The 114,938-nt window shown below is 36.6% G+C and overlaps 3 protein-coding genes across 6 annotated transcripts; 1 reads left to right on the forward strand and 2 right to left on the reverse strand.

The window, feature by feature from the left end:
* Positions 1-3,116: 3,116 nt before the first annotated feature.
* LATS1 (large tumor suppressor kinase 1) lies at positions 3,117-49,241 on the reverse strand. Its single transcript, XM_016160149.2, has 8 exons — positions 48,982-49,241; positions 38,229-38,711; positions 34,436-34,583; positions 27,124-28,637; positions 24,643-25,225; positions 22,157-22,339; positions 21,818-21,924; positions 3,117-6,947 (listed from the first exon to the last, which is right to left on the reverse strand). Exons 2-8 carry the CDS (start codon positions 38,568-38,570, stop codon positions 6,438-6,440), a joined length of 3,387 nt encoding a protein of 1,128 aa, XP_016015635.2. The 5' UTR covers positions 38,571-38,711; positions 48,982-49,241; the 3' UTR covers positions 3,117-6,437.
* A 4,237-nt stretch (positions 49,242-53,478) lies between these two features.
* Positions 53,479-65,777, reverse strand: NUP43 (nucleoporin 43). 2 transcript variants are annotated; one of them, XM_036222605.1, is made up of 9 exons: positions 65,601-65,777; positions 65,160-65,282; positions 64,213-64,290; positions 63,072-63,252; positions 61,677-61,812; positions 60,775-60,926; positions 58,449-58,571; positions 55,407-55,661; positions 53,479-55,272 (listed from the first exon to the last, which is right to left on the reverse strand). In XM_036222605.1, exons 1-8 carry the CDS (start codon positions 65,718-65,720, stop codon positions 55,432-55,434), a joined length of 1,143 nt encoding a protein of 380 aa, XP_036078498.1. In that variant the 5' UTR covers positions 65,721-65,777; the 3' UTR covers positions 53,479-55,272; positions 55,407-55,431. The 2 variants fall into 2 exon arrangements, with proteins under 2 accessions (XP_036078498.1, XP_016015644.1); XM_016160158.2 differs by having other exon boundaries at positions 53,479-55,661.
* Positions 65,778-67,920: 2,143 nt separating this feature from the next.
* PCMT1 (protein-L-isoaspartate (D-aspartate) O-methyltransferase) lies at positions 67,921-112,132 on the forward strand. 3 transcript variants are annotated; one of them, XR_004951357.1, is made up of 9 exons: positions 67,934-68,177; positions 78,377-78,481; positions 79,696-79,727; positions 93,739-93,843; positions 95,604-95,724; positions 97,457-97,542; positions 102,214-102,383; positions 110,738-110,818; positions 111,328-112,132. XR_004951357.1 is itself a non-coding variant. In XM_036222624.1 (8 exons), the coding sequence occupies exons 1-7, from the start codon at positions 67,949-67,951 to the stop codon at positions 102,391-102,393; spliced, it is 858 nt and encodes a 285-aa protein (XP_036078517.1). In that variant the 5' UTR covers positions 67,921-67,948; the 3' UTR covers positions 102,394-102,430; positions 111,328-112,132. The 3 variants fall into 3 exon arrangements, 2 of the variants coding, with proteins under 2 accessions (XP_036078517.1, XP_016015632.2); XM_036222624.1 differs by lacking the exon at positions 110,738-110,818 and having other exon boundaries at positions 67,921-68,177; positions 102,214-102,430; XM_016160146.2 differs by lacking the exon at positions 110,738-110,818 and having other exon boundaries at positions 67,921-68,177.
* Positions 112,133-114,938: the final 2,806 nt, after the last annotated feature.

The following is a 114,938-nucleotide window of genomic DNA, read 5'->3' on the forward strand; positions in this document are numbered from 1 at the left end:
CTGCTACTTCCAGACTGCTGAATGTACAGGGAAAGGTTACACTCGTGAAACTGATGCACTACAATTGCGTGACTTCCAACCCACCTGACACATATTTTTCTGCATGTCCCACCTCAGTTCTCTCTTACTCCTCATGTTATTTTAAACTTCTACCACGTTTTCCTCAAGCCGCCCCCCTACCCCTTTCTGTTATCTCCACCTTGAGAGAAAATAACACTCAGACTGAAATTCCCTCAAATTCCTCATGAAAGCCAGGACTGCCATCTGTCTACCAAATACTCATTTTCCTTACTGACAGAACATAGCTTGATGCAACTGGGTCCCCTGGGATAAGGACTATATTTTCCACACTCTCACACAGCTAGCTAGATGTGGCCATGGATCTAACTTCTGGCCAGCGGAAGTGTTGTGTAGAACTTTGAGGAAGGCACGTTAAAGGGAAAGGCCATGAAAATCCACCCCTCGCCATCTCTTTTCACCAGGTTAGACCACGGAAAAGATGGAGAGAGTATACGCAGCCAACTGCTGATCATAATGACCTTTAGGATAAAAGCTTTATGATGTGGATAGCAGAATGAACAGATGAGGTGTGGGCTGACATTATGGAGATGCCATACCAGCTGTGAACTGCCAACTCCAGACATTCTGTCTAAGCCATGGTGGTTTTGGGTTTTATATGCAGCTGAACCTAATCCCAATACTCTTACCCTGAAATTTACAAATGTCTCTACTTCACACTTGCCCTTTGCTTTTTGCCTTCCATCTCAATGAAAGTATGTTTCTTTTTCTAAGTCCAGTTCTTACACTTGAACTTCTCACAATATGACAATTTGTCTTCAACAAAAATTTCCTTTTGGGTATTTCTTATAGGTTCTATTTTCTTGTTGGGATTCCCTATCTTTACATTTGTTATGTCTTTCTTTACATCATACAGTTTTAATAGTCATTGTAATATCTTTGCTAATTCCAGATGTTAAAAATAGGATCTTGGGGTCACCCTCCACTGATTGTAATCTCTTTTCTGACTAGGTCCTATTTTTATATTTCTTTGCATGTTGGGTAATTTTGGAGTATATCCTTGATATTGGATATGTTATGTTATACTCTGGATTCTGTGATTTGCCTCTGGAGTTTTTTTGTTAAGCAGGCAATTAACTTTACTCTTTCTGTTGAGCAGCATCTCACATGCCTGTTTAGTTCTTTTATTCTTATATAGATGCTTGGATTCCTCCCCACGAATGTGTGGTTCATGACTCAGCTAGAGACTTGGGCCTCTTTCAGTTAAGATATGAAAACGAGATACTTATTTAGTGTCATTTTTCTCTTCCAAGAGTTGACTTTCATCCAGAATCTGCCTGCTCTTGGCTCCACTGTAATATCTTTAGTAGTTATTTTTTGTATTTTTCCCAGATGGTTGCTATATGTGATAAAAGTCAATCCATTAGGAGCTTCCTTGATCAAACTGGAAGCAGAATCAAGTTATCTTTCAAGGTAGACCATTAGGGTGATAGGTTAAACAATAAATTTGAAGGACCAGAATGAAGTCAAAGACTGCTTTCAGAAAGTTATTACAATAATTCAGGGAAGAGCAAATGAGGGCATCAACCAAGTTAGTAACAATGGGGATGAAGATGATGCGTTAGAGAAAGACATGCAAGGTACAATAATTGAATTTCATGATTGATTGCATGGGAGGTGGTCTAAGTACAAATTATACACTATATACACATATCAGAATATAGGTTATACAAATTATACACTCTTTCAGTTAGGATAAAGGTTCAGCAGCAGTAACAAATGGAGGTATAGAATTGTTTTTTTCTCCAACATTCTACAGTTGATCACTCCGGGCTGGACAGACAGCTCTGCTTCACACAATCTTTCAGGTAACCAAGTTCTATTCATTTTGTCAATCTACCACCACTCTGGTGTTTTCCTGCTTTTGATGGTCAACATGAAGTCACCACTCTGTTTTTGTCCCATCCTGTGTGAAGTGGGAAAAAGCAAGTGGAGGGCCAGCAATATCAACTTTTAAGTGTAGAAAGCAGAATTTGTACATACCATGTCTGCTTATATCCTAATGGCCAAAACCTAATCATGTGGCCACACCTAATTCCAAGTGAATATGAGAAACATGAGCTCTAGTGGGGCAGTCAAAACTTGGGCAGGGATGAGGGCTCTATCAAAGGAAGAATGGGTATGGATGCTGGAGAATACGAGCAGCCTTGTCATTAGTCAACCCTGCTCTGGGAGTCAAGCACTCAGAGAACCTCTTTTCTACCAAATTTAACCCTTCTCCAGGGGGAACAACTTGAAGTCCCACCCAAATTCTGAATCCAGCAAAATGTTCAGGATCTCTAGGTGACTCTAAGGAAGGAAGAAGGAAAGACTGGATATTTGGGAGGACAGTAACTGCTTATGTTTCAAACATAAATTTGACATCCTCCCTCTACCCTTCACACACATAAGTAGATACATTTTTTTGTTTGGCTTTGGCATAACAAGGTATAGTCACAACTTTAAGCATGCCAAACTTGGGTCCCCACTGTAGTAAAATGAATCAAGAATAATGCAATTTGCGTCAGCTATAGGATGACCTCATGTAGACCATATATAATTTTATGAGAGTGCAAACAAGAGGATATAAGACCTAAGAATGATGATAAAGCTTGAAGGGAAAAAAATATTTGTTCATTTGTGTAAAATTGATTTAAGATGTAACATCGACATATATATATCTGGGCAGCAGTTCCTATGATAAAGGATTATAAGGGAAAACAGATTAGCCAACAGCTTCACATTTTAAAAATTATAAACTGGACTTGATACTAAATGCAGAGTTTAATAATTAAAAAAGTTTAAATCTGTGCTGATCTAAAGAAAGCCTTTAACATGAAATATTTATTGTACATATGTTGGACAAAATGAAAACATTTTACTGGGTTACACTAACTGTACTCAGTTTGCTTTAACCTAACTAGGTATTATCATTAGTTATATTTTAATTTCAAAGCATCAAATTTTTAATCATTAATTTTCTCTGAAAATAGGATTAAACTTTTGAATAAAAATATCAACATACCTAAGTGGCTTAACTGTCAGCATTCCACACATAATTGAAATATTTGAATTTTGCTTTTTTTTTTTTTTATTACCCCAGCAAATGTTACACTAGATAAAATGATTGGGAAAATACAAATAGATTCATTAAAAACACAAGCTGATTATTCAGATCTACTACATTCAAAAGTATGCAAAAACAATTCAGTTATATTGCAAAGCTGTAATTTTGTTTTCCTAACAAAACATTATTTTATAAAACTGTAGTGTTGTATTGATTGCATTTTAATACAAAATACTTTATATACACAATACAATATAAAAGTAAACTGTGGTACAGAGCCTTCCTCAAAGGGATATATTAAGGCGCTTTACAAATATACTAATATGTTGACCCAAATTATTTTGTTTTAGATTAAAACAAACAGGCTAAATGTTTCACTTTAAATACTAAAAGGATTTTTATTTTCGTTTATTAAAGAAAAATTTCTAAAGTACCTTAGGTAACAGCAGCAGCAATATCTAAAAAACCAAAAAACCTCCCACTGTATTCTCTAATTTCTAACATATTAAGTCAGAATAAAACATTTCCACTCACAGTTTTGCACTTTCCAACAGCAGAAGGTAATCACTTTTTTAAAAAGTCAATCTCAAAGTGACTTCTTAGTCATACATACATTCTATAGTTTCTATTACAAATAAGGTAGAAAAGATACAGCAACAGGGCCTGCCTTAGGATGTCATTGGACAATACATAACAGTATCTACAATTACATAATTATAGAACATGTTTTATAAATACTAGTGATATGCATAAAAAAGGGTAAGTATAAGAAAGACAGTAAGTTTTTAGTGGGAAAATTATTTTAAAAAGAAAACATTTATAACCTCTATGTTTTCACTTCATTTCAATCGAAAGCATATAGATTTTTGATGATGTTCTTATCTCTTTGTTCAGGAAGCACCAGATTCTATACTGGAAGAACTGGATGTAATTGGGGAATAAGAGATAGCTAATAAGGATAGCCAGACTATTAAAACTGCAGATACTAAAGACATACATAGCTCCAAATACACAAAAAAAGCTTACGCTGTCAAAGAAAATTTCAAAATACAAAATTTTTAGTGTCTGTTACATTTGAAAAATAAAGGTAACACAGATTATGTGTGTATGTGTGTGTGGGGGGACAGCACCTTAGTTTTCCTACAACATAAATGTAACAAAGTTGGTTTTGTACTATATTGCACCATAGTCCAGAAGTAAAACAACTCTATGGAAATTTAAGCAAATCTAACTGAGAAAGCCCAAGAGTGAGATAGCTTAAAAATTTGAGTGCTGAGATAAAAATTCCTGACTTAATTTGTTTTGCATAGAATTTTATAGGACTAATCAAATGTGCCATGAAGTTAAGGCTGCTATCTCATTGTACATTTTCCTAAAATTCTCTGAAGTCCTTCAGAAATATTTACCAAGCCTGTAATAAGCCAAACATGTATTTCACTGCCTTCAAAAGGGTGTGTTTGAAATGTCTTAGTGCTCCACCAATGAGAAAGGCATTCATGGGAGGATACCTTATCACATGGTACAGACCTTTTCCATCACAAATTACCAGTGTTTATGTAAGATGTGCTAATGTGCGTGCTAACTGGTAAATTTAATGCAAGGTTCTTAATTTTATATATTAGTGTTCTTACAGGACAGAGGTTCTTAATCAACAGTTTATGACAGCTTTCAACACGTCCAGAATTCCTAAAACTGCAAACATCTTATGTGTATGTGTTGGTATCCATCTTTCTGGGAAAAGAGTCCACAGCTTTCATCAGATTCTCAAAAAAAACTAATGGCCCTCAAAGATCCTACTTATATTACACAGTGGGTCATGCAGTGGCTTACAAGCTGAGTTCTGAGAGGGCCACCACAGAAAGGTGGGAAGTGTGGGCTAATAAATCTTTGCCATCCTCAATTCAACTGGAACAGCTGTGACTTAATTTTACTTACACATATGCTTTCCTACGAAGCTTAAAAACGGAAAATCACTAAAATTATGCCTCTTATCCACATATATTGTTTTGATAAAACAATTCTCAATGAGTGGAGCTTAAGAAAAAGAAAGTACAAATTTTACTAATGTAAGAATTGAGCCCTTTTCCCCTTCCTAAAAGATAAGGTAAATGTATTTTGGTATGAAACCATAAGTCTTCCTTGAAATCTAAGCATATACAAGAGGAACACTGGAAAACATTATTTAACCTTAAATAAGTTAGAATTTGAATTTTCTACTAAGACCACTACATAACTTTCCCTAGTTATAATGGCCACCTTGTTAAATAATTTTTCATCAATTAATCTGTCCATAGGTAAAATATTGCCAAACAGCCAGATTTTCCTTTGCCAATAAACAATCCATGTATGCAGCACTGTTCTCAAAGAGGAAACATAATATTAATGATGACACAAAAATGTCACTATATAGAAAAAGTACTTTCCTAGTGAGTACCCACAAACAATTTCTATTCATAGTTTCATATGAAACTGAAAAACAATCTCTCTGCTATGGATGGTGGAAATCAAGTTTTAAATTTTGAAGTAATAATATGAAAAATCTTAAGATTTTAGGATAAGATTTAGCTTTATGGCAGTTTTGTTCCCCTTTAAAACTGGAAGCAGCATTAAAAATACCAATATGGAAAGAAAAATGGTAGTGCTTTGCTTAGTTTAATGCCAGTAATTCTTGAGAAACAAATGCTAGAAAATTAAATATTCCACGGATGGGAAAAAAAAAAAAAAGATAAACATTTTTTTTTTCCTTCTAATGAACATGCTGTTTCAACCCTGTTTTTCTGAGTTCCAAGACATGAATTTATACAGATTATCATTAGCCTAGGAACACTCACCACCATCATGGCTTAATTTCTATAGCTTATTTTGTACCGAAACAAGGTCATGGGGGGAAAAAAAGCTTTGTAAATGTGGGGAATATTTCTTATTTGGTTAAAGCATGATAAAACTAAAACTGTCATTCAAAAAAATTCCAAAAACTCTTGTCTTTTAAAATTATATAGCATATGTACAAATAGATACCAGACTTCTCCTTTTAAACAAAGCACTATTTTTTAAGTACTTTAAGTACCAAGAACTGGTATTCAGTTCATAATTTACTTTATAACAATTTTTTTTTCTAAATTACTGATTAAAAAGGCTGGAATAAATTAAGATTTTAAAAGACTTTCCCATAATTTAGGAATATAAAATAATGTATACAGAGTACACATAGCTCTGTCACATTTGCATAATTTTACTCTCAGAGCCTCAAAATCCCTGCATTTAAGGCTTTTTTTTTTTTGCAAATCCTTATCAACAATTATTTCCTAGTGTGTTAAACATACACTAGATCACGATTTTTGATCTCTGAGCCTGTATGCTGATCATCTTCATCTGACTGTTGCTCTGAGCCTTGTGAATTAATATATTCATATTCAATGGGCTTTGGATAATTATATGGGTAGCCATTGTCGTCAAAAAACCTCCGAAAGGTAAATTCATAGAAAGCATGTTCAGGGTGCTTTCCATTTTTGTACCATCCATTCAGAGTGTCATTTACACTTTCTTCTTCATTATCATCACTCCATAACTTATCAGGGTCGACGGGATCAAAATTTGATGTATCTGTTGGGTGTGTGATTTTAGGAATGTATGAAGCAGACTGTTGTCTCAGGTCACTGGAGAAATCAATTGTTTTAAAAAATGGATGAGCTTTTATTTCATCAGCACCATTCTTGCCTAAGCGATCTTCTGGTCCTCGGCAAAGTTTAATAATAAGATCAGAAGCTTCAGGACTCAGTTTAGCTTGCGGTGGAATGTGAAGAGATGTTTGCCAGTTGATAACCTTTAAATTTAAAGAAGGTTTTTAAAAATTAGGAGGGAAGAGATAAAAAAACAACAAAAAGTCTTACAAGACTGTGTTTTTTAAAAATAAATTGCATGGTATTTCACCTTTCTTATCTTTAATAATGAATCATTGGTAGGAAATAACATTCCCTCCCATTCCCTCCTCTCCAGACAATTTATACTCACATTAGAAGACTCACTGTAAATTTTAGCTCTCCATTAAGCCATTCTCCCTACAGCAGAAATGGCCATTTCTATTGTGCCTCCCCTGTTCTATACATCTAATACTTTGTGATACCTATTTATGTCTGTGTCCTTCTACTTCAGTATAACTACAAACCATGTTTTGTCTTTGTATTTCACAGTGATTAGCAAATGTCCTGGCACATAATTAATAGATGTTCAATACATATTTACTGTACTTTTCAATAAACTGGAATGAGGGAGGGAAGCGGGGAGAGAAAGAAGGAAGAAGGTAAGAATGGAAGGTAAGGAAGGAAGGTAGTAGACAGTCAATGTTTGTTAAATAAATGAATAAATGAACCCTGTTCTTCCTTATTCATATAAGAACTTATTGGCTATTGTTGAGGGAAGAAAAATAAACTCCTTCTCCAGTATCTCTTCATCTTAAAAGTTTTTCCCAGGTTGGAAAAAGGAGATGCCTCAACTAATAAAATATGTCTTAGAATTGTTTTTGGAAAAAAAATATGCTACAGTGGCAGTTTTTATGCTTGGTTGCATCATCTATTTCAAATAGGAAAAATTAAAATATACGATCAGCTGAACAAATTCTTCATTTTAAACTTACATTCAAGATTTTTTAGTTTAAGATAAAAATAAGAGACTAACAAAAAAATAAGGCTGTTAATTCAAAGATGAGTCAATAGAAATTAATGTAAACTGAGCACAAGATAGAAAAAATGGAATAAAAGAAAACAAAAGAGACATGTACAATATCAAATGTCTACCTTATGTATGTATACTAATCTGAATTCTAGAAGAGAAGGAAGCAGGCAGAAAAAATCTTTTAAGAGTAATGGCAGGGAATTTTCCAAAATTGATGAAGGTCATCAACCTACAATTCAAGAAGCTTTGTTAACCTTCATCAAGATAAATCAAAAGAAAAGTATACATAGAAACATGATGGTGAAAATGCAGGAAAACTGAAGTTAAAGAGAAAATATCCTAAAGCAGCCAGAGGGAGGTGCTCCAGTTCTGAGTAATAGACTCCAATCTATCCTCCTGCTCACAGTGCAGCCTGGACAGAACGCATGGAGCAGCTACCTGAGGACCCTGAAAAGTAAACAGTAATAGGCATATTGGAGGAGAAGGTAAGAGTATGAAGCACCAATGAAATAGTGGTGAGTTTACTATTTTTTCCTTCTAGAATCCCATGACCTAGACTCAAGGTAGCCCTAACCCTGAAGGAGTATAATACAGAGTGAACTCTAGGAAAAAGTCTGTCTAGTTCAGGCTCAGAGAGTGGGAAAGTGGTTTCCTGGTCACAACAGAGGTGAAATAAGGGCCACCTAAAACAGAGAGAGGGGACTCTTCCTCTCCAATTGGAAATTAAATCATACGGCATGTGGTCTCAAGAGGATAGACTGAATCCTGTTTCTTTTTTCTCTATCATCTCACCACCTTGTCCTGGATGCAGGCAGTCATGAGATGTGTGTTTGGCAGAGCAGGGTTAAAAAAGCCTTACTTTCTGGTCAAGGAACTGAAAAGGAAAACCTGAGGAAACTCAAAAGTACCAGGGACATTGTGGAGAAGGAGGAGATTGGGAAACTGACCCCATGAAGTTATTCTCAAACTGCTGGGCTCACCTTTCCACTGTACCTGTATGGCTCTAATCCTAAAGAGCGTATCAAAGACTTTGAGAACTGAGCTAAGGAAAATACACAGCCCAAAGAGAGAGATGCCTAGCAATGTAAAAGGCTTTGACAATGAAACGGACATTGAAATCACAAGCCACAGAAAGCTGGTCAGAATGATCTGATAGAGACCTTAAAGTAGCCATTACAAAAATGCTCCAAATAAGGATGGATACTCTTGAAGACAGAAAGTCACAGCAAAGAAATTAAAGATATGAACAGGTACCAAATGTAAATTTTAGAACTGAAAAATACTATAACCAAAATAACTCAATAGATGGGCTCAATAGCAGAATGGAGATGTCAAAGGAAGAATTAGTGAACTTAAAGATATACACTGAAGAAATTAGGCAAACTAAACGAAATAGAGAAAAATGAGGTTAAAAATATGAGAACCTCATCCCAGACAAGAAAAAGCCAAAGTAGTTCATTACCACCAAACCAATATTACAAGAAATGTTAAGAGGACTTCTTTAAGATGAAAACAAAAGGATTAAAAGTATGAATAATAAAATGGCAATAACTATATATCTAACAGCAATCACCTTAAATGTAAATGGGTTAAATGCTGCAATCAAAAGACAAAGCATGGCTAAGAGGCTTAGAAAACAAGACCTCTACATATGCCGCCTATAAGAGACTCACTTCGAATTGACAGACTGAAAGTAAAGGGATGGAAACGAATAGTTCATGAAAATAAAAACCAAAAAATAAAAAAATAAAAAACAGTTGGGGTAGCAAACTTATACCAGACAGACTAGAATTTAAAACAAAGGCTATAGCAAGAGACAAGGAAGGCCCCAGCAATCCCACTTCTGGGTATGTATCCGAAGAAACCCAAAACACTAAATCAGAAAGACATATGCATCTGTATATTCATTGCAACATTGCAACATTAATTACAATAGCCAAGATATAGAAGCAACTAAGTGTTCATCAACAGATGAATAAAGAAGTATATATACAAGAGAAAATTACTCGGCCATAAAAAAGAATGAAATCTTTCCACCTACAAAAACATGAATGGACCTAGAGGGGATTATGCTAAGTGAAATAAGTCACACAGAAAGACAAATACCATATAATTTTACTTATATGTGAAATTTAAAAAACAAACAAACAAAATAGAAACAAACCCAGATACAGAGAACACTTTGATGGTTTCCAGATGGGAGCGGGATTTGAGGGATGGGTAAAAAAGGGGAAGGGATTAAGAAATACAAATTGGTAGTTACGAAATAGTTACGGGGATGTAAAGTACAGCATAGGGAAGGAATAGAGTCAATAACATTGTAATAACTATGTATGGTGTCAAATGGGTACTGGATTTATTGGGGTGACCACTAAGTTATATAAATATCTAATCACTGTGTTGTACACCTGAAACTCATATATTGTTATATCAATTGTAACTGAAAAATATTATTTTTAAAAAATCTAAAAAAAAAATATGAGAACCTCAGTAATCTGTGGGACTATAAAAGGTCTAACATTGGTATCGTTTACGTTCCAAAAGGGAAAAGTGTGTGTAGAAAAAATACATAAAGAAATAATGGCTGAAAACTCCCCAACTCTGACAAAAGATAAACCTATAAATTCAAAAAGTGAACACCAAATAGGATAAGTGATACGGGAAATGTAAAGAAATCTAAGATGGCTACCCTGTCCCGAAGGAATTTTTCCAGCCTCCTCTCCTTCGAACGCTTCCTTTCCCGCATGCGTATGCGAAACGAAAGACCGCCAAGTATGCGGAAGGAGCCTGTATAAAGCCACCTGCCTGCCTTTGTTCCCGGCTGACTCTGGAGAGTGACCCCTCTGAGCCCGCTGGCGTGAGCAAACCTCCTTCGACTCTTAGTTTGCTGAGTGCCACTTGGTTTTTCCGGGTTCACGGGCCTCAATCCGCAACATTCTGGTTCCCCGGCTGGGAAACCCAACCGCGCTGGCCCTGTGAAGCCCCTGGTTTGGGCGCGACGCTGGGACGCTGGTAGGCCGAGGCGACCGAGGAACCAAAGGTGTGGCCTTGGGCCCGGCTGCACTCGGCCGGCCCCGCTCCGTTGTTTCCCCCGGAATCTGAGCGGCAAAAACAAGGAAATTTCGGCGGATCCACATCGGACACGGTAAGGCCGCGGCCCGCGGTAGACTGGCCCACCTTAAGGGTGGAAGGAGAGCCTGATCGCCTCCCAGGGGCAGGCGCCCCCCAGGCACGGACCACCAGGGAGCGTATGCTTTAACCTCTGAGAGCGTGTGTCTTTGAGGATCGCAGAGACCTGTCTCTGAGATTCCAGTCTGTGTGCCACGGTGAAAAACTACGGGATCCGAGAGGGCCGCGGCCTGCGGTTCCGTAGTGATGTCATACGGCATCACGGTGATCCGTCCCTCCAGGGAACGACCAGGCCTGGAGTTCATACGGGTGCACCCTAACCGAGAAACCAAGGCGCGCTGAAAGTCTGAGAGAGACGCGGCCCTGTGGGCATCCGAGTGGTCTCTGAAAAGGAACACCCCACCCTTTATCTGTTTTTGCGGTACCAACACAGTGGGAAACATGGGGTCAGGTCAGAGTACGGCAACAGTCCTTGAGACTATGTTAAAGAATTTCAAGAAAGGTATTCGCGTCAGAAGTGGTTATTACTGAGTGGGTGAAAAGAGGCAAACTGAAGGAATAAAGAAAGTGAAAGAAGGTTTGCGGTAGTAGAAGGTCTGTGAAGGGAAATTGAGAGGAAATTTTGTGAAGGGAAAGTGTAGGAAAAGGTTTGTGAAGAAATTCTGAAAGGAAATTTTATGTAATAAAGTGAAACAAGGCTGGAAATTTGAATGCTGAGACCAAGCCGATACAAAAAAAAAAAAAAAATGGAATTGTTTTTAATGTTCTTTATTTAGACTATTGGTTTGATGCAAATGTTTTGAAAAGGTCCTCTGGGAAGAAAACTAGGATTCTGTATTTATTCAAAATAATTTTAGTGTTTTGCGTTGCTTTAACTAGGCTTCTAGGACTTTAGAGAATATATTAACACTGGCCTCTGTACTTACTTCTTAAAGGAAGCTCTCTGTAAATATGGGGGGAGTTCCATTAAACTGACCGTCTTAGATTGTATGTTGAAAATTTTAAGGAGGGTTTCTCTGAGGAGTATAGGATCATGCTGACCTTGGGAAAATTTCATATTCTTTGTGAGCTTGAGTGGCCTACTTTAGGAGTAGGTTGGTCTTCAGAAGGGAACTTAGACCTCCCCACAGTAAGAGCACTGTATTGGGTAGTGACAGGGACCCCAGGATATCTAGACCAAGTTCCGTACATAGACACATGGCTGCAGACTGCTACTGTAATGCTCCCTTGGGTCCAGTTCGGCACACATAGGCAGGGACAGAATAGGGCATTTGTGGCCCACCTGGCTAAGTGAAAGGACGAGGAGGTGCCAACAAAATTAATTCACCCAGGGACCCTAAGGAAGATTCTATCTAATGACCACTGTACATCCCAGTAGCTTTGTCGGTCCGCGAGGCCACTTCAGTGTCAACTGCACGACAGGCCTCTAGCATCAGTGTCTTTGCTGCCCCCTACCGCCCCAGAGCCCCGGCCCAACACCATATCCCCCGTCTCGTTCAAGTTTGACTTGATAATAGAAAAGCCCGAAAAACAGTGGTGGAGTACCCAGAACCAAGAAAGCTCGTGAGATCTCCACTACAAGGAAAACATCGTGAAAAAGTCAAAATTAGAGGTAAAGGTTGGGGCAAGGAAGTCAACAAATGTGTTGAAAATAGTAGAGATACACCAGGAGGTAACTGACAAACGGGGAAAGCAGAAGAAGGTGTCGCTGTTGGCAGCTACATTAGGGAACGAACCCAGGTCTAGTGCAACAGACGGCTGCTCCCACATGGCATAAAGAAACCAAAAGGAAATTACGCTGTAACCAATGTGCCTTCTGTAGAGAGATCAGCCATTGGAAGAACTAGTGCCCTCATTGCAGGGAAACTGTCAGTCCAAAAGCGTCAGAGAATTTAAGACATCAACCTGAGCCAGTCTTCAAAGATGACTGGGCCGAAGGACAATCAGACTAGGAATAGTCGCAACAGAAGTAGGAAGGCCAATCAGTGATTTGTATAGTGGGCATTCAACATCAAAAAGGAGTCAGTACGCTCCGAGGGGCAACTGAATTCTGTCAGTTCTGAGTGCTAGGTTTAAATGTAAAGGTTCCCCATACTGTAATTCCATTAATGAATAATCAAGAACATAAGTAGCTGACCAATGCCAGAGTAACTTATCATCAGGGACTGCTGTGCGAAAACCATGAGTCCGTCTCAAAACTGTAAGTACATTAAACCCTGCAGACTGCCTTGGTGCCCCAGAGGTCCTTGAGGTGTCCAATACCTGGGACTGGGCAGAGAAGGAAGCAAAATACAAAAGAGTGCCAAATTTAGCTGACATAATACAGGGACCATCTCAAGGTGACCTTAGGCAGTAAAAACCTTGCAGGCCTGGAGGGCCTCGATCTTGGTTGGCCACGAGGGGCATCACTGGGACTGAGACATAATCAATGTGCAAAATGCAAATGAAAGGGCACTGAAAGGGCAAGTGTCCATCCAGCCCTGGGAAGTCGGGGAGGGGTGGACCTGATAAGTCCTTGCCCCGCATAGCAAGTCTTTCACGAAGACGTTGTTCTCTTTCCCAACAATGGAGGCCCAAGCACTTGCAAGCTCCAATCCTAGAAAAATCCGCCAGGATCACAATGGTAGAACCTCAGGTCACCCTTGACATGGCAAAAAGAAAAAACTGAATTTTTACTAGATACTAGAGGTGCCTACTCTCTCCTGACCCTTTCCATAGGTCTGTCTCTCCAATGCTAACTGCACAGTGACAGGAATAAACAGTCAGCCTAACGTAAATGTCCTTTCCCATTGTGAGACCAGGATTAGCAATGAAGTTCTCTGCTACACATTAGGACCAGGGTCCTGTGAAGAAAGTGCCTTGCCTGAGAAACTAGCACACAGCCTAAAATGGGAGCAGCCCCCTTGCCCACCACATAGTGCACTGTTTGTAGGGAACCTAAGGCTACACCATTTGCAGATAACCTGCCTCTATGTCAGGGTTTCCTACTAGCCAGCCAACTACCTCCCCGCAATCTGTTAAGTCAGCCTTCGAGGCAAACAGAAAGGGCCCCACCCAAAACTTAGGAAGGATAAAGCTTATGCTTTCTTTAAAGTGTCTACTAAAATACCAGCAGAAAATGTGTAATATTTACTAAGTGTGCTAACTAATGTTTTAACATCTCAGATAATGACACTGAACTACAACTCCAGTTCTTCTGTAAGTTATGCAAATTACTCACTAGATAGTTTCTTATTAATGGAAGAACTATTCTTATGTTAAAACCAAAACCAAGGGAAGAATTTTCTTACAGCAACAAAGCAATCAACTTCCTCTAAAGCTAGTCTCAGATATGAGACCCATCAAAAAAGGGAGGAAATGAAATGGGACATCTCTTGCAGAGTTAATCTTTTTAGTAAACTTAAGTTTTCTTCCCTCCTTTCTTTATAGAAAAAGGCCCTCCCCCTCAAATCCTAATAATTGGCCAAAACTGCTAACTCCGATGATCCTCTGGCTATTGATAAAGGTCATCAGCCCATTGTTAAGTGGAAATGGTGTTAAGACAGGCAGGGCCCTTAAAGTCCGAGTGGGAGGGGACTTTAGGCCAAAGGTCTTTTTACTCTTTAAGAAATATATTAACGAAGCCTGTTTTCCCTTACTTGCTTAATAGGCACATTAATAGATATGTGATTTAAATAATCAGTTTGAATCTTTTTCCTTGTCTAGGGACTAAGGCTGCACCTCAGCAGGAAACCCAAGACCCCACCCTAAGGCAGAAAGGGAAAGAGCTCCATGAAACCCCAGTAGGCAAGGACTATATGACCCTTCTCAGCAGGAAGCAGATACAGAAGAAGAGATCTGTCCCTCAACATCCATACTAATATGGGGGTTCATGGCTCTTAGATTGGAGTTAGGCAGGAAAATTAGTTAAGGGGTTTCTAGGTCTGCCTGGTGTTAGGTGGGCGGGGGAGGGTCAGCGGATGCCTACCTGGAGACTTCCCAGCCTGATATCGGAATCAGAAAGCCCAACTGGTAAGGGCCCACCCTAAAGCCCTGGCGGCACTACCCCAACCCAGATGCTCAACTGACACTCCCCATTCTATACCCTACCCCCACATAACCCTATAAAAACTATGGCCTCTCCTCCCAGGGTGCGACTTCTCTGGCCCCGCTCCTCTCTGGACCAGTGAACCTCACCCAGGAGCCCTCTCCCAATAAAGGCTTGCTTTTAAAACTTCTCTTGGTATGTCACAGTTTTACCTTACACCTGCAAAGACACTGAGGTCATTCTATCTCAGAAGGAGTTTGCTGTAATCCATCATGCAGCCTAAGGCCTTTAGGCTTCTCCCCTTACAAAATCCTTTTCGGGAGATTCTCCCACCCCAGGGCAAAATTGAGGGATGGATGTATCTGCAACTATGTTAACAGAAATTTAGGAAAAATATAGATTTAAGGGTATTCAGTCAGTAGAGAATTAACTTTTTGAAAAAGGTTTCTACACAGGTATTTATAATAAATTTGGAGTCATAGTCGGAAGACTAAGATCATAATTGGCTTATTTTCCTAATTATGGTAATATAATTCTCATTTAAAAGATAAATTAAACTTTAGAAAGAGCCCCCATACTTCTAGGGAATTAGGTCCACCCCTTTTAGTCAGGAAAAGAAATATAGGTTAAGGATTAGAAAAAGGAGCCATTCCAGCCAAACTAAACAGGCTCTCATATTGTTATATTAGCAACTCTCACTGCCATTAAAGTTACAGGTATTATTCCGTGAATCCACTACACCTGGGTATAGAAAACAGTGTCTCCAGAGAACCAAAAAACTTAGACTACAGAACGTTTTCTTGATCAGCCTCTCTGGCTCATGTTCCGGAGGCAGCAGAAAATCTGAGATCGTTGGCCCTGTTCTGGCCACCCCCAGAAGCTGGTCAGTCTATGCATGGCAGAAGCTTGAGGAATTTCACTGTGGGACTCCTTATAATTGGACTTCAGGGAAGAAATTGGTGCAAAGAACTGTGAATATGTATCCATGTTACCAGAAGAGATCGGAGAATGTCCACCACCTCGGTTTTCTACAGCTACCGTGAATTGCAGTGCTTTTCAGATATATTTTCCAGAGCCGTGCTGGACATGGCAGGATTTACCACTTGCTGGACGTGGCAAGTGGCCCCTAAACATGGGACCTGAGTACAGGAAAACGTGTAAATGAGGTAAGGTGAGCAGACTCACTCGGGAAAAGTGTACGCAAAAGAGCAGGAGGGAGAAGATATAGATCACAGCCTGGTAGAATTCAAGAAAGCATGCATGTTAAATAAATTTAAGGAACAGACTCATAACCAGGAGTAAAACAGGACAAGGGTCAAAGGACTGCAATGTTTTTGTACAGAGCTTAAAGCTATACTTAGGGCTAGGGAATATGGTGTGCACACTCACCAGCTTCAGCAATTTTAGATCTCATTTAGGAAACTTGTCCCTGGTTCCCAGAGGAAGGAACTGTAAATAGTTAAATTTGGGAAAAGATTGGGAAGCAAATGAATTGATTCCCACCAACGCAAGGCCCAAAACTGGGTGAACCCAGATAAACTTTACTAGATTTGTAGAAGGAAGACATACAATTCCCTCCCCGCAAATTGGGAAGGAAGCTGTATAATAGGCATGATAAAGCCTTCCTCCTACCTCTGAGAATAAAGGAACTGCTTGGTCACCCGGTTCCAGAAGCCTTTGCTGGGCACAGTGGTGTGCGCCTGTAGTCTCAGCTACTCGAGAGGCTGAGGCAAAAGGACCTCCTGCTTGAGCCCAGGAGTTCTGGGCTGTAGTGTGCTATGCCAATCGGGTGTTTGCGCTGAGTTTGGCATCAATATGGTGACTTTCTGGGAGCGGGGGACCACCAGGTTGCCGAAGGAGGGGTGAACCGGCCCATGATGGAAGTGGAGCAGGTCAAAATTCCTGTGCTGATCAGCAGTAGTAGGATCACGGCTATGAATAGTCACTGTAGTCCTGGCCTGGGCAACATAGCAAGATTCCATCTCTATTACAGCAGGTAAAAAGGGAACTACAGAGAGGGGACTGGAAGGATAATGAATGGCCCCCAGAACACATAATCCAATACTAGAGGTCTGCCACTTGGGCAAAAGAGATCTTGGGGATACTGTACCCCCATTTACATGTTAAATTATCCAACCGCAGGCAGTTACTAATAAAAGTAGGAGAGTTCTGACCCTCCAGGCACATCAAGAAACTCAGATGAGAAATGCCATCTACCAAAACAGATTGGCACTAGATTATCTATTAGCAGCAGAAGGCAGTGTATTTGGGAAATTCAATCTCACCAACTGTTGTGTGCAGAGAGATTACCAGGGCCGGGCAGATGAAGATTTTATCAAACAGACGACGGACTGGCACATGTGCCTGTACAAACATGGCATGGATGGGACCCCAATAACCTCTTTAGAGGTTGATTCTTCACTTTTGGAGGCTTTAAGACCTTAATTAGAGTAGTAGTACTTCTCCTTGGTACTTGCCTACTTCTGCCTTGCCTGTTGCCTCTTGTTTGGACAATTACCTCCATTATAGAAGCTATGGTGGAGAGAGACTACAGCAAAGATCTTTATGCAATCAAATTATTGGTCCCTGGTCCAGGGAGACCAAGAGGGAGATCAGGAAGGTAGTCAAAAAGGTGATGCCCTTTAAAGAATTTAGATGGGCATCAAAAGGAGGGAATGATATGGGAAATGCAAAGGAATCTAAGATGGCTACCCTGTCCGGAGGAATTTTTCCAACCTCCTCTCCCTGGAACACTTCCTTTCCCGTGCATGCGAAACAAAAGACCTCCAAGTATGCAGAAATGATCAATGTATAATTCTACCGGCCTGCCTTTGTTCAGGGCTTAGACTCTGGAGAGTGACTCCTCTGAGCCCGCTAGCTTAAATAAAAACCTCCTTTGATTCTTAGTTCACTGAGTGCCACTTGGATCTTCCAGGTACAAAGGCCAAAACCCACAACATAAGCCCTAAGAAATCCATGCCCAGACACATCATAATTACAACACTGAAGGCTAAAGACAAAGACAAATTCTTGAAAGCAGCCAGTGAAAAATGATTTGAATGACTATAGATTTCCCATTGGAAACTATGGAGGACAAAAGGAAGTGGACATTTTAAACTGCTGCAAGAACTGAAACCAAGTGATAACATCCTAAGGAAGGTGAAATAAGACATTCTCAGATGAAGGAAAAATGAAGAGAATCTGCTGTCAGCAAACCTCCTCTAAAAAAGCTGCTAGAGAAGTTGTTTAGACAGAAGGGATATGATATAGAGGAATCAAAATATCAGGAATGCAGGAAGAGCAAGGAAAATGCTAAATATCCAGGTAAATATAAATGACTATTTTTCTTACCTTGAATTCTCTCAAATAAGTTGATGGTTGAAAACAAAAACTGTAGTAACAATGTTGGAAGAGGTTTTAAATGCATGTAGATATAATGTATAACATAACAAAGTGAAGGGTAGAGCATAGAGGGTCTACATTGTGGTAAGGTTCTACATGGAACTACACGGAAGTGGGAAAATACCAATTATAAGCAGACAGTGAAAACTCAGTACGTATTTTGTAATCACCAGAACAACCTCTAATGAAACTACATAAAGAGATAATAGTCAAAAACACAGCAGGGGGAGATCCCATGGAAAATGGTGAATAGAAAGCTTGAGGGTCAGTCCCTCCACAAAAACAATAATTAAATTGGGAAAAAATGAAACAAAACAAACTATCAGAATCAACTATTTTGGAACTCTGGAAGCTGACTCGGGCACTTAAAGCAGCCAGAGGCATGCTTCATGAAGGGAGAGGCTCCTAACACTTGGGAAGAGGGCAGAGTTGTGAACCAACTACCATTCTCTATTCCTCAGCCCTTCTGTGGTTATGGAGAGGGCAGCTTACCTCCCTGGAGCAGCTGACTGCTGCCTGGTAGCCAGTAAAAAAAGACCTTGCCTTCCAAAAATTTGGGGTTGTGCATTTTGTTTGGTGTTGGTGATTCTCTGAGGAACCAGTACAGATGCCTGCCTTTCCTTTGACCTCCTTAGGAAGAGTTAAAGAGACAGACATGCTTTTCTTTTTCGATCTAGACATTTACGGAAATCTCCATCAGGCCACTGGTTTGGGCTGTTTTTCTTAGTGTTGTTTCGAGAGTTCTTTATATACAAGTCTAGGTAGAAGCCTTTTGTTGTAATGGGATCTGTAAATATTTGAACTCCCATGCTATAGGTTGTCTTTCACTGTCTTGATTGTTTTTGGCAGACTGAATGTTTTTAATTTTGATGAAGTCTAGTTTCTCGACCTTTTCTTTTATGGATAATGATTTTGGTGTCATTTCTAAGAACTCTTAACCTAACCTCAGGACATAAAGATCTTTTATTTTCTTCTAGATGTATTGTAGCTTTATGTTTTATCGCTTGATCTACAATCCATTTTGAGTTAATCTTTGTTTACGATAGGAGGTTTACATTGATGTTCAGTATCTTTTGTACATGACTGACCAATTTTTCTAATACTATTTGTTGAAATAATTTACTTTCTCCATTTGGACCTCTATCAAAGATCAAATGGCCATATTTGTGTGATCCTATATCTCCATTCTCTATCCTGTTCCATTGATCTATGTGTGTATCCTTTTGCCAATATCACGCTGCATTATTATAACTTCACAGTAAGTCTAAAAATCAAGTAGTTGATTCCTCTTAATTCTTTATTCCAGTTCTTTTGTCCACTCATGTAAATTTTAGAATTGGCTAATCTATATCTATAAAAATTCCTGCTGGGAATTTGTATTGGAATTTGAGTTAAATCTATAGATTTGGAGTTAGAGCTATACATTTTGTGGGGAGAACTGATAGCTTCACTGTGTTGAGTCTTCCACTCCAACAACACAGTATGTATTTCCATTGAAGATCTTCCTGATGATATTCTTTCATCAATATGTAGCTCTCAGCACATAGATCTTGTTCATGTTCTATCACATTTACACCTAAGTATTTCATTTCGGGGAAGCAATAGTAAATAGTAGTTTTTAAATTTCAGTTTCTGGCTGTTTATTGCTTGAACATATATAGAAATACAATAAATTTTTATGTATTACCCTTATATCCTACAACCTTGTCAAACTCACTTGTTGGTTCTATGGGTTTTTTTCATAGTTTCCCTGGGATTTTCTATATAGAAAATTATGTCATCTGTGAAGAGGGGAATTTTTTATTTCTTTCTAATCTGTATGCCTTTTATTTCTTTTTGTTGCTGTATAGCACTGGCTAAGACTATCAGAACTATGTTAAATAAGACTGGTTAGAATAGATATACTTGCCTTTTTCTTGATTGTTAAAAGAAAGCATTCAATTTTTTACACACATTCATTCACACGCACTAATATACATATATATATATATATATGTGCTTACATATATACATACATATTAAAATCAAGGTGAAATAAAGACACTTTTAGACAGACAAATCTGACACAAACCTGAGAGAATGCATTACCAGTACTAAAAGTAGACCTGTACTAAAATAAATTTTAAAGTAAATTTAAAAAATAAAATATTAAATGCAATGACAGAAGCAGTTACAACTTGATGGGGGAGCATTATAGAACAGATGCTATCTCAAGACACTCTTAGAGAATGATTAAAAATGATCAGAAGTTAACCAGGCTTCAGAAAGAGGGGAGGGCTGTGGAAGACAGGAGAGAGAAGACAATCCAGAGGGAATGGTATGAACAAAAGAACAGAGGACTAATTTGGACTTTACATACAAGGGAACCACTAAAGTGTTTTTAACGGTACAGTTTATTGTCAAAATTATAAGCATCTCCTCACTGAAGTGCCAGAGGTAATTTCAAGTGGAAATACAGTAGTTCCCCCTTATCCATGGGGGATAAGTTCCAAAGCCCCTGGTGGATGGCTGAAACCAAAGGGTACTGAACCCTATATATACTATGTTTTTTCCTATATATACCTACCTTTTCACTTAAAGTAAGCACTTTATGGTTGCTCTTTGTCATATCTGAATTGCCAGCATCATTACTCTTGTGCTTTGGGGCCATTATTAAGTAAACTAGGGTGATTGGAACAAAAGCACTAAGATACAACAGTCAATCTGATAACTGAATTGGCCACTAACAAGTGGGTAGCATACACAGCATGGATACGCTAGACAAAGGGACAATTTATGTCCCAGGTAAGACAGAACAGGACAGCATGAGATTTGTCACACTACTCAGAATAGCGAACAATTTAAAACTTATAAATTGTTTATTTCTGGAACTTTTCATTTAATATATTCAGACTACAGTTGACTGCAGGTAACTGAAACAGCAGACAAGGAAGAATTACTGTATAAACAACTGTTTGCAGTCTGGGGCTAGAATGTGCACAGAGGGAAAAAAGCCAGTAGGTGATAGACAAAGTAAATTGGAATAAGTCTTCAACAGGTACTAAAGACTTCTATGAGAATGAAATACGAATATAGTGTATGAGTTAGGGAGAATATAAAAGTACGGTGACAGAATGATGGAGAGTAGAGTTCATACATGGAAATTTAGTGGGTTCTTATATCTTTACAGGTTCATCCTTTATTTATTTATTTTTTAGGTGAGGCAACCCTTGGTTTACCTCACAGATTTCAAGGACCTTGTCAGCTTACAATCCCTTATTTTTTATTTTTTATGCCTATAGCACCTGGTCTTCCTAGGTAGTCTCGCATTCAAGTACTAATCAGGCCCGACTCTGCTTAGCTTCTGAGACAGATGACAAGTTCATTGTTTAAGTCCAGATTAAGATGCTCTACATAAAGGACTGACATACATACAATGCAAGAGACTTTGTAACCATTCTTTTGGTATAGATTCTACACCTTACCTTCATTTGTGTTTCTAATGGTGTTTGTGCCAAGAAAGGAGGTTGTCCCACCAACATTTCAAAAAGAATTACACCAACGCTCCACCAGTCACATAACTGTGTATAGCCTAAAATAAGATACTGAAGTTATAGTTATTTATAAGCACTTTTTAAAAAGTGCTCAAAAAAATAAAAAATAAAGTGCTCAGAATCAATATAATCAAAATTAGTATTAAATCAGCAATTTATAGTGTACAATTAATACTTTTATTATAATCCTAAAAAACAAGCCATATATTCTAATGAAGTTTCAGCTGGTATAATGGCCTATTTAGATTATTTATAAAACAAATATTTTACCTGTTCGTAACAACACTTCAGGTGCAATATAATTGGGAGTCCCAACTAAAGAATGTGCTAGACATCGCTGGTGCTGACGTGCTGCTCTCCGCTCCAGCGGCTTTAATCTGTCTCCACATCGACAGTTAGAGGGGTCACCCCATTCGTTACTGAAATCCATGCTATCTTGCCGTGGATGGTCACCTGCAAAGTAAAAAAAGAAAAGAAATAAAAGCGACAAGAACAGTAAACCTACAGTCTGTTTAATCTTTTGACATGGTTTAGAGTTAACACGCTCCCCTGTGACAAGCAAAGGAACAATGTACACCAAATCACTGATGGTGTTTATTACTGACTGCAGCCTGTGATCTGAAATATCAATTGGACAAGCCCAAGATTCAGTAATATACTCAATGTTAACTGATGATAGTTAAAGTCATGAGTAGGCAGGATTAAGAATTTGTTACTCAGACTGCTCCCGAGTACTACTCTGGACAAAGTTTCGAACAAATTAGGTCAGTATTCATTTCCTTCAATAAATGACAATGATAAATAAAAAAAGAAACGGTTCTTCTCTCAGGTAGCTTCTCTGTAGGGGAGAAACAATAAACACATACATACATAAGAAACAGTGATACATTCTACGTAGAGAGTCAACATGGAGTGATGTGACTGAGGTGACATTTGTAAAAACAAAGGGAATCAAACAGTTGGAAACCAGAGCAAAACATTTTATCAGAAACAACAGTAACAAAGAAGACCAATGCAGTTAGGAGAGAATGGTAGGAAATGGACCAGGAGCCAGTGCGCTTGGGTTTTATAAGCAAAAGAAATGATTTGCTTTTCACTCAAACTACAGTGGGAAAACACAGGAGAATTTGAACCAAGAAAATGACAACATCTGATCTATATTTAAAAAAGGAAACCCTAACTGCTGGGTAGATTATAAAGGAGGACAAGAATGGAGACCAGATAAGAAGCTATTACACTTAAGCTTGGACCATCGTGGTAACAGTAGAGATGGCCAAAAGCGAACAGATTCAGGATACATTTAGAGGTGGAGTAAACAGGACTTATTGATGGATTAGATGTAGGGGCTATGGGAAAAAAGCCTCAAGGATAACTGAATGGATAGTAGTGATGCAGTTTACTAAACTGGGTAAGACTGGAGGGGGGATGTGGAGAGAGAGAAATTAAGAGTTGTTTACTGGTGATTTTAAGTTTGAAAGGCATATTAGAAATCCACATAAAAGGGAGAGGCCAGGTCTGGAGAGAGATTTGGAAGTCACTGATAAAGAGATGGTATTTAAAGCCATGACTAAATAAAAACACCTAGAAAAATATGTCTAAAATCAACCTAACGGTATTAATCAATTGGGATGTTTGATTAAAATACAATTTCTACCCTCTAGTGAAGATTTTCAATCAACAGACTGTAACAGAGCTTAAAAGTCATATTTTAAGAACCATAGGTGAATCTGAATAAACATATTACATTAAGTTGAACATTAAAAAGGTTTGGGTGTCTCAGTTCTATCAATTTAACGTCACCTCTACTCGTGTTCATAGAAACACAAGAGGCTAAAACTTACCTCAGGATTGCTATGAGCATTAACTCAGAATATATGTAAAGCACCTAGTCATACTAAGTATTCAACAAATGTCAGAGGGACTTCCACTTCCATTAGTGCTTGAAGGGATCTTGGTGAGACACTGTGGTGTAGTAGAAATAACATGGGCCCTGTAATCAGACAAACCTGGGTTCAAAGCCTAGCCCTTACACTCATTTTCTGTCTGACCTTGGGCAAGTAACTTCATCTAACTAAGCCTCAGTTTCTTCATCTTGCCTTGTAATGACATTGTGAGGATTAAATAGAATCTTGTATACAAAGTGTTTAAAGCTAAATAAGTTATGTAATAGTCATACAGTGGAATCCTAAATAGCAGTGAAATGTTACATGCAATAACACAGATGAACCTCAAACATAAAAGAAGTCAACATAGAAGAATATATATAGGATGATTACATTTAAATAAAGTTCCAGAGTAGGCGAAATGAAATAATTGTTTAGGGATATATACATATGTGATTAAAGTATTGAGAAAAGTAAAGAACTGATTACAAAGCTCCGAAATAATGGTTACCTCTGTGGAGGAAAGAAGGGCAAGCAATTGTTTACAGGCTTCAAAGGTGTTTATAATCTAGTTTTTTAGCTAAATGGTAGGTATGAGGCGTCATTTAAAAATTATTTTTAAAATGTTATTTGTCTGACGTATTTCAAAATAACAAAAATGTAAAGACGTTTAAAATGTTAACACTTAGAACTAAAATAATCTAACACACTATTTCATTTTAGAAGTCTAGGTGTCTAAACAATTCACCAGTGCTTACTCAACAGTCAAGACCTGACCCAGGACTTCTGGTTCCATCCAGTGATAATACCATCTTATATTTTATTGCATTAATAAATCATATTAATATGTAAAAATTTCATGCTTTTACTCACCACTCTGATAGTACTTAGAATCATGTGTCCATCTGAAGCCAGTGCAGAGACCAAAGTCAGTCAATTTAATATGACCATCACGATCAATCAAAATGTTATCGGGTTTAATATCTCTATGAATAAAACCCATTTTATGAACACTTTCAACTGCACAGGTAAGTTCTGCTATGTAGAATCGTGCCAGATTTTCTGGAAAGATGCCCATTCTAATTAACAAGCTCATCATGTCACCCCCGGGAATATAGTCCATTACAAAGTATAAATTGTCCTTATCTTGAAACGAATAATACAGACGAACTACCCATTCGTTGTCAGCTTCAGCCAGGATATCTCTCTCAGCTTTAACATGAGCAACCTGATTTCGAAGCAGAACATCTTTCTTTCGAAGAGTTTTTGTTGCATATAATGCCTTAGTATCTACTTTTCTTGCTAGACAGACTTCACCAAATGCTCCTATTCCTAGTGTCTTTATCTTCACAAACATAGACTTGTCCATTTTAGCCCTCTTAAGACGGATGTAATTAGACTCTTTTTGGCACAGCATCTTTCTCATTTGATCCTGGGCATCTTGAGATAATCCAACCTAGGCAAATAAACTAAATGTTAAATAAGGAATTATCTTCTATATAGAATATTAAGAAATAGCTTGGAAAAAATTCAGGCACATATTTAAAGGTTAAATGCATAATTTTTAATAAATCATGTTAGAAATCTAGACTATATTTCAGAAAAGTTAATTATCAAAAGTGCAGCTTAAGAGATAGTTAAGAGTATATTTAAGGTAAGTATATATGCAGATTCAGCTGTGAAGAGCAGGATGATAACGATCAGCTTTCTACTCCTCTCTAATGCACTCAAAAATAAATGTTCCCAGTGTGCAATAACCAAACGTCTGTGCACATGCATCCTCATCTATCCCTCCATGCATATTCATCCCCAAATACATGATTAGATGGCCTGCATTATATGCTTTGTGGAATGCTTAGGACTCAAATATTCTTTCTCCCATTTTAGGCTTCATGAAATTTTCACTCCAGGTTCATTTATTCTGAAAAAAACTGATGTATTAAGAACAAAAGAATATCTTCTCTAACCTAACCACTCATTGTCAGTCTTTCCTTTTATCTTTCTCAAGGCATTAGAATAAGGGTAGGAAGGACTCACAATCATCACTAATACAAAATGTGAAAGGTTTCTCCTGCCTTATTTGAAAGGGACAACTTGTATGATTACAGAGTATCTTTTAGATATTTTGGAACATTCCAAATAGTCAATGTGACTATAAAAACAAAAACCAGCTTCTAAGTAGACATGGAATACCTGGATTTAGAAGAAACAGTTTATTTTTGGCTAGCTAAAAATAGAACTAATATATTTTTTAAAGGGAATAGAAATTTGATTTAAAAAGTAAAGTCTAATTCTACAAATGCAAGACTAAAATATAGCAACCTCATGCTTCTGTTAGGATGCATTTTTGCATGCAAAAAACTTTTAAGAAGGGTGGCATGCTAGACTTAGTATAGAACTGTTTCTCTTAAAATCTTACTTGCCTACACAGTAATGGAGACTACAGAAGTCAGCAAAGCTTCCAACACCATAAAAGTTTAAATCAGCTATTAGTGAAAGTGAAGAGGAAAAAGGAAAAATAAACTAAGAAAATACATACAGACAGACTTTAGTAAGAAAACTTAAGAGCTAAAAATATGGATAAGTAATAAGTCATACAAATTATCATGGTGTTTCTCATCTAACAGAATTCATTGTATAGCTGGAATAACAATACTCTGATATCAGATGTACAAAACCATTTTAAAATAATGGTTTTCTCAAGTTATGTGAGGAAATTTTATAAATTTAAGCCTGTTGGATTTTGAGTAATAGGTGTAAGATTAGGAGTCAAACCTTTGAACTATAAATATGATAAAATAACAATGACAGTACCACTATAATATCTAGTAAAAAGCTCTATATAGAATCACAAGAGATTAAAGTGTTTACGTATTCTGATCTCCTTTTTAGTAGACTTTGACTTAATAATTTCAGCACATTATAAAAACGCAATTAGATGGCAAAACAACTGATGGGAGATGTCTCTGACACCTTAAATTAATACCAACCTACGGAAAATGTTTCATAAATGTATCAAGAGACCCAGATAATTCTAGCTCATTTTAAAATGTTATAGCATGTAAAACCTAAAATAACCTTTGCTCCAATTCCCATGAAAAAGGATTATGTATACCTAAATTGCACATCGTAAATTATATTTTTCTTAATTTATTAGAACTTTATTATAGGAAACTATGAGTAAACCTTGAAATACTAAAATAAAATGCTATGATAAAAAGTACTTTAACGTTTAATGACTTTTAAATAATTGATAATATATTTAGTTATAAAAAAATTCTAGACCACTATATTTTAAAAGAAACACCTAGCAAATAGATGGAGTACAAAAATGGACATTTTGAAAGGTTTTACCCGCATCATTTCATTCTCTAATTGTTTTTTACGATGTAGACGTTGCTGATGAGATTTAAGTACATTTTCTACATGTTGCTCCATAAAGAATTTAAATGCCTGAGGAGAGTAACTTTGAATACGAGATTCTCTTCGCTCTTCATCTTTCTTGTTTTTCCTAACAGTAATAGGTGAAGTTGTAATCTGTTTCTTTTCTTTATCCCCACTATCAACATTTTCATAACATTTTTCACTCTCATCGTCCTTGGACAAGCTCAGCTGATCCTCTTTGTTAGATTTACTGATTGATTCATATGGAGGAACAGATGGGTTTTGATGTAGCAGATGTTTTGGATAAGGTGGTGGTGGGCCTTGATAATTTGGAGCTTCAGCAACTGGTGGCATAACAGTCATATTTGAAGTGGTACCCTCAGGAAAAGGACTAGGTTGAACAGATTGAATTGGCTGTGGTAACCAAGAAGGGTGCGTAGGTGCTAAAGCAGTCTGTAGCTCTGGTTTCAATACACGTATGCTTTTCACAGGTTGCTGAATTGGAGCTGGTGTAATAGCAGTGACTGTTGTAGCTGAAGGCTGAGAATTAGCAGAATGACTTGTTCTATTTCCTAAGGGGTTATTAAAAGAATTTGACCTCACTGGTATGTTAGGTTGCCATGTCGGGATTTCATGCCCAGTGCTTGTGGACGACTGAGCTGGAGCAGATGACGACTGAGGCCAAGTTGTTTGCAGTCCAGGTACACTAATGTTATAAAGTTCCATGTTATGACTGTTTCTATTTGGCACCATCACAGATGGAGGGATATTTCCATTTGTATATGAAGAAGGAGCAGTAGATCCTCCCGTCTGTAAAGCAGAAGGGCTTTGTCCATTAGTTGGGGTCAGAGGATACGGAGGGGGCGGCTGCCGATTCACAGCACCAGCAGGGACAACATTTTGGTGTATCATAAAATCAGTTTGACCACTACCATTCTGAATTCCAGGTCTCCCTGGTGGAAAATTAAATTTGTTAGAACTTGGCATGATGATTGGTTGTCTGCCAACAGGAACAGAGCTAATGCCTCTCTGTCCCTGATTAGGAGGGTTCATTGGGGACGTGTTAACAGGTGGTGGAGGATAGCCCTCCTGCCAGGCTCCAGGTGGAACGGGGGAGATTCGGGAGATCACATATTCCATGTTCCCGGAATAGCGCTTTGTTTGAGAGTTTGGTTCCCATGAGGAGGGAGGTGGAGTTGTACCTCTTGGAGGAGGAGTCTGGCCCCTTGGAGGTGGTGGTGGAGTGACACTCCTTACTTGAGGAGGTGGTGGGGGGTTCACTCTCTGTCCATTGCTAGGGTGACCTTGAGCAAATGCAGTTATACCAGATCCTGACAAAGGTTTTCCTACATCTGTCTGCGAGCTGGGACTTTCAGAACGATAGACCACACTTTCTCCCAGTGGTGGGCCATGTCTCTGAGGAACTAAGGATTCTTTAGAACCTTTCCAGCTTTGTTTGCGGTTAACTGATTGTTGCACACTCCCTACGGTCATAAAACAGAGAGAGAAAAAAACATGTTTTTAATCTCTTATTTTTGAAAATTTTAGCTTGGAATAAACAGTATACCTCCTACATATGCTATTTGCCTCACTCTTTTCATTAAAAAGAAGATTCTTTACCAGTATATAAAATGTTTCCTTACTTTAAAAAAATGTTATCACAGTTTTTCACTGTGCAGATATACCCAAATTCATTTAATCAGTTCCCTATTGATGGACCTTAAGGTTGTTCCGGGCTTTTGCTTTACAAAATCAATGAAAAATTTTATACAGATTTCATTTCATGCATCCGTTAAGTAAATTATCAGAAGTGGAATTAGTGAGCCAAACAATGTGTCCATTTGTACTTTTGCTAGATACAATAACTAATTCTAAATAAATTTAAATATAGCTTTTAAAACAAAAAAGACAGCAGGGGATAATTAGCAGAACACTAAGTAAGTTATAGATTTTACAGAGTCACTCTTTAATGGAATTACCAAATAAATGAAATAGGCAAGAAACTATGATACAAAAAATTACTTAAAATATTCTAGCCACTTGGAAAAAGATACATAATACTTTATATATAATAAATTTATATAAAATACAATAAAAATAATTTTGTATATAATACAATACAAATATATTCCAGAAAGATTAAACATCTAAGTGTTAAAGATGAAACCATGCAAGTATTAGGAAAAAACAAGTGAGTATTCAATTACAGAGGACCTCCTTGGAAGGTCTTCCCAAGTATGACAAAGGTATAGAACATACAATAAAAAGCTAACATCTAAATACATAAAACACTCATCACCATCAAAACAAAACAAACCAGAAACATCATCCGGGGAGATAAAATATATTTAATAGCACATATGAGAAAAAATTAGTAAATGTTCATAACGTAGTTTAACATTCTTCACCTTGGCTGGACAGTGTCTTGGGTTTATGACTTCAGGGAAAGTCATCACTCTGAGCAAGCTAGACAAGTCTGCTGGTCACCTTCCTCAAACAGTCAGCTGAGGCTAAATACACCATGTCACTGACCAGCTTTTACCGGTTAAAATGCAAGTCACTGCAACCCTGGAGCAGACTGCCGCCTCCACTGTTCTGCGCCTCCCATAAAGCTGTGCTCTCCCACCTCCCACACCTTGCCACAATTACCCTCTAGACATGCTCTACTCTGTAACCAGCAAACACTCCTATATCACTAACCTCTACTCCAAGGTTTCCCACAACCACCTCCTGCTGACATTACTTTCCTTTCAGACCTTGCAATTAAGGTTTTCTTCAAAATTGGCTAAAAGGTGGATGCTACCTCTTTGCTCTCCATTTGTCCTTCTAGGTAATTGTTTTCTTTTATACTTTTTAAAAAGCCAGCTCTTTCAAAACTCATGTTATCTAGGATGCTGTGTTCATTCCTCCCACTTAATGAACTCTTATTTGCTCGCCCTCAACCACCCAAAACTTTGGCATTGAGTCTACCCTAAGCCTTTTCACCATTCTATAACTTCAACATCCAATTGGACTAACCATCCATCACCCTCATCTCTCGGGTTCTTGCATACCTCCCCTCCATTCCACATCAACCATCACTCCTAAGATCACAATTCTAATTTTGATACCACCCATAGCTGCTGCCTTTTCGAAATTACTAATTTAAGGTTTCTACTCTTGGACCCCAACGTCTCCTCATGTTTAACTACTACTGTGACGTTCTTCAACCTCATCAAGCCGTCCAATGTTAATCTCCTACTTCATCAGTCCTTTCTTTAAGACATACTTTAAACAATTTAAATCCATGATCCATCACTTCTTTCTTTCCTCTGTATTCCCTTTCTCCTCTCCTTCTTTCTACTCATTCATTAAATATTTATTAGGCACCTATATGCCAGGCACTGACCTAAGCAATCCAAGTACATTGCTGAACAAAATAATATCCCTAGCTCCATGGAACCTACATTTTTGAGAGAGAAGATGGATAATACACAAGTGAATAAATAAACAAGGTGACATTTAGGTATGATAAATGCTACATGAAAGAAATATAAATGGTGTCAATGACAGAGTAACAGGAGGATAGAAACGGATAAGTTAGTGGTCAAAAGGCTCCACCAAGGATACATGATCTGAGACTGAGCAAAAGCCCTGAGGTAGGAGCTTGCTATTTTCCAAGAACAAAAAGAAACCCAATATGGCTAGGGAGCAGTAAATGCAGGGAAGAGTGTTACTAGATGAATTATGAGAGCAGGGAACCTATAGAGAGGAGTCTGGAAGGAATGAGAAGCCGCTAAAAGCAGAGGAAGAATATGCTCTGATTAAGGATTACCCTTCCACAATATTCTGAATTCCTTTTATCTCTGTATCTTATTTTGTACTTGTTTGGTAAAACTCCAGTCAAGGATGATTCCAGCTATCTACTTCATTTCATGCCTGCTAGAGAAGGTAATGTAAAGAGCAGATTGATTCCACCATAAATTCATGATCAGCATCATCAAATGGCCTCAGCATCTCCAGGAAATTGTTTCTTTTGGTCTCCATGATGATTCTTGCCAGTCCTCAGTGTCCTCGAATTGTCCACCCCATTCCTCACCCATCACTCTTAGGAGATGACTTAATTTTCTACTTTGGAGAAAACTGAAGGCATCAGAAAGAAATTCCTTTCTCTTCTCTATATAACCTAGGCTTATTTGCTCCTGTTAGAGCAAAATGGTTGCTTCTCTTCCTGTGTAAGGCTAATAATCTCTCATCCTATGCTTTGGATTTTCATCTCCAGGCTTCTCAGAAATCTTACTTGATCCTTCTCTCCTGAATATTTAATTTCGTTCTCTTAACTGGAGTCTTGTAACTTTAAGTATGCCTAAGGACTTTCCTATTGAAAAATAATAAGGCTCTCCCTCTGCTTTCATGTAGACCACTTTCTCAAACTGTTATTTGGTGTTGGTCCATAAACAGATATTGGCCCACCACAGGTAAGCAGGGAAGCTGAGAGTAAAAAGTTAAAGACTTAACAGAAATTTGACAAAATAATTTTGTTTGTTAAATGTAATAATAAAACCTTTGGACTTATATTTTGTATATCATTTAAATTTTTGACTTTCTAATAATTGATTAGTATTATAGTTTATAAAATTATTAATCTATAATAAATTAAAAACTAAAAAAAAAAAATCTTCACCATGGATATGAAGCACTATTCTTACTAACGTCCTGACTCTCATAGAAAAAACTTATTAAAGAATTGTCTATACTTGAGTCCTTCACATCCATTTATTCTTCAACTCAATATAATCTGAAATATGCTCCCGTGACTGAACAAAAACAAGTTACTCCAAGTGTGTTCTGTGATGAACTGTGTCCCCCTAAAATTCAGTAAGTCTTAACTCCCAATACTTCGGAACGGCACTGTATTTGAAGATAGGGCCTTTAAAGAAGTAATTCGGATTAAATAAAATCATAGGGTGGGCCTTATTGAATATGACTTGTGTCCTTATAAGAAGAAATCTGGACACACAGAGAGAGACACCAGACACATGTGCATGCAGAGGGATGACCATGTGAGGACCCAGTTGAGAAGGTCATTTGCAAGCCATGGAGACAGGCTTGATCTGACATCTAGCCTCCAGAACTGTGCAAGAAGCAATCTGTTACGTCAGCCACCCAGTCTGTAGTACTTTGTTATAGCAGCCCTAGTAAACTGAGGCACCATGTCTCTAAAGCTAATGAGGTATTTTCTAGTTCTCACCTTGGTTGACCTCTCTTTCTTAGCAGTATTTGGCATTTTGACTATTCCTGCCCCTTTCTGAAACATTTTCTTCCTTAGGCTTTCAAGACACCAGAAATTTTATTGTTTGTTTTTGTTTTGTTTTGTTTTTAACTTCCTTTTTAGCTAATTCTTCTGTCCTCTTTGCAGGCTTATCCTTTCCTATCAGCTACTGAGTAACAGGCTTGGTTTTAGTCCATCTTGTCATTTTTGTCCACGTTATCGCCTTTGTGTGACCTATTTCATGCAGGGCTAATACAAGAGCTGTTTATATCTAGCTCCCACTTGACATCTTCCCTTAGATAAATCAATGAGCCTAACTCAACATTATGTCTGCAGCCAGAACTATGATCTCTTAGCATTCCCTTTGATAATGTGGTATATCACCACCCTTTTATTTTCCACACAAAAGGCCTAAGAGTCATCCCTCTCCAGCATCATCCCCCATATATAATCCATCACCAAGACCTTGTCGATTTTACTCTTACCATCTCTAATTCATTCATATTTCTCCACTGTTCTCACCCTAGTCCAGCTTCCCTTCATTTCCTACGAACTACTGTATCCTTATCAAGTCCATCCAGATACTCTCACTTCCTCTCTTCTCTATTCTTATCTACTCAGCCATTTTTTGAAATACAAATCTAATTATGTCATCACCCTGTTTGAAACGTTTTCATAACTTCCTGCTGCACTTAGAATAACATCGATTCGGTCCTGCACTGTCAGGCCCCTGTGTAATTTTCCAGTCATATCCCATATTTTTGTTTTCAGTGCTCTCTAGCCACTTTCATTTCTTCTAATGTGGTATCAAAACCTGCCAAACAGGTCATGCATAATGACATTCTTCCTCACTAAACCCATCCCCATTAACCCTTGTCTTTCTTTAGACAGTGGCTCTATTATCAGTTTCACAGGAAAGTTTTCTTTGATCTCCTTGATTAGGCCAAAATCCCTCCATTATATGAGTCCATGTGTGACTGTCCTGTCTTCATTTGTACTTATACCTTACACGCTGTAGTTCCACATGTGTTTGTGTGAGTATTTGATCTTCCTTAGTAGAATGGCAGCTCCACAAAAGGACATGAACTTTATACCCAATGTCAAACAAAGGGCAAAAAACAGTAGTTCACCAATAAAAATTTGAATAAAGGAAAAAATGAATAAAGCCTCTTATATATAAATCAATAAAAAAGACAAACGAGATTAACAAAGAATTAAAATGCCAGTTTAAAAATAACCAATAAACAAATGTTCAACCTTACCAATGATCAAAGAAATGTGAATGTAAAATGAGAGTCTTTCCAGAGCCATTAAATACATAAAAATGATACTATCTAAGACTTAGAAATATAGGTATTCTTATATTAAATTGGGAGAATATAAGTTGGTACTCCTTTCTGACAGTAAAATCTAAGAGAAACCTTAGATTTTTGCAAGTCTTTAAAAATTTACTTTTACGAAATCATTAGGATTGTAGAAATATTTAGGTACCAGACCATTTACAGCAAGGCTGTCTATAATGGCAATGAAGGAAAGAAGGAAGGAAGGAAGGAAGGAAGGAAGGAAGGAAGGAAGGAAGGAAGGAAGGAAGGAAGGAAGGAAGGAAGGAAGGAAGAAAACAAAGCAAACAAAGCAAATGTCAAAAAATGAGACTGGTTAAATAAAGTATGTGATAAATCTATTTTAATGTAGCTATTAAAATCATTCCATTTAATAACAAGGAAAGTTCTGCATGGTATATTAAGAGAATGAATTAGGTCTTAGTATGACTCATTTTTTGCTTGAACAGTAAGAATCAAAATAAGTTCGCAACTAGACTGCTGCCTATCAGAATTACCTATGGAACTTTAGGGCCCATCCTATAATTCATTGCAGTATAGTATAACACTATTATCCTAACATTACCCTAATTTGAGACTTTTGTTTCCTGTGATGCTTTTAACAACTTCTAAGATTAAAGATTTGCTATACTTAAATATTTTAAAACAATGCTATAAAATAAAAGCCTAAGGGAAAAGTCTGATTAATCACCTGGCTTCAAGCTGGCGTTAATAGGTCTGGCAGCTGCTGCACTCATCTGCTCCCGTCGAGGATCTTGGTAACTCATTTTACTAATAAATTCAATTGCAGCTTCTATACTTCTGTTGTTGGTTTTTTGAAGAGCTTGTATAACCATATCCTTGTATGAAATTTGAAAAAAGGAACAAAATTTAAGTCAAAATTAATAAGAGGGAAATAACACTATGAATTCCACTAGACAAATCCATAATTATGAAGAATAGAGTCCCAAACCAGAATATTCATATCTTCTTTGTAAAACTACTATAAAAATCCATACATCCTCAAATTACTAAAGAAAACAAAACAAACCCTCAAATCCTTCAAATGTTTCTTTTATATTTTCTATGTAACATATCACTGTTTTCTTCTAGAATTAACTTCTTCCAGGAATAATCATAGCAATGTGATTCTGATTATTTCTCATTCTTAATTTCATTTTTATACAACAGACTATAAGACTGTTAAAAGGTATCATTGAAAATACTGAAAACCACTTTTTTTGTATCGTTAAAACATTTTATTAAACACCTTTGCCACTACATTACTAGGAAAAGAACTATGTAGTTCTGGTTCCTATCCTCCTCAAGTTTACATTTTCAGAGAACTTTATTTATAAGAATATAAATATAGGAAAAGTGGTGGAAGAAAAACATCTAGACTATATACGATTATGTGATGAACACTTTAGGAGGCTAGATGATATGACAGAAAAAGCAGAGTTTGGAATTAAATAGAACTGATTTGAGTTCCAGCAGCCCCACATTACTATGCTTAGAAGCAAAAACACTCCAGTTATTGTAGATTTATATGCCCCACTTCAGAACTGTATGAACTTTGGCAAGGTATTTTACATTTCAGAGCTCAATTTCTTCATCTGTAATAGACTCACGGAATCGATATGAGGATTTAATGAGAAAACATGTAAAAGCACATAAGCACAGTGCCTGGAGCTCAGATGTGGGCTGTCCTCCTGCTCTGCTCCTAGTCATTTATGTTATATGTAAATATAAATTATACAGTAACATGCAGAAAGTATGCTGATATGCATTTTTCAAGAAGTAGGCAGCTACTTACTTGTTCTAGAGGATTTAGTATTTCAAATAATATTTTTAAAGGAGCAATGGCTTAGTAAGATTCATGGGTGAACAGGCTACAAGAAACTCCTAAGTCATTGGTTCAGAAATCTTTAAGAGGCCAATGCTAGCTATATAATCTGAGTAACTTTTGTTTAAAGCATTGTTTGGATTTTTGTTAAAAGCAACCCAACCCAATCCTTAACTGATAGAAAGGTATGGTGTATTCACATTTTATGTCAATCAGACTTTGCAAATTTGTAGTGAAATACAAAGGAATTAATAAGTCTCACTTTATGTGCAAATTTAAAATAAGTCACCCCAAATTGAAATTCACCAGGGAGTCCTTAAATTTAAAACTGCTTAAGCCAACTGAACTGTACCTATATTTATGTTCTTATCACACGACAGTGCCATCTCAGTTGGTAAGAAAACTGGCACCCATGCATCTTTTCTCAATATTGTGGGAACCATATTCTTGTAAAATGCACCAGAATTTCAGCCTGTGATTCTAGGGATAATTTATGCTGGCTTTTATTTTTCAATATTTATTCCTATATGTTAAAAATATTTTCACATCAGTAAGAATATCAACCAAGTGTTCTTTAAATGGGGATGGTAGTGCCAGTGAGCACCCTCAAATCAATAACTCTGGAGTATAAGTTTTATGTGATAAGAAAACATTATGTCCACATTATTATGCTTTTGCTTTTCATGCTTAGAAGCAAATACACTATAGTGACTGTAGATTTATGTGTCCCAAGAATGCATCAATCCCATTTAACATTTATTCCTATGAGGAAATTAATCTTGAAATATTTCAGGTTTTACTTTTACAGAGCACCAAAAATTTATTTTCAAAAAACTAAAACTATCTTGAACTTGGCATAGTGAGAAATAGATTAGAGTTTAAGAAATGATATAAATAATGAAGTGAAAACTGGATAAGGATTTTCAACTGCTAAGGTGGAATCTTGAATAAATTCTGCAATATAATGGGAAGCTATTAGAATTAATGATTCAAGGACATAGCAGAAGTAAACTGCCATATTCTTTGTATCACCGTGGGTATAAATAATACCATTTACTTGGACAACTGAAGTTTGATATGTGTCTAAATACTTTTAGTAAAGATATCTTAAAGGGTTATTAATGTCATAAGGTGACAATTTTGAAATGTGTGATTGTAATAAAGCTAACATATCTTGGTACTGCAAAGCAATTATTGTTATTATTGCCAAAAGATAAAAGAACAGGGCACAGACGAACGCCTTAGATTTCTTAAAACTGTCTACATTAGGAAGAATTTTTAGGTTCCTTAAAGATACAGAACATGTTGATTAACTATCCTGACTGATGAGTTCACACATACATATCTACTGAGGTAACTTATCTGACATAACACCTTACCACTTAAGAACCTTTTCATTAGCTGTGTAGTTTTCTAAACTCTCTCTAGCAATATATAAAAGAAAAAGTAAGAACAGTGAATTAGCTGTGTCTTTATTCTTCACCTTTTGGCTAAAAGACTGGGAAGAAAGTTCAGTACTCTGGAGAATCTCCATTCAAGCCATTTCCTGAATCCTCCAACTACTAACCAAAAAAAATCCCAGGTCTTCTCTTCCTCTCTGTCTTCTCATGCAAATCTGATATTTTTAAAACATTTATGCTTAAAAATTATAAGAATATTAATCAAATGGATTAATAGAATAAACCAGAAATAATCTTTTTTCTTCCTAGTTTAATCATATATTTCCCTTTCACTATAATGCAAACTTAAGATTTTCATTTTTAAAATATAGAGAGATCTGAAAATGTGCTCGCCAAAATATTAACAATAGAAAAGAATAGTTAAGGGTCGTTATCTTTGTGTTGTGGACCGAAAAGTAACTTCAGTTTTTGCTTTATACTTCTCAATTTTTAGCAGTGAACAGATATTACTTTTATGATCAGGAAAAATGTTCTCATGATTTTGAAAAAAAATTAATTAATGCTTGATTATTCATATTTATATTTTCCATGGCCAATTTCATCTAAAATGATTTAGGCCACCTAAAATATTCGTATAATGTATGTTATCATGAATTATTTTTACTAATAACAAAATATGATTAAATATATGTGCTATAAAAACTTTTTAAATGAGTTCTGAAAGTAAATATTAAAAACTTGGCATAATTAACATGAACTGAAATTTCATTAAAATAAAACTTTGAAATTCTTAGAGTTGAGCAACATGCAAATTTTTAGTTTTTGTGATTTTAAGATTTGGGCCTGAAGAGTGATGTAAACCTAAGTGCTTAAGGAAACCCGATATTTCTTCTGCACTATAAACTTAAAACTTCCTATGCTTAGAGCTGTCATTTCTGCAATAGCCACTTAGCTCACCAGAGCTCTTACAAACAGATGCCCTTACCCTGCCTTCACCTGTGGCTTCCTTCAACTGTACTTCCACTCTGACTTCCTGGTTTGACCTTTTAAATCTCAGAGACCAGAGAGAAAACTAAAGAATAATTATTGAGTTTTAATAATTAATGGAATTGTGAACAACATTCTTTGCTGGTAGAGTATACAAATTTGCATACATGTTAAATTCTCTCAGAGGAAACCTTTAAGCAAGAGACCACTTAAAATGTGTTACGTAGTACAAAGCAAGAAAAATCCTTTCTTTTGTCTTTGAAAGTTCTCACCTCATCAAATCCAGCAGCCTGTAAATCTTGAAGCATTTGTGGATTTACTTCTGAAGTATTCCGGCTTGTTTCATTGGCAAATGGTTGTAGAGAATTTCGAATTTCCAACAAGGCTTTATGATGAGTCCCAAATTTAGGTGGATTTCTGACTTGTCGAGGATCTTCAATTGACATTTTATTCATGTTATGCTCAGCTTTAATAGCATCGGATGGTTTGGATAAATTCCTAAGGGATTCCCGAATTTCTTGCAACATCTGCCGGCTGCTGCCAGTATAGTTACTGGCAGGAAAGGTCTTAGGCCTCATTTGTCTATATCCTTCTGGCTTTTCACTCCTCTTCATGAAAACATCTATTTATATAACCCACACACAAGACTTCTGTAAGAGCTACTTGAGAGATCCAGAGCCTTCTCGAGAAAAACTGAAAAAGATCCTTTGTAGAAGTTCGCTGCAATATTAAAATTCTTCACAATTTAAATAACCCTATAAAAGAAAAAGATACGTAAAGTGATTATAAAGTGATTAACTTATAATGCAGTATCATGAATTGTCGGGGGGCGGGAACCCCACTCATGTAGGAGTTAGAGTCCTAGGTTATAGTTCTGGCTCCACTATGGACTACTGTACGACAGAAACAAGCTGTTTAACCTATCTGTGGCTATTTCCTAATCCATAAAATTACCTTAGGTGATGGTTAGTAAGCATATAAAACTTATACAAATGCAAGGGATTACTAAGTGAATAATTAATACAACAGGCAACCTCTCATCAACTTCACCTAGCAGCTCCAATTTTAGATTTTACAAATTAGGCTTCAAGAATAAGATTTCTTTAGAGAAAGGAGTATTGTTGCTTTAAAAAGGTCTTTAATCCACTAGCCAGGAAGATACCTTTATTCTTCAAAAACAGATACCTAGGTTTACTTCCCTAACTGTGGACTGGGACTCTAGAGATGGTACACTTATTAACAATGGGACGGGGAAAGGACCTCTGAAGACAACATGCCCTACCTAGTCTTAATTTAATGCATAAATGTCTTCTACAATGTACATCCAAAGTCTACTTACATGTCTTCACTGATAGAAAATCACTAACTCAAGAAAGCCATTCCACTTGTAATCTACGCAAACTGAGAAATATTTTCTTTATGTGGAGCATCATGAAATCTCACTCAGTGCATGCTGACAGCCTGTTACTGCGCTGATGCTAAACAACTTTGCCTACACCCTTAGCTAACTATCCTAACAGCCCTGTGAGGTAGGTTTACTATCTCTACTTTGTACATGAGGAAACTGAGGTTCAGAGACTTTGGGTAAAATAGTTTGTAAGTGGTATCACTGGGATGTGAAACTTTGATAATTATCATCTACTGGGAGCCTACTTCTATTTTCATTAGACATAATCACCACTCCTGTTACATAAAGATGTCTATGAATAGATCTAGATATCTCCTTGTCATTTAGGTACCAGCCCTGTTTCCTCAAAGACCCTTCCCTGGTCACCTAACTACCATGTTTTACTTTTCTTGATCGTTCTTATCACTATCTAAAATGATTTCACTTGTTTTCTTAATTATTGTTTATCTCCCCTCACTGAAATAAAGCTCCCCGAGAGGAGAGGGCCTTATTTGTTTCTTAACCACTGTCTGTCCACCACCTGTATCAGAACCTGGACCACAGTGAGTGCTCAATGAACTCATACGTTGAACAAATGAAATAGACATGTCTCCTAAATATCCCCAGTTCCTTTAGCTGTTCCCTAATTCTAGTCATGCTCTTTTGGCTACACTCTAGTTTGACCAAAAAAAAAAAAAAAAAAAAAAAAAAGGACAGTACTTATAATGGAAAAACAAAATAATTATTCAAGTACTTGTTCTGTTAATTATTAGCAATGTGGACTTAGGCATTTAATTCTCTCAACAACTATCTTCTAAGGGACAAAATGGTTGGAGTAACAAGATTTACCTTACAGCTTGAACAAGGACTAAGACAAACAATGCAATACAATTAAAGAAACAGACACATAAGTGTCTGAAGATGTAGGATGTTCCTTGCAACACCATCTATAACAGCAATAGATTATATCAATCTAGATGCTCATGAATAATTTTTCGAGTAATTCATAGTATATTTATATGTGATAAAGCAGCTGGTAAAAAGAAGGACGCAGTTCTTTCTAAATGTACTAACGTGAATAAGTATATTCTTAAGTAAAAAGGGCAAGCTTCAAAACACTACATATTAAATAAAGCCATTTTCCACTTTAAAATTAGATTATGGTGATAGTAGTAGGACTCCGAAAATATACTAAAAACCACTGACCTATATGCTTTAGATGAGTAAACTTCATTGTATTAATGATATCTTAGAGCTGTTAAAATAAGCCTTTCGTTCTTAAAATATTTATGAACATTAATTATATGTACACATACATGAATAGCTGCCGCAGGCCTGAGACAGGATAAATTCCTGAAGCAGACCATCAGAGGCAGTTTCCTGATGACTCCACCTCTATTAGCAGTACTCTCATGGTACAATTGCTGAAATAGTTATAAATCAATCAAATTCTACTTGATAAGCACATTTCTCCATGTTGTAAAAACAAAAATAATGAAGCTTGTCACTGTGTTGCTGAAAATTACACATATTCTGTCTATAATAAATCCCAATCTACTGATAATTACTTCATTTATGAAATTAGGACAGCTTGTGCTTTCATGAAAAAAGATGGACCCTAATGATAAGCATTTTTCCCCCTATGCCTTCCCAAAAGATTAATAGCTTACTAATGAATTTTTCTAGATTTAACATTTAGCTCGCCAGTCTAAAATTGGCAGAATTCACCTTCTCACCCTTTTTGAAGTGAAGATATTTTCTATTTCTGGTTCTGGAACCTATCATTTCTCCACGATCAAGGATTCGCAATGCGGGCTGTGCGATCTCACATGTTAGTTCTCTTAGTATCTAGGCTGCCTTTCATTTGCGGCGGCTAGGCACTCCTTTAGTATCTCATGAGTTTCGACTGCTAGCTAACCATCATTTTGTTTTTTTTCCCATTTCCAAGATCATTTTTGGTAGGGAAGGGGGGAAAAAAGCACAGTTTTGTTTCTGTCAGGATACAGCATTTCCTTCCATGGCCCTAAGAGAGGACCTGGTAAGCAGTAGGCTGTGCAAAAATATCTGTTGAACTAATAAATGCAGGTGGCTTATCCCTTCCTTTTACTCTTAAGAAAATATAACGCTGGGTGTTTTTCTAATTATAAAAAGATGCATTCTTATTAAAAACTTCAAATATTATATAATTATGTAAAGTAGAAGTCCCAAATAATTCACTTCCCTCAACAGAGAATCACCTGTTGTGGGCTAAATAATGGCATCCCAAAAGATATCCATCTCCTAACCCCTGGGATCCACAAATGTTATCTTATTTGGAAAAGGGGACTTTGTAGATGTCTCTAAATTAAGGATCTTGAGATAGGGAGATTACCACGGATTATCCAGGTAAGCAGTACATGTAATTACAAGTGTCCTTATGAGAGGGAAGGGGAGACTTGATACACATAGAAGCAATGTAACTATGGAAGCAGAGACAGGAGTGATGTGGCCAGAAGACAAGGAATGCCAGCAGCCAACAGAAGCTGGAAGAGGCAAAGAATGGCTTTTCTCCTAGAGCCTCTGGAGGGAGAGTGGCCTTGCCGACACCTTGATCTGGGGCCAGTGATACGGATTTTGAATTTCTGGCCCCCAGAACTGTGAAAGAATAAATTTACATTGTTTTAAAACATCAAGTTTGTAGTAGTGTGTTACATTAGCCACAGGAAATAAAATCATTATTAATACTGCATATTCTAACATATATTACTATTAATCAAAATAGGATCATAACCACCAAAATATTCTTTTACACAATTACGTGAATTTACAAGAGAATGTCGTGTTACCCAAACTTACCTAACCAAAAAACTATTCCTCAGAGATTCATTCTAGTCCTATAGCTCTACATTTTGATAATGTAATTTCTACTACTGCTAACATCCAGGTGAGTGCACAATGATCACAAAAATGACAAAATTCTAGTATATGTTAAATAATGTTTCAGGTTTAAATAAATGAAAAATTAGTTTATGTTTATTTCTTTCACCTACATGTTGAAATACTTGTGAATAACATGTCTGGATTTAATTCAAAATAATTTGGATTTGTGGTGAAATGAACAGAGATATAGTTGAGACAAAAGGAACAATAAATTGATGATTATTGTAGCTGGGTAGTGGGTACCTGAGAGTGTACTATACTATTCCTTTTACTCTTGTGTATGCTTGAAATTTTCTAAAACAGAAAGGTAACAAATAAAAAAAGAAAGGAAATGATTATACCACTCGGGATCTGGGAATGGTTCTACTACGAATTATTCTTATTAAAATACACCAAAACATAGGCTTTCTTTAAAGAAACTATTAATTCTATGTAACAATATCACATCAACTTGAGCTTTTCAGGGGAAATAACAGAAACATTATATGTAAATGTTCGTTTCCATTTTCAAATGATCTGCATCTTCTGATTTCAGAAACGTTGTAATGGAGGAGATGTGGCATATCTTCATCCAGTCGTCACTGATAGGTCCTTATGGAAGAGACTATATTCATATACCCTCTCTATTTCCCAGATTAGTTCTGGCGAAAGCCCTGTGGGCAGATGTAATATGTGCCGATTCTAGGCAGAGGCAGTTAAAGGCCAGTGTGTTTCTTCATCATTCTTTCCTGCTTCAATGACCATGCAGGTCATATTTTGAGATGGTAGCTCCACCAAATGGAGGGAATGTGGGTCCCTAAGCCACTGGATGGCTTACTACTGACCCCCACTGGACTTTGTGCGAACAAGATAAGAATCTGTTAAGTCATTGATATTTTATTTACTTATTTACTTATTTATTTATTTATTTTGCCACAAAAAGACCTAATATTATTGTGGAAGTAAACAGAGACTGACCCAAACAAGAAGAGTCTATTTATTCAGAGCTTGTTATGTCAAGGGAGTCAGCCACCATCACTTGTGTTTGGCAGAGACTCAAAGGCAGGCAGGGGAGTGGAAAAGGTTTATACAGGAAAAAAAAGGGAGAAGAATTCAGGTGTGCCCTGACAGTAGGCTGCTGCCACAAGAAAGCTGGAGGCCAGCTAACTCGAAGCGGGCACCCTATGGAGGGCTCATTTGGCTTTCTCTGGTTGGTCTGGAGTTGAAAGCTGGCAGTTACTGACCAAGACCTGACTGTTTGGGCCTATTGCTACTGAGGTGCTGGTCAGACTTCTGTTTTCATATATGGTGTAGCCGTGACCTATTTGTCTCTCATTGTCCTAATACCTAGAAGCAAGGTGCTGCTACAACAAAACACTAATATTGGTACCTAGAAGTGAGGTGCTGCTAAACGAAAACTTAATATGGTATTGGCTTAGTGGTCAGGATGAGGGCTTCAAAAAAACTGATACTGGGGGCTAGAAAAATGGAGAACCATGTTTTACAGTGGCAAAACATTAGATATAGCTATTGCCTGTTATAACTTATATGGTGACAAGGAGCCTACTGAACTTGTTCTATGAAAAGTGAATCTTAGAAGTGAATGTTGGCGGTTACTGGCTATTTGGCAAAATATAAATAAATGATACGGTCAGGAAAGCAGTTGATTTGCAAGCAGAAATAAAAAACCGAAAGAGTTCAGAAATGTAAAGTTTTACAGGATTGGAAAAGCAGCTTGCTTCTAGACTCCAAACAGGAGTAGATGGGATTAAAAGGCCTTGAGCACAGATGCCCACAGGAACCTCTTAGCTAACTAAAGTATACCTCAGTGGTAAAAATCACAACGAGGGTATGGCCTGCCTTCAAATAACCAACTAAGAAGAGAAATGGGAGTTCTCAAACTTTTGGATGAGGTTACTAACACATGTGAACTTTGGTTATGGTTACTGACACATGGAATTGACTGGATCTAAACACATCAGAGGCTTATAAACTTTGAGGGAACCATGTTTTGTTAACCATTCAAGCTCAAACTAAAATTCTGACTATTCAAAATTTGACAGCCTTGGGCTCTCAACTTCTACCAGCAGTAATTTAGCTGAGAAAGATGTGCACCTTCCAAAGAGGGAGTATCCCCTTCAAAGCTCACACTTCATCTGTGGCCAAGGATATCTGAAAAACAACTCCTGGGAGGTCCTCGGAAAATAATGGCAAAGGGTCACAGAGAACGACGGATGAGAAAGTTCCTCCCAGATAATAGAATCAAGGTTCAAACGAGGACTCTCTCCTACCTGCAGGGCTGGCTGCTTTCACAGATATGCCTGCAAAAATTTCAAAATTATTATAGATCAAGAATTGCTGCTATCTCTCGCTCTTCTCCTTTTCTAATAGTGGTGCTTATTTTGGCCCTCCCATCCTTGTTCTACCATTGTGTACTTTGTGAGTAGGGAAATGAGGGAGAACAAAGGTAACTTCACAGGTCTCTGGACCAAGAGGAGCCATATCCAGACCTGATGGAGTGATTACAGGACATAGGGACCACAGGTCCTATGAAGATAGCTATTGCTATTTAGGGTCCAATATGCTATCAAAAAATAATAATACTACAGATGTCTTTCTACTACAGTAAGGAGCATTTTCTTGATTCTAAGATGCATACTTTTCTATATTCTAATATTTCTAAAATTGAGTATATCTTAAAATCAAGATTAAAAAGTCTCTGCCAACTCCAAAGTAGCAAAGTTCTAAAATAGCAGACAATGCATACAGCTAAATAAAGGTGAAATTTCCTTGTCACTTCAATTGTATTATTTTCACTGGGAGCAAGCACTAGGTATGGTCAAATCTAGACCCTTGTTTAATGCTCAAAATGTACTCAAAAAGATTCCACTGCGATGTAGCATTACAGACTCAGAAACCGTTTGTCACTCAATTGGCAATGCCATTAAAGACATAAACAATTGCCAAATGTAGATAAAATGACAGAATCCTCGAAGGTGAGAGAGGCTCTTATGAAATACAAGCACTCAGACATGACACATCTGTCAAATCAAAACATTTTGAGTTATCTTCAGAAACTTTAATTTTCAGCAGTCACTCACTCATTTAAGGGAAAAAAATCTAAGCAAAAAGGAAAACAAAATCCTATATTCAATATGCTTCAAAATTACATACTCAGTCATAAAGACAAGAGGTTCAAGACAATTAGCTATGGTTATAAAAAGAAGTATGTCACCATGATGTTATGTGTTAACTACCCAAAGCCCAGAAGAGTCAGAAGAATCAGATTCTGAATGTGAATAAGGCTGAAAGTCCATCCTTATCATGACTAAAAAAAAAAAAGGTATACAATTGAATGATTAAATGTATGTTACTAAAGGTTAATAAAAACTATATTTTCTTTCCCATGAAAAATTCTTAATAGATGGTTTGCTTCAGACTTAACGGTGTCTCAAAACTGAAAATATGACAATTCAGCCTTATCTTTTTAAACAACTATATACTGAATTACAACATGTGGATGTACCATAATTTATCTATTCCCTCCTAAGACATTTAGGTTGTTTCCAGTTTTTTTGCTATTATAAATAATGGTAATATTCTAGTTCTAAGGGTGGGTGGTGAGTTCATGGAAGTTCATTTTATTATCATTCATAGCTTACATGTGTATAACATATTCCTTGTACATATATCAAAATTAGATAAAAAAAAAAACACTGCAATAAAAATTCTTGTGCACACACCATCAAGCATTTCCCTTGAGATAAATTCTCAGAAGTGGAATTGCTGGGTCAGAGAATGCATACTTAAAATTCTGATACTTACTGTCAGATTGCCCCCCAGAATAGCGTACTAATTTACAACCCCTCCAACAAGGTATGCTCAACAAATCTAAATAATCTTTGTTAATACGACTTGTGAAAATTCAAAATAGGAGACGTTTAAAAAGAACTCTACAAGGCAAAACAGTTTCTCTCTTTAACCCATGCCACAGGTGCCAGACTAGTCTTCCTAATGAAACCTTCTGATCATGTCACTCCCTACTGTGAACCGTCAATGATTCCTTTAACTTAGTGGTTGAAGAAAGAGCTCTAGAGTCAAACGATAGGAATCCCAGTTCTACCACAAACTAGCTGTGTGATCTCAGCAAGCTGTGCTTCAGTTCCTTCATCTTCAAATGTGGGCAATAATGATCCTACTTAATTGGGTTATTTTGAGAGTCAAATAACCTTAATACATGTTAAATGTATTAGAATAAGTGTTTAGAATCAGTTATCAATTCAATAAATGTTATCTTCTTTCCGCTATCTACCCAGACCAGACCTCCCACCCTTCCTGTGTACCTTATACCCTACCCAAGCCAAATTACTTGTTCTCAGCTAATATATCTTGTGCTTCTCTATTTTCATGCCCTTACTCTTCCTGTTTATTCTTCTTGGGAGAGCCCTGCCATATTTCTTGTCGAAATTACACCCAACCTGTCCGGTGCCATTCAAACGCCTCTTTCAAAAAGCTTTCACTGAACTCAGTTGTTATCCCTCTTCTCTGAACTCCAGATGCACTTTGCATGATCAAATAAATTTGGTTGTGCTCTATTTTTGTACCTGCCCTTATTTTTCCTACCAGATTACAGAGTCACAAATCATAAAGTGAGGGGTGTGTGTGTGTGTGTGTGTGTATAAATGTGTTTGTTTCTTCCTCTCCCCAGATAAGGAAATGGATCCAGAAAGGGAAAGTGGCCTGCCTAAGGTCATGTGGCCAGCTTCGGGTTCTGCTAGGCATGGGCTCCACACATCTGGAATCAGCCTAGGGCTCTTTTTATCATACCTACATCTCGACTTTCCCAAGAGCAGGCTCAGGATTCACTCATTCTTTGAAGGAACACTTAAATTGGTTGGACTAAACAAAGTCTCCACTACTTTGAACATTCAGATCTTCATCAAATATGCAAATGTCAGTAAATCTAAACAAATATTGTTGGTACTTTGTCCAACTTAGGTAAAAACAGGTATCATTACATAAAAAGATTTCTGAGTATTACCTTGGGTTGAATTAGGTTTATAAAAAAGATGGCCTGTCTCAATGCTGACTAAATCAGTTATAACAGCAACAGGAATATGTACTGTTTCTTTCTTAGCAGCATAGTCATAGTTGTTTAGACAGCAATATTCAAGAAATCTCTGCAAAATGACATTTTCTTCAATTTGCTTTCTAAGAATGAACTAATCAAAAGTGAGAACAATCACTGTATTTCATCTTCATGCGAAAAATCAGCTCCATGTCTACTTGATAAAAATGTTGTTCAATGACTAAATAATTTTTGTGGTCTACAAACATCTCCCACTAATCTAAATCTACCATCTAGAATAAAAACTAAATGAGCAGAATTGGAACTTTTCCAAGGCTATATTTATATAGAACATCAAGGACTAACATTAAAAACGAAAGCAAAAATAAAAACTCAACCTATAGAAGGAAATCCAGATGATATCATACCAAAAAAAATGTAGCAGAAACATTTTTTTATTTGCTTTTAGGGAGTGGCAAGACACGTTCAATAAATATTCAAGCACTGAAAGACTGCACCTTTCCTAGTATGTACCATGATCTAGTTTCTTGCAGTAGCAGCTGATCAGAGGAACACAATGCTACTTCTTTTACTGTTAAATCAGTCAAATTCCTCCACTGCCTTAGGGAATCAACTAGTCTATTTTACCTGTCAACTTACTAAAGAAATAACTTTAGTTAAATCACAGAAGTAGGTATCTTAGCAGAGAACATTTATTCTAATTATAATAAATAATTATATTCCTACGTTTTCTTCCTCCTGTAGGAAATTTGATAAAGATTTTTAATCTTCAATAAATAATCCATAAAGGCCTGACGACCTCAAACATTCAATCCATTTCCCAAACTGAAGTGGCACAATAATATGTGTGTGCGACTATATTTCTTGCTAGATTTACGAATAACTTCTACATAATGGCATACATTTTAAGTCATATTAACATATAGGTCGACAAACATTAAACTTTCTTCCCTTAGAAAATAACAATTGCAGAAGTCAGAGAATGGGGTTAAAGCAAGTCACCTGAGAGTCATTCTTAAAGCTACAAGTTCTTCCTGCAGTTATAATATGTGTTCCCTTAATTTTCTTTCCTTCATTTTCTGTATTTATATACACACTCCTACTCCATAAAGATCCCTCCATCTCTCCCACCCCTTCCAACTATGAACAGTAACCTAATATTAGAGTGGACTGTAAACAAATTCTCAGGATTTCTTCAAGGTATATTCAGAATCAGGTCCCTCCGGGACGCAAAGAACTGGAGCTCTTTGACTGCAATTTTCCTTCAGAACCACCTTGTGCTTTTCCTTCCCTCCTACACGGGTAACCCTGCGTGTTGCAGACAGGGGCGGAAGTGGGAGACAATCGCCGCAAGGCCTCCAGTACGGCAGGCTCTTCCCTGCCTAACCTGCACCTCCAAGGCCGCAAAGCCTGGGGTTCTTCATCCAGCCCCGAGCGCGGCCAACCCTCGCTTCCCCAGGGCAGGGCTCATCTTAGGTCCACGCAACCAGCCAAGTTAGGCCCGCACCGGGCCGAGTCGGCCCGCCCGTCCGCAGCAGCCCCTGGAGCCCCGCCAGCGGGGACGGGCGTGGGCCGGGGCGGCCACCGCCCCGCCAACTCGGGCTCCGATGGAGAGAGTGAGCCCCACCCGTTACGCCAGCCCCAGACCTACCTGCAACTGAGCGGGTCTCCTGGACAGCGACCGCGGGCCAGAGGGCGGGCGCCGAGGCGGTCGGAGCCCCTCCCAGGGACCCCAAGTATCTCCGAAGGGGAAGGGCGGGGAGAGACGCTGGGGGGGCTGCCACGGGCCAGCGCGGCCCGTCGCGAGGGGCGCGGGGACCTGGCTCTCCCCTTAGCACTAGGCCGCCGTCGCCGCCGCCATTTTGCCTTCCACTCGGTGTCGCCGCCGCCGTACTCCGCTGCAGGTTTCCCGGATGTGGGCATTTCCCGGCGTCGCTTGCGCGGGCCGAGGACTGGGGGCTTCTGCCCTTCTGGCCGCCTGGCGCGAGCGCCGCCTGCGGCCTCCCGCCCTCCGCCCGTCCCTCTGCGCGTTCGCGAGCGTCGCCCCGCGTCGCCCCCGCCTGACGCTCGCGGTCCAGACGACTCGCCGCGGTGGATAAGACTCGGCCCTCGCCCGCCCAAGGCCACGCATCTACTTAACTCTCTCTCTTTTTAATTGAGCTCTTTCTATGGAAGGATATAGACTAAAGATGCGCATCTTAATGAGTTGCCCTTTGAAACGTCGCTGTGGGCATCAGGCTTCAGAATTTCTAGCGGCTTTGAAATAAATTAATTTTTACTTAGCACTCTTTACCCTAATAAATCCATGAGTTTTAAGTATTTTCTGAATCATCCAGATAATCTTGAACCAGGGAAGATTAACGGAGTTGAGAGATTTTTATATGTCAACCAAATCGGTAGAAGAGAAAGTCATTATTGCTATAATTGGAATAACGGTGACCATGAGAAGAGGTTTCTTTTTTTTTGTTGTTAAATCGAATTGGAAATTTGGGGTGGACTCATTGGGTTCATAATGTTTATAAAGAGCGCTTTTGCTGATTATGCTTCTTAAAAATATATGCAGTCGGTATTTTCAAATATCCCCTATCTTTTCCTACTAGAGGCTATTAACATTTTTTTGGAATAACTTTTTTTCTCTGTTAAATTAGTTACTGTCTACTGTATCCAGAATGTGAAAACTTCTGTTAAAAGATTACATTCTTAGAGCACTTGGTTGAAAATCTGTGGTCCCCAAGCACAGAGATTGTGGAAGGAGAGAATCTGACCTAAGGTGGGTTTCTTAAAAGCCCTAAGTCTTAACTTTCCTTCTATGGGAGACTAAGTATCTCCAGGGTCCCTTTCAGCCTCAAAATTATATGAATTCTATGAATCTAATATGTTCACATACCTGCTTGCTCTTTCTAGGATTATGGATATGGAATAGCATATTACCCCTAGAGTCTTGTCACCTCTATCACCAACACGTGGAACTACTTCGCTTAAGTTTCTCAATGAAGCGTAAAGGCGAGTATCTCCGTAGACCACCATCTTTGGGATAATTCCTAGATAATTCAAGGAGCTTGGTGAATTGCCCTTTTTAAGACAAGGAGGTTTACTCTTGTGAAGTAGAGGGACAGAAGGGCAGGGAAGGGAGAGGGGTGATCAGGAGAGAACTAACAACCTACAAGGTGGAAATCTTGCTAGAGGTGCTAAACTTCTGAGAATGGCAGTATCTGCCATTGCATTTGAAGAGCTTTGTATTGCCGTGATGGAAAACCCTTCAGCTTTCTCAGCTCTTCAGTGCTTCACGGAAGTGGTATTTTTTGGTTTCACTTTTTTTTTTTTTAATCAACATATGTACGGTCAAAGTTCATGCTTGGGTGACTAGAAACCTGCAGCACATGTGGAAGAAGTCTGGAGACCAGCTGTGGCCCTAAGAGCATCGGCCCTCCCAGGAATTCACACAATCTTAGGGGAAGGCTCCAGATTTACCAGCAACCCACCCTTAGGTAGTAGAAAGCTGTGTTCTACTTTCTTGAGGACAGATTCTATATAAATCATAGGGAATTCTGAGCAGATTCGTCTCTTCTCCCCAATTTATTCATGTAAGCATTTCTATCAATGTGGACTCATGGATATTTTTATATATATATATATATATATATATATATATATATATATATATATATATATATATTTTGTGTGTGTGTGTGTGTCGATCAAATTTTTCCAGCTTCGGCTAGTGGGAGCTCTCCCAGTTGGCTTTGTCCCTGTGATATATTCCCATTATCGTGGGCTTTGTAAATTCATTTTAGAATTTCTTTACTTTCTGGCACTACAAGATGCTCTAATTGATCTTTTGTATTTCCTACTCCTCCAAGGAGCCCTGGTTCCTTTTACTGGAGAATATTAGAAACTAAATCTGGATTCTATGTGTGCTCATTGCTATTGGGGTATCATTACTGATAGGCAAAGAAATTTTTAAATTTACGTTCATTGACAAATTTTTAAATTTAAGTTTATTCCATATTATGCAGGGGCAAAAACTCTTTTGATTTGTTGTAGCTATTATTTCACAGTCTAGTATTAATTACAGTTTAGCTTCATAGATCTATGGCCTGCACAGAAATTGTTTTGCTAGTGAATCCATTTCTGTTGGTTTTGTTAAGCTGGTCTGTCAGCTACTTTCCCCTCAAGTCCAGTCATGACAGTTTGGAACCGAACATTATTTTTAATTAATTAAAAAATTTTATGTAATCAGCTAGATTCTAGTCATTCTCCTTTCGCCTTTGCACCACACCCGTCCCCCTTCATTGTCTCTCCCCTCTTTGTACACCTCTACTATAGTGAGATGTTGCTGGGAATTGTTTTGATGCTAAGAAGACTGTAATCTAGGATGCAGCTGTTAGTTCTACGTTGCCACTTAACATTAGTCATGGTTCAGAATGACGCAATGAAAGTTTAAATAGTTGCACGACATAGTTTGGATCTCCTTGGGTTTCATATCGGTAAAACAAGAGCACTGTTCCTGCTTTAGACCATCTAATTGGTCTGAGCTATATATCACATTGATAGCGTAAGCTTAAATGAAGGCTCGATACAAACTACGCTAATGTACTCAGTATGCTTCTTGGGCAAGATTCTAGTAAGGATTATTAAAAGGATATTTCCACAATACTATGGTATTATTCATAAAGGATGAGGAATTTTTCAGTTATGTCCTATTTTTGATAGGATAGCATAAAAGATATTTTCTCACAATAGCATTGTGAACAAGATAAATGGGGCATAAGGTCAATAAATTAGATTGGTTTATAAATATTTCAGTGACTGTATCCAAATACCAATGAGTCATGTGTCACTGATAATTGAGAAGGCTCTAGCAGCAGGCCTCAGCACTTTAGTCCAGTTATCTCCTGACCAGTGGGATGAGACTGTAGAAAGCATGCTGAGCAATTTTGAAATACTTAGCTTCTGAAGAAAAGATTCAAAGAAGATTGGTAATTCTTTCCTACATAGAAATAAAACTTTTCTTAGAACAGGAAAATCAGACCTATAATAAAGATCAAAACCATCTGTATTAACTGAAGAATATGGAAGGTATGGCTTAGGAGTATCATGTGTGAAGACTGAAGGGTTTAGTTCAACTAGTCAGCAGTCTCATTGAACAAATTATTAAAATAAGCTGACAGCATTATAGAAGGTATCATATCAAGAATCAGAATGGTAAGATTTGTCATATTCTCGGTGAGGCAGACCCACCTAAAAATTGGTTTTGGAAATCACACTTGAAAAATGGCCTTTGGCAAATGGGAATATTTTTTTAAAGGGAAAACAAGATTGTGAGCTCATTTAGTTTGCACTCAGTCTGTGCTTATTATGGATCAGATATTGTATTAAATCTTGTATAACACTAAGACACAGACCCTGTTTTTGAGCTTGTGAGCCAGCAGAGGGAGGAGGCCACTTAACACACTGCTGTAAGCACAATATGAGCTCTGCACAATGGGCTTTTTAAGTAGAGTACAATTTAGTCCAGATTGTCAGAGGCCATACAGAGCCTTCTTGAGAAAATGATACCTAAAAGGAGTCCAGAAGGGTAAGCAGGATTTAGCCAAGATGGGCAAGAAAGGTTGCGTACAAGAAACCTTTGAAGGGATAGATTAAAAAGTTTAACCCCAAAGAAGCTACAATATATAATTTCGAATGTGAAATTTTTTTGTGTGGCTCTCAAGGGAAGGTGAAAAATGGAAGTAGGTTTCAGTTCGGTATTTGAAAATTAATTTATTTAGTGAAAACTCTTGGTAAAGTACCTCCAACATAATGCAAATCCAACAAATTGATTGGCTCTTTCTCATAGTAGGTTCTTATGATCATTTTGTTAACCCACAATAACATGATTCTGCCTTTACAGAGTTTTGAGTCCCACTCACACTAAGCCCTGCAATAATGCTGTATCAATTAGAGCTATCCAAATGAAGAGAGGCTGCACTGGGAAATGAGGGACTTGGTCACAGTACATTTTGAGGTCTGTGGATGAAAATTTGTTGAGAATGCTGTGGAAGGGATGACTAAATTTAGATTAGAGATGCCCTCCACGATGCCTACCACCTGAGATCCTATAGCCCTCAAAAAAATCTCTGGTGCTTTCATGAATAAAGAGAGTAAGTGACAGTGAGCAAATGCATATATTAGTTTTCTTTATACTACATAAAGTTTTCTTATTGAATGTACTGAATGTAACCCTATTCAAATGTAATTTATTTTACACATGGTTATAAATACCCTTAAATCAAAGCAAACCTTCAAACTTAAAACTGCTTCCAGTCCAAGCTAGTATTCTAAGCCTAGATATCTGGCTCCTTCCCTCTACCAATTACTCATTAGAATGATCAAGAGAAATTGTCTACATTGATGATGGAAAGTGAGAAGGGTGCTAACATGTGAAAACCTTCGAACTTTTCAGCAGCAGCAAATACAGATGAAAAGCAGAGTCACAACAAGCTTGCCATTCACTGTACATGGAAAATGCTCCACCTTCTGGAAGCGAGATCGACTCAGCAAGGATGTTAGCCTGCTGATTATAATGGGAGGGTGCCTGTACTGGGTGAAGAGGGACAATGCGGCTTAGGCTGCAGCAAGACATTCATACAAAGGGACATGTAAAGTCAAAGGAAAATTCATAGTTATGTTTATATTATTGAATCCATATGTTTACTACTAGGGAATGTCCATCTAGAAATATAATAGGTATGAGATGGTTCATTTTTACAAAAAAAAATATATATATATACACACATCACTGGATAAAAAGGTATGAAAGGCTACTGAGGTTATGAGTACTTAAAATTTTCTTTTGACTATATATTTGTTTTTTTTTCTGTAATGAATTACTTTGGTAATAACAGAAGGTCTTAAAAATTAGTCCCAGCAATATTATATATATATATATATAATTCCTATCAGAAACATTTTCTTTCCTTTTCTGATTCTTTGGAATTCAAAGTTACTAATTATCTTTAAAATAAACATTTTTGAGCCAAATATATATAAAAAAATGCATGTATGTATTCCATTTTTAAATGTTGACCAAAAAACCCCCCAAACCACCCTGACACAAAGTGGCATAAAAATACTGAAATATTTATCAGGACAGAAAAGCAAAACTTTATCATAATATTATTATTAGAATTATAAAGCAAATGAACAAATACTTCGATTGTATAATAGACTTGTCATTAAAGTCTTAACAATTCAATAATGCATTTAATAAACTTTGGAAAGACAATGTCATAAAATTGTCTTAAAACACTATGCTAGGTCATCATTAACATTTCAGATAAGGATAAAGATGGCAAAATTCTTTATCCTGGCCACAGTCATAGTAGTCTCATATATATTACCTATCAAATTTCAGTTTAGAAATCGGCTCACTTTATCAGTGTTAAATTCTCTTTTACTGCTCAATGTTCAGTTTAGCCATTTTCGACTACACTGTAAATCTAAACAAAAAGCAAAAATCTTTAGGAAAATGTATTTTTTTCCCCAAGAAAAATAAAGTTGGGTCTAAGCAGCTGATAGAGTTCTGTCCAAATGTATTCTAATAAAGGAACTTTCCAGAACATTTTCACTTTTAAAAACATTTGTCATTTTTGTTCTACTCAAGTCTTTCTGGAAAAGTTTATTAAAATTCGTAAGGAAATAAAATGTAGAAGGATTGAAAAAAAATACATGCAATAAAAATAAACATTAACGTTGGCTAATGCCACATACTGTTGACAAAAAGGTTAAGAACCCATTGGTGGTTTGACAGTATTAAGTTTCACAATATCGAAAATGAAAAGCAGGTCCATGAGCTGTCCAGGACAGTCTGTTTGAAGGCAGTGTATTCATCAACACAAGTGCCCCTCTGATGTTCCTCCACCTGGTCTAGTTGCCATCAGTCACCTATCAGATTCCGCCACTATTAGGGGAATATCCAATTAAGAAAATGCAAAACAGGACATTGTCATGAACGAGTTTACTGATGCTTCTCCTGCAAATTTTACATTTTCCAGCAATAAAAATTTGCCTAGAATTTGGGATTTGAAAGTTTACCTGCAAACTTCTAATTACAGTATTTTCATGAAAAAAGTTGTCTAGTAACATAAATTGCTTCTGCATCAGTTCCACAAACAAGACAAGGACCCAAGACATCCAAACTGTTCACAGACAAAGTCCTGCTGGGAAGCAAGCTTGTGATCTCAATACGGTCTTTCGCAGGATCAGTACTGAGCCAGGAGCTTATAAGAGACTGGTGAACATTAGCCTGGTTACTAATGCTATGAGACAAAAAAGTACTATTTCTTCCTCCTAGGAGAAAAAAAGAAAAGGAACAAATCTTTAAAGACTGATATTTAAAATGGCGATTTAAACTTGTTTAATTCTCAGAATAATAGGCTAATAATTCCATTATATCACATCACCATTTTTTAACAAAGGCTTATTTAGTGACATTAAATACTCAAATTTCCATGGGATAATATGGATATCAAACTTGAAGTCATTCAGGCAAAGCAGAAGACTTTGATCTTGTCTTTCTGCTCATTCTTTAATGGAAAGTGTTAGAAATGTAGCAAAATGGCCAGAAGCAAAGGAGAACAAAAAAGGGAAATTTATATATATATTGTACAGAAATCAAGGTTCCTAGGTAATAAAAAAATCAAGTGATCATATGATTTCATTTCTGGACATATTTCTAGATGAGTACTTCAAAAAATATATTTCTGTACTTCTAAAAATAGAATTAGCATGCTTTAGATCTTTTTTCTTATCCTTTATTTTAGGCAATTGCTCTTAAAAGTAGAATTTTAAACTTATCTCTAACAGTGCTTTGCATTTAATATAGAATTAAGTGAGGCAGAAGCAGTATATTTGTTTAAACTATTATTTGCAATTTTCTTTCCTCCCAACTTTCTGCCACATCCTATAAGGACAGATTTCATTTACTTAATAAATGGCTGAGTAACTACGATGTGCTGGGCTCTGTGCTAAGTGCTGGGAATACAAGGTGAAGCCCCTGATGTCTTGAAGCTTAATGATTGGTGAGGTTCAAATCTTGCAAGCCCAGCTCAACTTCCTTCTCTGAGAAGCTTTTGAAGATGACACTAGTTCGTGCTTCTCTCTTCCTTCCTGGAACCCTTGGCTTTGTATGTACCACTAATTTACTACCTTATAATATTTCTTATGTCATAATTTAACTTTACATGTTCCTTTCTCCATAACTAAGTTAAGTATTTCTTAAGAGCAGGCTGCACAGTTTACATTTGTTTTACTTTTCCAGTGCCTAATACTGTGCCTTGTAATACTAGACACAGAATGTAATAAACGGCTTTATTTCTAGTCTAACAAAGGTTCTTCAAAATTGCAAATGTTAGATAGTGAAGGAAGGGGAGAAAGGAAGTAAAAACCAAGTACTTAGTTAACCCTTAGATACAATTTTTAGTGTCTCCACAAATGAAATTAGCGCAGGTAAGCTACACGTTCTACACGTTCCATACTTCACAATTCTGGAGAAGTTTTAGATTTTCCATTAGTTTTTCATATTTTACAGCTGCTGTACTTTGTATTACTCGAATACTGTGAAATCTAACATTAGAACCACTGTGATAAACCTACCTGGTCTCCCTGCTGAAACTTTTACCATCCCTCTCCCTATAGTCTATTTTCCACACAGCAGCCAGAATGATTCTTTGGAAGCATAAGTCAGATCATGCCACTCTCCTGCTCAGAATTCTCCAATGACTTTCTATCACACTTAGAATAAAATCTAAAGTCCTTATCACAGTCTACAAAGTCCTGTTCCTCGGCTACCTCTCTTTATCCCTTACCACTCGCTATTCCCGTTCACTGAACTGCAGCTACTCTAGCCTCCTGGCTGCTCTCTGCCTGTCTGCAGTAGTTGCTGTTCCCTCTGCCTGGGATACATTCATGTGACTCATACTTCTCTCAGGTCTCTGCTTCTTATACTAGAGTTGCCTCCCCCCTCTTAATTCTTTATCCTTCCACTCTGCTTCACTCTCCTTCAGAGTCAGCAGTGTGTTTGGCCAGTTCTTTTGCTTTTTGCTCAATCCCCTTTCCCACTTGGCCATGCTCTACCATGTACTGCAGGGACTCCATTTTCCAGGTTCCCTTGCCTTCTGCTTTCCAGGCAGACTCTGCCAACAGGAGGCACTACTGTGGGTGACTAGAAGGTGGCTGAGGGGAGAAGCTCCAGGTTCTGGCAACGACAGCAGTGGCAGTAATTCCGGCCCTGGCTGAAGGGGTGTCTTTTCTGCCAATCCAGGTCCCACTTTGACAGCACTTCCAACACCGTAGCAGAGCTATGAACAATTCTTAATTCTGGCCATTACGCTTTCTTCCTATTTGCTCTTCTAGCATCCCTCCTCCTTTCTTTTGTTTTTCTAGTCCTTCCAACACACATGAAACCAATTCCTTCTGAATCTAAGATAGTTTCTGTCTTTCTGATTGGACCTTTACTAAAACATTATCTTTTTACTTACTGTCTGCTAGAATCTTGGCTTGATGTGTGCAGAGACTTTTTGTTCTGCTCACTATTCTAGGTTCCAACATCTAGAAGAGTGCCTCACACATGATAGGCATTTGATAAACATTTGCTGAATGAACAAATAAACTTTGAAACAATCGATAAACTTAAAGAAGATTAAAAAATGCCAAAAACAAAACAAAATGAAACACCCTCTGATTATAAATCTATGGTTTCTAGCTGACATTTACGTACCTGTTTTTAATTGGGAGACAGGGCCCCTTAGTCTGGGGAGAAACCAGTACCTTAAAAATTGAAAGATCAACTCCTATCTGGCCGCACACCCTTGCTAATGTAATACGAAAGAGCTGTCAATGCCTACCCTCGGCATGAGGGCCGAGGATGATGCGCTCACAAGCAGGACCCCCAGGCAGTCTGAAGTTAGCCAGCTTGCAGCATTTCTAGCCATTAGCACATAGCAGTAAGTAGCTGACAGATTTCAAGCCCTTTGATACTAGAATTAACCTGGAGGCAGGAGAATGGCAACATTTTATTGTTCTTTAAGGTTAAAAATCTGAGAATTTATACACAAAAGAATCATTAAAACTTTTTACCTTGGTGAAAGAGTAATGATTTTTCAGGTACATCTGTAGAGGCATCCCAATGCCAGAGGGATCCATCTTCAGAACAAGTAAATAGATGATCTGGGTTGGATGCGTGAAAGTGAACTTCCCACACTAAAAGATAAAAACCATGAAGCTTATCTTGTGTAGGTAAGTTGAACAAATATTAAAACCCTGTCCGTGAGCATCAGCTTCCATTAATCTCCATCACACACCTTCAAACTCCAAGTCTGTGATAAAAACCAAAGGCTTCACAATTAAAGAAAAGGAATAATATGGCTCTCCAAATGGCTACAACATGATAGGATAAAGAAGCCAAGTAAATCTATTTGTGTATTGGGCAAGCAAAACAATGAAAAGAAATGCTAATCATTTGATCTATTACATTTTTTTTTTATGATTTAAAAGTATGACAGTGGGATAATACTGAAAAGACTTTTTTAAAATTGATTTATATTCTCATTTTCAATTCTTATATCATTAATGCATCCAAGTTATATTACTGAAAAGACTGAGAGAGACCATATAATAAACAAATGAATTCCTTAAAGGCAGAGTCCAATTTTGTTCATGCCAGGACTCTGGTTATTTCTGATCTATATCATAGAATTAGTAACTAGCTCCTAGCAAACCAAAACCTGGAAATGCTCCAAGAATCTGGATCTAGTTTCGGATGCAGGGCTTTTAAAAAGCCAATTTAGGACGGAGCACCCCTCAAACTATAAACCTAAGGAGACTGTGTGCCAATGACTAGCCAGGAAGTTATGTGCAGTCTTAGGAAGTTCTCTGCAGCATGCAGATAATACAAGTATGCAGTCTGTAAACAAGGGTTCTGTGACACTGGGTTAGGTGACCTTAAAGAGGCAGCACAGAAGGTGCCCGAGGTATAGCATTAAAAGTACAAGGTACATCTTTGCGAGCTGTCAATTTTCTTTCTGACAGTTATCACAATTAAACACCATGTCACAAAACATAAAAAGATCACTTTCCTTAGAAGGAGAAGAGTGTGTTCGGGGCAAGTCCCTGTATAAAATACATTCATGCTGTTTCATTAAAACAAAGTGAAACAAAGGAGCTTATGAAGGTTACCAGAGTGGGAAGAGGGGAGGTTGAAGATGGTCAAATATATGGTGATGGAAGAAGACTAGACTTTGGGTGGTGAGCACATGATGCGATATACAGATGATGTATTACAGAATCGTGTACTAAAAATTACTAACAAATGTCACCCGTGAATTAAAAACAAACAAAAACAGCCTATAGAGGCATAAACAAACTGCTTAAGTTCAAATTCTTCAGTATTTATTTACTTTCAAATTAGAAAACAAACACCTATAGAAAATCTCATGTCATTTCTAGCCAAGTGTCAGGATGAATTTAAAAGAATACATTATAATTACTACATTTGTGTATGTATTGCTTAGTCATATAGGCTGGCAGTTAAAAAAGGGCTGGTACGAAGAGATCTGAAAGTGTGTAATTCTACTATCACTGGGTTAGCCAACACCAGACTCGATGAGGGCATACCCTATTCCTTTTTATTCCTTTATTTTCCTGGATATAGCCATAACTGAAAGAGGAAAAAAATTCTCTATCCTTTTATTTATCTTAAATATAATCTTAAAAGTCATTTATCTTTCCAAGGTAATAATGTGAAACTTAAACTGAGACGTTGCCATACTGGTATAATGTTTGATCTTTTGTACTTTTATTCCAACATTAATATAAATTTCTCTTAAGTCAGAATTTAAAACTATAATCCACTCTGGCATGATATCAAAGACAGTGGTGATATGATGAAAATTCTGTTGAGCCCAAAAGCCCCACAAATATCGAAGACAAAGAAAACACAAGAACCTGTATCTATTGTTGTTAAAAGGAAAGGTATAGTAATAAATTGAGAAACACACAGATGAGCAAACATTAAAATAACAGCCTGCATTTGCATGGGAAAAGGGCATTCTCATACATGGAGCATGATAACATGAACTGATATTTTTATGCAGAACAATTTGAAAATGTGTAGCACAGGTCTGAAGTTAAGCAAACTTTTTGGCTCATCAATTCTACTAAAAACTATCATAAGAAAATAAACGCATAAAGATGAATATAAAGGCTAATTACTGTTGTTTTGGCTATAATAATGAAACATATTAAAGAATTTAAATGTCTAATAAAAAAGGATGAGTTAGTTAATTATAAATTTATACAATTCAGGCAAAAGCTATAAGATGATCCATATGTATTATTATAGAAAGCTGCTTACAATGTAACATGCAACTCACCCAATAAAAACTTATATTTTCATAACACTTACTTTCAGCTTCATGGGCCTTCAGCAGAGACACAGGCATGGTACCTTGCCTGACATCCCAAATACTCAACATTCCATCCTGGCCGCCAGTAGCTACAACATGCTGCTGATTAGGATGTCTATCAACACAGTGGAGTGGCATTCGGTCACCAGTCCTTTTGTGAGAGATACAATGACATCGAATGTATTTTAAAGTATTACTTATCTTTCTGTAGCCTATAAAAGATATTTCATCCTAATAACTAAATGATAACTTTGAGGCTGGAGCTCCTGGTTGAACCTAAATCATATTGAAATAGTGACTACATTAAACATACTTCTAAATATTAGGAGTTGGGGGGGGGAGGTGTAAGGCCGAAATTATTCATTCTCTTCGATTAAGAGGCACAGGGAACAAATCAATCTGCCTGTAAGATGTGCAAAACACATTTCCATTTCTTAGCATTTAAAAAACATTACATGTCAACTAAACAGAATATTCTTCACGCTTACCTTACTTAGTGTTTAGTTTGACACATTCTATTTCCTTGTTAGAAAATGGTAGATCACACACATAGAAAGGGATTTTGGCTCAGAAAAAAGATCTTGGATTCTTTTTCTCCCCATGATATCTTTTTCTCCCCATCATAATTATACCCACTAATAATAGAATCACTTAATGAGCAAAAGTAAGTTCCCCATTAAATAATATAAACTTCATAGCAATAAAGGCTCTGAATCAAGACAACAAATATTTACTAAATACAGCTCAGCAATATCAAATTATACATGCTTTATTAAATTTAATCAGGGAATCATTCTCTTAAAATGCAATTAAAATACAATATGGTTTAAAGTCAATTGTGATACATAACTGAACAAATTAATTTTGCATTACACTATGGAAATTACAAATCAAAACTTACAGTGATAATATCTGAGAGGGCTCATTTCCTTGTTGTCTGAAATCCCATATTTTTAACTGTCCAATTGAATTTACTGTAAGAATCTCAGGAGTTCGAAGGAAGGTTACAGCATGGAGTGTACTGCTATCTGCATTGTCTACAAATGAAGAAAATAGTGTGTGAATGGGTCCCCTTTCCCTTGAAAATCTTAAATCAAATCCTTTTTTTAATTGAAATATTAGAAGTGAAATTTTTCAACAGTCCAATTTCTATAAAAAATGTATGGTAATATATGTTAAAATGAACTCTCTCCTTTGATAGAAAAATGATGCTACTCACAGGACACCTGAACTGTTTTCCAAATAGACGGCTGAGTTGTCACATTTATATTTCTCTATTTCCATTTATGACTGTTACTTTGCATTTCTAAGACAGCTGCCCAAGCTCTTCTATAACCAATTTTATTTCTGACTATGCTTAACAGAACCTCTATTCCATTGGTCCAAACCCCAGTGCTTTCTCCAGAACTCATTCTGATCTTTCGTTATTCTGCTGACTCATCTCAAATTTATTCTCTTTATCCTCATCAACTCTATCCTCTAGTAAGACCTTCCTGATTATGTTATAAAGGTCCTTTTCTTCTTCTTTCAGTGTTCACGCTAATACCACATAATTTAGCATATACTTATAGACTTGTTTTACGACACTCCTTCGAACTGCCACCAGGCAATGGTCCTTAAATAAATGGTGTTCCTCAGAACTAAAAATCATAATAAACAACATAAAAAATTGATTAATGGGCTCAATCCATTGAGGTTCTGATTCAGGTCTAGGGTGGTAGGCTGTTAAAATAATCTCCTCAGGAAAGTCTTTGTGAAGCACAGTTGAGAACTACTACACTAGAATAACCTTTCTAAAGCACAATAGCATATATCACTTTCTTATGCAAAACTTTCAACTGCTCCTTAGTTGTCCACCTAACAAAATGTAACCCCTGTAACAATGTATTAGACTCTTAACAACCTGGCCACAATTTACATGTCTACTTCATCTTTCATTTCTCCTATATAAATAAAGTCAGGTCAAACTAACTTTTTGTCATTCTCTAAATGGCCTTACCACACTATTCCCTTTGTCTGGTGTGCCATCGTTTAGTTATTTAAGGTCTGGAACTGAGACTAAATTAATGACCACCTGGCCCTCAGTTTTTTCTCTAATAATCCACTCCAGCCAAATAAAAGTTTCTCTCTCCTCTGTAGTCAGCCATAAGTGCCTTATCAACATACTGTCTTAATAAAGAATCCTGCTTTGCATATTTCTATATCCCTCAAACACCTAGCATTGTTATCTACTTAACACGTGGCAGGTGCTCAATTGCTATGAGATGGATAAAAAATATATAATGATTTTCCTTACCTATAGTCCTTACAGCCTCCTTGTGATCAACTCTGAAGAGATTTATTCGACCATCTTCTCCAACTGTGACAATTTCTGGGCTGCTGCACACAACACCTGTGCATGGTGCACTGCTACAGGAAGGACTGCCTGGACCTGTGTGGTAGTGAGCTGCTGTCCACTGCTGGCTGACTGACAGAGTCTAGGAGTCGGAAATGAAGACATGATTAATCAAAGCAAAGCTCTAAAAAGCTAGCACTTTTTGCTAACTAAAGAGTATTTTAAAATTACGTTTTACACTCTTCTAGAAAAAGAATGCCTTCCTTTTTCCTTCATAATTCCGAGTATTAAAGTCCAGAAACTACTTCCATGGAAGCTGTATACACCGAATTAGATTCAAAGGGACACTGTTCAATAATATCCCAACTTTATCTCAAACTAAAGAGAGTCTGTTCAAAAGCAACTTAAAATTCTCAAGAGATTAGCCTATATCTAAGAAATAAATCTCTATAACACTTTCTAAATGACTCCATTAAGAAAAATACTTAACAAGATCAGGGTCTTATATATTCTAGGCAGCCTATTAGCAAGATGACCTTTATTAATTCCAAAACCTAAATAAGCACTCTCTTCCAGCAACTTAAAACTTTTACTACAAGTGGAGCTATCTATTTTAAAGGACTGCCCTCACCACTATGCTCTGAAGGTCAGCACTCCTGGGCTTGAGCACACAAGAGAGGTGCTGAAAAAATGTCAAGTCTTCATACAGTGTATCCTCTCTTCTAATTAAAGCCTAGGTTCTATCCGCAGAGGCAAGTAGCTGTTCCTGTTCTCTCTCATGATACCTGAGCAAGAAGGTGCTTTTCTTCAAAGACCAGAATAGGAACTTAAAAGAGAGAATTACAGGAAAATTCTTTGCCAAAATACCATGTTTGGTCAGGTCTAAACTAACAGAATTTAAGAGATATCCAAATTCAGTAAAAGCACACACAAACATGGTTATAGAATTACTCAAAAAGAAGGGTAATATAACTATATTTTCTCTCTCCATGTTTGAGACTATAAAATTGTATTATTTGTGTCACTACGGAGTATGGTTTTCTTTAAGCCTGCCTAAAAATAATTAAAATACAAATTCAGTTTTCAAACAAAATTTCCTTACCTGGTTATTCTGATGGTGAAGGAAAACTGTTACACATCCTGTTGATGAAGCAGCTACAATTCTTTCCTGGTCAAAAAACTAAGTAGAAGATTCCTGCTTATTATAGATTCAGAAATATCAGTGGAGAAGCAGCCCACTTGATTAACTTAATTCATAGTGATTACAATTTTAAAATGTAAAGAGCCTATAAATGCTAAGCAAATAAAATGTGATGATAGGCCTGAAAGTCAAAACTCCTATGCAAATATAAGTATTTTCAGGAAGAACAAATAAATTTTCCCTAAACTCGTTCATTTATAATTGACTTAATTAATTTTGAAGCACTATCATAAAGGTTTCGAAAATTATCATTCCCAGGGTTAGGCAGTCTTCTACTGAAGAAAATGCAGGGACTTTGAAGTCACAAAGACCAGGCTTTGAAAACTTAATTTCAACCTCACCACTTAACTATTGCCTTTGAGAATGTTAGCCAAGTTAAATTATCTAAGCCTAGGCAAACCTTTAAAAGGAGAGAATTGAACTCTTCTTAGGCAGTCGTTGTGAAAATTCAAAGAGGAATAACACGGAAAGTGCCTTGCACAGTATTTGGCACATTATATACGCTCAACAGATCTTAGTCTAAGTTTTCTCATAGATGAAACAGAGGTAACAATACTTGATTCATAAGCATGCAATGAGAATTAAATTAACTCATGTAAAGCTCCCAGTGCTTGGCATACAGTAGATGGTAAATTAATTAAAAAAATAAACTAGGATTACCCCACATCCCCTTCCCCAGTCCTGATCCTGCCATTAAGTGGCTATATGATATTCAAAAATCATAATCTATAGAAAATTGTTTCCTGTAAACCCAGGGTGAGACCAGACAAACTTAAGGTCCTTTGCATCTCTAAATCTATTACTCTCCGTTTTTTGAAAACTAGCTTTTGGACACTTTACAGACTTACTTGTAAATCCATAACATCACCGTGGTGTTTGATATCACACAGTAACTGATAGTCTCCTTCAAACCCTCCATCAGAATCCAAATTCCCCAAATCTCCAATAGACCACAGTGAAACATAATTTTCCTGTAAAGCAGAAGGTTTTATCTTGAGATGAAATATACGTTAAACTCTCGAAAATTAATATTTGTATTGCCTTCAAGCAACTCTACTTTAAAAACATCTCAGAATAATGGTGATAGTACAGTTATAGTTTAAAACACGCGATTCGAGGCTACACCGTCAATGGTTCTACTGTACAGGGCAATCGAACCCGAGATGGGGACTTGGAAGACGGAGAAGGGCGAGATCTAGAAGGCGACAGAATTAGCGATCTGGCGGCCGGGGTGAGGTTCCAGGAGAAGGGGAGGAGGCAGGGGCTTCCTGGCCCGGGAGCGGAGGTACCTCATTGTCCCAGGAGCCCGTAGCGAAGGTCTCCGCGGTCTGCAAACTTCCCGGAGGTACTGGTCGCCAGCGGGTTTTGTTGATTTTCTGAGAGACGAACTTGGCGTAAATTTCCTCCATGTCGAAGGAAAATCAAGGCAAGCAAGGAGAGCAAGCCCGCGCCCTCGTAGCCCCGCCCCTCCCCGCGGAGCCCTCATTGGGTGGGACATTACGAGGCGGACGGTGGCTGCGGAGAGCCAACTCTTTTCCGTCCGCTGTGCGGGACCCGCAAGCCTGTGAGAGGAAGCTGGGATGCTCTTCCTCACCCAGGCGTTTATGAACAGAAAGGCAATATATGTGGGTCCCTGTACTGCAGAACCTGGTCATAATCTGCAAAATCAGTATAAGAACACTGGCATAATGCATTTGTGCAATAACTATGCGATGTAAAACAAACAGCAAAAATAAAACAAAATCAATACAAGAGCAACCACCTAGTAACCGCACATAAACATTCAGCTTTGCATTTCACTGTACATAGAAAAGATCTCAAATCCTTAAATTCTCATGGAAGTACAAGCCATTAATGCCCCAACTTATTATTCTAAACCATTCTTTGTCTCTCAAACAAATCCTTTGCTCCAAAGTTAACACACTGTCAGAGCCTGGAGTTGGAATCCTGAATACTCCAGTTCCAATTTTGATGACCATTGCCTACCTGTGTAAGCTTCCTCGGTTCAATTATATATATCTCTAATTAAAAATGAGTTTGATATATAACACTGACAGCCCAGGAACCAGTGTTAAGTTCTTTCTGTGCTTTTAATTACACCTGTAATACTCTTTTATGCCTCTCTACTCAGAATCTTACCCATCTTTCAAGAACCAGTTCCTTCCTGTATCTTTTTCTTATTACTCCAGCCCATGACCTAAATAAACATATCACTTGATATTTAGACCATCAATAGAACTTAAAATATGCCTTCTGTTGCTAGTTTTTTTGATGCAGATTCTTTTAGAATGTAAATACTATTGCATAAGAGGTGTGATTTACTCATCTTCAGTAAAAATTTTCTTTATATTGTATTCATAACAGTGTGTGATGTCAGCTTTAGAGAGTTATCAGTTCTTATTGAGGATTGAGACTGGTTTTGTTGTTGTTGTTGGTTTAATGAATACCATCAGGAAACTGCAGAGAGATGACATGGAAAACTATTAGTCCCAAACTGACAATTTTATTCTTAATATTGAAGTAAAGAACATTGACCATTCATTTACGGTCACAGAATGCCAGAAAATAGTAATGTATATATTTTGGATTGGAAGTAGGCTGAATATCACATTTGGTTAAATCTAGTGATAACTAAAATTTGAAAATCGCTGCTGAAGCTTAGATCTCTCGACATAATTTTCTTAAAATGTTATTGGACTAAATGATGACTGAATTCTTTCAGTATCAGTTCTGATTAGGAGTGAGCAAGTTTGGTGTGACAGGCAATGTCCCCTTTCATCTTCTCACTGTCTTGCAGAGCTGACAGCAATAAAACTGGTGTCCAGACTTACAACAGAATTTGTGAGGCTTAATTTACTGAAAACACACAGTTGTGTTAGAATTACACACTCGACACAGGACACTGTGGTATTTTTAACCAATTGCATTATTCTAACGAGTAAAGCATTTCCCACCCCCGCGCCCCTTATGTCATGGTATTCTTCCACTCTCTAAATTTGTAATTTAGAATTGAGAACAAATCAGGGTCTCAAAGTCTCTGCTAATCAAACACTGATGTACTTTACTTGTCACAAAGCCAGAGGCTGGAGAACTCGGGTGAGAGAGGGCCTTTGCTCTCCCGTGCTATTTATTATTCAGGTTCCACCATAGAGAACTCGGCCTCTTATTGACCTAAATATTAGTCAACAGGGTTGGGTGAAGCAGACGGAGGAAGCCCACCGTCTAATAATCTGGACAGCTATAGGAGCAGACCCGCCGCTCGCAACAGCTGACTCAACGGCGACTGCGGAGCCACCGACAGCGGCGGAACCAGATCTGTAGGACGCGGCGGCAGAGGTCGGCCCTGTCATCCCGCCACCGCGCTTGGTGACCAGAGATACAGCCAGCCAGGCACGCGACCGACCGCAGCGGGGCCCACGCCGCCAGGGGAACCTAACTAGGAGGTGGTTTGCAGCCCAAGGGATCATAAAAGGGCACGCGGCGGCGGCGCTGACTCTGTCTGGCTTCTCCTCCGGTCCCCCGCAGCCCCAGCACCCACGGGTGCGGGTGGCTGGGCTCCAATCAACCCCCGCCTCCAGCCCCACCCAGCCGCACCCGAGACCGCGCGGCGTCACAGAGCGCATGCGTGCCGCGGGGTATGCCGGGAGCACGCAGTGGCGGCAGCAGCGGCGACGGCAGTCACAGCGGCGGTAACAGCAGGGACGCGAGCTGGGCGGTGACCGTGTGGGAGGTGGTCTCACTCTTGGGGAAGCTGCTGGGCACCGTCGCCGCGCTGAAGGTGATTCTGTACCTGCTCCGGGTGTGCTTAGCGATGGCCTGGAAATCCGGCGGCGCCAGCCACTCGGAGCTAATCCACAATCTCCGCAGTAAGTGCCATTCCTGCCGGGTGTGGGGCAACTAGGGCAGGCCAGGCCTGGACCGAGTCCCCCAGGCCGTCCGGAACGTTCTTTCTACCCGCCGATGCCTGCTAGCGGGCTTCGGCGCAGGCTTGCACCAGTAGTCCTGAACGACATGCGCTTGCAATCGCGTCCCTCGGGACCTGTCACTTAACGGCGACGTGGACTGGAAGGGGAAAGAGCCCGTGGCCGCTGCTGATGGGACAGGGGCAGGCGTCTGTCTCCCCGGGGACCTGGGGAGAAGGGGCGCGGCACAGGTGGTGGGACTGTCACTCGAGTCCGTCACCAGCTCCTCCTGGTCTGGCGGGCGAGGGGCGTGCACGCGGGGTGGGGAGTTATTGGCCAGGCCTCCTGGAGACCGGCTGGAATTGAAGGGACCCCACCCTGTCCCCCGCGTTGTTTCACCTTTCTCCTCCTTATAATCGACCTCACTGCAAGCTCTCTCCTATCCTGCCTCCCCCGCCCTCCGTTTTTTCCTCTGGAGGGAGATGCCTCCGTCTGATACAGGCGAGGGGAGGGAGAGGAAGATGAGAGTGTTGTCATTGCGGATGCTGGGAGAAATTTCTGGGGCTGCTGTCCAGTGGAAAGCTTCGTGGGGGGCCAGAGGAAGAAATAATCAGGGTATGCTGTTCCTGAGAGACTGGTATTTCAGGAGTCTTTAGAGGTCCTGGGATCCAAAGAATGATTGTGTATGTGGAATGTTTTAACTTCTTTCAGGACTACCAAATGCTTTAAAAGCCTTGTATGGAAGTTTCTTTATGTCATTTTCTTCAGTTATGGTATTCATTTCTCTGATGATAATTGTAGGGTTCGGATGAGTGCTGTGTCACTTTATTTTTTTAAATTGAAATATAGTGTCGCTGTCTTATCGGGAGACCAGGAGAACCCGCAGCCCATAATACTCTCACTCTGGTCAGAGTTGATAGCACTGTCTTTGCAAATAATTATATCCTACCACGTGGCATTTTTAATTGTCATAGATGAATTTTTCATGTGTTTGTCATGTTTTCTAATTCAAATTGTAACCTCTGGGACTTAAATCTTTGAATCTTCTTAACTTAATGCTCATTCCTTTTTTTCATAAATGTCAGTTAAATGTACAGTAGGTGCTTGAATCAGTGCTAGTAATACCAAGATGAGAGAGAAATAAATAGCATTGTCTGGTGCATGGTTAGTACTTAATATTAGTCATTTGACTTTTTTTTAAACAGTAATACTTGGAAATTGTGGCCTCAGTGCTTAGTAATGGAGACTATTTAGATTTTAAAATTCTGCCAAGCATTGTCAGTATTCAGTATTCACTTTATGGAAGGATACTTTATTGGAAGTGGACATTTATATGTTGTGATTTAGGTTCCCCATGGATTGCAGATAAGCTCAATATATTGTAAATATTTTTATTATATTTTTAAAAATAATCAATTTCCTGCTATTGCAATATACACATCTGAAACATTCTACTCATGAATTGTGATTAAGTAATTTTCCACCGGCAGGTTATTGTAGTAGACACTTGGCTGTGACAAAAGTCTGTAATCAATCAGGCTCTTAAAGTCTCTCCTTTTGGAGCCAAATTTGTAGTAAGCCAAGACTATATCTTTTCTCAGTGGTTTTTTTAATCACTTTAATGTATTGCATTACTATTAGCTGAAATTTCTAAGGATTTTTTCTGTCAGCAAATATTTAATATGCATGTTGATATTGCAAATATTTAGTTTTATATTAGATCTATGGTAAGAGGAAATTAGAATACCCATTGTTTAGCTTCTTTTATAAAGCTCGTGCAACTTTAGTTTCAACTTCTTGCTAAATCTAGCTAATAGAGTTCATTTTTATTTATTGGTTTATTATAAAAGTAAGATTTGTTCATGTAAAAATTTCAATTGGTCAGTTGGCACAAATTGGAAAAAATTTCTCTTTTTCCTGGTTATTCTACTGCTCCATATTCTTTCTAACCTAAAGCCTTCTAATTTAATCTTTAGGGAAAGATTAAAACGAGATTATATGATATTGAAGTGAAAAGGGATCTGCAAGCTGGAAGAGGAAGCAAATTGCAGTTTTAATTTTTTTTAAAAGAAATGAAGTTTGCGATGGGTTTTGTTTTAATGTTAAAATTGTTGAAAATATCTACTGAGCTTTTCTTTTAAAAGAAAATAGATCATATATAATGTCATAGTTGATTTACCATTTATAGATTATTTTAGACTAGTGGTACTTCTTATTATATCGCATAGCTTGTGTTAATGATGACAACTGTTTTGAAGTAACTTAGAACAGTAGTCTAAAACTTAAGCGTGTTTCAAAATCTCTGGATCACCTGGAGAGCTTGTTAAAAACCAACTAAGACAGATGGCTCTCAAGAATTTGTAGAATTGACCCTTGGGTTTAAACTTCATGGGTCAACTTATAAATGGATTTTTTTCAATAACTATAAAGACAACCTTTCGTATCCCTGATTTGGCATCCCCAGATTCAACCAACCCCCGGTTGAAAACAGTAGTTTTGATCTATGGTTGGGAATCTGCAGATACTGAGGACTGACTGTATGCATTGTTTGTTATATGCCATTTTATATAAGGGACTTAAGCCCAGTATTCACAGATTTTGGTATCCGAAGGGGTTCCTGGAGTCAGCCATACTAACCACATCTTAAGAGCTCAGCAGCCACATGAGGCTAATGGCTAGTCTGTTGGACCATGTAGATGTAGAATATTTCCATTATAAGTTGTTCTGCTGAACAGTACTGAATCTAGTTTCTAGGTTGTATTACATTCTATTTAATGTGACCTTCATTTCATTGTGTTGTTCCACAAGTTTAATCACTATTGCATTTAGCTCCGGCCAGTGTGCATTATGAGTAGCAGTTAAAAAACCACAGATTTTTCAAACAAAGATGATCAAGATAAGGCATCAGCATTTTGTAAGATGACTAGATAGGATTGAGGTTGTTTGGTTTAATAATGAGAAAGCTTAAGAGAGCAATAGTGTTTAAATATTTGAAGAATGTCATGAAGTAAAGTGTCAAACCAGAATAAATGGGAGGCAGATTTTGGCTCATTATAAGAAAGTATTCACAAAGCTATTCTAATAACCAAAGAGCTGGCTTTGAAAAACAGTGTTTTCTGTCACTGGATATGTTGAAGCAAAGCATGATTGACCATTTCAGTCTACAGGGTATTATAGAAGAGACTTGTCTTCAGCTTTGACTGTATGCTAGATCTCTAAAGATGCTTTCAGATCCAAGATTATGTAATTTTAATTGCATCATGGATTGCATTAAATCACCTGTGGAGTGTGTGTTTGTGTGTGTGTGTTTTAGGAGAGAACCACAGAAGTTAATGTTTGGTTTTCAGTTTTGCATACTTTAGTTTGTCACAGGCGTGTGGAGCCCAAGGAACATCCTCCGATAGAATTAGTGTTAAAACAGTTAACTTTATAGTCATTCTTCTCTTAAGAGCGATCAGTTTAAAGAAAGATGTATTTTTAAATAATCCTCGGTACTTACATGATATACTTTATCATAACTGGCCATCACTTAAAATTCTTCTTTAATTATAGAGTGAATTTAAACCTAACACCTTTCAGATTTCCTGTACTGAGAGAGTCTCAGCTCTACTTACCACTTACGCCTAATCTTCTAGATGGGAAGTAAAAGGCGACTGTTTTGTTCATTTCTTCATGTTTCCCCTTGAATGTTGATAGTTAAGAAGAAATATAGAGTAGATGATTAACAACCATTCAAGTCATATAAACTAATATAATGTAATATTTCTTTTATCGAGATGTAACTTTGTGACAAGCTTACAGAAAGTTTCTGTATGGCTTAAAATCCACCTGCAGCTTTGTTTTCTTACCTGTGTTTTCAGGGCTTCATACCAACACAGGCCCGCTTCTTTTCCGTTTCTGCAGGGTTGCTTCCATTCCTCTATTTTCTTAGATCAGAAATCTTGAAGTAGTAATTGATTCTTTCAGACTGTCACCAGATTAACTCAATATAGTAAGTCCTCACTTAATGTCATCCGTAGGTTCTTGGAAACTGCAACTTTAAGTAAAACAACACAAAATGAAACCAGTTTTACAATAGATTAATTAATATAAATAAGAGATAAGTTCCTAAGGTATATTGCTAGTCACAAAAACATCACCCAAATAAAGACTTAAAACATTTCTATGTTAAACAAAATAAATGTGAGGTATACATATATATTTAAGAAACATTAATAAAAAACAAGATCATTATTTTCCAACTCACTGATTCCAGCTCAGGGTCCTGGGTGGCCAGAAGCCTATCCAGGCAGCTCAAGGCTCAAAGTGAGACCCATCCTGGACGGAATGCCTTTCCATCAGAGGGCACATCACACACACCCACACTCATCAGACTGGTACAATTACAACATGCCAGTTAACCTAATGTGCATATCTGTGGGATGTCTAGGGAAACCAGAGTACTGGGAGAAAACCCACAGACATGAGGAGAATGTACAAACTCCACACAGACAGTGGCTCCAGCTGGGAATTGTCCCCCCCCCCCTTAGCATTGTAATAAAATGACATCTGAAAAAATGACATTATTCAAGGATCTGCTATAGTTCTTACAAATGCCTTTCACAGCCATCCCTTTCACTATATTTTCATTGATTCTAGCCTAGCCTAGCTTAGTTCGTATATGGAGTAATAACCCTCCAAGTGTCTAATTGGTCATTATACTCTCAATTTCCCTACCTTCAGAACTATTTTACACATTATATGAATTTTCATAGTATACTGCTTTCTGTCATGTCACTTTTCTGCCCAGGCTTTCTGTCACTTACAGTATCAAGTATAAACACCTCTTGCTTAGTTTTCAGGCCTCTTTGGGAACTTACACAACCTATTCCTGTGCTCTAACTCCAGTCCTGTTCTTCAGACTGATCTCATTTTTATCCTCATATACCTTGTGCATTAGGGTACCCATTCTGCTGCTAGAACAAAGACCTCAATAACAATGGCTTAACCAAGATTAGTTTTCAAGTATAAGTAGTTCAGGGCTAATGTGGTGGTTCCATGATATTGAGCGCCTGGGAGCCTTCTTTCTTGTTGCACTCCCTAAAGTCTTTCCCTCATCTGCAAGGTTAAAGATGGTTTACCTCTATCATTTCAATATTCCAGCTGGTGGGGGAAAAATGGGGAAAGAGAAGAACCCCATTCCTTTTAAGGGCATGATATGGACATTGCATATATAATTTCTGCACATATTCCATTAACAGGAACTTAATTGTAAGACTACACATAAGTGCAGAGATGCTAAGTAATGCACCCAATTCAAATCCTACAACTATGAAAGAAAAGGAGTCCCTACCACATCTACATCTTGTTAATTAGAGGACAGACACACACGTGTGCATGCATGTGCACACGTATTGTATATACATCTGTATGAATACATACTATCTCTGATAACAAGGTTAGAATTAAGAAGATTAATTTTTAAGTAAGTAACATACGTATGTGGTTAAAAGATAACAAGAAGAGCTTGTAATGAAAAATAGTTACATATTCTGTTCCTTCCCACCGCCAGACTCATTGTCTAGAGCAAACCATTTTTAACTGTTTTTGTTTCTTGTAATTATCTTCATGTCTCTAAATCATATGCTTACACCGTTCCTTGTTTTATCAACTTTAACTATCATCTACTGACCTCCTATTAAGATAGGTGGGTATTTATACCCTACAAACCTCCCTCCTGCTGACATAGTTTTTGCTTCCTCTTTTGTGGTTACCTTTGTAACTTTGAGAAATATATTTCAATCTCAACTTCTTGTTCCAAACTGACACTACCTCTAAGCTCCTCCACTTTGTAAGAAAGGATATTAAGGAGCGGTCCTCATTTTTCATCTTAATGAGTGGCTTTTACATTGTCAAAGTTAACATTTACATGTTGTTCTGAGCAGTAAATAAATCTTTTGCATTTTGTTGATTTTTAAGTGTCTAATATCAGTAATCATCAGTAATTGTATAACTGTTTCAGTATTTTGTTGAGCTATATAGTGCGCTACGAGTTTATTCTCTATTTGTGTCTATTATCACAGACCTCTCAGCTACAGAAGTAGTCAAATGTTTTCCCTTTTTTTACACTTCATTAGTTTCTTGAAATTCTGCTACAGTTTAGTTTTCTTCATATCTAAATCATGACTCTTGTGTGGTATTTTTGTTTCTTTCTTGGAATTTATCTTCCTCTGCACCATTCCTCACTCCTCAAGTTGGAAAGAGAAACATAACTTTCTTAATGTGGCTCTAATTTTTTTTTGTTTTTAAAATTATTTGCCTTATAGCTTTAATTCTATTGCATTCTCCTTTTGAATCCTACTAACTTCTCATTTGGATCAATTGCATGTTTAGACCAACATTATTTCATTAGGGTCCTTGGTCTGTAGGGTGCAGGGAATTGGGTATGGGTGGTTCCAAAGCTGTTCACTATTTCAGAAAGCTTAATGGTAATTGCCCATTTATTCATAATTAAGGCTATACACCCAAAGTGAAACATTAAATTACTTTGCTGTTTGCCAGAAATATTTAGGGCACTGGCAATTATAGATGCCAGATTACCAAAAAAGGGAAAATGAATTAATGACTTAGTTAATATAGCTTGGTTTAGGCATCATTCTAAATATGGAATTCTGAGCAAAAATAAATAATAAGAACCTTTTGAAAATTTTGAAAACCACCCAATAATGGCCTGATAAAGTTTTATTCTGAACCTTTATGTATTCAGCTTTCCCCCCCCTTTTTTGTATGTGTTCAACTTTTTAAAACCATTTGGGTTTTTAGTACATTTCTTTTGTTTCTATGGCCTAAGAAAATAGCCAAAGGAGCTCACATATTTGATAGAAGTATATTATTTAACTTAAGGGAGGTAATAGTTTTAATTTACTTTGATTTTTAGAATGTGCCTTGAACAATATGTTTGATTTTAGATGTCACACTCTGAGTATCCATCTAGAGAAGAATGATAAGTGAATATGATGATGGTTTTAAAAACTGATTAATAATTGAATTATTGAGTGAGGCTACTTAACCCGAAAAAGATAAGACTTGAAGTGGTCATTATATGTCTTCAGGTATGTAAAAAGCTTAGCCGGATAGAAAATTCAGTATATCCTTTGTGGCTTCAGAGAACAGCACTAAGGGTTCATGTAAATGAGTTATAAAGAGGGAGATTTTATTGTAATACAGGGAAGTGTTCTGATAGAGTGGTATGAATGTAGAAAGGGCTGTTCCTTGCCTGTGGAACTCTTCAAGTAGAGATCATGGTATAGATTTATGTGATTAGATTTGATGGCTTCTAAGACTCCCTTAACTGGGAAAGATGAATCACCTGTCTTGAATTTGAATTGCATTCAGGGCACATGAACCACTCAAGAATTATTTTGGGAAACGAATTAGTAGACATCACTAAGCTATTTGAATATATTAGTAGCAGTAGAGTAAAGTGGTCAAGAGGAATCTAACATCTCAGTTTGAATGGCCTTTATTTGCTCTGTGATTTTGAACAACCTGGTCTTTTATTTAAATTCAATTTCATCATAGTCCATAAGTTCATATCTTAAAAGCGATAGTGTATGTGATGTACTTAGGATTTTGTCTGGTGCTTGGTAAATATTCAGTAAATGATATCTCTATTATTATTCTGATTTTAAAACTTAAAAAATCTTTTCCCTTATTTCACCATTTTATTTTAATAACCTTTTCAAGTAGCTTTCCTAAAGCTTATTTGTGTTGAAATATTTTCTATTTGGGTTAATTTATTTAAAACTTATAATATTTTAAAATGGAAAGATGATATAAGCGTGTCTTTGCCAGTCTGTGACTATATTTACACTGTTTCTCTATTTGGTGTGCCTGCCTTGTTTGCTAATTTTTAAAAATACTCCTTTGTTATTTGGAGGGTTTGTATTTATACCTTTTACAGTGTCTTTAAACTACCTTTTTCTTAACTATTTACTATTCAGTCAGTTAGTATTGAATGGTGTCCTTCAATTCCTCCTATTACCTGTATGACAGTGATCTGATGCTACTTTGGCCCGTTTTCTCCTTCCATTGTTTGTGGTTGCAGTCCTCCTACTTTGTCAGAACAAATAACACTTAAGTATTATTATTCCACCCATGTCTCCACCCTCGTTTTAGTCTTTGCTCTACAATTGGACATGTGTCCTTTGCTGATATATCCCAGCTTATCTGGGTTAGATGAAGCATATCCTCTAAGATTTCTTAGGAAGAGCTTTGTGTTCAGCATTCTCTGAGTTCTTGCACATAAATTTTTTTTTTCCCTATGACCTTGATATTTGAAAAGACAGCTTGGCTGGGTATAAAATCCTTGGCTTACACTTTTAAAAAATCAGCTTTATTGAGATATAATTTACATGAAAATTCACCAATTTTGAGGTTACAATTAGAAAAATTTGACAAATACAGTGTGTTACCGCCACCCTAATGATAAATAGCAGGGATCAGCAAACTGCAGCCCATTAGCCAAATCTGGCCTGCTGCCTGTTTTTAGAAATAAAGATTTATTTTAACACATCCACGCCCTTTCATTTAGTATTGTCTGTGGCTGTTCTTGTAGTACATCTCCCAAGTTAAGTAGTTGCAGCAGAAGCTATATAGCCTGCAATGCCTAAATTACTTACTATTTGGATCTTTACAGAAGTTTGCTAATTCTTTCACTTAGAAAGTTCCCTCATGCCCCTTTCAAATTAATCTCTTTTCATCCCCAACCCTTTTGCCACTATAAGTTTGACTTTTCTAAAATTCAATATATTTGGGACCTTATAGTGTATAGCCTTGTCTGGCTTCTTTTATTGAGATTAGTGCTCTTAAGATTCATCTGTGTCCTCGGGTGTATCAGTAGTTTGCTCCTTTTTATTGTCAACTTGCACTTTCTTTGAAATCTTGAAAATGCTTCTTGATTCTTTCTTTGCTTTGAATGTTGCTCTTAAGAAACCTAATGGTTGCCTGATTTTTTTTTTTTTTATCCTTATTAGGTAACTTAATCTTCTTGCCTTGAGGCTCCGAAGAGTTTTTTTCCTTGCCTTTAAAGTCTGATAATTTTATTTGTGCATGTCTTGAAGTTGATTGTTCCTGGTAATACTTTTACTTACTTTCTGTTAAGTTTTTTTTTTATAATATAGCTTTAAATATTGGATTCTGTTTAATCAGCTGATATGTTATTTGCTTTTTTTATATATATAGTAGTTTTGAATGGAGCTTTTCCCCTCTGTTTTTACAGTTCATGAATACCTTTTGTCAGTATAGTGACTTGCCGTTTCTTTAGTGAATGATGATGTTGGTAGTAGTGGTGAGAAAAGGGAAATAGTTGATATGTCTTGTTCCTCTTTTCTTTCTGCAGGATCCTTAATTTTCTCTTCTTCTTTCACTTCATTGCCACATGAAGAGGCACCATCCTTTCCCTGTTTATCTGATTCTCTCCCAGAAGCAGTGCTTCAACTGGTCGCCACCTCCAGTCCTACTAAATTTTTTTAAAACATCTTTACTAAAGTATAATTTAATGCTGTATACTCAATCCATTTAAATTGTAAAATTCAGTAGTTTTTAGCAAAGCACGGTTTGGTTAAAAATATTTATTTCTGGATTGTTAAAGTCAAGTTCATTCCTTTATTGTTACAGAGTTTAGATCTGTGAGGAAAGAATTGATAGTTGGGGGAACCAAATATTATTTTATTGACCTTACTTTCCTTTTTGAAAAATTTGTTTCTCTTGATCTCTGTAATAGTTTATCTGCTTGATTTTCATTCACTTCTGTGGTTGCCATTGAATATCTCCATTTCTATGGTTGATAGCCCCCAACTGAATAAATAATTCTTTTTCTCCTTAACTCTGATCCTTTTCCAGGATTTTTCAAATCAATACAGGACATTAGCATCTCAACCATTACCCCCTCTCTCCCCCAAATCTAATCAGGCAGGTATATACTACCTACTAAATGTAACTCAAATCCTCTACTTTTCTCCATTCTTACTGTTTTAAAGACCACATTGAGATTACCTGGGCCATAGCAGCAACTTCTAATCTTGTTCTCTTTCAGTCCAGTCTCCATGACACAGCCATAGTACATCTAAAGTACATCTGATCATTTTACTCCCAGCTTAAAATATTTGCCTCTCTCATTTCAGAAAATGGAATCATCAAGACAGATAAAGTATTTGAAGTAATGCTGGCCACCGACCGCTCCCACTATGCAAAATGTAACCCTTATATGGATTCTCCACAATCAATAGGTAAACTTTGGATTTTTGAAGATGTTACATTTTTACTCATTTACACTATAATTTTTGTAAATAAAAATAGACCGAGGCACACGTTTATCTATTATTACCTTGCTAGTTTGAATTTTATGCCTTAGTAAGTTTTATAATCCCGAACAATCCATTTTAATAAAATGATGTTACAAATATATGAAGCATCTCTTCTATCTTCTCAAACAACATATATGTAAAGAATTTTTTTAAACAAGTTTTCTTAAAATATATTTTGAATGAAAATTTACAGTTTAAGCTGAGTCCCAAGTTTTCCTTAGGGGCCTTAAATGTTGACTAAGGTTGTTTTTCTCATTAGCTCAAGGAAAAAGTATGGTTGTTACTGACTTCTGTTTCACATGCCCTGATTTTTTGACTTCTGCTTGATTTTAGAAAGTTCCATATTTAACTCCTTCTCCTGAAGCAGGTTTTGCTGAACTGCTGAGCCTTGGCAGTGGGCGCCTTTGAGGCTTTAGAAGTGCCTCAGGATTCTGTCGGCAGGCTGCCATGCTGTCTTCTTTTGAAGCACTATTAACAGTCAGCAGAGAAGATCCTGAGGAGCTTCTGAACCCCGAAGGCACCTGCTACCACCGCTCAGTGAAAATTGCTTCAGGTGCAGAAGCAGGTAAATAAGTTTTGAGAAAGCAGTACTGGAAGAAAAAAAAAACTAAAAGCCAAAAACTAAGAAAAGTTTGTGTGAATTTATATTGGGTGATAGTATAAAGAATATATTGGAAGTAGTTTATTATCTCTTAAGGCACTTTGCTGGTTGGTCTAGTTTTTTTTTTTTTTTAAGTTGACAACTAGGAAGCAGTTTAATTTTACAAAGATTTTGTATACCTATTATATATGGAAGCTTTTCTTCTTTTTATAAATCTGAAAGAAAAGTCATAAATTGATCATCTCAACTTACTGAGATTCTTCCTTTCTTAGCTAACTATACAGGAGAAAAAATCTTTAGAAATAGTGGGACTATTGTATTTCATGAGCACAGTAGCCTTTGGCGTGATTGTATTTTCAAATTTTAACTGATGCATAATAGTACTCTAATGTGCAAAGTAAAAGTTCTGTTTCCTTGAGTTCATAAAAATGAAAAATATTATGAAAGGTAATTTATGGATGTTAGAAAAGGAATTACGTAGACTGTTAGGTATGTTTTTGCAGCTGAATGTATCAGTAGTTCTCTTCTTTTGCAGGTTTCCAAGCAACAATCAGTGCTCCGCACATGGTAAGTTAACTTTGGTCATTCGGGTACTGATGGATCCCGTGTTGCCTCTAAGATCATTTTCTTCAGTCAAAGATTTAAAGAAAGTTTTAAACTTTTAGTTATATCAATTTTATCATCTATGAATTATAGTAAATTGGTAATGAACATATTAATACTTGGTATATAGAAGGCACTCTTCTTGATAGAAACTGTCATTAAAGTTTTTGGTGGTTGCCATTGGTAGACCGAATCATGTAAAAATTAGGTATAAGAGGTTGTTTAGTGATGACTTAAGGGAGAGAATATGTCAAATAATGAACATACTATCAAAATCTCAATTGAATATTATATTTTATTTGGAAAATTTATTACGGACTGGTCAAGTATAGCAGCTGTATAACTTTCAGAAGGAACTGTTTTACATTATGTAGCACTTTTAATCTGTTGGGAATTTTCTTGGGTTTTAAATGTCAGTTATTTGAATGAGTACTCTGTTGGTTTTGGTGAAAAGAACAATAGCTTTTCTGATTCTCTGCAAGTATTTGGGGTTAGAGAAGCTCTTATTTAAACTTAGAACCTTCTTTTACTAAAATAAATTATACGTCTATATTCTTAGTGAACTGATAATTATACTAGAAGAAATATAGGAAAATATAAACACCAAGTAAAATGACTTAAGACATGAACAAAGACAAACCCTTAAAAAACCTGGCATTTTTTGCATTATAAAAGTTTGAGATTTCCGCAGAGAAAATATGTTATAAACAAATTGAAAGAAGTATAAGGCAAATTTCTACATATACATATATACATATATATGTGTGTATATTCTGTAAATTAAGTAAAAGCCCAAAAGAAAATGGGCGAAGTGTAAGAATGATAGTTCATAGAAAAAGAAATACAATTGACATTGGTATTTAAACAAATGAAAAAAATGCCATCTTCACTTATAGTTAGTAAATTGCAAATTAGCACTACAGTGCAATACCATTTTTCACCTAGATTGTCAGAGATCAAAAAGTTTGACACTTTGTATTGGAAATGGGAAATTGGCAGTTATATACTTTTTTTTTTTGGTGGGAGAGTACATTGATAGTGTTGGAAGGCAATATGACAATACCTATAAAATGTGAAACGTATCTTAGACTCTCTAGTTTTATTTCAAGATATTTATCCCATAGTAAATTTTACAAGTCCAAAATGACTTAAAGATATTCATTGGTACACTATTTACAATAGGAAAAATAGCAGTCACTAATAGCCCACTAATAGTGGATGGTTAATAAATTATAGTACACTCAGTGAAATGCTGTGAAACTTTTAAATGAGGAAGCTCTGTGTAAATATGGTAAGATCTTCAGAAAACATTAAGCACGAAGGTAGAGTACAGAATAGTATTGAGTATTCTTTAACATACAAAAACAAATTATACACACATATGTACGCATGCCTTCCTGTAGGCATGAAAACTAAAAACGATTTCTTCTAAGGTAGGGAATTCAATGATTGGAGGGATAGGAGTGGAAGTGAGATCTGCTTTTCACTCTGTCCCCTCTATATGTTATCAACTTCTTTCTCTTTCTCTTTTTTTTTAACCCATAGAATGGGAATGGCTTTTTAATGCATTACCTAGTCAAAGAAATTAACCATTTAAAAGAAAAGTGATAATCTTAAGATCCTTGCAAGCAGTTTTAGCTACATAAAATGAAAGATTATTTGGAAACATTCATTTAATCCTAAAAGTTATTTTAGAAAATTGGTATGCAACATGTTTGGAAAATTGACTGGAGTGGTCTTTTTAGATGTTAAGGGAAATACTGTGTGAATTGTTTTTTTCCCTTGAAGTTTGGTGCTGACTGTCATTGCCAAACAAAACATGGCAATAACTCAATGGCAAAGGATGCATTTTTTTTAAACAAAAAATAACAGCTTTATTAAGATATAATTCATATACTACAAACTTCACCCATTTAAAGTGTGCCAGTCTATGATTTTTAGTCTATTCAAGATTTTGCAAACATCACTACTTTAATTTCAAAATGTTTTCATCACCTTAAAAAAGGAACCCCGTACCCATTTAGATCATCCACCTGACAACTACTAATCTGCTTTTGTTTCTCTGTCTGTTCTGGACATTTTACGTAAGTGGAATTATGACTGGATTTTTATTTTTTGCACAGAATTTTCAAGGTTTATCTATGTTGTAGCATGCATCAGTGCATAATTTCTTTTAATTGAAGAATAATATTACATTGTATGGCTATATACCACATTTTGTTCATTTGTCAGTTGATGGACATTTTAGTGGTTTCCACTTTCTAGCTACTATGAATGCTGCTAGTGTGAACAGTAATATACAGGTTTTTGTCTCTACATGTATTTTCAGTTCTCTTGGGTATCTACTTGGAATTGCTGGACCATGTGGTAATTCTGTGTTTAACAATTTTTTCTTCAGAGCCTTTATTTTTATTTTATTTTATTTTACAATTTAACAGTATACATATATATAAATGTATGTATGTATGTATGTTGCATTACATGTTCCCCTCCCATAGTTAGATTTCTTCTTTTGGTCACCATATATTTGACCCCTTTTACTCCATTTACCTCCTTCCACCTCCCTTTCCCCTCCTCTCTGGTAACCACTAGTCTATTGTCCATGAGTCTCTGTTTGTTTGTCCTGTTCATTTGTTGCTTTTAGGTTTATATCCCACATATAAATGATATCATGTGGTTTACCACTTTGTCTGGCTTATTTTGCCTAGAATAATTATCTTGAGGTCCATCCATGATATTGCAAATGGCAATATTTCATCTCTTCTTATGGCTGAGTAATATTCCATTGTATATATGTATCACTCTTCTTTATTCAGTCATCTGTCCTAGGATACTTCAGTTGCTTCTATGTCCTGGCCACCATGAATGATGTTACCGTGAACATTGGTATGGAAATATATTATTGGATATGAGATTCAGGTCTTTGGGGTAAATACCCAGTAGAGGGAATGCCGGGTCACATGATAGATCAGTTCTTAGTTTTTTGAGGAGCCTCCATACTGTTTTCCATAGTGGCTATACCAATTTGCAGTCCCACCAGCAGTGAATGAGAGTTCCTTTTCTCAGCATCCTTGCCAACATTTCTTATTACTTGTCCTATTCTAACAGGTATTGAAGTGGTATCTCATTGTGGTTTTGATATGTATTTCCCTAATAACTGGCAGTGATGATCATCTTTTCATATGTTTGTTGGCCATTTGTATATCTTCTTGGGAGAAGTGCCTGTTCAGGTCCTCTGCCCATTTTTAATTGTATTGTTTGGTTTTTTGTTGTTACTGAGTTGTATGAGTTCTTTGTATATTTCAGATATAAGGCCCTTATCGGAGGTGTTGCTTGCAAATATATTTTCTCATTCAGATGGTTTTTTCTTTACCTTGTCGACACTTCATTTATTTTTGCTTTTACTACCCTTGCATTTTAGGTCAAATTCATAAAAACCTCTTTAAGTCCAACGTTGCTATGTTTTCTTCTAGGCATTTTATTGTTTCAGGTCTTATACTAAGGTCCTTAATCCATTTTGAGTTAATTTTGGTGTGCGGGGATTAGTTTCATTCTTTTGCAAGGTGGCCTTCCAGTTTTTCTAGCACCATTTATTGAAGATGCTTTCCTTTTGTATATTTTTTGGCTTTTTTGTCAAAAATTATTTGCCCACATAGATATGAGTTTATTTCTGGACTCTCAATTCTGTTCCACTGGTCTGTGTGTCTGTTTTTCTGCCAATAGCATGCTGTTTTGATTACTGTCGCTTTGTAGCATAATTTGAAGTCGGGCAGAATGATGCTTCCAGCCTCGTTCTTTTTTCTCTGAATGGCTCTGGCAATTTGGGATCTTTTGTGCTTCCATATAAATCTGATGATTTTTTATTGTTTCTTTAAAACATGCCCATTGGATTTTGATGGGGATTGCATTAAATCTACATAATGCTTTAGGTAATATGGTCATTTAAACTATGTTGATTCTTTCAATCCAAGAACATGGAATATCTTTCCATTTCTTTATGTCTTTGATTTTTTTAATAAGGTCTTATAGTTTTCATCATATAGGTCCTTCAGATGTTTTGTTAGATGTATTCCTAGGTATTCTTTTTTTTGCAATTGCAAAAGGAATTATTTTTTCCACTTCTTTTTCTGACACGTCATTATTAGGGTATAAGAGCGCAATGGATTTTTGAATGTTGATTTTGTATCCAGAAACTTTACTGTATTTGCTTATTGTTTCTACTAGTGTTCTTGTGGAGACTAAGGTTTTCTATATAGAGAATACTGTCATCCATAAATAGTGACAGTGTAACTTCTTCATTTCTTATTTGAATGTCTTTCATATCTTTCTCTTGACCGATTGCACTCACTAGGACCTCCCACGTAATATCGAATAACAGTGGCGATAGTGGACAGCCTTGCCTTGTTCCTTAGAGCCAAGGTTTTTAGTTTTTCACCATTAAGTATATGTTGGCTGAGAGTTTGTTACATATGGTCTTTATGATATTAAAGTACTTTTCTTCCATACCAATTTTGTTAAGTGTTTTGATCATAAATGGATGCTGTATCTTGTCAAAGGCGTTTTCTGCATCTGTTGATATGATCATATGATTCTTATTTTTTAATTCGTTTATGTGGTGTATCACATTAATTGATTTGCATACGTTGAACCATCCCTGTGCCCCTGGGATGAAGCCCACTTGATCATGGCGTATAATCTTTTTAATACGTTGCTATATTTGGTTTGGTAGTATCTTATTTAGGATTTTTGCATCCGTGTTCATGAGAGATATCGGTCTGTAGTTTTTTTTGTTGTTGTTATTGTTATTTTGACCAGGTTTTGGTATCAGGGTAACATTGGCCTCATAAAATGAGTTGGGAAGTATTGCCTCCTCTTCGATTTTTTGGAAGAGTTTGAGGAGAATAAGTATTAAATCTTCTTTGAATGTTTGATAGAATTCACTGATGAAACCATCTGGTCTAGGTCTTTTACTTTTTGGTAGGTTTTTGATGATTGTTTCAATTTCCGTACTGTTGATCAGTCTATTTAGATTTTCCAGTTCTCCTTGATTCAGTCTAGGAAGGTTGTATATTTCTAAGTACTCGTCCATTTCTTCTAGGGTATTAAAGTTGGTGTTATATACTTTTTTCATAGTATTATTGTATGATACTTTGTATTTCTGTGGTGGCTGTCCTCATTTCTCCTCTTTCATCCCTGATGTTGTTTATTAGTGGCTTTTCTCTTTTTTCTTTAGTGAGTCTAGCCAGGGGTTTGTCAATTTCATTAACCTTCTCAAAGAACCAGCTCTTTGTCGCATTTATTTTTTCTATTGTTTTGGTTTTCAATTTCATTTAATTCTGCTCTAATTTTGATGATTTCTTTCCTTCTGCTGACTTTAAGCTTCATTCGTTCTTCCTTTTCTATTTTTTAAAGATGAAGTGTTAGGTTCTTTATATGGGCTTGTTCTTGGTTTTTGATATAGGCCTGTAATGATATGAACTTTACTCATATGACCGCCTTTGGATGATCTTTCTGTCCATATCTGACAGTGGGGTATTTAGATCCCCTACTACAATAGTGTTTTGATCTTTTTCTCCCTTTAGTTCTATTAGAAATTGCTTTATATATTTCAAGGCTCCCTGATTGGGAGCATAGATATTAATAAGTGTTATGTCTTCTTGGTGAGTGATTCCCTTATCATTATGAAGTATCTCTCAGCATCTCTTAGTACCACTACTACCACTTTTCTCTGAATGCCTTTTGCTTGAAATATGATTTTCCACCCTTTCACTTTGAGTCTGTATTTGTCTTTGGATCTGACATGTATGTGTCTCCTGGAGGCAGCATATGGTTGGGTTTTGTTTTTTGATCTAATCTGCAACTCTGTGCTTTTTTATTTGTGAGTTCAGGCCCATTAACATTTAGGGTGATCATTGAAATACGAGGTTTTCCTATGGCCATTTTATCTTTTATCTTCTGGTAGTTCAGTGTTTCCATTGCTTCTTTGTCCTTGTGTGTCTAATTTTTTTTTTTTTTTTATTTTGATTGGCTTTTGTGAGTTTTCCCTCTGGTCCTTCTTGTTTTACGTTGTATGCTTCAGTTCTGAGTCTTTGGCATGTGGTTACCATTACGAATATGTAAAGGATAGTTTTTTATATATATATATAAAGGATAGTTTTATATATATATTAGTCCATTTTCTTCTATGCGTGCCTTATGTCCATTCCCGTTTGTGAATTTGGATCTTTGACTCCTCCCCTTTTCTGTCAGTATTCTCAGTTTGCCCCTATGTATGCTGAACGTTCATTGCTATCTTGCTATAGCAAATCTCTTCATATTTTTAAACTTATAATGCCCTGTTCTTAATAAGGGTTGCACTCCTCTGCTTCTGTCTGCCTGCTAGTCACCTTATTCCTAGTTATGTATTTATTTTTTGTCATTTTGTTTCAGGTGAGCTGACCCCTTTCAGTATTTCCTGTAATGCAGGCCTCGTAGCAGAGAATTCCCTCAATTTTTGTATGTCTGGAAAGGTCTTTATTTCTCCTTCATATCTAAAGGAGAGCTTAGCTGGATACATTATTGTAGGCTGGTAGTTACTTTCATTTAATAGTTTAAATATTTGATTCCACTGCTTTCTGGCTTGTAAGGTTTGTGCTGAGAAGTCCAATGATAATCTAATGGGTTTTCCTTTATAGGTTACCTTCTTCTCTTCCCTGGCTGCCCTGAGAATTCTTTCTTTGTTGTTGATTTTTGATAATTTTAATACAATATATCTTGGAGAAAGCCTTTTTTTGGGTGAGAAAATTGGATTTTCTGTTGACTTCTTGAATTCCAAGCTCCAGCTTATTCCTTAGATTTGGGAAATTCTCATCAACTATTTGTGTGAAAATGCTTTCTAATCCCTGCTCCTTTTCCTCCCCTTCAAGAATGTCTATGATTCTTATGTTTCCTCTCCTGATGGTATCAGCTAGTTCTTGGATTTCTCTGTCATTATTTTTCATTCTTCAGTTTCTCTTTTCTTCCCTCTGATTTATTTCTAGATTTCTGTCTTCGATATCACTGATCATTTCCTCCATTTGGCTGACTCTATTTCCCAAGCTTGCTATTTCATTTTTCAACTCCTGCAATGTGTTCTTCATCTCCAGAAGTTTTATTTGGTTCATTTTGAAGGTTTCAGTATCCTTGCTAAAGAACTCACTCTGCTCATCAAGTTGTTTTTTTAATTCCCGAAATTATTGATATGAATTGTTTCAGATCTCTCTGAGTTTTTTCTGATATACCATCCTCAATTCTGTCATTTAAGTCACTTATTTCTATGTCTGTAAGCTTACTTTCTGGAGAGTTTTCTTTTTCTTTATGAGCCACCTTGTCACCTTTGTTGATCAAGGTGTTTAATGGACTGTTTCTCCACTTGGGCATTAATGGAAGTGTATTCTGCTCCCCACTCCCCGCCCGCAGAAAGAAGATTTATTATATAAAGGTCTCTCTTTAGCCTGTTGCAAAGACGGCATTTTTCTTTTGGTGGCATCTAATCTTTTTGGATCCCTGCTTTATATAAAGTCTTAACAACACTTTTTTATCCTTCTCTTCAGTCACACTCGCTACCCTCAGTCTCAGTCGCTGTCAGTGTTAGTGACAGTTTTGGTATTCTTTACTCAGATTCCCCTGGGGCTCTGCAGTGATGGGTCTTGGAGGGTATGGGAGGAGAGGCCCTCTGGATCGGGGCGTGGGGGGTGCGGTTTAGCCTCTTTTTTTGCAACCACTGCTGGTAATAATCACAGTTGTTTCTCTGCCATCCCCTCTTTTCTGCAGTCCCCACTTCTCTGCTTTCTGCCCTGATGCCTGAGCTCTGCTGCCAGCTGTGGGGTGCTCACAGCATTCCCAAAGCAGGGCTGCTCAGGGAACTCGCCATACCTTCTCTCCTCCACCTCCTGCAGGGAGCTCTGGCTGCTTGAGGCAGCTTCTTTGTTTCTTCCTGTTCACTGTCAGACCCCCAGAGTTCTGACCTGTGGTAGCTCTTTTGTACAGATCTCACACTCAGACATGCTGGTGTGCAGTTTGATTGTTTTTTGTTGAGTTTTGGATGTTCAGCTAATTGTTATTTCAAGGGGAGAGATCTGGGGACATCTCTCACTTCACCATGTTTCTGACCTCACCTAGAATTTTAAAAATCACTATTTTAATAACGTTTTGTAATCAGTATGATGATAGAATTAGACAATGGTCTAACTATTAAAAGGAAGGTTGTTAGAGAACAGGAATATCCATGTAGTCTCAAATTACTACTCTACATATTACTTATTAATAACAGAGAAAATATGACATGAAAATAAAGTAATCTAGTGGTCACCACATTTATTGAGTGGGTGAATTTGTCAAGTCCTAAGATTGCCCAACATGACGCACTTCCTGATGTGATCTAATGGGAAGTGCATAGCAAGCCCTGTGTGGTGCTCTTGCTAAAAAAAGTCTTTGATCTGAATCTAACCATGAGGAAACTGACACATCCGGAATATGGGGTATTATGTAGGACAACCAAATAGGGCTCCTTAAAGGATTCAGTATTCTGAAGAACAGAGAGAAGTGGTAGGTGGAGGAGAGTTAGAGGGAGAATATTCTAGATTGGCATATGTAGTGTGTGAATCTTGAATGGGTTGAGGGGAAAAAAAGCTGTAAAGGACATTTTGGGGACAAAAGAGGAAATCGGAGTATGGTGCATGTGTTAGATAGTACTAAACTGATGACTGTCTTAAGTGTGTAATGATGGTTGCGAAGGAAGATGTCCTAGATTTTTAGGGTTTTTTTCTTTCTTTTTGGCAGATGTGTTTAGGAGTGAAGTATGATGATGTCTACAGCCTATTTTTAAATAGTTTGGTGAAATAGCATGGCACACTATAAACAGTTGGTGATTCTGTATGAGGAGAAAAGGGTGTTCATTGTGTTTCTAGTTTTTCTGTGGGTTTGAAATTTTTCATAATTATAAAAATGAACTTTTTAAAAAACTTAATTTTTAGATTTAGAGGTGAGCATGAGTTATCCAGAAAAAATATTATCTGTAGCAGTAAAAACATGAAAAAAAGCTAATAATTGTGAGTGAAGGCCTTAACATTTTAAATCTAATGAGACTTTAATAACAGCATATCCCCTTTGAAAAAAACCAAATCTTATGCAAATATAATCGTGAAAAAAAAATTCCTTAGTCTCTTTTGGAATTAGGTTGGGAAAGTACTTCCTATTGTTTGGGGATTGGCACTTAAGTCTCTTCTAGTCCTTTGATTTCTGGATTCAGGAAAATCAAGTATTATTGGAGTTGTTTTGTTTCTTTGATTACTTCCATTTTCTTATAGTGTGATACTTGTCTTATTAATGGAAATTAATAACTCTCAGAGAATTCTGATTATTTTAAGAGTGATGAAAGCTGCAGATCTTTATCCCAAAAAATGTACACAAACTCACCACATAGTCTCCATCCTTTGGGTTAAGTCTCTTGTCTAAGAACAATAGCTTTAACTAAATAAAATATGCCCAGCAGTTTCCTCAGTAAAAGTTAATCCAATATGAATTAATTATTCCAATTAGAAACTTCACTATCTAGTACTTTCTTGCTCTACATCAGTTCATAATGATGATTCAGAGATAGTGTCCCATTGTGCCATTTTGAAACATCAAAGAAAAGGTTTTAATCAGGTTTATTTATTTTTTTTAATTCAAAATAATCTCAAATTTACAGAAAAGTTTCAAGAGCTTTTACTCCATTTGAGAGTAAGTTGGTGAAATGATGCCCCATCACCCTTGAATACTTTAGGGTATTTTTTCCTTAAACAAGGATATTCTCCTGCGTAACCACAATATAACCATCAAACTAGGACATGAACATAGGTACATTACCACCATTTAGCTTCAGAGTCCTTTCAAGTTTTTCCAGTTGTCCGTATGATGTTCTCAATAGGAAAGGATCCAGCAGAATCATTCCTTTTTTAGTCTCCTTCAATCCAGAAGAGTCTCAGCCTTTCTTTGACTTTTATGGCCTTGATTCTTTTGAAGAATTCAGGCCAGTTATTTAGTTGGATGTTCTTCCGTTGGGGTTGTCTAATTTTCCCTCATGATTAAAATTATGCCTCTTTGGCGGGAATATTAAAGAAGTGATGCTGGGTTCTCATTATAATCCTGTCAGTGTGCAATTTTGATTGGTCCCATTATTAAAGATATGATCCTCATTTGATTAAGGTGGTGTCTGCCAGGCTTCTCCACTGTAGAGTTACTCTTACTCACTTTTGCAGTTAATACTCTTGTGAGGGGGGGCCACTTTGAGATCATATAAATGTCTGTTCCTTAATTACTTATTTATGTCAATGTAGTTTCTTGGTTTCCTATCTTGTTTCCCATATTTAACTTTATTTTATTGAGAAACCTGGTTCCTTTCTCCTTAATATAGTTATTTGATCATTCCCTCCGTAGGTAGCCAATTTCCCACTGCTGTCAGCGTCCCCCACTCCTCACCCCATGTACTTCCCCCTTCTCTACCATTCATGCTCTGACACCTGGCAGTGATCTACTGTGGTGTGCAGAAACCCCACCTGGCAGTGATCTACTGTGGTGTGCAGAAACCCCCTCTCCTAGCTTGGGTTCTGACTCCTGTTTTATTCCATTCTCCTGAGTGCACGTAGATGCCCTCTTTACCCTGCTCGGGCTCTGACACGTCTGACTGGGCACTACAGCCATCCGCTCTGCCAACCCGGTGTGGTAACTACCTTGCTCCGCCCAACTTAATGGTTTTAGGATAGACCTGTTCAGAAAGGGAAGGAATGGGACAGGATAACAGGAGAAAAAGGGAAAGAGGACGTTAACCAGATTTTGTTTGACTAACCAAGTCATTTCAGTCTCTGACCAAGCAAAAGAGGAAAGCCACTGATTGTTTGACAGTTATATACAAGGTTTCCTAAGAGAGTTTACCAAAAACACACTAAATAGGAGTAAAAGTTTAATTACTTGTTAATTTTACCTTTATATATGACTGAAGTACCTTAAAGAGTAGCAGCAACAGATCATCGTGCTGTAACGGTTGAATTTCCATTAATGTAAGCATTATACCTTTCATTTGTAAATCTTATGGATTTATAAGGTACTTTAATACATTATTCCTTTAATTGACAATGATACATCTGTGAAGAAGTCAGGATAGGAACTTCTTTTCTCTTTATCTTAGCAACATGGCAACTGAGGAACAATGAGCTAAAAATAATTTCCAATGTCATGGGGCTAATAAATGTACAACTAGTCAAATTCAGTACTTTTGTCATTTAATCCAGAACCCTTTTTCATAGGTTTGGTGGTTTTCACTCTATAGGCAAAAACCTCTTTGCAAAAAAATCTATGATTCTCTTTTGTGGAACCATTTTAAAGGGAATCCCGAACATAATATTATTTCACCCTTAAATACTTAAGTATAAATTTGAAAGATTTTAAAAACAACTACAATGCCATATCATATCTAACTGTTCCTTAATATTATCTTATACCTAGTCTGTATTCAAACTTTGCCAGGTGTTTCAAAAAATTTTTTTTACAGTTGGATTTGCTTAAATCAAGATCCAAACAAAGTCCATACATTGCATCTTCCTAATCTTTTAGCCTTCTTAGTCTCTTTTAATGTTAATAGTTCCCCCCTTTTTGCCCCATTTATTTATTGACAAAATTCATTCATTTGTCCTATAAAATTTTCTATATTTGAACTTGATTAATTGTTTCTTAGTGGTATTTAACTTGTTCCTCTTCTTTTTTTCTTTTCAAGAACACTTCCTAATTGTTCTTTTGGCTGTATCACATCAGGGCATACGTAATGAGCTATACTTCGGTGATTGAAATAGTATTTCAAAAATTTTTTTAACAATTTATGATATACACACAAATCTTAAGTGTGCAGATTGATGAAAGTTTATATGTAACCATTGCCCAGATCAAGATACAGAACATTTCCTGTACCCCAGAAGGCTCCCTCATGCTCTTTCCTAGTCCACTCCCATCCACAAGATAACGAATATTCTGGCTTTTATCACCCAAATTAGTTTTCTAAATAGGGAGTTACCAACCTGTCTTCCATTTTCAACATTACCTGTTTCTGATGATTAATTTTTTTTATTTTAACATAATTCCAGACTGAAAAGAAATGTAGGAATAGTACAGATAATTCCAATATACCTTTTACCCATGTTCCCCAAATGTTATCATTTTACAGTATTTGCTTTACCATTTATTTCTCTCTCTCTCTCCTTCCCTCTCCCTTTCCCTCATTCTCTATACACACACATACACATATATATCAAATTTATATATATATTTTATGAATTTGGGGAGTTATTTCTAGGCAGAATGCTCTTTTCCTTTAAAAATAGGATATTTTCTTAAATAACCGCAGTACAGTTATCAAAATCAGGAAATTACCATTAATCCACCACTATTAACCAATTTACAAGCCTTACTTAGATTTCATTAATTGCTCCAGGAATGTCCTTTACAGGAAAAGAAAATTGCATATCAGGAGTTTTATTCAGTTGTCATATATTTTTAGTTTTCTTTAATCTGGAACAGTTCCTCAGTCTTTTATGGTCTTGAAGATTTATAACTACAAGCCAGTTATTTTAAACAATGTCTCCTAATTTAGATTTATCTGCTGTTTTCTCATGATTAGATATGGGTTACACATTTTTGGCTGGGATATACCACTAGTGATGTGTTTTAGCAGACGTCATGTCATGATAGTGTGTCCCATTGGCGTTGGTAACTTTGGTCGTCTGAGTAAGACAGTGTCTACCAGATTTCTCCACTGAGAACTTTTTTTCTGAACTCCACTGTAAAGTTACAGTTTTCCTTTTTGTCCACTAACTTTAACATCCATTTATAATTTTTGCCTGAAATAATGAACTTAGAAGATCAACTGGCAATTATTTCAGAAAGAAATAATGTTTATTAGTCGGGAATAGTTTTCCCTTATTCTCTGTTTGTGTATGTATAGATATGTGTACATATTTGTGTATTTTTATCAACCAAGATCTGTTAGTGAATATTTTATTGCTATAGGGTCTGATGATTTTTAATTGTGAACATACCAGGTGTTTAAAGGCAGTTTTTAAGATAACATTTAGTAGTTTTAACCTCATACTTTGGAAAAGCACTGAAATAGGAGTTTGTAAAGAAGATAGAGTAGAGAAGGCTTTATTTCCTGGTTTGGTCCAAAGTATAACCAATATGATTTTATTAGATTTATAATTCACATATACTGTAAATATAAAAATATATATCCTTTGGCTCCCCTCATTTCCACTTCTGGGAATTTATCATATAGGTATACTTTATAAGATTATTATAAAGATTGTTATATTATCCTACAGATATACTTTTTAAAATGATTTCACCTTTTTTGTTATAGCAGATTAGATCCGATTTAAGTATCTCTCATTAGGAATATTTGTTGTTGTAACACATCCATACTAGAATATACTCCTCAGCCATAAAAAAGAATGAGCAAGCTTTTTAAGTATTGATAGGAAAGGTTCTTCAAGATATAATAAATGAAAAAAGTGCATATGCATTTGCTTGTATGTATGTAGAATGGGTATGTTTGGAAAGAATCACAAGAAACTGGTAATGGTTGCCTTTAGGGAGAGAAATTGGTTGGGGATGGGGGTGGTTGGGATGGAGACTTTTCACTGTAAATCCTTTTGTAGCTTTTGACTTTAAATATATTAAAATTTTAAAATTCACACACTGTGGAGATCAAAAATTATTAAAACATTTAATCTAAAAGTAAGAATTTAATCAAACAGAATTTTCTTATGTGATTCCTTTGTAGATATAGGTGCTACATAATGTGTTTTCATAGGTAGATGATAATAGTAGAAAAATTGGTATATAGTGGACAACTTTATTTATATGCCATGATATATGTACTTTATAGAATTGTGAAAAAATGGATATTTGCTTCATTTTGTTTTGGCAGCATGCATATGCACTAGAACTTTTATTTGATCAATTGCACGAAGGAGCTAAAGCTCTTGATGTAGGATCTGGAAGTGGAATCCTTACTGCATGTTTTGCACGTATGGTAAGACCTTTATTTTTCATTCTGATCCCAATAGAAGCATAGTGTATGATTTGGCTGGTTTTGGTTGTTGTTATTGTTGTTAGCAGTTTTTGAAGATTTAAAAAAAAATTCCATTAAGATAGTGGTTGAAATATATACCACTTAAGGTTATTTGTTGTTTCCAGTGACAGAACATTCCATCCAAACTGGCAGAGCTAAAGGGAATTTATTTGGTTTATATAATGGAAACATCTAAAGTTGATCTGGCTTCTTTTGTGGCTGGATTCAGAAGATCAGATGTTATTGACAGTGGGCTTCTCTGTGGTTCTTGGTTTGGCTTTGCTTCTCTCCACATGCTGGCTTCATTATCAGATAGGCTTTTCTGTTGTGGTCACAAACTGCATTTTTCCAAGTTCTCATCTGGTAGAAAATAATAGAGAGAGCGTGATTTCTAAATAGGCCTACAGGTTTATTAAGAATGAGGGTAGAAGTTCTTTTATATTAAGAAAAGCACTCTTATGAAAACACCTTATTATACTTCAGCTTTTATCACAAGATCCTTATCTGGTAAATGACTACCAGAGTATAAGCCTGGAGGCCTACTCAGGCACCTTGAGGAAAGGTTCATCTGTATTCAGATAATCAGAACAAGTTGATTTGGAAAAAATCTTATCTTCGGAGGCCTGATCAGAAGGTTCTGGTCTAGTAAAACTGGAATTTATGGATCCATCTTGGACTAGAATCCATTTAACTTACTATAAATGTATCATCAGCAGAACACTGGCATTAAGTTTCAGAGCCTGTGTTTTGTCTGATTTTTTCCATTGAGATATTTTAAATGTCTGGAACAACACGTGGCACATAATAAGGACTTAGATATTTTTTTGCAGTTTCTTCACTTGTCTTATAGAAGTTAAGTTCTCACTAACAGAATGTCTGGGCCTTTTTTTTTTAAGCTTAGAAATAATATTGAATTAGTGATATGTTTTCTATACTTAATATTTATGATTTCAGAGGAAAAGTTATTTTTAAAAAATTATTTGAGTTATTTTTTTAAAAACGATGTTCATTTAAGTTAATATTTTTCACACATTTACCATGTGCTAGTCAGTGTTCTAGGTGCTTTTCATGTATTTTCTTATTTAATTCTCACATCATATATGAGGTATGTACCTCTTTCCTTCTCATTTTACGGCTGAGGAACCTGATTCATAGAATAACTTGCCAGAGTTATACAGTTGTAAGGGAGTGATGAAACCCAGGTCTTTATTGTGTTAAATTTATTTTACAATTAATATTTCTATTTGTGGCCATTTTATATATTTATATATTTTATACTTTCCATATATGCCAGTAGAATCATTGTAGAAATTCCTATAAAATTTTTTATGTAACATTTTAATATTTAGAGTCACACTTCTACGTGGAATTTAAATAAAAAATGGTTGTACTAACTACCATTTAATACTCCCAGTTAAGTCCTACTTCAAGGTCCTGGATTTAAAATTAGAAATCAAAGAATGATAGCATTTTTCTTAGTATTACAAGTTTTTATAATTTATTCTAGCTTCTTAATTACTGAAATATATTTATTTGAAGATTATAGTTGAGAAATTTTTACTTGGTAAATTATAATAAACAGTAACAATCTGATTGGAGGCTTAAGCTGTTTGTCTTTATTTCTCATTGCAGAATGACTTTAGATAAGGAAGCACTTTAATGATACTTTAGAACTAAAGACAAATTTAGACCAGTAAGCTATTGAATTCTCCCATTTCCAGGTTGGAGCTAGTGGAAAAGTCATAGGAATTGACCACATTAAAGAGCTAGTAGATGACTCAATAAATAATGTCAGAAAGGACGACCCAATGCTTTTGTCTTCGGGGAGAGTGCAACTAGTTGGTGAGTATCAGAAAACTAAAAAATTTTCTCTCTGGAGAATTTTTATTTTCAGAAGATCCCAATGCAAGCTAAATAATGCTCAGCTAATTACTGCATTTTAAAAACATTCACTTTTGAGTAGCTTTGAAAAAGTTATTTGGAAATATTAATACTAGTTTCACCTTGACCATAGGTGACATGGCTATTTCAGAAAATGCCCACGTTGAGTTCTTTGTTCATTGCTTTTTAAAGAAGTAATACCAAAGTCACAAGTGTTTATTATAAAAAATTTAAACAGTGCAAAGATGTGTAAGATAAAAAAGCCTCTCCTTTTCCCTCTTTAATTTTCTAGACATGTGTATGAATAAAATGACACACGTAGTTTTTTTAATTGACTCATACTATACCAATTGTCCTATAGTTTGCTTTTTTCCCCACCCATCTTTATACAACCGACATATTTCCATGTGAACACATTTTGTATTGTAAAAAATAAACACTGAAAAATGCATAAAACATAAATGTGAAGTTTAACAAATAGCTGTTTATTACCACACTGGTCAAGAAATGGAACATTATTAGTGCCTTAAAGTCCTCTGCTTGCTTTTTCCTTGTCATAACTCCCTCCCTTCTCTCTAGTGGTTACCACTAGAGAGTATGCATTTACTACCTAACTGTACTTCCAAAATGCTGTTTAATTTAATTTTGAATTTTAGGTAAATGGAAGCAGGTAGTATATATTCTCCGCTGAATGACTTCAGTCAATATTATTATGTTTGTAAGATTCATCTATCTTTTTGCATAAAGTTCATTTTTATTGCTGTGTAGCATTCCATTGTAAGAACATCACCAAAATTTGTTTATTAATTCTACCGTCAATGGGTATTTGGGGTTGGTTCTGATTTGGGGATATTTGCAATGCTGCTGTGAACATATGTGTACATAAGTCCAGACTTCTCATATGTACACTCCTCATACAAGCACTCATTTCCGTAGGAGTGTTATTGTAGTTCATAGGGTGACCATAGATACTATAAAACTATGTTTTAAAGTTACTGAACCAATTTACATTCCGGTCAGCAGTGTATCATGGTTCCTGTTGCTCCACCTCCCTGCCAACACTCGGCACTGTTAGTTTTGTTTTTTGCCCATTCAGTGAGTGCTTAGTGGTATCTCTTTGTGGTTTTAATTTTGTCTTTTTCAATGGATTTGAACACTTTTTCATATGTTTGGCCATTTGAATTTCCTCTGAAATGGCTATTCAGATATCGAGTTGTTTATATTTTTCTTTGATGTGTAGGACTTTTAGAGACTAGTCCTTTGTTTATGTATGTATATTATATATCTCTTCTCCCACTCTATGGCTTACCTTTTCACTCTTGTATTTGTACTTTTTTGTTAAATAGAAATTCTTAATTTTAATGTACCCAAACTTACCAATGCTTTTTCAGTGCTTTCTGTGTCCTGCTTCAGGCCACTCTGAAGTTACAAAGATATTCTTCTATGTTATTTCTCCAAAGATGTATCATTTTAGCTTCTGCACATTTAAGGCTTTGCTCTTCCTGATCGGTTCTTGTGTATGTATGAGCTATAAGGGTCAAAGTATGTATTTTTTTCCATGAGAATATTTGGTTGTTCCACTACCATTTATTTAAAAATATATGCTTTCCCAGCTTTAAACCTCCTATAGTTCTACACACTAGGCAGTTCTATCAGCACAGGTTTTTAAAACATATATATTTTGTTCTTTTAGTGGGGGATGGAAGAATGGGATATGCCGAAGAAGCCCCTTACGATGCCATTCACGTGGGAGCTGCCGCCCCAGTTGTGCCCCAGGCAGTGAGTCGTTTTTGTGTGTGTGTGTGTGTTCGCTTTATTCAACTAAACCTCTCAAAACTTTATAGATGATGTTCAAAATATGAGACTTTTATGTCATGCACTTTAGTACAGTTAATAGCAAATATCTTTTCATATGCAGATGTATAAATGACATCAAGATTACTAGACCCCAATTTGTGGCTGTCTCATATGAAGCAGTATTTGATCCAGCAAAGAACTAGTACACCATTGAATTGGGAAAATGCCCCTGGAGTTCATGACATGATAATCACTTTGTGTTTTATTAAATATCAGAATATGCAAGACTACGTTAGGTGCATGGGAGAGACCAGGAAGTATTTGCCATACATTTTATCCTCACAAAGCTTATATTCTAGAAAAGATGCATCATATATATAACAAGGAAATTAATGCTGTGATAGCAGATGATACATATGAATGGAAAGGAAAATGTGTACTGTAGAGTTCAAGGGAGTGAGAGAGTTTTGTATAGAGTGGTCTATACAAAGGAGACTTTAGACAGGAACAGAACTTGAACTGAATCTTCCAGAATAGTAGGATTTCTTTCTATGTTAGCAATGAAATGGAAGGGCGTTTCAGTATTGTGCATTATATAGTTAAGGAAATAGTTAAGTACAAAATTGGTTTGTCATTTTAATGAGACCGATAAGCTTATGTCAACCCTTAAGAATCCTTGGTTAAATTCACTGAAATATTAAATTTTTAGTACATGAGAGTTATACATAGTTCTCGACTCGATGACTCGCGGCTGAAAGTGGCACTGTCTTTTCTGCTCAGTCGTATGCACTCTCTAGCTTGGAAGAGGTTCTTTTCTTGTATGTTTAGATCACTTATGGGAAACTGAAAGTTGGGAAATTTGTTCTGGTCACTGACTTGCTTCTTATTGGCTTAACAACTTTGGGAAAATCCTTGATTCTCTCTGGCCCTGTTATCTGTTAAAAAAAAAAAAAAGACTAAACCAATGGTTTTAACAGATTTTAATCGAAGTATTACCGTAATATAGAAAGGTATACAAGTCACAAAAGAGTAGTTCAGTAATTTTCACATACGAACACATGATCCATAATTTTAACTTTAAAAAAAAATATTGGCAATCTAATACAAACAGGTAAAATCTGAAATAGAGCCATGTTTAAATGAAGGGGCTTGTGTGCAGGCCTCATTTCCCCCACTAAGACCCTGAGGTGATTTCAGAGGACATTTTTAGCTTTGGTTCAATATGATTTTAAATGTTATAGTAGCACTTACAAGTATTAAAGGGTCTTTACACATCTGATTAAATTTAAAGATAGACATGCTGAAGGGGCTTTCTAGTTTCAAGATAATGGTAAAGACGTTTGTGCCTCCTTGGATGTCACCCCAAAACAACTAGAAAACATTAAAAAAACAGAAACTCTGTATTTACAATTCTGAACTGCACAATGTGTGAAGATGGAAAGCAGATGAAGTAATAATAATTGACTCAGGAGCGTGGGGGAAATGGACTCAGACTGCAGAGGTGAACATTAGTGCAAAAGCAGTTTGTTCTGCAGACCTCCGAAAAGGCTTAGGAATTGGAGGCATCAGGATCAGAAATTCTTTTGAAAAGAGAGGCTGCTGCTCAAAATTCCATATGAGGAACAGTTTAGCCTAAGGCCTAAATAAGAAAAGTTTTAGGAACTGAATGACATGATTCTGTAATCTAATACAATGAATTTGTAAAAAAGAAAAAGACAAAAAGGACCACAATATCACCATGAATTTCAGAATATTAACCACAGAGAAGATTCTAAAAGTTTCCAAAAAAAAAAGAAAGGATAATCTCTTAAGGTTGGTAATCAGAAAGGCTTCAGACTGCAGAATATGCAGCATTAGAGTCAACAAGTCAGGGGAACAAACCATCACAATTCTGAACTGAAACTGATTTCCAATCTTGGGTTCTGTACCCACGCATATCACCAAATATGTAGAAGAAAGATGGTTTGAGCTTGCAGATCTCAGCCTCTCTCTTTTAAAATATTCCATGCACTGTTTCACAGAATACATCTGGAGGAATTGCTTTAATAATATCAGCAAAAAATGAGGGAGGAGATAGACAGTAGGAGAAATCAAAACTAGAAGGTAGTACATCTTGTTTAGGAGAGAGGTGATGAAAGTTCCCAGTATTATTACAAAGAGAAGCCACAGGGTGAGAGCTTTGAGGCATGCCTGGAGAGAGTAACCAGTCCAGGTTTGGAGCAGCAAGAAGAAGGCACTAGAAGAGTCTACCTGCTCACCCCACCCCACCCCCCAAGCACTAATTAGATAGGTCTGACTGTAAAAACTTCATTGAGGGCACAAAGATTTAGAAACAGTTACAAAGAAAATTGATTGAATGAAAAAGAAAAATCTTCAATTTTTAACTATAGGGAAACAACTACTGTATAAGAAACAGTCATTAGATACCTCTTGGGTTGGCTGCAAATTATATTTACATAGTCACAACTGAAAATACTTTAAATGAAAAATGATGTTATTAGTTGAATTGGGTGAAAGCAGAATATATGTAAGAGAGCTCAGTCCTCATCTAGCATGTAATTCGAAATAAAAAGTAAATACTATACAGCAGGGGTCCCCGACCCCCTGGGCTATGGACTGGTATCACCTGGTCTGTGGCCTGTTAAGAACCAACCTGGCCACACAGCAGAGCGAAGCTTCATCTGCATTTGCAGGCGCTCTCCAGCACCAGCATCACCGCCTCAGCTCCATCGCAGATCAGAATTAGAGTCTCATAGGAGCACCTGCCCCTGGCACCAAAAGGTTTGGGAACCGTTGCTATGCAACGTGGCAACTATTGTTAATTCTATATTGTATATTTGAAAGTTGCTAAGAGTAGATCTTAAAAGTTCTCATTACAAGGAAAAAAATTGTTACCCTATATGGTGATGGATGATAATTCAACTTAAAATGTGGTAATTATTTTGTAACATTATTTTTATACACACACACACACACACACACATACACATATATATCAAGTCATTATGTTGTACAACTAAAACTAATACAGTGTTATATATCATTTATACCTCAATTTAAAAATAAAAGATATGCTTTAGAAATAAGCATTATCAAATAAAAAGTAAACACTGGAAGACAGTTAAAAGGATTAAAATTACTGGATCTAGGGAGCAAGATTAGAGGGAAGCAGTCAGATGTTTTTCATTATATACCTTGATATTTAGAAAAACAACTCAAAGAATACTTGGAAATCTTACTTTAATAGAAATTAAAATGGAAAAATAAAAGACTTTCTGATGACCAAAATTTTAATTGAGGACACCCTTTATTGGGCTGATAATACTCAAAGTAAGGTTTCTTTCTCATTGTTATTGACTAGTTGAGATTTGTAAAGCTATATTCAAATGGTAGCATAAGATTTAAAAGCTGTCTGACTGGAGGGGCTTCCACTGAGTTGTCTTGGTTCTTCATTGACAGGGGTGTTTTCATTCTAATGCTGTAGGGGCTCCAGCCCTACCTTCCTTCATCCCAGTGCCAGTAATCCTAAATTTAGTTTTTAAACCAAGGTTCCCTTATCTTTGGTTGAGTGATGCCCTCAATTCTACAGTGATAGGATGAGGATTCCTTGCTGAATTTCTACACTTACCCTCACTCCCTCCAAACAACATATAAGCATTGATATTTTTAGCTTTGTCTTTGGCCTTCCCAAGAGGATTGTTCTGTATTATGTGATTCAGTTCTAACATTTGAGCCCTGCAGTTGTACCAGGTAGGTACTGTGTCAGATGCTGGGGCACACAAAGATGAATAAGGTACAGTTTCTGTTGTCAAAGAACTTGTGGTTTAGTAGTGATGCAGGACAGAACAAATTTCTCCCAGTGGGGGGTGCGGGGGAGACCAAGCCCTATACCCAGAGAAGAGTGTCATTCGGCTGAGAGTGTAGAAAGAATTCAACACACACACCAAAAGGAAAGTTTATTAGAAAAGGGCTAACACTCCACAGAGTGTGGTCTCCTCTCAGAGGCAAAGTGAGAGAAACAGTGAGGGACAGAGTAAAGGCACTGAGAGGGGCCCTGAGTGTTCAGGGAATTCAATTTCTATGTCATTCTTTAGTTCCCATTCCCTTTGATATAGACATGTAAGGAAGGGGAAGAATTTGTAGCTTGAAAAGGTAAGACTATACAGAGCGAAAGGCCCACTGGCAGTTCCCAGCCTTTAATCCCTGGGTTCGCCATGGTTCTAGCCATAAGGAATGACTCTTGGTTCCTGCTTCCCCTTCACAGGTGTGGGGAATGGGTTGTTAGTAATCCAGCAGAAATCTTCCTCTGTTCCATAGGTGTCCTCCTGGCCTGGCTGCAGGGCTGATCAGCATTGTAGTCCTTGAAGGTGGCTCAGTTAACATTTAAGTTCTCTCGCCTCCTCCCCACATGAGTAGGAGAGGTTGATCAGTAAATGAGTAAGTGAGGAATTGAGTAACAAGTTTAACAGTCAAAGTATGTGTGCACTAAGTACACTTCTACTTTCCGCCCGTGGTTCCTGAAAGCTGTTTATAAAGATGTAAAATGACTATTAAGAGAAAATCTATAACTTGGTGTGTATGTGTTTTTTCTTTTTTCCTTTTTTTTTTTTTTGTTGTTTGTTTGTTTTTTTTCTTTTCTTTTCTTTTTTTTAGCTAATAGACCAATTAAAGCCTGGTGGAAGATTGATATTGCCAGTCGGACCCGCAGGTGGAAATCAGATGCTGGAGCAGTACGACAAGCTACAAGATGGCAGTGTCAAAATGAAACCTCTGATGGGAGTGATATACGTGCCTTTAACAGATAAAGAAAAGCAGTGGTCCAGGTGGAAGTGATTTTATCTTCTGCTCTTTCTTCTTCCACACATGCAAGGTGAAAGGGTGTGGATTTTAAGATATTAGACTACAAGAGCTGCTTTTTTGGTTTTCACCTTTACGCTCCATTTTAACATCAGAAATTCACTACATTAAAAGTGTAGAAAAATTTTGCATGGTCTGCCCTTCTTTTGGTTTAACTCATCTTTGGGGAAGGGAGGGTGAGACTTGGTTGGCACGAAGGTGTATTTTTTTTTCTTTTTTTTAGAGGTTTTCAGCCACAGTTCAGTACTCTCTAAGGAGATTTTATTATCAGCCACTCTGTTTCTGTATTTACAGATCATTTTTATAGATGTTATGATCATGGAAACAAAGGCTTTGGTCTAAGAGAAGGGGCCACGTTTCCTGCCCCATCACTCTTTGTGGTACCATTGTTGTAAAGAGAAAGAAGGAAAAAATATTCTTGTCCCGGTTTTTGAAGGTGTCAGAATCCCAAAGAGGGCATTTTCCCTCTCAGCTTGACCTCTCTTTCAGTCAAGTTCACAGATGTCTGACAGCCTGCGCCTGTTTTACAGTCAGCCGTTGTTTCAGAGCCTCTGTAACAAGTAAACTTCTCACCATTCTACAGAACAGGCCAGCTGGTTTTTAACTTACTTTATAACGAAGTTCCCGGGGAGGGGAGGGGATTCTGTAAGCTAAAGTGAGTGCCCAGGTCTCACAAACCCAACCAAAGGTCCAGCAGCATGCAGCATAATCTTCAGCACAGCATGGCTCATTATTATGCCGACTTTTGTTGTACATGTTGTACATCTCAGCATAATCTGAATATTTGTTTCAAGTGGAGATTTCTCTTCCTCTCTTCTTTCTCTCACTCCCTCTCATGGGAAGGTGCGAGATCATTGAGTAAAAGTGACATTAGCTAAGACCACTTGGAATTAATGCCAAAATAAGAAAGGCTTTACAGTTTTCTTGTTTTAGAATCTATTTTTATTTGACAGAGGTATTTATTTTAAGATAATTACTTCTTTAACAGGGTGATTGAACGTTTAATAGATATCTCAATTTTGTTTTCTGGAAAGAGGAAAGGTATCTTTTGAATAAACTGTTTAATTCAGGGGTCCCCAACCCTTGGTCCAGGGACTGGTATCAGTCAGTGGCCCATTAGGAACAGGGCCACACAGCAGAAGGTGAGTGGTGGGCTAGTGAGCAAAGCTTCATCCATATCTGCAGCCACACCCCAGCACTAGCATCCCTGCCTCAGCTCCATCTCAGAGCATCAGGCATTAGATTCTCATAGAAGCACCGGTCCCTGGTGCTGAAAGGTTGGGGACCGCTGGAATTGCAGAAATGGTAATGGCTTTTAATTTGTTCAAAACCTAGTTTTACTTTTAACTACCACTTGGTTGTTTCTGGGATATCTTACTAGGAATTGCATTTTATTCCTCACCTAATGTAGTTATCTCTGTTTTCTTCGAATTCTGATCTGGAGCGCAGTGACTTCTTAAAAGAAAAATTTTAAAGCTGTTATTCTTGTCAGTTGGAATCAGATATAGCTATTAACAACTAACTGCGACCTTCCTTCACTTTGCTTCTAGTCTGGTATGACCGTTACATAATTGTATGATTGCTGTTGTGTAAAAGGGGCAAACATATGACTGAAATTATTGAAATTTGATCAAATAAGAGTTCAGATTTTCATTTCTTTTAAATTTCTCTTTTCATACACTATAGGTATTAGTATTGAACATTCTACCTTTAATTTAATGAAGGAGAAAAGGTATTTTGTTTTGACAATCAGAGAGGGAGTTTTCATGAAGCTAATGAAACTCAAGCCTCCAGGCCCTTACTTGCTCAGGGTCCTTCCTGGCCTTATACCTAGTATATATGAATAGTCTTGTTTTTAGTTTTTTTTTTTTCTCTTCATAAAGAGATTATTCCCCCTCTCAAATATTATATCACTGTAGGCTTCCACAACACCTGTATTCATCCCTGATAAAACTAGACTATTTGTATTAAATTTAGGATAATTTTTAAATATATGGATAATTATTCAATTACCAAATATTTAAAGGTATATATACTTGTTTTTCTTTTTGGCCTTCAACTTTTTAAAACTGAGCAATTTTACATGCTTGGTATAAATTTTCAATCTATTTGTTCAGGCACATTTTCCCACACCCAACAATGTAGTTTTAATTACAAAGATCATCGCTTAGTTAATTGTAAATCTTGACTTTTAAGGAATATAAGCATAAAGAATATAAAGGTAATCTGGAAACAAAATAAAAAAAAAAACAGCTGCTATGTTAAAAAAAATTTTTTTCACTGAAAAAATTACTAGAAAATAGAGTGTTTCAAAAGGTAAAACATCAACATTTCTTAGTAAAAGAAGAAAAGAAAAACAAACAAAACATCGACCCTTAACTTACAATCTTAAGAGACCATTCATCTGCTATTTCTGTTTGTCCTTATAAATTGTCAGGGTCCAGGCAGGAAACAGGAAGCATTCAGCTATTCCTTTGTCTCCCTTCCCTTGGGCCTCCCTTTTCCCTGAGATACAGCAATATTGAAATGAAGCCAATTAGTAATTCTGCAATGGACTCTTAAGTGTTCAAGTGAAAGGAGCAGTTGCAAGTCTCTCAACTTTAAATCAAAAGCTGGAGATGATTACACTTAGTGAAAAAGTCATGTCAAAAGCTGAGATTAGGCTGAAAGTTAAGCCTCTTGCACCAACTGTTAGCCAAGCTGTGAATGCAAAGGAAAAGTTCTTCAAGGAAATTAGAAGTGCTGCTCCAGTGAACACACGGATGATAAAGTGAAATAGCCTGTTGCTGGTAGAGAGGAGGTTTTAGTGGTCTGTATCGAAGACAAACCAGCTACGAAATTCCCTTAAGCCAAACTCTAATCCAGAGGAAGGCCTAACTCTCTTCAATTTTATGAAGGCAGAGAAAGATGAGGAAGACGCAGGAGAAAAGTTTGAAACTAGCAGATCTTGGTTCATGAGGTTTAGTGAAAGAAGCCATCTCTATAACATAAAAGTACATTTAAGCAGCAAGTGCTTATGTAGCTTCTGCAGCAAATTATCCAGAAGATGTACCTAAGATAATTGATTAAGGTGGCTACACTAAACATCAGTATGGACAAAACAGCCTTAAATTGGAAGAAGCTGAACTTTCATAGGAGAAGTCAATGCTAGGGGCTAATTCAACTGGTAACTTAAGTTGAAGCCAGTGCTCATTTACCATTCTGAAAATCCCAGGGCCCTTAAAACCTATGCTAAATTTACTCTGCCCGTGCTCAAAAGTGGAACAACGAAGGCTGGGTGACTAAACATCTTAGTTTATAACATGGTTTCTTGAATATGTTAAGCCCACTGTTGAGACCTACTTCTCATAAAAAAAAGATTCCTTTCAAAATGTTACTCCTCATTGGCAATGCATCTGGTCTCCCAGGAGCTCTCATGGAGACACACAGCGAGATTAATATTGTTTTCATGCCTGCTAAAATGACATCCATTCTGCAGCTCAAGGATTAAGGAGTAATTTTGACTTTCAGGTCTTATTATTTAAGAAAGACATTTTGTATGGCTATAGCTGTCGTAGTGATTGCTGGATTCGGGCAAAGTAAATTAAACACCTGGAAAGGAGTCAACATGATAGATGCCATTAAGAACATGATTCATGGGAAGAGGCCAAAATATACACGTTAACAGACATTTGGAAGAAGTTGATTCCAACGCTCCTGAATGACTTTGAGGGGTTCAAGACTTCAGTGGAGGAAGTAACTACAGATGTGGTGTAAATAGTAAGAGAACTAGAATTAGAAGTGGAGCCTGAAGATGTGACTGAATTGCTGTAGTCTCATGATGAGACTTTAATGGATGAGTTGCTGCTGCTTATGGATGAGCAAAGTGGTTTCTTGAGGTAGAATCCACTCCTCATGAATATGCTATGAGGATTGTTGAAATAACTTAGTTGATAAATTAGTGGCAGGGTTGAAAAGAATTGGCTTCAATTTTGGAAGAAGTTCTGTGGGTAAAATGCTGTCAAACAGCATCGTACGCTACGTAGAAATCGATTGTGAAAGGAAGAGTCAATTGATATGGCAAACGTCATTGCCATCTTATTTAAGAAGTAGCGACAGCCACCCCAACCTTCAGCAACTACCACCCTGATCAATCAGCAGCCATCACCATTGAGGCAAGACCCTCTACCAGCAAAAAGATTATGACTCACTGAAGGCTCGGTGGTGGTTAGCATTTTTTAGCAATAATGTATTTTTAAATTACATTGCCGTTTTGGACATAATATTATTATTGTACACTTAATAGACTACAGGATAAACTGGGAAACCAAAAACTTCATGTAACTCACTTTATTGTGCTATTCACTTTATGGCACTCGTCTTGAACCAAACCCACAGTATCCCTGAGGTATGTCTGTAGATTCTGTGTTGAGGGTGGTAGAGAGGTACTGTATTGTCAGAGCCGGGCAGGGAAGTGGTCAGAATTACATTTCAGAAGAATAACTCTGGCTGTGGTGTAGAGTAGATTGAAAAGGGACAAAGCTAGAGTCAGTCATAGGAGATGGTCACAGCAAGTTGGGTGGAATGATGGTGGCCTGAATTAAGGCAGTGGAAGTAAGGACAGAATGTGGTTAAAGAGCCCCTTTCCATTTCTCAGTGCCCATCTCACATTTGGGAATTATTATCGAAAAAGCTCCTTAAAGTTTCTTGCTAGGCTGGGTGGTTTCTGTTCTTTCAGATTTTCTACAGGATTAATTTACAACTCATCCTAGTGCTTTCTTATGAACCTTCTCTTGTTTCTCATCAGCTTTCCATCCTCCTCTTACTGAGGAATCCAGAGCTAGTTGCAGTGCTCTGTGAACGTGAGATCCAGTATTTGCTGAGGAGGCATGATAGAAATTAGATAGAAGCAAAAGGGAACGAGGATGCATGCAGAATTCTACTGCCAAATAAAGCCCAAAACCTGAATGTAGACTTATGTCGCCTTATACTTAGCAAAATATCACTAATTAATAAAAGAGGAGAGAATGTCAGACATATAGGCCGTTGACCTAGAATCTCTGCCATTATGTTCATGACTAAGGATAGGTAATAGTTGTATTTGCTTCATAAACTCTGAATACTTTAAAATTTTTTATTTTATATAAGTATTTATAAGTGTAGAAATCAGTATTTTGTTAATCTTCTGGTAAGTTTTTTTTAATAGCCACGAGAGTCAATGGAATAAGTTCGTCTTTGGTTTTTGAAACTGGAATGTTTCAGGGTCCTCATTCCATAAGCACTTTATCAATGTCTTCCTAAAGTGCCGTGCACTCATGAAAAAGACGTTATGAATCAATCAGGCATTTCTAGGATTGACACACTAGGTCCTAGGAACACAATTAGTCATGTGTTCCATATTGTTCTATGTTGTCCCTCTTAAATTTCTTTACATATGTTACAGCAGTGTGACATATTTTTGCATCCTTAAAGGCAGAGATATATTATTCTGTTTTCTTTGGGGTTCTTTTTATGTCTCTCTCAATGCTTTGGACAATGAGAACTATACAGAGCCTTTATTACCTCGGAAAACTCGTTAACTAGAAAACATGGGTTTTGTTTCATGGTAGTACCTTTGTTCATTTGTTCTTGATAAAGAATATATAATACTAAGTGCCAGAGTTATTAACTTAATACTTAAATTATGTATAATTATATATTATAAAACAATAATAAATGCATACATTTGTTAACCTAATGGAAATATTTAGCACATATATGGCAACCTTAAAGGGGCTTTCTAGAAATTTAGGACATGTTACTTTTTATTGTAAATGACCTATATGTAAAAGTCAGATGTGATGATGTAGACTTTTGAACGTTAAGAAAAATTAATAATGTGAAAATTATACAGATTTTAGAGTATTAGGATGTAAAAAGGTTGTACATGCCCTCGCAGCAATTTTTTGGTTTTCTGTGGTAGCTAAATGTTAAAATTCAGGTCTATAAACTAATTTTTTTTTCTTTTTAGTTCTGTAAATTTCCTTCTATTTGTTTTAACAATATTGTTCCTGACACCAAAGTAATGCATGCACATCGTAAAAATTAAGTACAAAGAATAGAGTAAAAGTCACCCATAATCCCAGAATGCTGAGATAGCCACTATTAACATTTTGGTAATTTTTTTTACTCTTTTATCCATAGATCTGTATGCTTCTCTTTCGTAATCCTGATATCATACAGTATCATTATTTTGTAATCTCTTTTTTTCACTTAAATGTCAACATTTTTCACATCATTAAACATTTTTTACAATATGGTTTTTTCAGTTTTATTGAGATATAATTTATCTATGGCATTGTGCTAGTCTTAAGAGTACAAAATAATGCTTTGATATATGTTTATATTGCAAAATGATTACCACAGTAACTTTAAGGTAACATGTCCTATGTTTAAGTCTTTAATCCATTTTGAGTTGATTTTATATGTGTGTGTGACATAAGAGAGGGGTCCAGCTTCATTTTTTTGAAGACATTATTCTTTTCTCTTTGTGTATTCTTGGCTTTTTTTTTTTTTAATGTTCTTAGCTTTTTAATTAATTGGCCATATATGTGTGGGTTTATTTCTGGGTTCTCTGTTGTCTTGCATTGAAATACGTATCTGTTTTTATGCTAATACCATATTTCGTTTACTATAGCTTTGTAATATAGTTTTAAATCAGGAAGTGTAATGTCTCCAGTTTTGTTTTTCTGTCTAATAATTGCTTTGGCTTTTGGGGTTTTTTTGTGGTTTCATACAAACTTTAAGAGTGTTTTATTTTATTTCTTTGAAAAATGCTATTGGAATTACGGGAATTGCATTGAATTGGTAGATTGCTTTGGGTAATATGGGTATTTTAACAATATTAATTCTTCCAATACATAAGCATAGAATATCTTTCCATTTATTTGTTTCTTCTTCAATGTCTTTCATTAATGTCTCACAGTTTTCAGTGTACAGATCTTTCACCTCCTTAGTTAAATTTATTCCAAGGAATTTTGATTTTGATGTAATTATAAATGAGATTATTGTCCTACTTCTCTTTCTAATAGTTCATTTTACTTGTATATAGAAATGCAACTGATTTTTGTATATTGGTTTTGTATCTTGCAACTTTATTGCGTTAGTTTATTCTGACTTTTTTTTTTTTTTTTGGTGGAGGCTTTAGGGTTTTCTATATAAAATATCATGTCATCTGCAAAAAGAGACAGTTTTACTTTTCCCTTTCTGATTTTGATGCCTTTTATTTCTTTTTCTTGCCTAATTGCTCTGGCTAGGATTTCCAGTACTATGTTGAATAAAAGTGGCAAGAGTGGGCATCCTTGTCTTGTTCCTGATCTTAGAGGAAAAGCTTTCAGCTTTTCACCGTTGAGTATGATGTTAGCTGTGGGCTTGTCATATATGGCCTTTATTATGTTGAGGTACGTTCCCTCTATACCCAGTTTGTTGAGAGTTTTATCCTTTTTCTTTAAAAAAAAGATTTTTTTAACGAAGAGGATATTTAGAAATGTTGTACTATGTTGTTAGGCAATAGGGATGTTTATTTACAATATCCGTAATGCCTTGCAACAGGTAAATAAAATGTGGTAAATTATTTAAAAAACAACAGTATTTTCAATTCATGTTTTAAAAAAGCAAAAGTGAATTTAAAAATAGAACACTTTGTAAGTGTTCATAAATATTTTAATACTTGCATGATTTTAAGTAAAAGCTATTCTATGAGAATTATAGTACTTAAATTATTTAGAATATGTTAAGAGGAAGCAGACTGATAATTTATTGTTTAAAAGATAATCTAGTACTATATGACAAAGGCAGCTTATGGGATAAGTATTTTTAAAATATTTTCTTGCACAATTTACAAAACTCAGTTTTTTAAAAAACGTCTGATAATCCCTGAAGTCACCAATTACCTGGGAAATTTTAGCTCTTTTACTTACCTTCCTTTTAAATATATTTTAACAACTTTAAAAAAAATACTTTTTATCACAAGTAAGTTACAAGAGTAGTACAAAGAACTGAATCTCTTCATCGAAAGTTACCAGTTAACATTTTTCCACAGTTGCTTTCTCCCTCTCTCTATATACATATATGTAATATTTTTTCCTGAATCATTTGAGATTTGTTGCAAATGTCAAAACTCTACCCCTACTTGAGTGTTTAACAGTGTTTTTGTCACTCAGATTACCCTGAGATATGAAGCTTTTAGACTTTTCTGGTAGCTTTATTTTTTCACTTTTAACAGCTTTATTGAGGTATAATTTATATACCATACCATTTATTTTAGATTGCATTTTTATTCCTTCCTTCCTCTCACTGGCAGTTGCTGGTACAGTGCTACACCTGGCTGAGCGAATGGTTTCTTTTGGAGCTGATAAAGCTGCCTTATGAAATCAGCTGACAGGTATATTATACCTACAGACGATGCTTTTTCTCCCGAAGAGTTTGGGTTCAGAGTGACCCACTCGACAATGGCTAACAGATACTTTAAACAAAAGGCTAAATTTTTGTCCAATTTTGTGAATGTAACTGTAAAATTTATTCGAACTCTTAAATACTCAAGTTGTCATTTTACAATAAATAGTATTAAGCAAGATCCTATATTTAAAAGTTATAATTTCTCTGAATTTTTGGTCTTGAAGGAAGAAAGTTATCTTTAGAGTTAAAAAGTAAAGAATTCAGGCCCTTTAGGTTTCATATTTTATTCTGGATTAGCATGAGACATGTTTGAAATGGCTGATTTTCATTTTTGCTTGGACTTGAGATCGTTTGCTCTTTTTTTTTTTCTTTAAATAATATATTGCTTGGGGATCAGTGTATTTTTACTGATTTGATAGTTGTATCTAACTATTAGAAAGCCAAGTTTTGTAGAACACGACTCCTACTTACATATTTCTCTTTTTTCCCCCCCAGGGACGAACTGTAAAAGCAACATCAGCTTGACCAGTATATAATATTACAGTGGATTGCTCATCTCAGTCCTCAAAGCTTTTTGAACACCAACGGCATCACAGCTTGTTTTGGACTTTGTCACACTATTATTTTTAGCATGAAAATGTGTGGTTTTGTGGAGTTTTTAATTCTTCAAAGAGGCACAGAAGCCAAATTGGTAGAGGAAGGAGGTGAAGTCTACATTTGTGTAGTGTTACTTTAACATGCCCACATTTTACTTTAAAATATTAAACAAAAGGGTTCTGAAAATGGAAAACTTAGTATTTGAATTGATTTGGAGGAGTGGATTTTCATTTCTTAGACACTTAATTCTGTTCCAATATTAATTTATCAGATTGCTTTTGTGCATCAGATAACACCACCATTCACAAGTTAAGATTCTTGGTTTTTTGATGTCTATTAGATGCTACTAAGAAAATAGAGATGAGCGTCCTTTTTAAAGCTTTTGATGTGGTGTTATAGAATAGCATGTTGTAGATACAATCAGCTGCTTTGTTACCTTAAAACTAAGCATTTGTAAATAATAAAACTTAAGAAAATGGCAGGTAATGTCCCTTAACACTCAGCTGTTCAGATTGGACATAACCAACATAGTCCTTCTTTTCTCTCTTTAAAAATTATAGGAATCTTGTAGCTCAGTATTGTTTCTTGTTTCTAATTTGCTGCTGATAATGTATATGAACTTAACATGCTGTATAAGCTGTGTCCTAGTTACTGAACAGTTTATGCAGTTCTGCTTTGCCAAATAAAGTTAAAAGCAAAAAAGACATTGATGGTGTTTGAATGTAGAAAAACAGCGTGTCCACCAAATACAGGATGCTAAGATCAGAGAAGAAAATTGTTTCTCTGATGTTCCATTTTGTGAAATCCGAGTAGCATTAATTGACGTGTACATTTGTGAATGTGACTGTGTTTCTTGAGGACAAGGACGCCTCATTTATCGTTTTTCTTTGCCTAACATGGGGCTTGTCCTCTTGCAGATATATAGTAAATGCTGAATGAGTGAGCGAATGAATTGACTGAATGTCGGAGAATAGCTGAATTGAGAATAAATTTACCGAAACCCATCTCAAAATTAATAAATGGATTTATTAATATAATGACTGTAAATGAGTTTCTAAGGAGGTAGTAGCACTTTAAGACCTTGTTTAAACATTGTGGTTTTATACTTTTTGTGGTAGGATCTTAGTTTTCTCAGGGTTCTAGAACTTGAAGCAATGTAAGCTCTAGGGCTAGCAGAACTAGCACTCCCAGCAAAGCCCTTCTCTCTGTTGTGCGCAAGTGTATATGATTCTGACAGGTAGATGTGAGGGTGTGAGGTTGCCCCTCCCCCACCTCTGGAAACCTTAACATTGCTTCTTTAAAAATGGCTTTACAAACATTATGTAGACATGTTTTCACTGGTGTCTCTTCTTGGACAAGGTCTTTGACACCAGGAACTAGCATTAGTCAGCAGCCAAAACTTGGGAGTTTCAGTTTATTGTTGGTTTCAGTTCGCTGTTGTTGGTATTGTTTCTGGACCCAGGCCATGAACCGTTTTGGTCCAGGACTCAGTCATTTAAGTATTCTTCAGGATTTAAATTAATTCTTTAACTTTTCTACTTATCTTTATCCTTCATAGCCCTTACCAGCATTTTTATTACATGTAAATAAATCTCTGTGATAGGTGTTGGGATAGAAAAAGGCTTTTACTCTCAAGGAGTTTGCAGTCTGGTTGAGGAGACAGTTTATAAATCTGATAGGACAAAGTGCCACCTGATTGGTGTGGACAAATGCTATGGCAAGTATTGCTCTTAGACTTCATACTTTTGTGAATTAAAAATTTTAAACATTGAATAAACACTGAATGGATTTTAAGGGAACATCGATAATTGGGTAGAGATGTGAATTTTAACTAGGTCTAAGAGTTTTTCTTTACAAGAGTTGAATTTATGTATATGTTGGTCCAAGATAAGAAATCTCTTTAGTCTTTACTATTTATAATTAAAATACTTTAGTATTTCATTTTTCCTTAGTAGAAGTGATTTATTTACATAATGTGAAGGGCAACAGTGAAATATTTTTAAAGATTCCAGTCTAGCGAGAGTCTGTTGAAACAAGGCATTTTTTTTACAGATTCGATTTTAATAAAAGCCTAATCCAGCTCTCGATTAATAATTAAAATTAACAATTTTAATGAAAATTAAAATTCCAGTGTCTAATGAGGGTTTCAACTCTCCCAACCAGTAACATTAGAAAAAAGTAACATTTGGGGGTAAATACTACACTAACATTATCCATGCAAATATTTAAAATTTTATTGCCTTAATTTAAAAAAAAGTTCAGAAAAAAGTTGATTATACTTTTTAAATTATGACATACTTATACTAAAGCATTTTAAAAAATTCAATGTATTTTAAAATAGAATAACTTTTTAAAAAATTAATAGTACTTAAGAATTCTTTGATGCTATTCTTGGCATCTGATTGTCAGTCAAGAAATAACGCTTTTTAATTTTGTTGCATTCGAGAGGTAGGCGGCGTTCCTCATTTTCAGCTTAATGTTAATAAATTTCCAGTAGTTCGGTATGGCACTAAAAGAACACATGTCTATGATGATTGGATACTGGTACATGAAATAAATATGGGTAATTTTTAAAATGTTCTAAATGGGGATCAAAATGCCAATAACTTAGGTAAGTGCTGAAATTCTTGCAGAGTATAAGTCCTCATTTCCTACAACTTACTGTGTTATAAAAAGAACTGTATTCAGTAAACCAAGTTCTGATCAAATTTCGGTTTCACCTTTCTCAAGTTCTACTATTTGTCAGTAAGTGACAATGAATGTTTTTGTCCCTATTGTACTTAAAAAGTGGCTCAGATACTGTGCTAGAAAAAAAAAAAAATCCTGCTCATAGAAAAATGGCCTATAGGGCCCAAAGAAGTTTGGATTCGTGTATTGTTACATAATAAAAAAAAGTCCAATAACTTCCTTATCCTTAATCCTTCTCATGTCGCTACAGCAGTAGTCATTGGTTCCACACCTTAGGCTTCATCTTTTCAGCTGACTTTCTGCTGCTTGGGCCAGGACTCAAGCACTGCCCTGCTTGTGGGAGGGGAAACGTCTGACTGAGTACCCGTAGGGAGCCCGAGCTGGCCGAGCTGGGCCTGGGCCGTGAATCCCTTCCTCCCCCTCTCCCTCTTTCCCTTTTCCTCTCCCTTCTCCTCCCCTCTCTTCTCGCTTTCCTTTCCCACCGTGAGTGGAAGCTCTAAGTTCTAGGGCTGCTGCATCTGAAGAACTCATTTTCACTCAAGTGGGGTGACCCAAAAGAATGGGTATCACAGAATTTTTTTGTCCAAAGGGCAAGTGATGGTAATACCAAGGACATTTTAAGTATAAAGGGACAGCGATCCGGAGCCCTGGGGCAGCTGAGGACATTTCCATTTGAAATCACATACCCAGGACACTTTACTGTGCCTCCCAAGAGATCACATCACTTGTAATTTCTTTTGGTAGCACTATTTATTTATTTAGGTGTTTTCGGTGATTATCCTGTCGGGATTTTGCTAGAAATTACAGATGGATCGAAGAGC

This window comes from Rousettus aegyptiacus, unplaced genomic scaffold (assembly GCF_014176215.1).
Source record: "Rousettus aegyptiacus isolate mRouAeg1 unplaced genomic scaffold, mRouAeg1.p scaffold_m13_p_1, whole genome shotgun sequence".
Classification (NCBI taxonomy): Eukaryota; Metazoa; Chordata; class Mammalia; order Chiroptera; family Pteropodidae; genus Rousettus; species Rousettus aegyptiacus.

Coding starts and splice junctions, on each gene's coding strand:
- LATS1 (XM_016160149.2), bottom strand. CDS start 38,570: ATGAAGAGGAGTGAAAAGCCAGAAGGATATAGACAAATGAGGCCTAAG. Junction 28,638..34,435: donor TAACGCCAGCTTGAAGCCAG/GTGATTAATCAG, acceptor TTATGACCGTAG/GGAGTGTGCAACAATCAGTT. Junction 25,226..27,123: donor TAGAGAATGAAATGATGCGG/GTAAAACCTTTC, acceptor TTATTTGCCTAG/GTTGGATTATCTCAAGATGC.
- NUP43 (XM_036222605.1), bottom strand. CDS start 65,720: ATGGAGGAAATTTACGCCAAGTTCGTCTCTCAGAAAATCAACAAAACC. Junction 65,283..65,600: donor CGGGCTCCTGGGACAATGAG/GTACCTCCGCTC, acceptor TCTGCTTTACAG/GAAAATTATGTTTCACTGTG. Junction 55,662..58,448: donor ATCATTACTCTTTCACCAAG/GTAAAAAGTTTT, acceptor TTTTTCTCCTAG/GAGGAAGAAATAGTACTTTT.
- PCMT1 (XM_016160146.2), top strand. CDS start 67,949: ATGCCGGGAGCACGCAGTGGCGGCAGCAGCGGCGACGGCAGTCACAGC. Junction 78,482..79,695: donor GGATTCTCCACAATCAATAG/GTAAACTTTGGA, acceptor CTTCTTTTGCAG/GTTTCCAAGCAACAATCAGT. Junction 97,543..102,213: donor CCCCAGTTGTGCCCCAGGCA/GTGAGTCGTTTT, acceptor TCTTTTTTTTAG/CTAATAGACCAATTAAAGCC.